This window comes from Bicyclus anynana, chromosome 11 (genome assembly GCF_947172395.1).
Source record: "Bicyclus anynana chromosome 11, ilBicAnyn1.1, whole genome shotgun sequence".
Lineage (NCBI taxonomy): Eukaryota > Metazoa > Arthropoda > Insecta > Lepidoptera > Nymphalidae > Bicyclus > Bicyclus anynana.
This window is the reverse complement of record NC_069093.1, coordinates 8,873,058-9,017,236: the sequence shown is the minus strand read 5'-3', so window position 1 is coordinate 9,017,236 and position 144,179 is coordinate 8,873,058. Positions and strand designations below refer to the sequence as shown.

General features: G+C 36.0%; 7 protein-coding genes and 1 long non-coding RNA gene across 11 annotated transcripts; 3 read left to right on the top strand and 5 right to left on the bottom strand.

The window, feature by feature from the left end:
- Positions 1-18,464: 18,464 nt before the first annotated feature.
- LOC128198490 (uncharacterized) lies at positions 18,465-21,416 on the top strand. Its single transcript, XR_008251250.1, has 3 exons — positions 18,465-18,601; positions 19,716-20,092; positions 20,359-21,416. It is a non-coding gene; the product is annotated as an uncharacterized LOC128198490 (long non-coding RNA).
- Positions 21,417-51,211: 29,795 nt separating this feature from the next.
- Positions 51,212-62,672, bottom strand: LOC112048146 (4-galactosyl-N-acetylglucosaminide 3-alpha-L-fucosyltransferase FUT6-like). Its single transcript, XM_024085552.2, has 5 exons — positions 62,289-62,672; positions 59,784-59,938; positions 57,367-57,618; positions 53,139-53,384; positions 51,212-51,877 (listed from the first exon to the last, which is right to left on the bottom strand). Exons 1-5 carry the CDS (start codon positions 62,508-62,510, stop codon positions 51,427-51,429), a joined length of 1,326 nt encoding a protein of 441 aa, XP_023941320.2. The 5' UTR covers positions 62,511-62,672; the 3' UTR covers positions 51,212-51,426.
- A 2,959-nt stretch (positions 62,673-65,631) lies between these two features.
- LOC112048140 (uncharacterized) lies at positions 65,632-75,930 on the top strand. Its single transcript, XM_024085542.2, has 10 exons — positions 65,632-65,743; positions 65,825-66,025; positions 66,504-66,679; positions 67,533-67,724; positions 68,200-68,336; positions 69,037-69,291; positions 69,994-70,125; positions 70,695-70,796; positions 71,579-71,751; positions 72,627-75,930. Exons 2-10 carry the CDS (start codon positions 65,865-65,867, stop codon positions 73,465-73,467), a joined length of 2,169 nt encoding a protein of 722 aa, XP_023941310.2. The 5' UTR covers positions 65,632-65,743; positions 65,825-65,864; the 3' UTR covers positions 73,468-75,930.
- Positions 75,931-76,975: 1,045 nt separating this feature from the next.
- On the bottom strand, positions 76,976-82,684 carry LOC112048141 (uncharacterized). Of its 3 annotated transcripts, none has more exons than XM_052884241.1 (5): positions 81,897-82,684; positions 79,313-79,488; positions 78,825-78,927; positions 77,888-78,075; positions 76,976-77,155 (listed from the first exon to the last, which is right to left on the bottom strand). In XM_052884241.1, exons 1-5 carry the CDS (start codon positions 81,948-81,950, stop codon positions 77,053-77,055), a joined length of 624 nt encoding a protein of 207 aa, XP_052740201.1. In that variant the 5' UTR covers positions 81,951-82,684; the 3' UTR covers positions 76,976-77,052. The 3 variants fall into 3 exon arrangements, with proteins under 3 accessions (XP_052740201.1, XP_052740203.1, XP_052740202.1); XM_052884243.1 differs by lacking the exon at positions 81,897-82,684 and adding an exon at positions 81,074-81,870 and having other exon boundaries at positions 79,313-80,232; XM_052884242.1 differs by lacking the exon at positions 81,897-82,684 and adding an exon at positions 81,106-81,870 and having other exon boundaries at positions 79,313-80,232.
- Positions 82,685-82,874: 190 nt separating this feature from the next.
- Positions 82,875-84,520, bottom strand: LOC112048159 (uncharacterized). The gene is made up of 3 exons (XM_052884439.1): positions 84,353-84,520; positions 83,618-83,788; positions 82,875-83,119 (listed from the first exon to the last, which is right to left on the bottom strand). The coding sequence occupies exons 1-3, from the start codon at positions 84,518-84,520 to the stop codon at positions 82,910-82,912; spliced, it is 549 nt and encodes a 182-aa protein (XP_052740399.1). The 3' UTR covers positions 82,875-82,909.
- Positions 84,521-85,592: 1,072 nt separating this feature from the next.
- On the bottom strand, positions 85,593-89,957 carry LOC112048152 (uncharacterized). The gene is made up of 2 exons (XM_024085563.2): positions 87,365-89,957; positions 85,593-87,033 (listed from the first exon to the last, which is right to left on the bottom strand). Exons 1-2 carry the CDS (start codon positions 87,531-87,533, stop codon positions 85,616-85,618), a joined length of 1,587 nt encoding a protein of 528 aa, XP_023941331.2. The 5' UTR covers positions 87,534-89,957; the 3' UTR covers positions 85,593-85,615.
- A 936-nt stretch (positions 89,958-90,893) lies between these two features.
- Positions 90,894-93,582, top strand: LOC112048160 (uncharacterized). Its single transcript, XM_024085571.2, has 2 exons — positions 90,894-91,083; positions 92,171-93,582. Exons 1-2 carry the CDS (start codon positions 90,909-90,911, stop codon positions 93,580-93,582), a joined length of 1,587 nt encoding a protein of 528 aa, XP_023941339.2. The 5' UTR covers positions 90,894-90,908.
- A 78-nt stretch (positions 93,583-93,660) lies between these two features.
- LOC112048150 (mucin-22) lies at positions 93,661-138,600 on the bottom strand. 2 transcript variants are annotated; one of them, XM_024085561.2, is made up of 5 exons: positions 138,370-138,600; positions 100,231-100,369; positions 99,436-99,614; positions 94,479-99,350; positions 93,661-94,400 (listed from the first exon to the last, which is right to left on the bottom strand). In XM_024085561.2, the coding sequence occupies exons 2-5, from the start codon at positions 100,316-100,318 to the stop codon at positions 94,125-94,127; spliced, it is 5,415 nt and encodes a 1,804-aa protein (XP_023941329.2). In that variant the 5' UTR covers positions 100,319-100,369; positions 138,370-138,600; the 3' UTR covers positions 93,661-94,124. The 2 variants fall into 2 exon arrangements, with proteins under 2 accessions (XP_023941329.2, XP_023941328.2); XM_024085560.2 differs by lacking the exon at positions 138,370-138,600 and adding an exon at positions 106,892-107,006.
- Positions 138,601-144,179: the final 5,579 nt, after the last annotated feature.

Sequence of the window (144,179 nt, the reverse complement as noted above, 5' to 3'; positions counted from 1 at the left end):
AAGATATTTGTATGGCATGTCACGTATAAAGGGACGGACTCACTGCGCATTTTCTACAGTTACAAAGATTTTGGAGAGATTGGTCTACGTGTTTCCTGACTCTTGCTAGAGCCGGACTCATTTTGATCTCAACAATGGTTTCCAAAAGGCGTAAGATGTAGCTTAAACTTCAAAGAAGTCTTAAAGCATATACATAAAAGTCGGTTGTCTGTAAAGTCGGTTTACTGACGATAGCTGAACGTGACAACGTCATAAAAAATACTGATGGAATGGTTGTATATTTCAAAAGAAAATGTTCGTTTTTCTAAAATACTGTTTAATAATCTTCATAGACCAGAATATACTTTATTTGTTGTAAAAAAAATTTGGCAACCCTAGAGCGAGGGAACGACGCATAACGTCATCTTTTTCGAGTGTGCAACCGGCTCCATCGAATTATAAGACGTTGTCACGTCAAAAACATTCCTTATCTCCTCTCCTATATGGAAGGAGGCCTGGCTCTATATGGGGATGTATGGGGATATGCGATCAGTTTGAAGGCGGTACCAAGTTAGTGATGTATTATATCAAACCGTTTAAATCATAAAGATTTGGGATTTTCAGACAGTTCTTTCAGTAACGACTTTTATTAACACTGCACTTGGTACCGCCTTCAAACTGATCGCACTGAGCAAACTGAGAAGGTAGCACATACGATTTTATTTTTCGTTTTTTATTTTAGTAAAAACATTTTTATAATTTTGAAGTCGGTTGTATTTTTTTATTAATTCTGCCGTTAGTACTGCTTTGTTTACCCACCGTCCTGATTGTATTTATTACGAAGTGAATACATACAGCTATTTTCTGCGTCACACCATTAAAGCGCGCCCTGGGCACAATGATATGTAAACATCTATTACAGCTCGCAGTAATTCTCCACATTAGCTTGTTCGCACGATCCCGCGGTCCCTATTATGAGAACCATTCGTTTTAGTTACTCAGTTGGTTAGCAGACTATAACCACAGTAGATATTATAACTCTGTAAAGTTCTATCTAAACTGAAATATAATAATTTAGATTTATGGTTTATCTATCTACCTAAACATATCACAAAACATAAAACAAAGCCGTCAGCCGCGTCTGTCTATAAGCCTCTTCGTAATAAACACCAAATCTACTAAACGCATTTTCAAGCGCTTTTCAACAATAGACATATTACAACGATTCATGAGAAATAAGTATTAAAAATTGTTATAAGGAGGTTATAAATTCGTAAAAATCAAGCCAGATGATAACTTTCGTGTATAGCGGAATATTCCTCTTTTATTCTTGTCAGTTGAATGCAATGATGTTAGAAAGAAAAAGAGGTAGTTACGAGTATGTTACATACACTATAATCTATGTTTACAACTGGCACACAAAAAATATTACAGCGGCGTTGTCAACGGCGCGATGACAGCGCGGTGACTGAGCTAAGGTTTGCTAATTAGCATAGCTTTAACGTGCCACTTGCGGTGCGGAAATACGTGAAAGCCCAGTGGATATGACCTCTACCTTCGGGGTGGTGGGTTCGAATCCAGTCCGGGGCATGCACCTCCAACTGTTCAGTTGTGTGCATTTTAAGAAAATTAAATATCACGTGTCTCAAACGGTGAAGGAATACATCGTGAGGAAACCTGCATACCAGAGAATTTTCTTAATTCTCTGCGTGTGTGAAGTCTGCCAATCCGCATTGGGCCAGCGTGGTGGACTATTGCCCTAACCCCTCTCATTCTGAGAGGAGACTCGAGCTCAGCAGTGAGCCGAATATGGATTGATAACGACGAACGACGAGAAAAAACTAAACAACTTCCTGCTAGACACTGCATTACAACACGTTTTAGTGAAAATGTGTTAAATTAGTCCACCGCAAGTATATAGCGCACGTGTTGAATACAGATGGGACCATTAGCATTGCAGATACGGAACCCCAGTATACGCTCTCACACGACAGGATTTAGCTCTAGCAGATTATTGAAGTAAATTAGTTTGGAATCCTTAATTTGCTTTGTGGGATATGTGGTCGGCCATATAGTAATATGACCTTTTGAAGTGATATTTACTCACAATGTTGGCATCTTCGTTTTCCATAAATGTTACTTTATTTAGTACCTACCTGTCAGGAGTAGGTTAGTGTAGGGTAGGGATAGGAAAGAAGTGCACATAAGTCAAAGCGAAGCTTGTCCGGGTCCGCTAGTTTGAACTAATTTTGAATGTCAAATTTAGAGAAATCTCAAGAAGGAATTATAAATTTTTTTTTTTGGTTGTTTGGAGGATTTTTCTGAAAAACCTACGAATAAAACGCAACGTTGCCCAAATTCAACGAAAAGTATGTAATCGGAACATGGAAGAGTAAAAAGTCACAAACCTTTTTTTGGTCAAAACCCTTGAAGATTTGATACTATTAATTTAGTGTCGTGGAACGCTCAGGAATTCTTTTTATATATTGAAAAGACTAGTAAGTTACAGTATTTTTATTTTATTTAGGTATGTCATAAATATTACGTCTTAATTATTTTTCAACGAATAAATATCAACTAAGTCGTTATATTTATAAAGTACAACTTGAATGCTACAGCTTCAGCGAGAACGGTTTTATAAATCTTAAATTCAAATTCACAAGTTGGTTCGTCTCGTTTGATTCGTGCGACCGGCGGTTTTTAATTAAAACGACTCGCAATAAAAAACTCCGAGAGAGTTCTCGCAAAGGCGTCATTAGAGGTCCTCGTTCCGATCTGAATCCGATATCAGTTCCAGATACAGGGAACTTTAAACAAGTCCAATTCATTAAGTCGCGACAAAGGTATCCGCAATTTGAGAGTTTAGCAGTGTCTTTTGTTGAACTTGCGCGAAACTTAAGTTGGTAGTCTCACTTTTCTAAAGGGTTTTTGGTAACGCCATTACACTGTGACATTTGCATGATTTGAAGATATTAATACCTCCGTGGCGCAGTGGAATGCGCAGTGGACTTACAAGACGGAGCTCCTGGGTTCGATCCCCGGCTGGACCATTGAGGTTTTCTTAATTGCCCCAGGTCTGGCTGGTGGGAGGCTTTGGCTGTGGCTAGTTACCACCCTACCGACAAAGACGTACCGTCAAGCGATTTAGCGTTCCGGTACGACGTCGTGTAGAAACCGAAAGGGGTGTGGATTTCTTCCTCCTCCTAATAAGTTAGCCCGCTTCCATCTTAGACTGCATCATCACTTGCCACCAGGTGATATTGTAGTCAACTAAGTAGTAAGGCTAACTTGTAAAGAATAAAAAAAAAGAAAGAATACAATAAGCAACTTAACACTAGAAAGACCACAGCGGTCAAATTGACGATTCCGTGAAGTAAAATTTGTATATTTGACAGGGAGGTAGGGTAGAGGTACAGTTACGGTAGGGGTGAGGTACGGGTAGAGTAGGGATAGGTAGGGAAAAAGCGCACAAAAGGTCCGCTAGTGATTTCATATACACGATGACAGTATTCATATATACTATCGTCAAAATGACGGTGTTGGTCTTTTTAGATATAAGAAAATGCCGGTCTTTCTAGTGTTAAGCTAACTTATCCTAACAACTACACAAATCACGCCCACGTGAAATGGTGGCAAGAATACTGCGTTTCGGCGCCGGACAGCCAGGCTGATCCATTGCATAAAAAAATATCTAGCCATTCTGTCACCAGTCAAGGCAACTAGCCGCGGTGAAAAGATTCGGTGCAACTTTTTGGGTGACTCCATGGCCCAAAGGTCTCCACAGCAAAAGGTACAAATATGTAACTCTCAGTCAGAGAGGCATATTTTTGCCACTTACCAATTTCAGCTTTTTCTGCTGCGGCTCCCGGTCTTGATTCTGTCTCCCTGATATGACGAAGCTAATGTGTCTACGCTAGTAGCGTCCCATATTAGGACCCGCCTCATTTCCCAGGGAACCAACGTCAATCCATAAGGTCTCTTGCCATCATCTCGACTTAATAATAGGACATCATAGAATATTTTACATAATATTCGTAATGAACGACCACGAAATAAGTTTAAAATCATTATTCTACTATCCTAGTTTGTGTGTAAGTGTGAAAGTGTGTAAGTATGTAAGTATGTTTGTTCCTCTTTTACGCTGCGACTACTGAAGCAATTTGGCTAAAATTTGGAATGGAAATAGATTTTACTCTGGATTAACACATAGGCATCATTCATCTCGGGAAAATCTACGGTTCCCGCGGGATTTGTGAAAAACTGAATTCCACGCGGACGAAGTCGCGGGCGTTCGCTAGTTTCACATATATGTACAATAATTTAGGCACTATAGCATAAAAACCATACTAATTTTTCTACTTCATATGCCTTTAGTTTATAAGATTTGTATATTGTGTTTTGTGCTTATTTAATGAAAATCTTTTGCTTCTTAACTCACTCCTTAAGCGGACTGTTATTAAAAACACTTTTTCTGTCTTCGTCGAATAATACTTAGAAAACATCTCCATGACCCATGTAACCTACTTTACTGTATACTACCTCATCAAACGGTAGGTAGTGTTTCACAAGGTTATATAAAATACATTTTACTTAAAATATCTCTAAAGTACAGCAATTTTAAGTCTTTCATCTCTGCTTTTAAATTCCTATTCAAGCAATAAGCTTTACATTTTTATGAGAATAATCAAGTCGCTTGAACTACTTTCGAGCATTTAAAGAGCTACACTTAATATTTTCACTTTTCTATAGATACTAGCGGACGCTCGCGACTTCGTCCGCATGGAATTCAGTTTTTCACAAATCCCGCGGAAACCATGGTTTTCTCGGGATTGCATATGTGTTAATCCAGGGTATTATCTATGTTCGTTTTAAATTTCAGCCAAATCGGTTTAATGGTTGAGCCGTTAAAGAGTAACAAACATCCATACAAACTTTCGCGTTTATAATATTAGCAGGATTATTTCAAATGAATACCATCAATAATGGTGCCTCTCAAACAGGTACCGCTTGATTGCCTCGTCCATAGCCATGGCTATGAATCTCGAAGTCCAGGTTTGAGTCCTGGTTCATCGTCATATCAGCACTGCAGGACATAGGCATATTTGTAGGGAACTCGTTTAGTTCTTCTGCGGAACTCCTCATTTCTGATTCGATCACGCCAAGATACTCCTAACATAGCTCGTTCCATCGCCCGCTGTGTCACTCTGAGCCTTCTCAAGAGACCAACCGACCGACCGATGATTAGCGACCAAGTCTCGGAACCATAGGTCATCACCGGCAACACGCACTGTTCGAAGACTTTTGTCTTCACTGAGGGATTTCGGACGAAAAGATGTCGCGAAGTTCCCCGAATGCAGCCCAGCCAAGATGGATTCGGCGGTTCACCTCTTTCTCGAAATTGGAGTCATATTATAATTTTTGTTTTAAATATTTTTTTGTTGAAATCGTGCATTTTATAATATAGGCACTTGCCTAGCTTGGTCTCCTTTCAGTATCATTCTGATAAAATGGTTCGTTCCCTTACTCGTAGATCGAATTGACAATCGAAATAGTGATCACTTCAAAGTAAAATAAATCAAAAGGCGATGGCACCAAGGCAGATGGTGCCAAAGTAGTTTTCGGTCGCTATTTGCTAGTCCCCGCAGTGTGACACGAGGAAGCTCAAGTTATATTGGACACGCCAGCTGTTGCCTCGCTTACTTGGAAAGAACTTCTTTAAAATGGAAAAGTACGCTGATATACATATTTGTAGGTTTTCTATATATTTATGGTTTATGAATGTTTTATTAAATTATTGTTTAGATCTCTGATAAATACAAATAACTTATTATTTAACAATCACTTTTATAATATTAGTAAAAGTTGTAGAATAATCAATACATTCAATATGGTCAAATTTTTATTCGTATCTAAAGACAATGTTTTTGCGGCATTTGAATTTGTGACTTTGGGTCCCTACACATCGGATACCAAATCAGAAATACTATGATTTCTGATTGACTTACTACTAATTATCTCTGACTGTGCAATGCACGCAATATTAACCGCGTTCCTTACCATTATACATATTACACAGGTGACATTTGATTAAATGTAACTAAACCGTATTAGTTTTATAAATCTGTAGCATCAGCCCATTTTTCTCAAAGGTACAAAGGCATAGTCTACAAGTCCTTGAACAAAAACTACATGTGAAATGAACCAACATGAATGACGCTTAGAAGGCTGTTACTATTTCAGAAAATAACTCTGAGCACTATGCCGTCATTTCTGAGCGGTACAGGTGAGTACGCGAGTGAAGAGTAAGGTTTGCGACTCTTATCTTTGGACTCCTGCGCTGGAAAAATCTACAGCGTTTACGGGTAATGTATCTGTATATGTGTACAAAATGAATTGCACAAATGCCGTACAGTAATAAATGACATATTTTGCTTCTGCAATTGTCGACAATTAAAAGTTTGTTCTGACTTCCAGCACCACCATTTTAGCACTTTATTTTTAATCATCTTTAATACTATAACAAAGCCGTACAATTACGTCACGTCATCAACCCATATTCGGCTCACTGCTGAGCTCGAGTCTCCTCTCAGAATGAGAGGGGTTAGGCCAATAGTCCACCACGCTGGCCCAATGCGGATTGGCAGACTTCACATACGCAGAGAATTAAGATAATTCTCTGGTATGCAGGTTTCCTCACGATGTTTTCCTTCACCGATTGAGACACGTGATATTTAATTTCTTAAGATGCACACAACTGAAAAGTTGGAGGTGCATGCCCCGGACCGGATTCGAACCCACACCCTCCGGAATCGGAGGCAGAGGTCATATCCACTGGGCTATCACAGCTCTGTACAATAAAATAAAAATGTACGTACAATTATAATTAGTCGTAATTCATCATTTGTACCTGAGAAATTCCATTCACTCGCGTACTCACCACTGTACCCCTCAGAAATGACGGCATAGTGTACAGAGTTATTTTCTGATATATTAACAGCCTTCTAAGCGTTATTCACGTTGGTTCATTTCACAAGTTTTTTTGTTCAAGGGCTTGCAGTCTATAAGTATATAAATCTCTATCCAATTTACAATACAATGTACTCAACACCATGGCAAATCTGTCATAAGATTATGTTATGATTTATTATTTTCAACCCATGGGAAAAGTGTGGTATAATACCATAACCAGTAACAATGAGGGTTAAATAACTCCTCCAGGGAATTCACCGGATATTCTTAGCATCCCGTATCTCTTAAATTGAAAAGGAAGGTCCGTTTTGATCGTTTATATAGCTCTATGAGGACGAAATTAAATTCCTTAGAGGAAGCATGTTAGTATTTTCTGTAATAAAAATTGTTCAATTTAATTCCTTTCTACTATTGTATATCCGAGCCGTGATAGCCCAGTGGATTTGACCTCGGCCTCCGATTCCGGAGGGTGTGGGTTTGAATTCGGTCCGGGGCTTGCTCCAACTTTTCAGTTGTGTGCATTTTAAGAAATTAAATATCACGTGTCTCAAACGGTGAAGGAAAACATCGTGAGGAAACCTGCATACCTGAGAATTTTCTTAATTCTCTGCATGTGTGAAGTATGCCAATGCGCATTGGGCCAGCGTGGTGGACTATTGGTCTAACCCCTCTCATTCTGAGAGGAGCTTCGAGCTCAGCAGTGAGCCGAATATGGGTTGATGACGACGATTGTATATTCGTCCGCCCTTTGACCTCTTTAAGCCGGCGCTATCGTAAAATCCGTTCTTAGCGGACACCTACCAATTACTTTGATGGCCTCTGTGGCGCAGCGGTAAGCGCGGTGGATTTAAAAGATCGAGGTCCTGGATTCGATCCCACCACCGACAAAGACGTATCGCCAAGTGATTTAGCGTTTCGGTACGATGTCGTGTAGAAACCGAAAGAGGTGTGGATTTTCATCTTAATACTAACAAGATAGCCCGCTTCCATCTTAGATTGCATCATCACTTACCATCAAGTGTGATTGCAGTTAAATAGTAAATAAAGAAAAAAGTAAGTAACCTGATATAAAAGTATAAGGAAGAAACTATCCGTTGAAAATATTCTCTTTTCACTTTACACACAAAGAGTAAGGTTCTGTGACTTATGGCAACACTTATCCCTCTAAACTGCAGCAATTTGTAGAACCCAATCTGAGGATTGAATAAAGGATGAGCTCATGCCTTCTAGTTAGGTCACCAGTTTGAAGAAAAGCCCTTTTATTTACTTACAAATAATTGCCATCGTATTTTCCAGTCTAAAAGTCTTTACTATTGTAATTTATTGGATTGAAATTGACGTGACGGATGTGACTCCGGGAACTTAAGAAGAAAACAGATAGAACTCTAACAGGAATTTTTACAAACATAGTAACGTTATACCTAAGTAATACCTAAGTAATAACTTCATTTTCGGTAATCATATAAAGGATGAGCTCATGCTTCCTAGTTTGGTCACCAGTTTCAAGCAAAGCCCTGTTATTAAAAACATATTGAGGGAATAAGTAGTCTGAGACGGATATGACGTCACGTGGCGCGACTTGTTTCCGTACAGACTGGGGAGTTAGAGAGGGGTACCGATCGATTGGCGGGAACGACTTGCGATATAAGGCGCTCGTCGCCCATTGTCATCGTATTTTCTAGTTTAAAGAACTTGAACAGGGTATAGGTACCTAAAAATAAAATGGATGGAACTCTGGAAGGATATTGATGTATTACACAATGAAGTTGGTAAAACTTTTTTTTTCAACTTTCCATCTTACCCAACTGTCCCCATATTCAAATGTTTCCTATTCACGATACATCCCTGTATTTGGCGCGAGTGAGATTATAAGGGTTCCATTTTTGTAGTACGTACGTTCGGAACCCTAAAAAACGACGAAGAAACCACCTATATGTACAAAGATTCACTTGATTTTTGTGATTCTTCTATAAACTCAAGCATGAACTACCGAGTTGTCAATTGCTTTTTAACCAACTTTTGAATAGGTGGACGTTCTATGTTCGACTGTATCTATTGTTTTAAGAGTTAATTTGAGTGCTAATTACAATGACTCCCTTAGAATTGTGTATAATTTTATTCACAGCGTGAAACGTGGAGCGAAATAAAGTTAGACGAACAACTTTGCCTTGACGAAAATAAAGTACTTTAATATTGTAAATAACATATTAAAGTTGAACAAAAACAGCCCCTGTAGCCAAGTGGCACGTCGATTCTCTTTCTACGATCGCAAACGCTTCGATCACTAGAAAAATGTACGTGACCAGGCGATAGCAAATGCTACAGGCATCATTCATAGATCGTTAGATGGGCTCAAAGCGTCGCGGAATTGTTATTGATTTCGCACATTGACTACGTCATTACTCGTAACACATTTCTCTTTATTCATGTGGTGGCTTGTGTTTTTACATTTCCAAAATGAAAACGAAGGCATAATTAAGGGATTAAAATAAAAAAAAAACAGTAATTAAATATTTTTTTAAGTCCACGTCCACTTGCAGCTTACGCTTGTTACGTACTAAGATAAAATGTGCGTGCACGTCTTTGGGTGATGGCATAAAATTGTGCGTTCTTTATTATGGAGGGGCCCATCTAACGATTTATATCGATGGCTACAGAGGCAAAGAAGATTATGATAAATTGTATGATACAATAAGTATTAGGTATAACTAGTACTAGTGACTACTAGAATAACACGGTTTAATAATACCTATTATTTATTTCAAGTAAAAAGGTAGGTGTTAGTTATCTGATGGGCCGTAAAGCCGTAAATTTCTAGATAACCCTTTTATTTTTACTCGCTAAGGTAAGCCTATGCTCTTAAGAAAATTGATGCCTTTATATCCCTCGAACAAGGGGTCCACTTTCAAGATAACGACCATTTAACGACAATTAGCAAAAATTAATCTTAATTCCGGCAATTTCCTTTTTTCAGTATTGAAAAGACTGCTATAACTCGTTAACACTAAAACACTAATGTTATTTGTTTTCTTTTTCTGCTTGTAGGATCTCAAAACCTGTGGTTTTGGGCAAGCCATCAGAAACATCGCCAGTGGGAAGAGGGGGGGGGGCTCATCACTTCTTCTTCTAAGCAGAAGAAGAAGTGATGAGCGGACACTCTAATGGGTCTTCAATGGGTAAATAGCAACAAAAAATTAAATGTATGTATAAATCTTTTTAGACTAATCTAAAATTTTATTTCACCATTTTGAGATTTTAAAATAATTGACCATTTATAAAAATAGCCAAATCTATGTATGTTAAAGAACGTAACAAATATTACGTTATACAAAGAAGAATGCTGCACATCCCTATATGCACGTCGATTCTCTTTCTACAAACGTTAACGCTTGGAATATTAAAAAATGTATAGCAACTGAGACTGTCAGGTATGTCGTTTCAGATTTTGCACATTCACTGATGTAGCAGCCCCTCCAGAATTATATTAAAATTTTATGTATAAAATTTTTTGTACCTAAATTAATGTACGTTCTACGTTCTAGCCCAATTTGGAAATTTCCTGGTCAACTCGAAAATATGGATGCCACCTCACACTTGAAAAAATTCTAAATTTGCATTTTGATGATCAGTCTTGGAACCAAGCTACTTTACCGGTCAAATACGGTGGCATCGGCGTGCGAAAAATTTCTAGTGTTGCTCTTCCGGCTTTTCTTTCCTCTGTGCATAGTATAAAAGAGCTAAGTTCTTGTATTCTGAATTCCAATTCAGTTTGCATAACCTATGCCACAGAGGCTCTAGAGAGTTGGAAGGTCAGATGTCCCAACGTTGACATCCCAAAGGAACGTACTACACAAAAACTTTGGGATGCTCCATTGGTTCAGCTGACACATGAGAATTTAGTTCAAAATCTTACAAGTGCTGTAGATAGAGCCAGGCTTCTAGCATTATCCGAAAAGGAATCTGGGTATTGGCTCCATGCCTTGCCATCGAAAAATCTTGGCACTTTATTAGACAATGAAAGTTTTCGTGTGGCTTTAGGACTCAGATTGGGTACACCATTGTGCTTAGAGCACAAATGTCCATGTGGGAAAGAGGTAAGTAAATTTGGAATCCACGGGCTTTCATGCCAAAGGAGTGGCGGTAGGCTATTTCGGCATGGCTCTCTTAATGACATAATAAAAAGGGCTCTTGCCACCATAAATATTCCTGCGCTAATCGAGCCGTTAGGAATCAGTCGGGATGATGGTAAGAGACCTGATGGATTGACGCTGGTTCCCTGGGAAATGGGGCGGGCCCTAATGTGGGACGCTACATGCGTCGACACATTAGCACCGTGTCATATCAGGGAGACAAGAATCAAGACCGGGAGCCGCAGCAGAAAAAGCTGAAACCGGTAAGTGGCTCAAATATGCCTCTCTGACAGAGAGTTACATATTTGTACCTTTTGCCGTGGAGACCCTTGGGCCATGGAGTCGCAGTGCCAAAAAATTTTTCCGCATCATTTCACCGCGGCTTGTTGCCTCGACTGGTGACAGAAGGGCTGGCTCATTTTTTGCGCAAAGGATCAGCCTGGCTGTCCAGCGCGGAAATGCAGCCAGTATTCTTGCCACCATTCCACGTGGGCATGATTTGTATAGTTATTAGGTTAAGTTAGCTTAAGTTCCTTATTGTATTCTTCCACATACAAATAAAAAAAAAAATGAAAAAATGTATAAAAATAATATAAGACTCCGTTAAAATAAACAGATATTGTGTTTGCGATTTTAGCATAATTAGCCTGTTTTCTTTAAGTTTTAGAGGTAGATTACTTTTATACAAAATGTTTTCATTTATCCTTACCCTTTAAAGGCTCAGAGTTTTCAAAAACAACAAACATAAATTTAATTGATGTAATCAAAATACATGTATAGTTATTTCAAAAATGTATTGTTTTTCTTTTAGTAAAGTTGTTTTAATATGACCTACAATTTACTACTTTTCATTCCTGCCAGTTTTCTGTTGTCTTAGTGCGCTATAAACGGCTTATTCTTTTTCTTACTTGAAAATAATGTTAACAATGAACCACCGCTTAGACAAGTTAATTAAGTTACTTATTTCCTTTTCACTGCGCCACAATATAAAGTGCTGAAACTACAGACTGTTATTTCACTTTTTCCTTTTAATTCACTCCATTATTTTCGTGGAGATAAAAAGCCAGACAGCATTGTGTGAGATAAACGACACATTCGATTGCGTTCGCAGTTAATTGGCACGACCGTCTACGGTATCTGAAACTTCGCTAATTGAAATGCCAATCATTGTCTATTTAGGAGCCGTGTTTTTGATAAATACTAAACGGGAATTACTTCGGGAAGGCTTCAAAGACTTTTCTGTTTTTAAAGCTTGCTGAATGAAATATTATTTTAATGTTTCTAAGTAATGAGTAAACATTTTCTTTTTATAAATATTATTTAAACGGGTACATTTCACGATAAAACGAGCTGTTAGGGGATTCTGTCCGTCAGATTCTGCCCCTAACAGCTGATGTCAACTTCGCATCTCGCAACTTCAGTCCCATCGTGACCACGATCCATGCAACTGGGTCGAAATATCGACATTAAAAATCTCGTTTTATCGTGGTATGGTACATATACGTTTATATAATATTCATAATGAACAACACGAAATAAGTTTAGAATCATTTTCTTTTTAGTTTTGCTCTTGGTCACGTCTGAATGTTAGATAAAAGGAATCCCCGCAAAAAACAATAAGGTTACCGTAGACAGGACCAGCTTTTAAGTTTAGATGGACTAAAACAGCTGAGTTCAGTATGCCAATCATTGTTTAACGTTTAATCACTTACATTATAATAATAAGTTTTCCTTTTTATAGTAAATTTATTAATGATTTCATAAAAGAAGCAAATGATCTTGTGTACTATCGACATGCAAATTTTGACCACAAAGCAGTGTAGATTTTTTATAGGATGTCGGAAATACAAGAAATGACATGCCAGGATGACAGGAGCAAGTAAAAGAGCAGAGAGAGACAGACAGAGCAAGCGCTATTCTTTATCGATGTTTCTGTAACTCAACAGCGTGAGTTTCAAATACGTCGCAATCTCTTTATATCTAAGGTATCGTGTTTGACTAAGAGAGATAATGAATTCGAAATTCACACTGTCACTATGTAAAAGCACTGTTATTAAAACTGTGTAGGGTAGGTGTTCCTAGAATGTATCCTGCAAAATGATTTTTTATTTTAAAACCTATCTTTTAGTATAACAAAATTGTAATATATATTGGTTGATTATTCATTTTCAATAATTTTATTAAGCACTGTTGTTTCTAATTTTGGGAATAATATCACTTAACCGTTATTTCTAATTTTGGGAATACTATCACTTAACCAGATTGAATTAATATAAGCTTAAACGAAGGATCATTCGATCGAATCGATCTAAACGAACAAAGGATCGTTCGATTCCCATCCGATAGACTATTGTCGTACCCATTCCCAACACTGACTTTTGCGACTTATTGAAGGGCTACCAATATTTATAGGTAATGTTTAACAAAGATATAGCATAAAAAATCTTTTGAAAAAATTCCGACGACCGTGCATCCTTTTTTATTGTTTTTTTTTAATTCTTTACAAGTTAGTCCTTGACTACAATCTCACCTGATGGTAAGTGATGATGCAGTCTAAGATGGAAGCGGGCTAACTTGTTAGGAGAAGGATGAGAATCTACACCCCTTTTCGGTTTCTACACGACATCGGCGGTACGTCGTAGCCGGTAGGGTGATTACTAGCCACGGCCCAAGCCTCCCACCAGCCAGACCTGGACCAATTAAGAAAATCTCAATCTGCCCTGCCGGGGATCGACCCAGGACCTCCGTTTTGTAAATCCACCGCGCATACCACTGCGCCACGGAAGCCGTCAAACTACTTCATTAAAAGATCCGCCTTCTTACTGTGGCCAACGCAGTATTAATAATTATGTATGTCGGAAGACACTGAATTTATGTGGCTCTGTTTTCGCAAAAACAAATGCTTGTAATAACTCCACGGTCGGGCTCCTACCTTTCTGCTTGTTGCGTTCACTTATCTCCAGTTATGATTTATTCCTTCGTCGGGAAAAACAAACTTGGTTATGCCATATTTTGCCTTTCCTACACAAAACGGGGCCTAATGGATGGTGGCAGATATATATTTTGTCTACTTACAGTATAATGTAACTTTTGTAATGAAATTGCTATTTTTTTTTCTCCTACTGTTCACTTTTGTATCTCCTACTTATTTATTAGCTCATTTTGGACACTAAATCTTTGTAATGGGATCATTTAGGCAATTTTGTGCCTATTAGGAAGATCTACTCTAAGCGGCTTTATCGGAGTACTAGCTGTCGCGCGGTTTCACTCGCGTGGTTCCCGTTCCCGTAGGAATACGGGGATAATATATAACCTATAGCCTTCCTCGATAAATGGGCTATCTAACATTGAAAGAATTTTCAAATCGGACCAGTAGTTCCTAAGATTAGCGCGTTCTATCAAACAAACAAACTCTTCAGCTTTATAATATTAGTATAGATTTACAGTATTTAATAAAGACAAGATTGTCTTTGCCCCGCAGTTTTACCCGCGTAATTCATCATTAATAACCCATATTCGGCTAACTGTAATAAATCGTTCTACTCATTAGACGAATTTTTCGCTAGATAAATTTTAATTTGATTTATTTTGTGTAATCTAATATTAATGCCTGGTTTTCTTATAATTTCTATTATATCTGACTATTAAAATAACATGTCTCCCTGCGGTAGATCGAAATTTCATTTGGACATATTTTATTTGTAACAATTATAACATTGTAAGTAAATAATATTACTTAAACAGTGCTTTATAAAATTGTAAAATTTGCACACCATGTTAATGGTAATACACTGTGACTTAAGTATACTTGCAAAACACCATTTGTAAACGTGTATTAGGCAAATTAAATTTCATTTAATTTAATTTCATTTCACAAGTCTCCTCTCAGAATGAGAGGGGTTAGGCTTAGGCGGCAGCCCACCGCGCTGGCCCAATGCGGATTGGCAGACTTCACATACGCAGAGAATTAATATTTCAAAACTACAGAACCCTAAAAAAGTAAAAACCAACGTTTTTCTTTTCTGTTCAACAACCAATAAAAATTGGTCACTTTTATTTTTGGTTATGGTTATTAATTATGGTTGATTTTCGACCTGCACGAATAGCAAAATAAAATAGATTTTGTGTAATACGTATACTTGTGCAAATAAAGACTAATGAATGTACGTTGCAATTAATAGTTTTTGCGCAGTATACGGCTCCGAATCATCCATTTATTCTATTTGAATGAAGTTTACAAATTAAATAAATATACGGAACGGCACTAATGCGATTAATTTGTGTTGCCATTCAATAGAGAGCAGGGACTCTTGTTTTGAAATAACCAACTGTGAATTCGTAATTAATAACATACAACATCTGGAGGATTTGGTGGGATGGAAACATTTCATGCTTATTTAAATGTAGGTATTAGTAGTAGATTCCTTCCTTCGATTCGAAGAGTTAGGTTCGAATCCGGTCCTGGGCATAGACCTCCAGACATAAACATCCTCCTCCACTTTTCAGTTATGTGCATTTTAATTACCCGACCCCCAGTAGATGGACTGAGGATATTAAGCGGGTTGCAGGGAGCCGATGGTGCTGGATGCTGACGGCTTGATACCGTTGTGCTTGGAGGCCCATGCAAGAAGCCTATGTCCAGCAGTGGATGTCTATCGGCTGATAAGTACTGATAAGTGATACTTCAAATTAGAAATTGAAATGTAATATAAAAAAAATATTTTTTTTCGCAGTTTTTTGAATTTATTGTTTCATTCCTTACATTTGTTAACATTACATATCAAATCAAATCAAATCAAAATTCATTTATTTCAAGTAGGCTCAATTTACAAGAACTTTTGACTCGTCAGTTATCTATTCACGTCAGTAGACTATTTGTAAAGATTCTACTACCGGTTCGGAAGGCAGGTTCTGCTGAGAAGATACTGGCAAGAAACTCATCAGTTGCTCATTTGAAATGAAAAAGTCATACAGTACTATAATTTACAATTGATAACATTTACAATTTCTTATAGTTTTACTTCCTGTGTGAAGGTGGAAGCTGATCCAATGGCCTCCAAGCACCTTTATCGTTAAGGAACTCATTAATAGTGTAGTAACCTCGACTAAGTAAATGTTTTTTAACATATTGCTTAAAGTTGTGCATTGGCAAGTCCATCATAAAATAGGTATACTAATAAATTAACAATAATTAATTATTAGGTATACCAACCTTTATTTGTTTCTTTGACCAAATATATAATTAAAATAAACCTTAATGAAATATATACCCATCCATTCGTAAAATCACTTCTTTCCCTCTAATTGTTTCTTCAACATCTGTATAAAGTCTTAACGATTCAAAGTTTGTTGTTCAGTTACGAGGACAGGTATTACAAAACTCGAAAACTCCTCAAACAATTTCGTAAATCACTTCGATGATTCTGTAGCACTCGAAACTTCGCTTCAGTTTGTACTAATGGCGTCTTAATATCTTGTTGATATTCATACGGAATGCGCAAAGCTGGCTCCTGATTCTCTTCAGATATAATTAGCGTTATCTAACAGCTTTTACCCGAAACTTTGCCCATATGCTTTGTTTAATTTGACTTCTACTAAGTTATCGTCATATTATGTTTGAGACATTATTTCTCATAAAAGTTTTACCAGATATTTAATAACAAAAGATATGTATAATGTTATTCAAGTTAAATCTTTTAAAATTCTATACACTTTTTAGTTTAATGTCACGACCATCTTTTTCCCTCCTAAAAGCCCGGTGACAGGTGACAGTTGACAGTCGCCACAGAGAACAACTACCAAGAAAGGTGGCTGTTTACATATGTTAACCACTTTGCAGGAATACAATTAAAAATTAAACACAATAATTAAAAACTGAAAAAAACGAGCCCTCCCGTAGCGGGGCATTTGAGTTGATTGTCCAAGCCAAGTGGTCAGGGCTCCAGAGTAAGGAACCTCCTCACAATACGCGCCGTCTCAAGAATCACTGCCTAGTGCCTTCTGTATCCGACCCTTTATCCATGTGAACAAAAGCTTCATAAGGTGTTAAATTATTGAATTTTAATTATTATTTTATTATTATTTCCTGTACTTAAGGCTAGGATATGAGTATTTATCATAAGGTATGTGTATCGTAACTCCAACATCTTGAATAACCATCAAGCACGTTCCACCTTAGGCCATATCTACTAATTCACTATTTTTGATGTAATGTATGCTAGTTGACATATAACTACCAGGGTTTCTTATACTTTCGGCTCCACGAACCCCTGTTGAAATTTTCAAGTGACAGCAAACCCCTTACTAACTAATTAAACCCACCTATGAAAAAAAAAATTTGACTGTTGAAGAAAATAAGGTTTTTATTTGAATAAAAGTTAACACATAAAGTACCTACCAAACGAAATGTCTTTGTAATATTAATGTGATGGGTGTGCTTGTTTCTTGTCGCAAATTGATCCAATGTTAGGAGTAATTTTGGACAATTTTAACCTTAACTCTGACTCGGAATTGGCCAGCAGGTGAGATCATAGACAGCCGCGGATCTATTTCACATAAAAATACCGCGCAATATAAACAACAAATGAAGTAAACAACGGCCCTAGTTTTAAAGCTGTGCCTCTTAAATAAAACGACTCAATACCTTCTAAAGGACAGCCTGAAAGCGTAACAGTGTAGCAAAATCCCGTAAATGTTTATGGACCGAGGCTTCTGATACCGGATAAGTCTCTAAGGATTTTTGCTCAAAGTATCGAATTTGCCTATGCTAATTTAACGTTACTCAAGGGACAGGCGGCTTGACTCATCTATTTTGCTTAAATTAAACTAGCTATTTGATCAACCTCCTAAATAAGAATCTAGGTTACATACAATGTAACCTAGATTCTAATGAAGACGAGTCTAAGGAACTAACGTTAGTTATTGGCTAGCAATTGTTAATAATAGTTTCATTATCAATATCATACATGTTTACCTATTTTTATTAAATGAATGTAAAAAGCATGGTGGAACAATGACTTCCGCCAATATGGCGACTGAATGTAATGAACACAGTTGAACAATGACTTCCGCCAATATGGCGGCAAAATCTCTGGCTCGTCTGGCTATAAAAGACGATGCTGGCTGTCATAGCGGCCTTCATTCAATGTTCAACGGTCTTCGCGGGAACACCTATCAAGTTATTGTGGGCATGTATTGCAATATTATTAAATATATCAATATCAATTAAATAATCAATTTCTTTAGAGTATATTGTATTGTATTATGTAAAGAAATTATAGTGTGATAAATTAGTTTGATTTTACACTAAAGATTAGTCTAATGAAGATGATATTAATGAGCTGTCGGAGAGTGTAACTTAACCTTCACTCCTCACCACTCAGCCCCTCTCCCAACCCGCGATGCGAGCGGCTGCGTGACGCGCCGCCGCTTCGCAGTTTAAATCGTGCCGCGATGCAAGATCCAGCTTATGACTAACCCGTATGGGTTCGAAACTAGCCGGGCGTACTCTGACGTTGCATTACGTGAGTATTAGCCGTGTTTTATAATAAATTAATATTAGTATGAAAAACACTCACGATAGTTTAAATTCTAAAAAAATACATACGTCTATATGAAATAAGAAATTTAGTTAAACAGACTTACAAACACGCAGACACAAATAATTTCCCGTGTCCTTTTATATTACCTATCAAGTTTTGGATCGGATCAGTTTCTATTCTACTTCTACAATTGTATATTTAATTAAACCGTAAAATTATAATTGTAAACTGTCGAAAAATGATTATTAACCTTATTATTCATATACAGGTCATAGATATTTACAATTTTACGGTGACATACATCACATACATCGATTTGATATAGATCGGAGAAGCCGTCAATGAAAAAAATACGGGCATTAATTTATTAAATTTAATTAAAATAATTAAATTACGGTAAAGGAAAACATAATGAGGAAACCTGCATACCAGAGAATTTTTTAATTATCTACGTATGTGAAGTCTGCCAATCCGCATTGGGCGAGCTTGGTGGTGGTCCCCTCTCATCTATACTAATATTTTAAAGCTAAAGAGTATGTTTGATTGAACGCGCTAATCTCAGGAACTACTGGTCCAATTTGAAATTTTCTTTTAGTGTTAGATAGCCCATTCATTGAGGAAGGCTATAGGGTATATAATATTCCCGTATTCTTACAGGAACGGCTACCACGCGGGTAAAACCGCGCGGCGTCAGCTAGTTCTAACATAAGACTCGTGCTCAACAGTAAGTCGAATATCGGTTTATGATAATGATGATGATATAAATCAACTTCTTTAAATCAAAATATTAAACCACAGAATAATGTGATTAAACCAATAGGGAAGTTAACATAAATAAATAAAGATTGTAGGTATACCGTTTCTTTAACAACATAGAGCCTTAACAATCAATGGAACGATGCATCGGCCGTCGCTTACGATCACAAGTTAATTGAAAACGTGTTTGTGTAACAATATATCACTCTATTTGCCAACAGAGATGCCGACCGCAAAGCAAATATGAACTGCGAATAGATTAAGCCAAATCAAATATATTTTGTTAATTTATATGGTCAACTGAATGTGACTACTTTAATAATATATTTGTTATTACTAGCTTTTCTATGGGCCTCATTAGAAGGCTCAAAGTCACTCAGCGGGTGATGGAGCGAGCTATGCTTGGAGTTTCTCTGCGTGATCGAATCAGAAATGAGGAGATCCGCAGACTAACCAAAGTCACATAGCTCAGCGAATCGCGAAGCTGAAGTGGCAATGGGCGGGTCACATAGTTCGAAGAGAGGACGTTGGAGTCCCAAGATGCTGGAATGGCGACCCGCACAGGAAAGCGCAGTGTTGGTTGACCCTCCACTAGGTGGACCGAGGATATCAAGCGGGTTGCAGGGAGCCCCTGGATGCTGGCGGCTTGAGATCGTTGTGCTTGGAGGTCCATGCAGGATGCATATGTCCAGCTGTGGAGGTCTATCGGCTGATAAGGTAAGGTAATATATGTGTTAAATTTTGTAAGTTTGAACTTTTTATATAGCTTTTAAACTTTGTTGAAACATTGATCGTCGTTGTTTTACCATGTAGAGGACAAAGTGTAACGAGAAAAGCTAATTCAATTATGTATTTGTGACGTTGTCAATGTAATCTACGTGGTAAATGCATTTGGATCAAGATGTATGCTTGAAATATCACACCAATATTATAAAGGCGAAAGTTTGTGTGTGTGTAATTGTGTATGTTTGTTCCTCCTTTAGGTACGCTGCGGCTACAGAATCGATTTGAAATGGAAATGGATTTTACTCTGGATAGATTCTTTGACGGCCTCAGTGGCGCAATGGTGAGCGCGGTGGATTTACAAGATGGAGGAATTGAGTTCCATCCCCGGCTGGGCCGATTGAGGTTTTCTTAATTGGTCCAGGTCTAGCTGGTGGGAGGCTTTCGGCCGTGGCTAGTTACCACCCTACCGACAAAGACGTATAGCCAAGCGATTTAGCGTTCCGATACGATGTCATGTAGAAACAGAAAGGGGTGTGGATTTTCATCCTCCACCACTTACTATCAGGTGAGATTGTAGTCGAAGGTCGTGATGGCTTCTGATGTGCCGCATACAAAATGTATGATACCGATTCTGTTCAGATGCGTCACGGCACGACACGTCAGACAAATATGAATCTGGCTTAAAAAACCGATCTAAATGGATAATATACTCTGTAACACATGACACAATATAGAGATATCTTGACCTACCCAATTACAACTAACCTAAATTAATTAATATATTGCCTCTAACGACAGAGAATAATATCAATTACAAGAGGCTTATAGAGCTTACATTCATGATTCTGTAGATGAAATTAATCCACAAAATATCCTGCGAGCAATATAAGATATATGTGGAATATTATACTAAACTTCGTTATTTTAAATCTAACGTACGTGTATCTTTATGTATTATAATATAAGTTTCTCCGTCAGTCTGTCTGTTCACTCTTAACTGAAAAAGTACTGAACGGATGTGTTAAGTGCTTGTATAGTATACTATGCCTACTTGAAATAAATGAATTTTGAATTATGAGTTTTGAATTGTGTGTGTGTTAGTTACAATAAATCCAAAAAACTTAATAAAATATACAATGTCTCATCTTATTGTAAGTACCTAATTGTCGAGTTTATTCACACAAATATTTCTATTGTTAAATATTTTACTGGCAGTAAAATCCGGAATATTAAATAGAATTAGTGAAATCACACGCTGTTAACCTTCTAAACTTAACCTTCTTTACTGTTGAAAATGTTCCCAATTTTGCTAATGCTTCGTCCCTCCTCGTATTTTAGCCCCCGGCTTATTTCTAACGAAGTTGAATGACTTAAGGATATAAATTAAGAACGATGGCACTGGTGACATTATTTACTAACTAAAACAAGGAAATATAGGTATACAAACATAAATGTAAAAATCTTTCTGTCTGTTACTTTTTAACGGCTAAGCCGCTAAAACAATATTAAGCAGTAGTAACGTAAATAATTGGCCTTGGCAGTCTACTTAAAAAAAACTTAATAGTCTACTTGAAAAAAATAGAAAATCCATAGTTCCCGGCAGTTTTATGACAAACAGAATAAGCGAACGGAGTTGTAGGCATCCGCTAGTTAGTATACATAAAAAATGTGTATCTATGGAACATAAATAACAAAATGACATGACAAACAAAACAAATCACAAAAGAAACTTTCACTAAATTTCAGAAACTTCTCTAGCATGAGCTGACTTTTAAAATGACAGAGCAAGGGTCCATTGTAACAACATGAAAAAAGTTAACCGTCTCAAACACCAATAACCCAGAGCTCTATATTCTGTACTAAAGTACGATTATTAATTCCAGTCAATAAAATGACAAGCATTTTACTGACTGGGATTAATAATTTTACTTTATAATAGTTCTAATAGAGAGATAAAAAAATCTAATAACAATGCCTTGTTAAAAAGAACGTTAAAAACAATGTTATTATTTATTTTATAATGCTATTTCTATAACATCAAGGTTAGTATGAACACAAGTAACTCCATATTACAGATAATGTGAAGGGGATGTTTGAAGGAAACCTGCAATGCCTCGAGTTAACAAAGCCTAAAAACTTTTCGTGAATTCGAAATTCTCCAATCTTATACAATGTCAAAGGGAAATTCTGATATCTCTCTTGCGGTTACTCGTACCGTCATACCGCGTGCGAGAGATTGTCAATAATTTCCATACAAATAACTTAATTTCGTACCGCACAATGTGGCTTTATCCAAAACTAGTGTACGTCCTTGGCTCCGTTTGTGTGATTTTAAAAATTCTTTTTTACTAGAAAGCAACGTTATTTGTGAGTATATTCTCACGGAAACAAAAAATAAGCAGGTGAAATCGCAAGGCGGCGAGTAGTATTATAGTATAAAAGAAAACATGCGTTTAAAATTATCACTTACAAAACCAAGTATTTGCAAGAAGCTGTAATAAAAAAGCGCATACAATTTTTTTATGTCGACAGACCTTTCTTATTCAATAATGACTTCTTTTTCTTTTATTCGAGTGTCAGGACAACTGTGGCTTTTAATTAAACTGAGCTGTAATGAAAAACTTCGAGAGGTTTCAAAGAAAGGGCTTCGTTAAAGGCCTTAGAGGAAAGTAATAAATTCATTGAGTTAAATTAGTTGGTGGATAAAAAAATAATAATGTAATGAAATGAAACCAATTTGTACTTGGTCTTCTCTTTAAGATACTAAAAGATGGTGTCGCGAATTTTTTTATAGAACTTATAAACTGTAACAATATTGTTATACGTAATTTTTGCGTAACTTTTACTGATAAAGCGGGATTTATATTTGTCTGACGTGTCGTGTCGTGACGCGTCAGAACAGAATCGGTATCGTACATGTTGTGTGGTAACGTTTACACTTATGTGTTGTGACATGTCGTGATGGCAACTGATGCAAAATGTATGAAACCGATTCTGTTCTGATGCGTCACAACACGACACGTCAGACAAATGTAAATCCGCCTTTACACTGCGCACGCAACGGAAGCTCTTAAAAGTTCCCGTTTTTGCTACACTTTACATAGATGCTCCACTTCAATTGGTCGTAGAGTGATGTTATAGTCCAGACACTTACAAATAACGTAAATTTGTATTGGAAAAAGTTTTAAAAATCAGTTCAGTAGATCCAAAGTTTACCTCAAGTCTATCAACCAATGATGTTAGGAGAAAAAAGAAGTAGATAAGTTACATAAACCACATTCGATGTTACACTAGCGTGTAATTGTCAGATCATTTCACTAGCGGTTACTCGCAACTTTGTTCTCGCCCAATTTCTGATTTCCCGCAAGATTTAGTTCACGCTACGGGTGAATTTTATTGTTTTTCATCACGGGAATAAAAAATAACCTTTGTAATAATCTAAGGTTTTTTGTATTAATATTCGGCCAAATTGGTTGAGCAGTTGTACCGTGAAGAATTAACAAACATATTCACTTACTCACCGACTCATCTATACATTTACGCACTTACTACCAAACTTTCGTCGTTATAAAAGTTTGTTATCGCACGCACAAAAGTCTGGAAGATGGCTTGGTTAGCCTCGTTTATAGTTTTGCTCGACTTGCCTTGAAAATCACACACAAACATTGAACAGTATGGTCATGAACTGCTAAAGCGTTAGCTTTAGCGTTCTGTAGAACATAGAATGGTCATGAATATAATATATTTTGTTCCTGGGCCCAAGGACTATTAGGACATTGTGTCTATTATCACCCTCACCATCATACCAGCCGATGGACGTGCACTGCAGGACGAAATACCCTGAGAATTCCTGCGACTCGCTTGATGTCGTCAGTCCAACTAGTTCTGGGTCGACCAACACTACGTTCCACCTAGGAGTGGATCGACCAACACTGCGCTTTCTAGTGCGGGGGCGGCATTCCGGCACCTTGGGTACCCAACATCCATCGACTCTTCGAACTATGTGCCCCGCCTGTTACCACTTCATATTCGCGACTGGTTAAGCTACATTGGTGACTATATCGCGCAGAGATAGTCCGAGTACAGCTTGTTTCATCGCCTGCTGTGTGACTATGAGCCTTCTTATGAGACCCATAAACCGATCAAGTCTCGCAACCATAGGTCATCACTGGCAACACGCACTGTTCGAAGACTTTTGTCTTCAGGCACTGAGGATATGTAAAAAAATACAAAATCTATAATTAGTTATTATTTTTGTTATAGTTAATTTATTTGTTTGTTGTAGTTTGGCTGGTGGGAGGCTTTGGCCGTGGCTAGTTACCACCCTACCGACAAAGACGTACCGTCAAGCGATTTAGCGTTCCGGTACGATGTCGTGTAGAAACCGAAAGGAGTGTGCATTTTCATCCTGCTCCTAACAAAGTAGCCTGCATCTTAGATTGCATCATCACTTACCATCAGGTGGATTGTAATCAAGGGCTAACTTGTAAAAAATAAAAAAAAACATAATCATTTAACAAAATGTTCCTCACGTGTGAATGTAACCGAATTAATGTTTTCCGTGTTCTAACGAGATCAGAAAAGATAACACTGGCCGAAATATCTTCCGCCCAACGGAAAATGAAAAATTGCACGCTCCACCGATGAAATTCAATTACGAAAAGCTGCGATTTCAGAAATTTTCCGCTGTTTATTTGTGTACTTGGCCGGTTTCTGGTCTTACGTATATTACAGAACAGAAATTCTCGATACCTAGTTTTCGCGGTTTGTTGATTATTCTTATTAAGCTTGTAACATCAATATTTGATTTTTGATTGAACATCAATAATTAAAAAGCTTATCAGTTCTAGGGATACACTGAAAGTATGTAACATTAATATTGCCTTTGATTTTTGATTGAACATCAATAATTAAAAGGCTTGTCAGTTCTAGGGGTACACTGAATGTAAAAATGTGCTCCAAGCTTTTTGGTTTGGTTGAAGAGAAAACAATATCTAATATTTTACAAGTAAGCATGGCTATATACCCATGATTACCTGTAAATTTTTAGATATGTTTCTAAAAAGTACGGCCTAGTTTCCGATCGTTTATTCATTAATTATTTATTTGTCGAGAATACACACAGTATAATTATGCATTCAAGCATTTCTGGCATACCTACAACAATTAAGAAAGACACGAGAAAATAAAAAAAAGTCAATAGCAGTTAAATTAAATCAAACTTTTGAATTGTCATGGTATGTATAGATATATTATAACACAAATATTAGTAGACTTTCTATTGGTAAAAGAATTTTCTAAATAGGTTCAGTAGATTCAGAGATGACCTCCAACAACCTCACATCTTTATAATATTAGTTTGAATGTCTTGGCTTACCAAAAAAATATTGTCGAGTCAAAATTTTCCCGACACTCTCAAAGTGAAATGAGATGTTGTTGAAAGTATTTTGTATTATATGTGTGCTTTTACTGCAATATCAAAATAAATTGCTTGCTTCTAGTCAACACCAGCTGTGCTCGCGGGTTAAACCGCCTATGTCCCTTTCACATAGGAATATTAAGATAAAAGTAATTTTAAGTATGTTGTACTCCAGACAGTACAGCATAGGTTGGTTCGTTCGTTATCCACCCATTTTCGGCTCACTGCTGAGCTAGAGTCTCCTCTAAGAATGAGTTTAAGAATTTAAAAAAAAACGAGCGTAAGCGTTGTGTTCTGTGTCACCAAGTATAAAGTTTTCATTGTACAAAGAATTAAAAATATCTGTTACGCGTTTAAGTCACGTCTTACCCCAACCGTTTATATAAAACAAGACACAAAGTATCGTTTCTCAGAAGTTCAAAAGTCCTCGAGAGGACACTAAATCGTTGGAAGCCATCTTGTGAACGCACGAGTAGGTACCTCCTGTAGATATCATCAATTTGTAAGCGTACAACTTTGTTGAATGTACTCGACACATTACTAAGTTTTGATATAGGCAATTGCTAAGTCTATGAACTGTAATTATCTGGTATCTGCCTCATTCAATACTAAAGTCGTATGCCATACTCTAAGTTAAAGATCAATTTGAGACATTAATTATTTGTATATGCTAGGCAGCAATAAACAATTTTGCTTCCTAGTATGGTAGAAAAGCTAAAATGTTGAAACAAGCGAAGAATTTTAAGATTGAACAACGACCGAAGAGCCAAAAGCAAGAATTATGGCAGTGTATTTTATTTACCTACTTCTCGTGCCCCTCAATACGCGCACTTGCAACAAAAATCTTTTTTCTTCCTATCAACAAATAACTATTACCTTTGTCTCATAAAAAGTCTGTCAATTGAGCAAACCAAAGCTTGGATGAAATAGTATATCAAGCGTGGGATTTGTTTTTCCAGTTTTTATCAAACAGACAAACTATAAAGTATGAAAGACTCAACGTAAAATGTAGGTAGATGATAATAATTTTGTACCGAAGTACCTATTCCCTTCCTCCTGTTATAACGGATCCAAAGGAAAGGAATTGCTCACGAAAATTTTATTCCTCAAAACTGCCTGTCATATCAAAATTTGATCAAAAGAACCATAACCACTGTAAACATTGGCGATTCCTCTAATTACCAATTCCAGGTTTTTGGATGAAAAGACTTGATAATTGGAACATTTCCTTAAAATAACAAAAATCAACCAACCTAACCCGCCAATTTATTAGCCCACTTTTATAAAATTATTAAAATTAATTATCTTAACGTAATCGAAAGCCTCATTTCCACGAAGAAAAATTAGAAGCTTTTAATAGAGAAAATAATTTAATTTGGTTCAAAGCAAAATGGGTAGACAAGAGCAATTCAATAATAAACATCTGGTGCCCTTCTTTAAAACCCCAACATTAATTATCTTTTTGCTGTAGAAAATCCTGGAGTAAATAATCCTCCCTTGTTTAGGGAAAAATAAATTCTTATATTAACATTTTGTTTTATGATACCCTAACTAATTCAATTTATGTACTTTCACATCTACTTTTAGAATTTAGTAGGTCTCATCATTATCATCATCATCATCATCATCATCATCATCATCATCATCATCATCATCATCATCATCATTCATTTAACCATATAGCCCATAGCAAGGTCAGGCTAATTTCTTTAAATGGAAAAGTGAATTAAAGATTAAACCAAACACGCTGCTCCAATGTGGGTTAGTGGGCTTAAGTTAATAAAAGTCACTCAGTATCACTATCAGATATATGATTATGTCTATAACCGACGGGTTAACGTGTTCTTCGAGGTACTGGAGTGTAAGATCACCAATGCACTCTGGGCTGCTATTGAAATTTTCTTCAAAGAAAATCCAAGCGATCCTATTTTATTGCCCAAACTAGGAGTTAAATCTAGTACTAAGAACGCTTCGATGTACTTTTTATGTCTTACTTTACAAGTGATTATTTTAAATACATTAAACTGAGAGAAACAAACTTTAAAATTCAGTTACCCTTCTAAGGACGTTTATTACTTGGTTCCCTCGCGAAGTTGTGAGTTAAATTATTTTTATTCAGTTTCTACGTCGTCATCAACCCATATTCGGCTCACTGCTGAGCTCGAGTCTCCTCTCAGAATGAGAGGGGTTAGGCCAATAGTCCACCACGCTGGCCCAATGCGGATTGGCAGACTTCACACACGCAGAGAATTAAGATAATTCTCTGGTATGCAGGTTTCCTCACGATGTTTTCCTTCACCGATTGAGACACGTGATATTTAATTTATTAAAATGCACACGACTGAAAAATTGGAGGTGCATGCCCCGACCGGATTCGAACCCACACCCTCCGGAATCAGAGGCAGAGGTCATATCCACTGGGCTATCACGGCTTTATTCAGTTTACCAGTACAATATTAATGATGTTTCCCAATAAAAGTGTGAATCTAATTTATACCTATTTAACTTGTTATTACGATTATGTTTTAAATATAATTAAACTGTTCATATTTTATTATATATTCACATGTTATTGTATACGAATTGATGATCATTATGAACATGATTGACGCTAATTAGTTTGCGCTAAATTTGATTAATTATTGTTCTTAATTTTATATATTAATTCCTGTTACATTTTAGTATGCAAACATTCTGCACGTCGTTATTTGCTGATTACGGATTACGTCAAATAAATAATTCATCAGACGTTTGTTTCACAAAAGTTACATTTATTCGACTATTTTAGCGGGTAAGCGACATCGGATATCATCTTTAGCGGAATTAAATGCTATCGCGGCGCCTTCGCAGGACCTTTCTGCTGCTGCAATTCCGTTAGCCACTGTGTCTGAGGCTCCAAAGGACTCTAGAGCGGCTATTCCCAAAGTTAAGAGAGTGGCTAGGAGATAGTTTCAATTGACCATTATTTTCTCTTCTTTCACTAGTCACTAATGTGCATTATTTTAAATTAGTTATGTTTATAACATAAATCGGTGTGTGGTGCTTGTCTCAAGGTAATACGAATTTATATATTTTTATTTTGAATTTCGGATTGACAAATGACAAATGACATTTGACATTAGACATTGATGTTTAACAAATGTCAATGACCACAGACTAATAGATATTTCGTATGTCAATGACTATTGAATAAATTGTAAACACCGCATGACACCATTGTCATAATCCGACCATAGACAGAGATTGTATCTCTCTTTATAAATGTGCGCTACAGATTATGAATTCCTCCTTAACATAGTTATTTTAGCATCACATTTATCATCACATTTATCATCACATTTATCATTTTATTTAGCATGTAAAATAAAAGAATGTATGTTTCTAATTAAAATTAGTTATATTGTTTTTCTTTTTATTTTATGCATGTTTATAATTTTACTTGAACTTTTTTTTTTTTTTTTTGTAAAATTAGTTAAATTTTATTTCTAAGTTTTTTAATTTTAAGCATGTTTGTTTATATGTTTTTTTTTAATTACTTTTTCTCTTCTCTGTTTGTTCTGTGTAATAATTGTTTTTATATCGATTGTTATTTTGGGTAGCTGGCGGTTTGGGAAATAAGAGGTACATAGTTTTTTGCGATTTTTTTTTTGTAATTATTTTTTTAATGTATTAAGTATAAAAATTAAACTTATGTTTAATTTTTATACTTAATTTTAATTATTATATATTTTATTATATTATAATTTAAAATAATATATATTTATATTTTAATATATTTAAATATTATAATGTCGATTAGCAGTATTGATAGTGACCTTTTTTTGTCTATGTCGTCTAGCTCCAGTGATGATAGCTTCCACAGTACATCTTTACTTCCGCTTAATGCTACCCTTGATTCTTACTTCTCAGATTGTCTGAAAAACTTTAATGTTGTCCATTTAAATGCGCAAAGTATCCCGGCTCATTTTCCAGATATGCTTGCGTCTTTTGAGTCCCGTAATATTCATGCCATTTTAATTTCAGAATCTTGGCTGAAAACCTGTTTACCCTCAACTTCCTACTCACTGCCCGGTTATAGGCTTATCCGTAATGATCGTGTGGGTAAGGGAGGGGGTGGAGTAGCGATCTACTTACGATCTTACATTCTTTTTTCTATTGTTAGTTCGTCTACTCAACCTCCTTTACCTGATGCAGCAGAGCATTTATTACTGGAAGTCGAACTTTCACATATTAAAATTCTTCTTGGAGTATTTTACTGTCCCCCTTCTATACCTAATTACTTTCACTCTTTTGAAATTTTATTGGAAAATTTAATTCCTCTGTATAGTCATTCTATTGTTTTAGGTGACTTCAATACATGTTTACAAAAGGATGACTATCGTAGCAAGAAGTTTTTATCTATTCTTGATTCTTGTAATTTATCTGTCCTGCCTCTTGCTGCTACACATTACTCTCCTGGTTGTATTCCTTCACTTCTAGATGTCATTATTGTCTCATCTCCTGATTTCGTTTTTAAGCACGGTCAATGTCCTGCCAATTCTTTTTCTTATCATGATCTGATCTATCTCTCCTATAAAATACGTCCTCCTAAAGCTAAATCAAAAATTCTTCTGCAGCGTAACTTTGCAGGGATTGATAAAGGTCGCCTTTGCGAGGACGCAAATAATTTAGATTGGACTGCCATTTCAAGTGCAGACACTCTCGATCGTAAAGTGGACATTTTTAATACTTTGATTACTCAACTTTACGATATGCATGCACCAGTAAAACCTGTCAAAATGAAGCACTTGCCTGCTCCTTGGCTATCGGAGGAAATTAAATTGTTAATGCATAAAAAGAATACAGCTAAGCAAAAGTACAAAACGAAGGACTCCGATATTAATCGTCTAAAATATCACAAAGCCCGGAATCGCTGCAATACATTGTGTAGAGATGCTCAACGACGCCACATTTATAAATCTGTACAAAATAGTGACACCGCTAAAACTTGGAAATTTCTTAATACACTTGGAGTTGGAAAATCATCTTCGAACAATCCTATAAATATTGATTTAGAACTTCTCAATAAACATTTTTCTACTTCCGATACAATTGACAGTACCGAAAAGGAGTCCATTCTTACCACTCTTTCTTCTATACCAACACCAGATTTTCTTCCGTTTACTTTCGAATCTTTTACCGAATGTGATGTTAAGAAGAGTGTTTTGTCTATCGCTTCGAATGCTGTTGGTTCTGATAGCGTAAGCCGTAATATGATTATTCCTATCATTGATATTATTTCCCCAGTTCTTACACATATCCTCAACTATTCCATTTATTCCAATGAATTTCCACAGGCTTGGAAGAATGCACAAATTATTCCTCTTCCTAAAAAAATTAGTTCCACAACGTTTTCTGACTTCCGTCCAATTTCTATTTTGCCGTTCCTTTCTAAAGTCCTTGAAAAACTTGTCTTCCAGCAGTTATCCGTATTCTTAAACCGAAATTTACTTTTAAGTCCATTACAATCTGGTTTTCGTCCTGGTCATGGTACGGTTACCGCTTTGACTAAAGTTACTGACGATATTCGTTGGGCGATGGATAATAGACAACTCACTGTACTAGTTCTGCTTGATTTCAGTAATGCTTTTAATTCTGTAGACTATGACATTTTGTTGAGTCTATTACGCTCTATTAACATATCTCCATCGGTTATAGACTGGTTTCAGAGCTACCTCAAAGGCCGTAAGCAGCGCATTCGGGTTGATGACTTCTTTTCATCTTGGTGCGATGTTACGGCAGGGGTACCTCAGGGTGGCGTGTTATCTCCATTACTTTTCTCTATCTTCATTAATTCGATCACTCAAAATATTACTTCTCTTTACCATATGTATGCAGATGATATCCAAATATACCGCTCTTCATCTCTTGAGAACCTAAACTCAACTGTCTCTGCTATAAACTGTGACCTTAGCGCAATTGATATCTGGAGCAGACAGTATGGGCTTAAGGTAAATCCCCTAAAATCTAAGGCCATTATTATTGGTAGTCCTGCCCTCATCTCAAGAGTTGATTGGGTAGATCTCCGGCCAGTTTTGTATAATGGTACCACTATTCCTTTTTGTGACACAGTTAAAGATCTTGGGGTTCATCTTGATAACCAGTTGTCGTGGTGCGTGCATGTCAAAGAGTTGAGTAAAAAGATGTTTGCTACTTTTGGCTCACTGAGACGTTTAAGATCATTTTTACCAATTCCTACTAAAGTTATGTTAGCACATTCTCTTCTTCTTTCGGTTTTAGATTATGCGGACGCGAGCTATCTAAATATAACTGAGGACCAACTCAATAAACTTGAGCGACTTCAAAATCTTGCTATTCGGTTCATATTTAGCCTACGCAAATATGACCATATTTCTGAATTCCGTCAGAAGCTCAAGTGGCTCCCTATTCGTCGTCGCCGGGATCTGCATGTACTTTCACTTTTGTACTGTGTGTTGTTTAATCCAAAATCTCCTGTGTATCTGAAGGAGAAATTTACGTTTCAGGGAGTGCAGTCTGAACTGAGACAGTGTCGATTACTAACTCTATGTTTACCCGTGCATAAGACGAAATTTTATAAACATTCTTTCGTTGTGCAAGCCGTTAAGTTATGGAATGCTCTCCCTCGCATACGGCAATCAAAGACACTGGTCATTTTTAAAAATGCCGTAAAGACTCATTATCTGGTGCAGTAAAGACGATCTGTATATATTATTTCTTTTCAATATAAGGTATTTATTAGTATATTTTGATATGTATTTTATTCATTATTGTAGGTATTTGTGTAATATTGTTTATGTATTAGGATGTAAATTATTTGTATGTATGTGTATTACTAATACTATGGTTATTTTTGTTTTACGCCACCTGCTGATGTCCTTAAGTTTTCCTAAACCGAAGGTTGCCTGGAAGAAATCGCTACTTAGCGATAAGGCCGCCTTTTGTATGCTGATCTCTTCTTAATTTGTTTTTTATTTCACTTGTTTTTGTCTTTGTGGTGTGCAAATAAAGTATATTTATTATTATTATTATTATTATTTTTTCTCACTGTGAGTCGTTTTGTATATTCCATTATTTACAAGAGAATTATCTAATGATAAAAGTTTCGGACTTCGGACTGGAAAAATTCTCAATTGCGTTCGTTTTAGCCCTAAATACTAAGGAGGAGTTACAAACTTTACTTGTCTTCTAATAATGCCATGAAATTTAGGTTACTGTTACATTGGGAAGCTGTTCAGTCAATAATTTAAATAAAGTAATCAATAACAAAGGGGTTAGGCTAATAGTCAACCACGCTGGCTCAATGCGAATTGACAAACTTTACACACGTGGAAAATTCTCAGATATGCAGGTTTTGTCACGTTTTTCCTTCGCCGTTTGAGGCACGTGATATTTTATTTTCTACAAGCATATACCTAACTGAATAAAAGCACTTACGTCCTACAAATCAAAGACAGAGGTCATGTGCACTGGGCTATCACGGCTTTATTTATTTAAGTAGGTATGCTTAAATTGACTATCACTTTTAACATATTTGTAATTTTAAAATGTTAAGTTTGTCTGTTTGGAGACTCTGCCATCAGTTTGAAAGACAGAATCTGCTGAGAAGAGCCGACAAAAACTTCTAAACGCTGGTAGAATCGGCCCGAGTCCTTTCCACTGGACAGGAGTCCGGTCAATTCTACCAGCGCTTGGTAGAAATTTTAGTGACAGATTTCCGCAAAGTTACATTAAAGCAATACACAGCGCCTCAACAAACAGGCTGCAATATTAAGACGGATTTACATTTGTCTGACGTGTCGTGTTGTGTTGTGACGCATCAGAACAGAATCGATTTCATACATTTTGTGTGCGATGCATCAGAAGCCATCACTACATGTCACAACAGATAAGTGTAAATGTTACCATACAAAATGTATGATACCGGTTCTGTTCTGACGCGTCACGACACGACACGTCAGACAAATATGAATCCGGCTTTGGACAGGAACCAATTTAAAAAGTTTAATGCAAATAAAATGTGTTAGCTAACGTGTTCCTCTTTTACGGCGTTCTTATTATTGTTGTTGTTTTCCGCCATTAAAACTGATTTATGCGGCGTACTTTGCCATTTTTAAACATCCGTAGTAATTTCCAAGCGGATGTATTTTGCGAATGAAAATTTCGGTAAATACTTTTTCGGTAAATAGATTATCATTAAAAATTAAAATCTATTTTTCTTTCTGGATTATCTTTGGTCACGCAAGGCCATAATATCTGCCAGAGTGAAGCTCGTAGTTTAGAAGAACGTAGACGGAACTACAAAGTCTAAGAGCACGACACAGCCTTATACGAAAATTTAGATATTAGAAGAATTTAATATCATAGTAACCCAAGCATTTTAATTTGACTGACAAATCAGTCTCTGACCATGGCCGGAGTCGGCGTGTGTGGAGTCGGCAAGTAAGGAATCAAGTTCAGCTCCTTTATACCTTTTATACCTACACATCATCTTTTTAACATAAAAATGGAACCGACTTCAAGGACGAATTTCAGTTATTTTGATTTTAACACAAAATTACTAAACCGATTTTCATGAAAATGAAATGGGACCAATCTGGAAGTATATCTTTCAAACAAAAAAGACTTTTTTTAATTGGTTAATATATAATGAAGATATATTTGAACAAATTGAAAAAAAAAAAACATACACGTTGAATCGAGAACCTCCTCCTTTTTTTGAAGTCGGTTAAAAACATTTCTCGTGTGTCTTGAGTTCTAACCCAATTTTTTCATTCATGATTCAACATCACTATTTTGTTGGGACAGGCGAATAGCACAGACAACTAAATTACAAAGGAGCAAGCTTGACTAATTAATAATTCACTAATTTAGTCTGCAGATAATTAAGCAAGTACAAGGTGTTAAAGTAAATGCAACGCGCAGTAAAATTTTAAAGTGCTCTCGGCAAATTAGAACGCCCAATTTTCCTGTCTGTACTTTACCGTTTAATTACTTTTGAAACATTTACTTCCTAATCAAATTATTACATTTACATTTTGATATTTAAGTAGTATTTAAATATACAATGTAATGCATAGTCTAGAATCTAGATGGATATTAAGTTTTAATAAGTAGATAACTTCAATTTATTTGTTCTTTTTACACGAATAACGTTGAATAACTGAATAATGAAGGACTGTTCTTTATTGTTTTATGCTTAATTTATTTAATATTTTTTAGTATTAAATTAACATTAAATTTAGGTCAGAGATTGTATAAAAATCATACTTATTACCTTAGGTACCTAATTATGGTTTAGAATGCGAATACCTTTCCCAATATTGTAGGTATATTTCCTGATTCCTATATATATACATCGCTACTAAGTATATTATATTTGGAATCAGGTGTAAATCTAACTTTAACCATAGGTATCTACACTTACCATCAGGAGATGGTAAGTGTAGAAACGTGAGCTATCTAGCTATCTAGAAAATAAAAACAAAAAAAAATAAAATGCTTCATAAATAGTGCTACAATACTATCCTTTTGAAGCTATAACATAAAATGCGAATAGTCCTTAAAGCTTTATATTAAGCTTCATAACATTGTGCTCCCGACCCGATTGTTATTTTTTACGGGAACGGTGGCCATTCTCATTTAGAGATTAACCATGTACGCAGGAGATATTATAGTGCACAAGTGTGTACGCAAGCACAGGTGCACGGCAATAGCAAGCACGGCAGACCGACACGACCGGTGACGGATCAGACGCAGGACAGGGGGCTTTACGTGCTCTCTGAGGCACGGGAATGTACTAACACCCCAATTCCAGGCTGCTATTAAGATTTATGAATATTATTTAAACGGGTACATACCACGATAAAACGACGAGATTTTAATGTCGATATTTCGACATGGATGCATGCATGCATGGATCGTGGCCACGATACCCGTTTAAATAATATTCATAATGAACAACCACGAAATAAGTTTAAAATCATTAGTGTGAAAGATGTTTCTTGTGAGAAAAATCCCAATTACGTAATTTTTGGAGGAACCAAGGATTTGAACTCTGGACTTCATTAGCTGAACCAGCTAACCACAGGACCAATGAGGGTGTCAAGGCTAAGATAAAGCTCAATATCTTAGTCTTAACGTAGAAGCGAAAACAACAAAGTCCAACGTCTTTTAAACAGTTGACATTATGCAGCTCTAGACAACGATCCAATTTAACATGGCACGGGAACTCGGCTGTATTAATTTAACAAGAAAATTTCTCATTACTGCAAATCGCGCAAAGACCAAAGTTGCACAGTTAGGTTTTAATAGGGATTTAAGCTTCTATAGTATTGAGGTCAAATATTTAAAATTATGTATAACCTAAATCAATGGCAAGGCTTTTCCAAGGAATTAGTAACGTCATGCATATTTCTGCAACCAAACATTATTACTATACTAGCGGACGCCTGCGACTTCGTCTGTTCGGAATTTAGTTTTTCACAAGTCCCTCGGGAACGATGGAAAGAAAGTAGCCTATGTGTTAATCCAGGCTATAATATATCTCAATGCCATATTTCAGCTAATTCGATTTAGTAGTCGAGGCGTGAAGGAGTAACAAATATTCATATCATCAAAATCATCAGTTTTCGCAAATCTCGGAAAGCCATGGAATTTTTCGGGATAAAAAGTAGCCTATGTGTTAATACAGAGTAAAATCTATTTCCATTCCAAATTTCAGCCAAATCGCTTCAGTAGTATCGGCGTTAAAGAATAACAAACATACATCCAAAAATCCTTACAAACTTTCGCGTTTATAATATTATGTAGGATATTGCTATTTTTTTATGTTCAGATCTGCCGGCTTATTAACTTACCTATCTCCCTATAGCCTAAGAGCCCGTAAACGCCAGACCTTCGTAATTTTTGAAAGCTGAAAGTTTGTCAGCTCATACTCCTACCATAAATTAGTCATCATCATCATTATCAACCCATATTCGGCTCACTACTAAGCTCGAAGCTCCTCTCAGAATGAGAGGGGTTAGGCCAATAGTCCACCACGCTGGCCCAATGCGGATTGACAGACTTCACACACGCAGAGAATTAAGAAAATTCTCTGCGCATATTTCTTCACGATGTTTTTCCTTCACCGTTTGAGACATTTAATATTTAATTTCTTAAAATGCCCACAACTGAAAAGTTGGACATGCCCGGACCGGATTCGAACCTACACCCTTCGGAATCGGAGGCAGGATAAAGAAGTGCAGAAGAAATATTAACCTAAGCTATACGAAGTAGGTACTTATATTCAACGTCTTGCCCAAAACATTCATGTCTGTCGTGCCTAAACATAAACGTCCCCTTTTAGCATCCTAATCCTTATCGCCGTATGTTGAATTCAGATGAGTCCATTTGCATTGCAGATATGTAACAATACTGGCTAGATTCACGCTTACGACATATAGGATTTAGGGCCTGTAGATTAACAAAGTAAATTAGCACATACGCATAAACTATTTGGCAACTAACTAATCGTGATATTATGCCTAGAATTATTGGTGTCTTCCAATTGAATTTTATTAGATTGATTTGATTTGATCAACCCATAATCGGCTCACTGCTGAGCTCGAGTCTCCTCTCAGAATGAGAGGTGTTAGACCAATAGTCCACCACGCAGGCCCAATGCGGATTGGCAGACTTCACAAACGCAGAGAATTACGAAAATTCTCTGGTATGCAGGTTTCCTCACGATGTTTTTCCTTCACAGTTAGAGACACGTGATATTTAATTTCTTAAAATGCACACAACTGAAAAGTTGTGTGCATTTTAAGAATTATGTTATTAGATAGATTAACTTTATAATTAAGGTTTAGCTTTGGTTGTAAAAACACGTCACGGAGCGTCAAAGCGCATTTTTAAATCATTTGGGTGATATAAGTTTTTAAGCCTCAATAGCTCAACGGTAAGAACGGTCGGACTCATCACCGAGGGGTGTTGGTTCGATCCCCGTCCCGTTGGTCTACTGTCTTACCCACTCCTAGCACAGTATTTCCCGACTAGTTGGAAAGGAATGGGAATATTGGTCATTTAATATAAAAAGATATGGCAAATATTCTATTAAAAAAAAAAGTTGAGGCGTATGAATGGCGTATGACATAGACACCCGTTTACCAGTAGACAGTTCACTTTCTATATAAAATAAAATATACCAACTGTAATCTGATTATTGTTTTTACAGATGCGCGCTTTTGTACCAAGTCAGGAATGTTTGCAGTAGTTCAAACAAACAAGCAGTTCTGCAATCGTTATCAACCTATATTCGCCTTACTGCTAAGCTCGAGTATCCTCAGAATAAGAGGGGTTGGCCCAATACTTCACACATGCAGAGAATTAAGAAAAATTTCTGGTATGCAGGTTTCCTCACATTTTTTCCTTCACCGTTTGAAAAACGTGATAATCAATTTCTTAAAATGCACACTACTGAAAAGTTGGAGGTGCATGTCCCGGACAGGATTCGAACCCACACCCTTGGGAATCGGAGGCAGAGATCATATCCACTGGGCTAAGACCAGTTCCATACTATGATGTCAGAATGCAGAAAACAGCATCACTGATGAGGACGTAAGCTAGAAGCTACGTTATTCTGAAGTTAGTTTACCGATACGTCGTCCCCGCTGGCAGTTTTTAAATATGATGATAGCAAATGACCAGCAGGTCTCCAGGGTTTTCTTAATTGGTCCAGGTCTGGGTGGTGGGAGGCGTGGCTAGTTACCGACAAAGACGTACGGCTAAGCGCTATAACGTTCCGGTACGATATCGTGTAGAAACCGAAAGGTGTGTGGATATTCATCCTCATCCTAACAAGTTAGCCCGCTTCCATTTTAGATTGCATCTTACCATCATGTGAGATTGTAGTCAAGGGCTAACTAGTAAAAAAAATGAATAAAAAAAACAACCGATTTCGAAATCACTAAAATGTTTCTACTAAACTAAAAAGCGAAAAATACCATCGTTGTATGTGCTACCTTCTGATCAGCTTGAAGGCGGTACCAAGTCAGTGATGTATTAATTTAAAAAAAAAGATTCCGACGAACTGATAACCTCCTCCTTTTTTTGAAGTTGGTTAAAAAAAGGATTTGCATAGTAAAATGTATAGGAATAGTAATCTGGTAAAATCACAAACCCTTCCAAAATAGACAGAAAGGGTTACTTTTATGAAGTTGTAGAATGTTTTATTTGTTTCCCTACGTTCGTTCGTTACCTTAATTTTGCACGAGTGAACTTACACCCTTGCTACCCACTTTTCCACAAAGCTGATTACAGAAGCTTTATAGTTTCTACCGAATACCTTTAGTTAGTAACAGACTGGAAACTTTTCCATTGTGTACTTTATAAGTACCGCTGCGAAACGAAGGCACCTAAAAAGTTTAATTTCGGTTTAATTCAAAAAGATATAGTGTTACAAGTTCCTGATTACAAGTGTTAGTATAAATAAGAGGGTATTTGATATCTTGAGCTCAGTTGTTTGTAGGGCAGCGTAGACACCGTCACAATCACTGTCGCTGCTACCAGACGTGTTACAATAGGTATTTTTCAGGACAATATTGAAAAGTAACTGCATTATGTACACACAAATACTCACAATTACATGGGATTTGAAAAAAGAACTCATTATCTTACCCTAAAACACTAAATAGTAAATTATTGGCGACGAAATTTATGTTAATTTTTAAACGACTTCCAAAAAGTTCTACGTTCGGCTGTATGTATTTTTTGATGTATATCCAGCGACATTTCCGTCGTTTTTAGACCGATTTTTTAAATTCTTCTGACCGTTTTTCTGACAAAATCTGCTGATCTCATCTTATTATATGGGTAATACTTATATGGTTTTATTTTCAGCCTATTATCAGCCACACTAGAGAAGGTCTTTTGACCTTTGCTCATACTAGAATAGAGGGCCAACCACATTGATCTAATAAGGATTAGCGGACCGAGTTACTTATACGAAAATTTAAAGAAACGTTGATTTTATTTTACTATTATTTTTAACAAGAAGTCGACATGTCTATCAATGGGGATGAGGACTAGGTTTGAATATATGGATTTTTATAGTAAATTCGGGTAAATAAGGTAAATGTTAACTAATTTATACACAAAAAGCAAAGATTGACTGGATATTTGCGAAATAAATGAGATTATAAAATTTCAAAATCTATTAAAAATATTTTATCGTAATTAGATGAAAATTCCTACAGTTTTTGCTTCCTTACATTAAATGTGACATTTTTTAATAAATGAACTATAAACATAAACGCAGAAATAACAAAGATATTAGTAATTTTGTTTAAACGCCCTTACAAATCTAACGATCATTAATTGTCTACGACGTCATAAGCTCGTACCATTTTGTATGGGGCGTTTTTCAGGGATCCGCGGCAGCGCCGCAAATCTGACCCTTTAAATCCCTGTAGCTCCGAAAGCAATGATCACAGATACCCTGTTACTTTTACAAAATTGCTATACTATTAACATACTCTTAATATATATACAATTTAAAAAACTGTCATCATCCCTATTACGGATCGATGCGTGTGGCTCCACACACACAGCCCGATTTACTTTTATCTACAAGTAAATTCGTGTAGTTTCGAGAAAATACGTCTCAATGTTATATTGATGTGCCATGGGTCCCAATAAGAGATATTCTGAATAACAATAAGTTTCCCTAGAGAGACATCGCAGAAAATAGGACGGTACATTCAGCTATCGGTTATATGTTCCCAGCTTTAGCGTTTTTTATGTTCTGTATATTTATATATACCTAACCAACTTACTCAACAGGCAGATATTATAATACTTTTTGAAGAAAAAATTTGGAATGTGCACACTTTGAAATATTTTTCATGACCACGGCTTTACCGTGATCATTTTTGTCAGCATTTCCCGATTTCTATCAGAAATATTTTCTTGTTTCGTCCTTTTTAGACCAATTTTTTACGTAGTCGGGTTGTAGTTTTTAAACTTTATTTTTTCATTTAACACTTTTCCATTTTCCAATCAGTCACACTAGCCATGCAATATCTACATTGTCGCATTCTGATATAGTTAAATGAAACGACTGAACCGCACGAACTCTACGTACTACCGCAATTTGAAGATATATTTTGACTATAAAAATATAATGTACTAGCTGATGCCGCGTGGTTTCACCCGCGTGGTTCCTGTTCCTGTAGGAATACGGGAATAATGCCTATGGCCTTCCTCGATAAATGGGCTATCTAACATTGAAAGAATTTTTCAAATCGGACCAGTAGTTCCTGAGATTAGCGCGTTCAAACAAACAAACTCTTCAGCTTTATAATATTAGTATAGATATACATTATACATATTCGTAATGTGCTCGCCGAGACCTTTCTTTTAATATGAAACACAGTGATTATCTTGGTTTAATTTTTTTTGAGGTTGGATTATGAGGTTTAAATTCCGTCGTATATTTTTTTTATAAAATTTATATTGCCTATGTCACCCGCGCTATTATTATGAATTTTTTGACAACTCATTCATTAAAATCGGTTCAGTAGTTTAGGCGCTACGGTGGAACTAAATAGATACATACATACATAGACTGCCAAAATCATTACCCTTCCTTTTGGATTCGCCGTTATAGTCGGGTAATAAAACATGCGAACATAATAATAGAAGAGAGTGAAATAGGGGTTGAAAATTTACATCGAGTTTAACATGGACGAAGTCGCGGGCGTCCGCTGGTTATTAATAAATGCTTATCACCTGAATTTTATTCATAATCCCTGTAATCTTTGGTGTTTCGCTGAAATTATTATCACGGTTTGATAACAATACATTCGTGTATTATTAATTGACTGATAAAAAACTGAATCATCTATTGATTCGATTTATATGGGAGTGAGAATAAGACCACCTGGACATTCCCTTTTTTGCAAAAATAAAGGAGATTGCCCACCGGCCAGTACAATGTCGACCCCGGGCACCCAGGTATACCCTCGTATAAAAAGTATATGGAGATAATAATAATGGGGATGATGACTAGGTTTGAATAAATTTATTTTTATAATAAATTCGGGTAAATAAAGTCAATGTTAACTAATTTATACATAAAAAGCAAAGATTGACTGGATATTTGCAAAATAAATAAGATTATAAAATTTCAAAATCTTTTAAAAAATATATCGTAATTGGATGAAAATTCATACAGTTTTAGCTTTCTTACATTAAATGTGACATTTTTTAACATATGAAGTATAAACATAAACGCAGAAATAACAAAGATATTAGAAATTTTTTTTAAGTGCCCATACAAATCTAACGATCATTAAGTCCTTAGTTCGTGCCATTTTGTATGGGGCGTTTTTCAGGGATCCGCGGCTGCGCCGCAAATCTGACCTTTTAAAAGCTCCGAAAGTAATGATCGCAGATACCCTGTTACTTTTACAAAATTGCTTTACTATTAGCATACTCTTAATTTATATACAATTTAAAAAAACTGTCATCATCCCTATTATAATGTATAAATAAGCCAATTATTTATCTGGTTAAATAATTAACTAAATAAAAGTATGTTTTTTGAAGAAAATAATTTTTTTATCACTCTTCTTGCGCAAAATGTTCGCCGGTGTACCAAAGCGGCGAAGCAACATTTGAAAATGTATTATTTTACTGTTTTTTTTTGTTTCTGTTACCAACAAGCTTAACAGAACAGAAAACGAACAAACTAACCAATCACAAGTCTTCAAGAAATATCATAAAACTCCTGAGTTTTATAATATTTCTTGAAGGACCTAAAGGAAGTAATACCTGTATGGTCAACGATCTTGGCTTGTCCCCGTTGAGGACATATTAAAGATTTATTAAAGATGTCGTAAAACGTTGTAGCAAACTTTTTTTAATATTAAGAAATTCACAAAGTAAAATTATTAATATTTTTATTAGATATAAGTAAATTTCCGGGTGGTTAGGGTAGGCCATGACGGGGGGTGGGCATTCCCTTTTATGTAAAAATAAATTTCACGCTGACGAAGTCCGCTAGTGAATAATAATAATCTTTATCGAAACTTCGACCAACACCTTAAGAAGCTTTCCCTTAACTGTTGGATCAAGAGTCGGATACAGAAGGCAGTGATTCTTGAGACGGCGCGTATTGTGAGGAGGTTCCGCACTTTGGAGCCCTGACCACCGGTTGCTTGGGCACTCAAATGTCCCGCTGCGGGAGGGTTAATTTTTTTTTATAAACTTTTAAAAGTGTTTTGTATTTATATTGACATTGTTAAAAATTAAAAAAAAAAGAAATAATAAATAAGTGAGAGTATCTTTATCAATAATATTATGGCAAATTGTATTTGGAAAGTAAAAATAAAGGTAGGTTAGCTTATTGGTTCAACACGTCATACCTTAACCACTGTTATTACGAAAGATTTAATAAATGTAACGTTTTATAGCTGTTTCCTGAAATGGCTTATAGTATGGCCAGTTTTACTACCAAGTTGTTAAAAGCACAGCTGTTCCACAAATTGCGGAAACTCATAAACGATCGTGAAAATATACAGGTAATATATAACCACCTCTGGTATGGTATCGCGCAAAAACTAATAGGTAGTAGATACAGATAATATGATTCCCACAATATAAGTTTTATGTATGTAGATAAGACATGTATGATATTATTATTATGACAATACTAGGTATTAAGGTCAGAATAAACTTTGTTTCAAAAGGCCCCCCGACCTCATAAGGCACCCCGACCCTAAAAGGCCCCCCGACCTCATAAGGCACCCCGACCCTAAAAAGCCCCCCCAAACCCAAAAGACCCCCCCAAAACCCAAAAGACCCTTGGAACGAAGTTCCCTTTGATGAATGTTCAAAGATTTGAGGGGATGGGATGGGATGGTACAGGAAGGGATACGATATCGATAACGATGGCGATAGCGATTACTATAGCGATATCTATAGCGATAGCGATATCGATATCTATAGCGACAGCGATAGCGATAGCGATGATAGCTATAGCGAACTTCGTTCCATCTGGGTGTCCCTTGACACCTCTCAAGTATTTTATGATAATATGATTTTTATGGTCAGAATAAACTTTGTTTATCTTCTCGCATATTATCATAAAATTCTATTTAATATAAAAAATATCAAACTGATAAGTACCTAAATATTCATATGCATAATAACGTCTCGAGACCGTGGTGTTTGCAAGTAAGAGTCATATAAGAGCCATATTTCCAATGGTGAACTTCCATCAATGCTGAAAAATCAAGTTTGCAGAACATAAGGAGCCGTGGTAGCCCAGTGGATATAGCCTCTTCCTCCGATTCCGGAGGGCGTAGGTTCGAATCTGGTCTGGGGCATGCACCTCCAACTTTTCAGTTGTGTTAAGTTTCAGTTGCATTTTAAGAAATTAAATACCACGTGTCTCAAACGGTAAAGGAAAAACATCGTGAGGATACCTGAGAATTTTCTAAATTTTCTTAATCTCTACGTGTATGAAGTCTGCCAATCTGCATTGCGCCAGCGTGGTGGACTATATTTTATAATGGAAGACCAACCGCAGAACATTGTATCGTGTATGCATATTTATTACATACGTTGTGCCCAATGGTGAATGTTCAACTTATTACAGATCTTCACAACGTTTATGACTATGTACCTAACCCATCTGATTCTGATAGGAGGAGACTCGTGTTCAGCAGTGAGACAAATATGGACCGATAATGATGATGATGATAATATTAAGCTAATCGGTTAACTAGTTAGAACAAAAAAGGAATAGAATAAGTTCATTTGCCCATTTATAATATCTATAGTAGCTTTAAGAAATCTGCCTATCGCAAAAGAAAACGTAACACACCGAAAACATATTGATCTTTGACAATTCCTTTGTTTGCGCAATCCAGTCACTGAATCGTCGCGGGAAAAACACAAACATACTTCAGACTTCGATAACAATGTGCGAAAAGTCACGAAGGTATCAAGAACTTTGTTATACTTCATAACAAGGGGGAGCGGGTCTATCTCTACGAATTCACAACTTCGGTAATTTCGAAAATCGCCCCAACAATACGCACGACTTGAAACTCTGGTAGAATTTATACTAACAGCCTCTTAAGGCTACCGCAAACTTGTGCGGTTTGCAAATCGCCTTATATATTATAATTTCAATTTTCGCTTAGAGCTGTGGCTTATTGTGCTACTTGTATACTAAATAGTAGGAGAGCCTGGGATGCTAAATTTGCAGTTACTGTAGCGTCATTGGAATCGATTAGATTTGGTAGATTAGATGATAGAAAGAATAAATGGTTATATACTTTTACGCTTTCAGCGATGGGGGACTTTAAAGACATTTTTTTATTACTTTGGCTTACAGAAATCATCAGAAAACATGAGCGATCATTCAGGAGATTATTTCATTCAAGATAAGTAAAAAATTAACTGCGTTCGTGGCTGGATAACAGAAATATAAGCACAGAAAACATATGTACAAGTAAGAGTTTTATTTTGCAACTTTGAAACCCTCCCATCCCATTACGTTACGCTCAATTCCTCAGATTTTCAAAATACACATCTTATAGCCATCAATTCACCTACATTATCTTAATTTCTTAAAATGAGTAGTTAGGGGTGCATGCCCCGGACCGGAATCGAACCCACATCCTCCGGAATCGGAAGCAGAGGTCATATACACTGGGCTATCATGGTTCTCTTAAATAGCTTTAAAATGAGTTCCTTAAACATATAGGCGCTTGGAGGCCATTGGATCAGGAAGTAAAACTATATAAGAAATTGTAATGTTGTCATCAATTGTAAATTATGATACTGTATGTTTTCTAAAAAAACGACTTACTGTTGAGTTTCTGTTCTTCTCAGCAAAACCAGCCTTCCGAACTGGTGGTAGAATCTTTACAAATAGGTAGTCAACTGACGTGACAAAAGTCCTTGTAAGCTGAGTCTAGTTAAAGTAAATGAATTTTGAATTTTAGCTTAGATTCTAAGCTAATCCAGGACTGATTCAAATGACAAATAAGGACATCTGAGAATAGTTTGAGTAAATAGGCAATGAAATATGATGTTTATTTGACTATTCCCTTTAAATTACAAACATTAAGCAGTCTGCGCTAACCTTTACGGCCACCTCTCTCACACTTAAAGATATTGATAGGAAATGCTTGTCGAAAAGACGGGGAGATGTAATGGTCGTAATTTTGGATGGTTCCATTTGCAAATTGATCTCCTTAAGGTTGTACGAAGTTTTGTTGTTCAAACTTAGTTGTTACATCGCTATTCTAAATTGCGGAATAATTATACTTAAGCGATTAGTGAAATAGCTTTTACTGAAATTCCTTTATTCATATTTCATTGGAATGGAAGAGGATATTAAAATACCATCTTTTGAAATCACTTCAAATTATTTATCAATTAAGTACCTACCTATATATGTGTTGGATTTACCAAGTATCTACCGTGCCGAATCCTTGTAGTGTTTATTTGAAAGTTCAAAATAATTGCCTTATTTATATAATTAAATTAGCGGACGCCCGCGACTTCGTCCGCGTGGAATTCAATTTTTCACAAATCCCACGGGAACCATGGATTTTTCCCAGAGTGAAATCTATTTCCATTCCAAATTTCAGCCAAATTGCTTCAGTAGCCGCAGCGTAATCGAGGAACAAACATACACACACACACACACAAACTTTCGCCTTTATAATATTAGTGTGTAAGTAGAGTATTTAGTATACCATATATATCAGCACCATACCATATATAACAGCGAGCCGTGATAGCCCAGTGGATATGGCCTCTGCCTCCGATTCCGGATGGTGTGGGTTCGAATCCGGTCCGGGGCATGCACCTCCAACTTTTCAGTTGTGCGCATTTTAAGAAATAAAAATATCACGTGTCTGGAACGGTGAAGGAAAATATCGTGAGGAAACCTGCATACTAGAGAATTTTCTTAATTCTCTGCGTGTGTGAAGTCCGCCAATCCGCATTGGGCCAGCGTGGTAGACTATTGGCCTGACCCCTCTCATTCTGAGAGGAGACTCGAGCTCAGCAGTGAGACGAATATGGGTTGATGACGACGATATATCAGCATTGCACCCGTGCGACCAGGTCAGGTCGCTAGTTATACATTTAATTAAACCTTTCCCTTCAATAACTCTATCTATTAAAAAAACCGCACCAAAATCCGTTGCGTAGTTTTAAATATTTAAGCATACATAGGGATATAGGGACACAGAGGGAAAACAACTTTGTTTTATACTATGTATGCAAGATCTACGGTTCGCACAATATTGAAGGTAATTCGGTAAGTACTGAAACTGCATGTAAATAAATATAAGCTTAACGTTGACTTTAACTTTGATTGCATCATATACATACATAATATATAGATTGTAAAAAATAAAAATAAAAAGAGCAGAGTGTAATAAAGGGCCGTAAAATAGGGAAGTTTACATAATTGTATTATGCAAGTGAAGTAGCACTTACCTACTAGTATAATCTAAGAGCCCGTGAACCCCAGACCTTCGTCATTTTATAAAAGCTGAAGTTTGTCAGCTCATGCTCCTATCGTAGGTTACTTACCTATGGTAGGAGCATGAGCTGACGCCAATCACGTAGCTTCGGGGCAGCCCTTCGAAAAACACTATTTCATTTGAAACTTTGAGCCTAAATAGCTCAACGGTAAGAGCGGTTGGACTCATCACCGAGGGGTGGTGGTTCGATCCCCGCCCCGTTGGTCTATTGTCGTACCCACTCCTAGCACAGTCTTTCCCGACTATTTGGAGGGGAATGGGAATATTGGTCATATCTAAAAGTTATGGCAAATATTCTTTAAAAAAAAAAAAAACTTCAAGAGTCTCTAGCGAAGAGCTGCCATGAAGCCAAGTGTCTGGCAAAAGGGGATATAATTTCTCATATTATGCTGATAAAAATATAAAAAAAATATACTTTATACATAGGCGGTTGAGGGCCTGGCTCCTTGAAACCTTGTCGTTATTAACCCATATTCGGCTCACTGCTGAGCTTAGAATGAGATGGGTTAGGCCAATAGTCCACTAAGCTAGCGCTGGCCCAATGCGAATTGGTAGACTTAATTTAAATTTAATTAATCTAAAGATTGACAGAATTAAGAAAATTCTCTGGTATCCGATCCGATCCGGATTTGACCCACACCCTCTGGAATCGGAGGTAGAGGTCAGAATCGAGGGGCTATCACGGCTCGAAACCTGCTATCTCCCATTAGCCACCACGGTCCAAACTCCATAGTTGGTTACGGTACTCATCTATAGTAGGAGCATGAGCTGACAAACTCTCAGCTTTTATAATATGACGAAGGTCTGGCTGTCACTGGCTCTCGGTCTAGTATATATGCAATGATATGGAAATTAAAACAGAATGTAAATCCTGGTAATAACATTTAACGATGCCTGGTTTATTGCCCACCACAAACTAAAGTTTAAACCGACATAAAAGGATAATCTTCATGGTCCCGAATATAATTACGGATGAACGGGTCTTATTCGGATTTCAATGAAATTCATTATAAAGAATGTCCATTGCATTTTAATTTTTTTTTAATTTAAATTGGAATGAGGCTTCTCTTATTTATCACTGTGAAATTATTTCTGCGAAATTAGTACATGCACGTTCAATTATTCAATTATTGGAATGAATTTTATTTGCCGCTTTTCTCTACAATTTAAATTTTTAACCCCTTTTAACGTGACGTAAGACTTTCAAGTGAATATTAGGTACTTTTATAGCACATACGGCATTTTCTACTATATCCATGGCGCAGTGGTATGCGCGGTGGATTTACACGACGGAGGTCCTGGGTTAGAGGTTTACTGAATTGGTCCAAGGCTGGTGGGAGGCTTTGGCCGTGGCTAGTTACCACCCTACCGGCAAAAACGTACTGCCAAGCGATATAGCGTTCCGGTACGATGTCGTGCAGAAACCGAAAGGGGTGTGGATTTTCATTCTCCACCTAACAAGTCCGCTTCCATCCCAGATTGCATCATCACCTACCATCATGTGAGATTGTAGGCAAGGCCTAACTTGTAGAGCATAAAAAAAGAAACATTATCATCCTAAACCTACACTCCATATCCCCACTCCTAAAAGGAGAGAAGCGTTGCCCTGTGTGAGCCGCTAAATAGGCTAATAATAATAAGGATATTACACAGCCTACCTCGTCACTACCTTCTACTTCTGGTAACTAAAAAACTATGTTCATACAAAAGCGCTGCAAGCTTTCAAGGCTTAAAATTAACTAAGACGCGAAGCCCTTTATGAGCTGACATGTATTTCTTAAAACAATTAACTCCGACGTAGTAACCTAATAGACGAGGCGGATTTCTGTTGCTCTTAGACGCTTCGTAACAGGATTACTGAACTTCTCATTAGCGTTACTCTTGTCATATTCGCTGCGAGGAATATTCGTTCTTACAGTCCGTTTAATACTGATTAAACGGATTTACGTTCAGATTTTGAAGGCGATTGAATTAGTGTTTGTACCATACGACTTCTACCTACGAAAGAATACAATAAGGAACTTTAGCTAACTTATCATTCTACTTATCGATGTAAATCGTTAGATAGGCTCTATACTAAATAACGCACAATTTTATGTCATTACCCAAAGACGTGCACGCACATCTTATCTTAGTACGTAACAAGCGCATGCTGTGAGTGGACGTGGACTTAAAAAAAAATATTTACTGTTTTTTTTATTTTAATCCCTTAATTATGCTTTCGTGTTCATTTTGGAAGTGTAAAAACACAAGCCACAACATGAATAAAGAGAAATGTGTTACGAGTGATGACGTACCCAATGTGCGAAACCAATGATAATTCCGCGACGCTTTGAGGCCCATATATCGATTTACGATCGATGATCCTACATATTATTATAAACGCGAAGGTTTGTATGGATATTCGTATGTATGTTTGGTTGTATGTTTGGATGTTTGTTACTCTTTATGTCCGCAACTACTGAACCAATTGGGCTAAAAGTTGGAATAAAAATAGATTTTACTCTGGATTAACACGTAGACTACTTTTCATCCCGGAAAAATCCATGGTTTTCGAGGGATTTGTGAAAAACTAAATTTCACGCGGGCGTACGCTAGTAATAACTATACAAATCATGCCCACGTGGAATGGTGGCATGAATACTGGTTGCATTTCCGCGCTGGACTACCAGTCTGATCCTTAGCGCAAATAATGAGCCAGCCCTTCTGTCACCAGTCAAGGCAACTTTCCGCGGTGAAAAGGTTTGGTGAAATTTTTTTGTGACTGCGGAAATGAATAATAATTAATATTACCTCTACGACGATCAAAAACTATTTAAATATTTTGAATTTGAATTTTTAGCAGACTGATTACAAATGTAAGAAAACTAATGTCGAACAAAGGTTGATTCACAACATTTGTCAGAACAACTTAATTAATAAATCAAACTGTAACCTAGAATGGCAGAGAATGACCTTGAGTGAAGTCACGCACTTGTGAACGATGAGTTAAATGCGCCTTTGACTGTTAACAAACACTCCCCTTTTCCACTCAAGTCACTCTCCCCGCCTATTCCAAGTAACCCATAAAGAAAAAAAAATTACACAACAAGAAATGTGGACGGCTCGAACGCCACGAACACACTGAAGCTGTCAGTACTGCAAGTCGTTGCAACGCGGCGATAACAGAATTTCGAACAAATCGATGTAACCAGACCCCAATGAACTTGTTCCTAACATTAAAAGATCGTAAATTTTCATTACGTATTCATCAGGAGCGTTTAAAATTTTCATTTCAAAACTGTAAATGGTGTAAAACAAACTTGAACCATATTTCAAATAGACGGGTCTTTTGAATAACAATGCAAACATTATTTATCGCCCAATGAATAGTGAATTTATATTTCTCACGCACAATTCCTTGGAGGAAACCTAAGAAAAGGTTGGAGGGTTTTGTTGTGAGTTAATCTGGTGTCAGAGTTGTTATAGCCCAGTGGATATTGAATTCGATTCGGAGGGCGTAGGTTCGAATCCACCTCCAACTTTTTGTGCAATTTATAAAATTAAATATCACTTACCTCAAACGATAAAAGAAAAACATTTTGCGGAAACCTGCATATCTGAGAATTTTCTTAATTGTCTACGTGCGTGTTTTACAATCCGTATTAGGCCAGCGTGGTAGATAGACTATTAGCCTAACTACTCTCATTCTGAGAGGAGACTCGTGCTCAACAGTGAGCCCAATATGGATAGTTAATGAATCTGGTGTTCAAGCGGAAACAGAGAAGAACTAGAGCCTGTTATAGCCAGACCTACCTCATTTAATGAAGTCTGAAAATGTGTCAGCCTATGCCATATGCCATAGGCTTTGGAAGATAGCAGATTTCAAGGGCTCATATCCTCAAATGTCTAAGTATAAACGTAATTTTTGATCATTTCTACCGGATATCAGCTACCGCCGAGACGACACTGACTGCAGTCGGCAACGCCGTCGCCTGCCGCCGAGATGTCGCCAACTGCAGTCGACTGCGGTCGTCGGTAGAGATGCCGTGCGAATAAGAAATGGATGCAAATTATACGAATACGATTTTATTATCCGCGAATAACATAGGTGTTTAAAAAAAAAAAACTATAAAAATCGTAAATATTTATTCATATTATATTCATAAATATGTATTATTAAATATAAATATAATAAGACCCCACATTGTTGCCCATACGTACAAGTATGACTATATAATATGGAATTCATTCAATTCATTCATTCAAAACAGACCTTCAAGCGGACGGAGTCTCGAGCATCCACTAATGGATAATAATATATTGCGCCACCCCTAAGCAGTTTAAGGTTATCGACATAATAACGCTTCGTCAAAAAATAATCTCAGACTATTTTCGTCATACACCTTCTCTTCCTCATCATTATAGTTCAAAGCTTCACATATCCTGCACAAGTGGTAAGACTTCGATCCAAAGTATCCATGCTCATTGACAACATCAAAGTCATTCCTCCATCGATGGTAACTAAGAAGAAGTTTGCTATCTTTGCTTATTTTCATCATATCGCTTGCTAAATGTTCCACACTATCGTAGCTGTCTACATGTAGGAAAGAACCTGGTGGTAGCAACTCTTGACAGACTTCAACTTTAGGCCCCATTATCACAGGTATAGCGCCTTTGCTATAGGCGTGTTGGAACGATTTCTCCGTCAAATATTCGTCGCATTGTGAATTCTCGAACACTAAATAGAATAAATATTGCGACACCAACTTGCAATCTGCTCTGAAATGTCCGGGACAGCTGAAATAAATAATGTTACATGTACAATTCTATCTCGGAATACTGTTACGGGATTTTGTGGGTCAAAGAAAAAACCTTTTCTTACTAAGTTTGAATAAAATGAGACGTTACAGGCGTTACGAGACCTTTCTAGGCTTTCTGTCTAATGTAACCACGCCTCTCATGATTGGATTTCTCTCAGATCTTTCCACAAATCTTGTTATAAAAGTTATTTTACCCAACTTTCATTCAACTTTTTACTACAAACAACGATGCCCGTGAGGTATTTCTTGGTTTTATTCTTTGGTTAATTGCCCTACTTTCCGTAGTGGAGACCCTTTATGGAATCATTTCACCGCGCCAAGTTGCCTCGACTGGTGACAGAGGGGCTGGCTCATTTCGTCATTTTCGCAAAGGATCAGCCTGGCTGTCCAGCGAGGAAATGCAGCCAGTATTCTTGCCAATTTTTACTTATAGTGAATACCCTAGTTAAAAATCTTATGCACGCCACTGTCCACTATCCAGGATGTAAACTATATCTGTGCCAAATTGCACCAAAATTCGTTTTTTACGGTATGGATTTACAAAAATCTAATCGCTATCATCATCATCATCATCATCATCATCATCATCATCATCATCATCATCATCATTATCAAATCAGGGTATTTGGCACGGGGTTCTAGCTCCTCAAAATTCCCAACGTCGAGCTGTCATAGAAGCTACAAACTCAATGTTTCATAGTTCCTCTGACTCAAACCCATACTTAAAGCTACATAGGCTAACAACTAAGCCAACATGGCAGTCATCGAATCATACATTTAAAATATATTCTCGTTATAGCGGATGATTTTATTCACTTAAAATCAGGCCATGTGTATAATTTCAAAGTTCTTTTACTGTTCCAGAATAATAAGCATTGCATTTTCCGTTGACTACTAACTATCTATCATGGAAACAAAGTGGATTTTTATTATAATTCGTGGTAAAGTATGCCTCTGCCTTCGATTCGGAGGGCGTAGGTTCGAATCCAATCCGTGAAAATTTTAAGAAATTAAATATCACTTGTCTCAAACGGTGAAGAAAAACATCGTGAGGAAACCTGCATACCAGAAAATTTTCTTAACTCTCTGCGTGTGTGAAGTCTGCCAATCCGCATTGGGACAGCGTAGTGGACTATTGGCCTAAACCATCTTATTCTTAAAGGAGGTTCGTGCTCAATCCGAATATGATGTTTATAATGAAAGTATACTCTTACTTACATGAAGGTCACTTCACTTACCTTTCTTTGTGATCCAAAGAGCATTTTCCATACACATCAACTGCCAAATGCTCCTCTAACAGGTGCAAGTAATCCATTCTTTTAGATACGCCACAATTCGATATAAGAATCGTGGCCAATACATCCTTGCGTTTGTTTTTCCAATACGGAACCAGTGTAGACAAAGAGTCTTCTGTTATTCCACTCAATATCGGTTTTTGTAAGGGTATCGTGCGCCCGTATGGTACCGGCACGTCGGAATCGCTTCTGAAAAATATTTCGTAATAAATCATAGCAAAAATAAATAGGGTTTAGTGGTCGAGGAAATCGGGAATTTATTACAATTTGTTGTGTGCCGAATAACAGCGCTTGTATAGTTTTACGAGTAAAAGAATGGATTATGGAAAAGATTTAAAGCTACAAAGATTTGAAAGAAAGTGTAATATTCTCCAAATATATGTTATATAGCTACTATTTTTGTCATTAAATTGTTATATAATCTATACTTATAATAATATGTACATGAAATATATTTCCAAAATAACTATCAGCCGCGGACGATTAGTAATAGATACTGATGAGAAAAATGCAATCAGTAAAATTTTTGTCTTTGTTTTTCATCACGCTTCGACCAGTAGGAGCAGAGCAGTGAAAGAAAATGTTATTGGACCTTTACTTATTTATATTATTACTACGGTATAGGGCAAGATTAAAGAGTTCTAAGGGCGGACGAAGTCGCTCGCGTCCGCTAGTGTTAAATAAGTTGTGATGAATACTGGAAATATAAGCGAAGTGTGTTACATTTACCAGGTGGATAAAAAAGAGAGAAGCTTTGAGTTTGGTAAGAAAATTCATAGAATGAATTTGTTAAAATAGAGAAGTATATCGCTCAAAGCTTTTAAATACTATTCTGTGGTAAAAGGTTAAATTTACATTTAGCAAACAGCTAAGGGAATTAAGTTAATTTATGGCATGAAGTTAAAATAATATTTAGTTCTTAACACGTTTATTGCAGAATTGTTATAAAGGAATCATTTTGGTAGGACCTGTAAATATTAGATATTGCTTTTCGAAAAATAATTAATACTTAAGCTCACGTCATTACTCGGGGAATAGCTGTCGTGTTATTTTAATAAATTTCGACTTTATTTCCAAACTAGAAATTCCCACAAAGGAGATGGTCCAAAATTATATTTTCGATTATACAAATCTACGAATTTACTTTAATTCTTTCGAAATAATATTCATTCTCTCCCAAGAAATGCAACAATGGCGGATTGATGACGTTTTCAACACAATAGTCGTTTTGACGTTTCCTGTCAAGTGTCATGTCATAGTTGCTTTAAGGGCACCATCTTGTTATAACTTAAAAACATGGGTTTAAATTTTATTTATTTCTTTTTATTTAGTTACATTTATTCACTTATTTATATATATTTTAACAAATACCCTGTATTTTTTAAATTTTAATGATACGGGGTACAAGAGTGGACCTGAAATGGTGAAATGAAAACAATCTCCTTTTGAATTTAGTACTTCAACAGACGAGCGTCGTCCGTAACTTCTATTTAAATGTCAAGCACATTTCGCTCATATAACTTGAAGCAGAACTCCTGTTTGCCAAATAGATAAACAACGTAACATAAATCCACGGCCAGTATTGTTTCTTGTTTGTAATAAACAACAGCATGTACACAGATTTTATCTAAGGCAATCTTTGTAAACAACCCCCGTACAGCAAGATGCGACTGACGCGATATGAACCGAGAGACTGTCGTAGTCACACATACCTCATTTTAGAAGGGCTAAAAGTTTATTTAGCCTGTCCACTGCAGAACATAGGCCTTTTGTAGGGACTTCCAAACATCACGATACTGAGCCATCTGCATCCAGCGAATCCCTGCGACTCGCTTGATGTCGTCAGTCCACCTGGTGGGGGTCGACCAACACTGCGCTTACTAGTGCGGGGTCACCATTCCAGCAATTTGGGACCCCAACGTCCATCGGCTCTTCAAACTATGTGCCCCGCCCATTACCACTTCAGCTTCGCAACTCGTTGATGCTATGTCGGTGACTTTGGTTCTTCTGCGGATCTCCTCATTTCTGATTCGATCACGCAGAGATACTCCTAACATAGCTCGTACCATCGCTCGCTGTGTGACTCTGAGCCTTCTTATGAGGCCCATAGTTAGCCCATAGTTAGCTATGGCCATAGTTTTAGCCTATGCTCCCACCATATAACATAAGGCCTATTTTATATATTTTCCTCGGCATAATAGGAGAAATCATATCATGTGTCATGTCAATCGCCTGTCACTTAGCTTCGCTACAACACTTCGATAAACCGAATTTCGAATAACGGTTAAACAGTCTAGGATTAGCCCATAAGTTACTAGTATTTAAGTAGTTGCTTAGGGCATCCCATCTACGGGGTTACCAAAGACGACCGAGATACAAAAATAAGCACACGAAAGTTAAAGCAATTTAAAAATTTGCGCATTTTAAATTGACCTTGATACAATACTCTATCTAGTTTGTAGTTCGCTTAAGATACCTAAGTAGTGTGTGTAATAGTGCCCTAGGTAATCTAAGGTTATATAGGCTCCCCTATAGCCCACAGGGGAAGATTACCCAGGGCATCAAGGTTCCTTGACCCGGCACTGCTGTTAAATATTTTGTACGAGAACTGTAAAGGTCTATAACGAAGGGTTGCCACAAGATAACGACCTGGAGACATGATTCCTCATGATATCCTGTAGATTAGATACTTGGACAATTCTCTCTCTGCGTCGTGTTCCTCATTACTAAGGGTCGTGACCCCTATCGGCTATCACAAATTCACGTCTTCTATTTTCCGCACTATGTCGCGCCATACGGCTCTGCTTTGTGACTTGTAGAGCTTCGTGTACTTTTGTATCGGGAGTGGTGCGGACTTGGACAATTAAGGAGCCTTAAATCCTGTTACCTTCCGAAGCCCCCATGGAACAAACTCCATAATTAACTACAGTACTTATCTAGGGTAGGGGCATGACCTGACCTACTTTCAGTCTTCCTAAAATGAAGTAAGTCTGGCTATTGCAAACTCTCGGTTTAATACGAAACACGGCGCCGTGAGTCTGTGAAAGGTAATTTAAAGACTGTCTTATCTTTTAAGACTTCTTCTTAGGAGTTTTTAAGAGCTCAGTGTCGCACTTATCGTGTTCTTATGAAAGTTGAGTGCGTGAGCTTGAAGCTTAAAATATATCGAAGTATATAAAGTTCCGAATTTTATCTAGCAGCGAGATGAGTCTGGAAAATTTATATACGTACGAGTAAGTATTAATTAATCAAACAGCTGTGTGTTTATGAAAGTTGCCTGAAACTTTTGCTTTGGCTTTAGGTTGTACCTTTAATCTTTTTATTTGCTTCATCTCTCTTTGATACAGATGGGTATTTGTTTTTCCGAATTTGTTAGTTGGAAACTTTTAAAATTTCACCTATGTAGTTATACCTATTCGGTCTTTTTTATATACATGGATTAGGATTTATACCTCAAATTTATTTACAGTAAAGTGAACAGTAGTTTTTAGGTCAACTTTACTTTGAAAATAAATGAGGCTTAAATCTAAATCCATGTTTTTTTTAATTCTTTACAAGTTAGCCCTTGACTACAAACTAACTACCTGATGGTAAATGATGATGTAATCTAAGATGGAAGCGGGCTAACTTGTTAGGTGGAGGATGAAAATCCACACTCCTTTCGGTTCTACACGATATCGTACCGGAACGCTGAATCGCTTGGTGGTACGTCTTTGCCGGTAGGGTGAGTAGCCACGGCCGAAGCCTTGCACCAGACAGACCTGGGCCAATCAAGAAAACCTCAATTAGCCCAACCGGGGTTCGAACCCAGGACCTCCCATCTTGAAAATCTACCGCGCATACCACTGCGCCACGGAGGTCATCCTTATAATATTAATTGTATACTTATAATAATATCGAAGTATCATTATCAACCTATATTGGGCTCACTGCTGAGCACAAGTCTCCTCTCAAAATGTTAGTTGTAGTAGAGTTAGATCAATAGTCCACCACCATCCACCACCCCCTGGGCCAATGCGGATTGGCAGACTTTACAAACGTAGAGAATTAAGATAATTCTCAGTTATGCAGGTTTCCTTACGATGTTTTTCCTTCACCGTTTGAGACACGTGTTATTTAATTTCTTAAAATGCACTCTAAGCATACTCTAGTGGATTTTAAATGAACTAACCTGTAAGTCATAGACCAATTGAAAATATTGGCTAGATCAGCCAGATTCGGTCTACTTTTCGCCATTGAAAACGCGTGGACCGGTGACTCGTCACTCAAAAATATCCACCTCTGTTTTGGATTCCTCTTTTTTACATCAGGGAATACGCCTCTTTGTATATGTACTACTACAGCATCAGCTGTCGATATCTCTTCATCGTTTCCTGTGAATTTACAGTTCTTGACACTGCAGTCGCTTAGGGGGTCATTTAATCTGAAAACAATCAATAAAATAAAATCGAATATCCTTTTAAGGCTTCTTCTTAATATCCTTTTAAATCTTATTGCCTTTTTAGCCTTCTACAAGACGGCTTCACTTCTTGTAGAAGGCTAAAGGAGTTACCACGCTGCTTCTATTAAGCGGATTAGCCGACTTTATTTAAGATATTTAAGTATTAGATCATCATCATCTTTAGCAACCCATATTAGGCTCACTGTTGAGGACGAATTTCAGAATGAGAGGGGTTAGGCCAATAGTCCACCACGCTGGCCCAATGCGGATTGGCAGACTTCACGCACCTAGATAATTAAGAAAATTCCTCACGATGTTTTCCTTCTCGTTTGAAAAAGTACTACTTTTTAGTACCTACATATTTTTCAGCTATATGCAGAGTCGTGATGGACCAGTGGATATGACCTCTGCCTTCGATTCGAAGGGCGTAGGTTCGAATCCGGTCCGGGCACCTCCAAGTATTAGATATGTTGATAAATTAAAGTGGGCATCACAATTGTTCATCATTATTAATTTTACACCTTCTACCATGCTAATGGTAACTTTAAATTAATTCTTCTTCCATCTACATAAAGTTACGGATATAGGATAATCGTAAGTTAATGTACCTACCTATTATTTTAACTGGTGGTCTACAAACAGTCAAACCTAACTTTTTAAAAGTGCTTGTAAAATAAATTAATTTAGATATTTTTTGACGGCCTCCGTGGCGCAGTGGTATGCGCAGTGGATTTACAAAACGGAGGTCCTGGGTTCGATCCCCGGCTGGGCAGATTGAGATTTTCTTAATTTGTCCAGGTCTGGCTGGTGGGAGGCATCGGCCGTGGCTAGTTACCACCGGCAAAGACGTACCGCCAAGCGATTTTGCGTTCCGGTACGATGACGTGTAGAAACCGAAAGGAGTGTGGATTTTCACCCTCCTCCTAAAAAGTTAGCCCGCTTCCATCTTAGAGTGCATCATCACTTACCATCAGGTGGGATTGTAGTCAAGGCTAGTTGTAAAGAATAAAAAAAAAATCAATACGCGAGTAAAACAGTGGGGCACACACTGGTAATACAAGGATATTTTTTTTTAGGAATATAATTTCCTTGATGCGCGTTTTTGCGTCATGAGTATGTTTTAGCCTTAATGTAACATTACTTATGGGTGTTTTTATATAATAAACGTTTCACGATTATTATGACTCATTATGCATTAGTTAAAGAATGTTGTTAGGGATATACCCAGTCGTGATCATCTAATGTAGGTAGGTATTGTTTATGCGTGAGATTACACAGGAAATTTTAGATCATCAGGTATCTACAACCTACTTGGTTGGTATGAAATCATTATCGATTTACTCGACATATGTATGCTCGTTATTATAACTGCCTCGTTGTCATCAGGGGGTAGATACCGTCGTATCTGCCTTATCAGTGATACGGAAAGCAAAAATTGGTAAAAAGCTCAGACCAATTTTGTATAGGACCTGCCTCGCTAGACGTTACTTACGATCTAATGCGATTATAAAAACTGTCTCTATAGAATCGATGTTAAATAGCTGTAATCGTGTTCGTCTATTAAAGAGCTCCGTAAAAATCTTTTTGTATAGTTGCATGTTGTAAAAAAACGGGCAAAAACTTCTTGTTTAGTTTACAATATATACCAAATCTAAGCTCCTTTTCCTCAGAAAATGACAGACAATTTTGCTTGTGACTATGAGTGTGATACAGATCCTTCTATAATTGGTCTGAGGAAAAAGTAATCCACAATCTCACTTGATCTGGGTACTCTTCCCGGAAAAATCATATTAATCATAAGTGTAAAAACTTTTTCATTCATCACAAGTTAGTCCTTGACTACAATCTCACCTGATGGTAAATGATGATGCAATCTAAGATGGAAGCGGGCTAACTTGTTAGATGTCAATGAAATCCAAAAATCTTTCGGTTTCTATACGACATCATAACGCTAATTCGCTTGGTGGTGCGTCTTTGTCAGTAGGGTGGTAACTAGCCACGGCCGAAGCCTTCCACCAGCCAGGCCTGGACCAATTAAGAAAACCTCAATCGGCCCAGCCGGGGATCGAACCCAGGACCTCCGTCTTGTAAATCCACCACGCAAAATGCTACTAAAATAGTGACTTTTTGAATGCACCATTACTAACCGTTTACTACTAAAGTTATTTACATGACGATTTACCAGCCATTTCCAATATTTCCATATCAAAACTACGAATGTTCGCTTTTCTTTTGTTTCAGTGTGCGATTCACGTGTGAAGTTTTGAAACAAAATGGATCCTAAATTCGATGTTTGCCATTTCTGAAACAAATTATTTTTTAAAAGAAAACTACTACGTTACGTATTTTTTATAAAAAATACGTAATGTAATGTAAATCTATATCTATACTTATAATAAATCTGTAGAAAGGTCAATTCTGTACATGAAATATATTTCCAAAATAACTATCAAGGGGTGATTAGTGGTCTATACTGTATGTCTGTCTGTCTGTATGTATGTTCTTTATAGAAACAAAAACTACTCCACGGATTTGTAACGAAACTTGGTAAAATTATTATTCATATTCCAGGGCAGGTATACTTTTCATCACGCTACAATTAATAGGAGCAGAGCAGTGAAAAGAAATGTTGAGAAAACGGGAGAAGTTACTCGATTTTTTAAGTTTCCGTCGCCATCGCGTGGTAGGGTAGGGGTAGGGTAAGGATAGGGTAGGGGTAGTAGTAGGGTTTCACGCGGACGAAGTCGCGGGCGTCCGCTAGTAATAATTAATATATTAATTATTTTTAATTATTCTTATTTGAACACGTTGTGCGGTTTGCTAATTACTATAATTTATTAACTTGATTAAAATACAATTGCTATTTTTAGTGTTTTAAACTGAACTTAATTATTTACTAAATGTATTTGGAATAATTAATAACATAATGTAGTTTTCGTACCACGTTGTTCGTCTATGCTAATATTAAAAAGAAATAAAGTGTGTGAGGTTGTAGAGTAATACTTGTACCTAGTGAACTGATTGTGAAAATTGTTTTATCAATAGAAAGCCACGATATTTGTGAGTGTTTAGTTGTAGACTTAGGGTGCTTTTCCACCAGAGATGTGCTATGCAGCTATGCTACGAAAATGTGAAATCTACTTTACGGAAATAGGTGACTGTTTCCACCAATACTAAGCTATGCAGCTGTGCGAGGAAGATGTAGGTAGGTTTAGGCGCGGTGGATTTACAGGACGGAGATCCTAGGTTCGATCCCCAGCTGGGCTGAGTGAGGTTTTTAATGGGCCCAGGTCTGGCTGGCGGGAGGCTTTGGCCGTGGCTAGTTACCACCCTACCCTACCAACAAAGACGTACCGCCAAGCGATTTAGCGTTGCGGTACGATGTCGTGTAGAAACCGAAAGGGGTGTGGATTTCATCCTCCTCCTAACAAGTTAGTCCGCTTCCATCTTAGAATGCATCATCACTTACCATCAGGTGAGATAGTAATCAAGGGCTAACTTGTAAAGACAAAAAAAGGTACTCTACTCTGCACACTTGCGACGGCCTATAGCAGGCATCCATAATAGCACGCATCCTTCCATATAAAAAACATGTCTTAGTTAATTCCGTTTCCACTAGTGCTAAGCTATGTGCACCAATTTATATGATTGGTGGATATCCAACGCATCCATAGCAACATAGCGTAGTCCATCTCTGGTGGAAAAGCACCCTTAGTGAAACCGAGGAGCCTGCAGTATGGTATAAACTACTAATGCCGATTTTATTGACATAATAATATGCCTCTTCGTTAAAAAAACATAGTGACCTCTTCTCTAAAGCAGGTGACATATATCAAAGACCAATGAGAAATAAGGATAAATTGATTTTTGAACTTTAAGCCCAATACGGTATTTTTCCACAAAAACAGCTATGCTATGTGTATAAAAATATATAACAAATTGCCTCCAAACTTACGTCAACAACCTCTAAATCAATTTTAAAAAAATGTTCTTAGACTAATTTTATTTTATTTAATTTAACTTGCATGCCAGAGATGGTCGAATGTATGTATTTGGATGTAATCGTCAAATAAAGATTTTGTATTGAAATTCCATTCGCACACTTTATACAGTTTGGTCGAGCTATGTATAAATAGGAACGGGTTATCTCAAATTATAGTCAATATTTTTTAATGATAATAATTATTATGTAGAAAATACCTACGAGTAAGTTAAACTTTTTCAGTCTTATAGCGAAAAGCTTCTCACAACACCCTAAGAAGCTTTCACTTGAAAAGATAGTAGGTACCTAATCCTGGAAACGAACCCTATTATGAGGAGGTTCCTCACTCTGGAGCCCTAACCGCTAGTTGCTTGGGCACTCAAAAGCCCCGCTACTGGAGGAGTGGTGTTTTTTTTAATGTTAATAGTGTGTTTTATGCATTATTAAAAATTAAGTAAATATGTATGAGACTAAAAAATTATTAAAGGCATTATTTAAAAAAAAAAATTAACCCCGTAATGAATTCAACGATCGAAACCGCATTTCGTCCGTTGCATTCAGTAGGTATTAAAAATTATAAATATATGTTTATATGTTTTACGGATAATGGTTATAGTAATTTATAGAAACAAATTTTCGTAAATACTTTTAATTAAATAAAAATAATTACCTTTCTTTTGTCATAATAAGAATCGACTATTCGTTTATGGTAATCGTATTCGCCGTCTCCATAGCTACTTACAAACCGCACATAGTCAACATCACTGGTGTACATAGAAATGAATTTGAGTTCCGATTTATAAGCCACTATTAAAAATATACATGTCGATAATAATATAAATAAAGCGTTAAAAGACGAAAACTTTTTAAACACAGAACACAAGTAACGCATTGTGAAACATTCAGATAAGTGAAACAAAATTAATTAATTAATTAAAGCTTTATCATTTAAAATGCCGTCTAGTTTACATTTATGTTTTTTTTTTTTAATCTGATATATTATCTTGATTCCTAGTGAAATACAATGATACGAGGACACCGCACCATATCACAGATCTATGTCGATTGAACATTTAGATAAAATAAAATTAGGTAAAGATTGCTTCGTGACGCAAGCGATCAGTACGATTGGATTAACCCGAACTAATTCCTTAGTGTATCTTCGTGTAAATTTATAACACTTTAGATAAAATTAGATTAAGTAAAGTATATACTATTTTTAATATTAAAATTATGTTTTACCTTCAATGAATATTTAGCGAATGAAGGTAACGCGCGAGTATATTATGGCAAAAGGAAATGGAATGAAATCGTACATTGTTATCCAAATGTAAACTTTGTGTCATTATGATGGAACAATAGGGGCTAAATCATATTATTTGTGTTTCCATACAAGGCCATCTACCATTTAGATGTAACATGATAGATATCCCAGTACTTACCAGCGGCGAAGAGTACATGCAAGTCGATTCCCGTCGGGTTACCTTAACCTTTAAATTGTTGTACTATAACTAGATTATAATATGAGAAACCGGAGTTTGTATCACGCTCTAATTATTTTTCTTTGGGACGGCTTACCACCATCTAAATTCCATCCTTCGCCACTGATACCTACCTACTTTCAGAAATCCATATACCTACATATTTATATTTTCTACTACTTCTATGAATACCTGAAATCCAATAGGTTAGTTGACACTTTTTTTTAATGTTCCTAAATAGTATAATAACGTTCTACTAGATTGAAAATTTTAAAGTCGACATAAATAGGCGGGATAGTATCTGTGACCAAATTTAAAAAATAGGTTCCTACTTAATAATCTTAAAAACTATGATTTTAATATTAAAAACGAGTTAAACAATTGAAATATTATTTTTAATATTAATTAATTCGACTTGTCCTAATTTGACAATTAATTTTAATTAGGTACTACCATAGATACCATAGTTAAAAGGGTACTACTAATATTATTATCGTAATATATAAATGCGAAAGATTATTCATCACGAAATCTCAAAAAACGCTTGACGTACAAAGATAAAATTTGGCAGGGAGGTAGTTTATAAATAGTAGAGGTCCACTAAGAACGGATTTTACGAGAGATTTTTATATTATCAATAAATAGTTTGGATAAACAACTACTTTTATTTTCCTCATATTCGAAATGAATTGGAGAGTGTTTAACATGGGTAAAAGAGACAATTCCTACTCGGACTACAGCCTAACTACCTCGGGAATTGATTCATTCCACCCTCGGTTAACAATCTAAGATACTATTGCTGTGATGGTTTTTTTAAAACTGCGATATCTCCTAAGATATTCATTTAAATCATCATTCGATTTAAATGAATATCTTATGAGATATTGCACGACAATTTTGGTTTAAATTAGGAAAATCTCCCCAGAATTAGAAACAACACAACTTTTAAAGACCTACGCAACGATATTCCACACTATGAAACAAACGAATAAAAAAATCATCCCCACTTTACATTAAGTAGGTACTTAAAACATATTTTTTAAGATTTTATTGTACGAGTTAGTTCAATTTTAATATAAATACTCATGCTATTTTACAGCGTTCTAGTTTTAATAGTCTCTGCGCTAAACCGCAGACGGACGGACGGACAGACAGACGGACATGGCGAAACTATAACGGTTCCTTGTGGACTACGGAACCCTAAATATGAATGAAACCTACAGAAAACTTGGTAGCGGCGTTTTGTACCTGTGACCTCTTTTTTAAGAAACACAACATGCCAGCCAACTGAATGATCAACCTTCTCGACCACGTTATGCTAGCCATTGACGATCAAGTATACCCAAGCTTCTACAGCGCTGCCCGCAGCGAAGACGTTTCATACTAGCCATTGACGATCAAGTATACCAACATTTTACCCAAAATCACAGAGTAACCAGAGTGAGTCTTTACAAGCAACGTACTAAAGCCGGTTAAACCCATTAAAATGAAAAAAACGAACTTTTTCATACCTAATTTGTATTTCAAAATTTACCACTAACAATAAATAATACTATGAGACCGTAGTGAATCCGGTGCCGGTGGATACCCTATTAAAAATATTGCGCAAATCCAAAATTACATTACATCATTTTCAAACGTCAAACTTTGATTTGTCCATGTTTATTGTTTACTTTACTCACCTCTCGTCACTCAAATGCAGAGTTGCCAGCTTGTTGAAAAGTACCCAAAATACGGGGTATTTTTGGAAAATTTTTGGACTATTTTCAACTTGTATGGTTCTACGTTCAGGAATTAGTGCGGGATTTTTTTTTAAATTCTGCATCTATCGTTAACACGATACTTCTTTCGTTATCAACCCATATTCAGCTCATTGCTAAGCTCGAGTCTCCTCTCAGAATGAGAGGGGTTAGGCCAGTAGTCCACCACGCTGGCCCAATGTGGATTGACAGACTTCACACACGCAGAGCATTAAGAAAATTTTTTGATGTGCAGGTTTCCTCACGATGTTTTCCTTCACCGTTTGAGACACATGATGTTCAATTTCTTAAAATGCACACAACTGAAAAGTTGGAGGTGCATGCCCCGGACTGGATTCGAACTTACACCCTCCGGAATTTGAGGTAGAAATCCACTGGGCTCATTTTACTACGGCTTTGAGGACTTAATAAAAATGCTCTACTACGACTAATCTCAGGGTGATTTCCATACATATGGATAATTATGGCAAAAATACAAAAAATATATTTTCCTTAATTCCGGTACAAGTACAAGGGATTAGCCGGTGAAAGCTAATCGCAGATGGCGCCTCTCCGATTTTTTGCCTATACTAGTAACTAACTAACTTCGTAACTTTATATAGATATTATGATACTGTGTCTTCATCTAGTGAGAATGATGACCCTAATTTGGTGGACAGCGAGCCACTTTGGCAGTTGCCAACACCATTTGGAGGGACTTGCATCGATTTAAGGGGATTAGGGAAAATAATTATTGGCAAATGATAACACTGCCTAAATGTCAGTTGTCACTTGAAAATATTCCATTCCATTGTAAATGGAGAATTTTCACTTAAATTTTTAATTTCATTGTGAAGATTAGTTGTGTTTGAATAACCTGTTTACCAATTAGATAATATCTTAGTGTGAGATGTCCTATTCAATATATACGCAAAAGATTTTATTGAGTGTATTACACATTTAATCACTTCATTTTCTTTTGTTAGAGGTTATATTATTGTTATTGTTTGAGTAAAAAATACAAACATGACCGAAAATGAAAACAATCGACTGGTCCTGGAGCCAGCGCAGTTAGAATTAGAACAAATCATACAAGAAGGTAACAATGGAGTGGATTCACCAATGTTATCACCTGTACAGATACAACAAGAATATTTCGAAAATCTGCCAGACTATGATTGGGTAAAGTAAGTATTGTTAAACTTATCGTCCACATGAGTTCAGGTTTCCTTTATATTCGCCCATATTATTAAAAAAATACTTTATTGAAGACTTCTACCTTACTTGGTATCCATAGAAATCAACAAAGTATTGATAAAACTATGAAACTCCACTCAGGTAATGAAATCGAATAGGTACCATAATTACTTTGATAGATATGGTTGGGGGGGGGGGGGGGAAGAGAGAGAGAGAGAGAGAGTTTGTAAAGCCTTCAAAACCTTCAGAGGTATAATTTTGAAAATTCTCCAATTACAGCTTACTGTTTAAAACAATTGCAGGACCCATTATATTCTCAAGCATTTGACTTATTTATATTTGAGTAGGTATTATATTTAAGTATTTGACTATAATACATAATTAATAATGTTAATAGACTAACTTCAGTAGCACTGAAGCATGTATTATATCTTATCTTGAGTGATTAATTATCTGTAATCGTTTCAGGTATGAGTTTAGCAACAGAAAATACTTATTACAAAACATTGCATTTGCCTTATTTGGCACTCCAAGTTTTAACGGAGATATGCTAGATGCTTCTTTAGAGGATGCTCATCTAGAAGGCTATACTTCACGGCAAAAAGAAAGAGTCCTAAATGTTTATGAAAAATTATGTGAACAAAGTAAGATTATTTCTAAACTATAATCAGCTTTTTGTGACTAACTAAAAAAGGATGTACTACTGCGAAGCACAGTTCTGCTTCCAAGCAGCGTTGCTGAGTTTTGATGTAAAGGGCACGCTTGTTGGTGGAATTACAGGCACTGAGCCTTAAAACCTATGCCTCAGGTTAATCAACAGCACTTTCTTGCATGCTTTGTGATGTATTATTCTGGTTGGCAATCTGCATGGTCCGTCAATTAGTAAACTTCCAAGATAACTTGACATTTATTGGTAATCAGGTTAACAAGTATTACTTTAATGCACCACAATTTTTCACTCTTAGAGCTATCTATACATGTCTGACAAAGCTTAGAGATATGTCAAGTTAATCTTGATAAAAAATAAGTTCATCATCAACCCATATTTGACTCACTGCTTAGCTCGAGTCTCCTCTTAGAATGAGAGGGATTAGACCAAATAGTCCACCCTGGCCCAATGCGGCAAGGTAAACTTCACACATGCAGATAATTGAGAAAATTCTCAGGTATGCAGGTTTCCTCACAATGTTTTCCCTCCTTCACTGTTTGAGGAATGTGATATTTAATTTCTTAAATTTCTTCTTTCTATTTTGTCAACTTGACAAAATAGGCCAAGATGCCTGTTTAGTGTAACACTTATTTGTGTTAACAAGTTATGTAATTTGTTATCTTGGACTATGCAGTCATCACATGAGGTCATTTTAAAATGCTAATTTGTTGTGTGAGAATCAGATCAGAGTAAAATAGATCTTAAACAATTTGTATTTTGAGTTTACTTTGGCTCTGATCAAAGAATAAACCTATTCAATATTTTTCATTTTTATTATTATGTTTCAGGCAAATATTCACAAAATAATGAAGATATTTATATGTCCATATTATTAATTGTCTGTGCAAAACCAAAACCTGTAAAATTTTACCAGCTGGAACCATCCAATCATTGGTTAGATTTGCACCAAAGAATTGATACTGATATTTGGTGCACTGCTGTGTTTAGAGTCAGGAAATGCATCCCTACAACTGTTGGAGGTAAATATAGAAATGCCAGCTTTGTGGTACCAAGTCTCTAATCATCATTCATCATCATTATCACCCCATATTCGGTTTACTGCTGGGCTCGAGTCTCCACACTGGCCCAATGTGGATTGGCAGACTTCACATGCAGAAAATTAAGAAAATTCTCTAGTATGCAGGGTATCAGTGACCAAAAACGTACCCACTCAATGAGTGCCAAACACAACTTCTTGGCACTCAATTCAAGTAGTCGCATTTGCAAATTCTACCTTAAACTCAAACCTTAAGGTTGAATTTGCTCTGAATTTGGGATTCTATTGAATATTGGACTATATTTAAAGTCATTTAGTTATAATTTTCTTTACCAATAATTCTAATACTGTCAAAGCAAAATTGGCCACGTTTTAAGTGAAATTTTCTACATGAATGTGCGTCATTTTATTATAAGAGGTCAATGATTTTTGACTAAAGTTTACTCTTTCCATTTCAGCTAAAACATGTAAAGTGTACATAGATGAAAATGCAAGAGTTTACCAGGACTGGGATTCTTACTTGACCAACAATACTTTGCCCAAGTGTGTCATTATTGCCCCACAAGATGGTGAATACCAAGGTGTAATACAAGAAGTGAGTTATATTTTTATTAAGTGTGATATAAACTATAAACTAGACTCCGCGCCACAAAAGAAGTCCCGCGTCTAAAACCTGAAATGAGCGCCATTAAGACATTAGCGTCGCGTTTTTGGGACTTGTTTCGTGGCGCGGAGTATACCTCATATCCTTGTAATTTACACTGGGAACATTGGCGTAACTCCCATCGCGCTGTGAATTCAAAACTATAGATTACTTTGAAAAAAATATAAATAGCTAGCGGACGCCCGCGACTTCGTCTGCGCGGAATTTAGTTTCACAAACACACAATCCCTCGGGAACCATACAGCTAATTCGGATCAGTAGTCGAGGCGTGAAAGAGTAACAAACATTCATATCATCAAAATCATTAGTTTTCGCAAATTTCGGGAAACCATGGATTTTTTCGGGATAAAAAGTATATGTGTTGATCCAGAGTAAAATCTATTTCAATTCCAAATTTCAGCCAAATCGCTTCAGTAGTAGCGTTGTTAAAAAGTAACAAACATCCAAACATCCATACAAACATTCCCGTTTTTAATATTAGTAGGAAGTAACACTTTTTCTAGGGTCCAATCGAATAAATTCGATGGTCAAATTACACCAGTGACTGGCAACCCTGACCAAATCACAGCAATGCTGCATTGTGGTGAAAGAAAATGGCCCGAGACGAGTAATTTTCATTTCCTTTTTGTAGGGTGAAGATACATTTGCCGTCAAGTTGACAGTTACTCCATCTGCAGCATTAGGTCTCACTGCAAGAGTTCTCAGTACTGTAGACACTGCCAGTACAGTGGCGTCTATAGGCGCTGTCGGGGTGTTGGGTGTTGCTGCCTTTACGCCTGTAGGACCTGCCGTACTCATTGGGGCCACTGTGGCCACTGTTGCTACGGGGATCTATGGCATTGTACGATCTTCTTGGCACCTACGCGATAGGAGTGTCCATGAACAGGTGATTTGTTTTTAACTACTGTTTTAACTTTTGACGGGCTCCGTGGCATTCGATCCCCGGCTGGGCAGATTGAGATATTCTTCATTGGTCCAGGTCTGGCTGGTGAGAGGCTTCCGCCGTGGCTAGTTAACCACCCTACCGACAAAGACGTACCGCCAAGCGATTTAGCCTTCCGGTACGATATCGTGTAGAAACCGCAAGGGGTATGGACTTTCATCCTCCTCCTAACAAATTAGTCAACTTCCATCTTAGATAGCGTCACCACTTACCATCAGGTGAGATTGTTGTCAAGGGCTAACTTGTAAAGCATAAAAAAAAACTAGCTATAGTTGTATGATTAGTGCTGTGACAACTGCTGACGTTTCCTGTGTTGCCAATTTTTATTGAATCAAAAATAGTGTTATGACAAATTAGGCAAATGTGACTCGCTCATTAAGTTCTGAATTATATTAGTATTATCTGTTATTTATTAAGAAATTTCCTAATCTATGGTGTAGTGTCTGTCTCTTAAATATTCTAATCTAAGTGGAGGGGTATAGAGGCAGTCTGTCAGTGTCGTTGGTGGAGACCGGACGTCCGATGCTAATAGTGTAGTGTTGAAGCAGTGATTTACTGCTATTACAGTAAGGACAAAGGACCTTACTATGGCTTAATAATATAAAACTTATGGAGATGAAGACGACGACGATGTTTGTATTTCAGAGCATAAGCCCCACGGATGCGGAGGCGCGCGGCAGTTGGCTCAACATAGCGGCGTCCAGCGTCGGGCTCGGTGCTGGCGCTGCCAGCGGCCTACTGTCCAAGTCTGCAGCGGCTGGCACTAACATGACCAAAGTAAGTATACACAGCTTGCACCGACACTTATAAGTGTAAGCTGAACAAGGGATATATAAGGGATTCATTTTTATATATAAAGGTAGATTTTAAGGAGAACATTGTGTAGCTTTAACCATCAAGGACACGCGCGACGGAAGCTTAAAAAATGGTGTAACTTCTCCAGTTTTTCCAACATTTCCTTTCACTGCTGCTCCTATTGATCGTAGCGTGATGAAAAGTAATAATACTATAACCTGCCCAGGAGTATGAAAAACCAAGTTTCGTTAAAATCCGTTGAGTAGTTTTTGTTTCTATATCGATCATACAGATAGACAGACAAAAATTTTACTGATTGCATTTTTGGCATCAGTATCGATCACTAATCACCCCCTGATAGTTATTTTGGAAATATATTTCATGTACAGAATTGACCTCTCTACAGATTTATTATAAGTATAGAGATTACTGTAATAGGTCTCAGGTCTCATTTCTTCAGTTCGCCATCACTGAATGTATCAATCCAGTTCAACCCTTAACTTCCTCTGTTTAACTACATGATCTGTACTTATAAATTGTACTCTTTCCAGACCGGCCAAGTATTAGCAATGTCAGTCGAAGTCCTCCGTCACGCGAACTTGCTCACAGGCGGTGCCGGCGTACTCAACAGCTTGGTGCATATTATTCTTAAGGTAATATTATATTATATTAAACTTAGGCAATAAGGAACAGCCTTTTCGCGAAAAGGCCTGGCTTTTGGTAAATAAAATTAGGTTATTTACTTTTTTCGCTTTTAGCGGTGGAAAAAAAATCTACAGACTTTAAAAGCAATTTTTATTACTTTGGCTTACTGTTATTTTCTTCAAAATGAGTAAAAAATTGATCGCGCTCGTAATTCGAAAACTAGAATTTAAGGGTTTTATTTTGTAACTTTGATACCCTTCCATTCCATTTACGTTACGCTCAAATCGTCAGACTTGCGAATTGTGCAGTTTTTAGCTATCAACTCACCTACCTTATCTTAATCTGACGTGCTGGTTGAGTATTTCTAAAGTTTTTTTTTTTTGGTTGCCCTAAACGTACCCACCAATATTAAGGGCTCATACTTGGTGGAGGTACTCAAAAACGTGCAAGGTATGCAAAGGTAAGGTATACTTATGATTATCTGTCGCGCTCGAGGAGCTGCAAAAATCAGTCAATCAGTCAAATCGATAATTGAACGTGACAACGTCATAAGAAAATACTGATGGAATGGTTGCATTTTTCAAAAGAAAATGTTCGTTTTTCTAAAATACTGTTTAATAATCTTCATAGACCAGAATATACTTTATTTATTGTAAAAAAAAGTTTGCAACCCTAGAGCTTGGGAACGACGCATGACGTCATCTTTGCTCGAATTTGCAGCCGGCTCCATCGAATTATAAGACGTCACGTCAATAAAAAAAAATTTGAAAACGTGATAATTTATTTCCAGTATCGCAAGCACGGGGAGGCGCCAACGTCACTAGAACTGTTCCAATTCTCCGCCGCCACGCTGTTCTTCTGCCACGCGGTGGTGTCCAACCGCACCGCGCAGAACATCATAGAGGACGCGCAGGCTGCCACCATCAACGAATACCGGACCACTCTCAGGAGTAACAGACACAGGTTAGTAGTACATCATTACAACCTACACTAATATTGTAAACAGGTAAGGTTTAATTTTTTGTTTGTTTATTGTGATTGAACTCATAAACTTCTTTTAGTTGATTTAAAAAAAAAATCTTTAACAATAACAAATGCAATAACCACCGGGTTGGTGCATGGTTTTAGTAAAAATAACCGGACAAGTGTGAAACGGACTCGGCCACCGAGGATGAACTTACATGGCCACAAAAAAGAGTTCGTGAGATAGTAGACGCCCATTCGGCTCGTAGACATAGTATGGTGCGATCCATCGAAACCCTTGAACGCCCGTGGGACATACGTATGCCCGGTAGATTTAGCGCAGCATACCTTTTGTCGCTGTAAATTTAATTTAATCTGTGGCATTTTCTACGTTGCCATTAATTAATTTCTAAGTTCTTATAGTTTTTGTTCTAGAAAATGTGTACTTAAATCTGGTGTATAAATCTTAGTGTTCTGTAAGAAAAATTTGATTAATTTTAAAAAAATTTAAAAAAAACAACATTTTTTATTAAAAGTTATTTGTTGACGGCTTAAATACAACTGTAAAGTTATTCTCTATATTCTCCCCTGCACGACGTGGTATTTTATTTTCAAATACGTGCGATACTTAAGTCGTCGTAATGTTTTTAGTAGGTCGGCATCTGTCGAACTTTGGTAATTTATGGAGATTTTTGGGGGGTGTATGTTTATATATTTTTTTTATAAGATTTAACTTTTGGTTTGTTTGTTCGTTTTCTTGTTTGTGAAAAAAAAATAATACAGCTTCAAATGTTACTTCGCCGCTTTGGTACACCCTAATGTGAACCTTCGTTACAACATATTATGTTCTTGCAAGACATATTTTCTATTTTCAGAAAAATGTTTGACAAAATCAGCGCAGAGTCCCGAAGAGTGCAAGGCTCGGTTCAAGGTAACACAGAAGTTATACGCGGCATCAAAAACATTCTAAACAAGGATCAGTACTTCGCGGATGTGTTAAAAATAAATAAAGATGTTAACCAACATAAGTTAAGAATATCTATGACAGCTGACGGACAAGTTAACTTGAACTCCATGCACAAATTCAACCCCTCAGATTTGTATAATTTAGGTAAAGAGGGTAGATCGCAATTGTTCTCTTCTCTAGGCTCCGCTGATGTCAGTATGGGTAATGTTCCCACTAGAATAACACCATCCACTACGGTGGTAACAGGTTATGTTGATAGCGAAGAAGATAGGGGTATGTTGGTAGGTATACATCCTGGTGAAATCATACGAATTGGTTCATTACTGGTGAGGGTTAGCTCTTCCGGTGCTGAAAATATAGCATTGCTATTGGAGAATTTGAGCCAAGAAGTCTACGCAAATTTGATGACAGTTGCTTTTAATGTCCTATCTACTTTAGTGCCAGAAGACATTGCTAGATTGAGGCTTTTAAGTCCAGATGAGGATTTGATCGTTCAAACTGTCAAATTCGTGTTCAACTATCTGAGACACCAAAGACCATTCGGCGATCCGAGTCGAGAAACAGATAATGGTATAATTGTTGTGTTAGCGGAGTTTTTCCAAAATGGCGTCGTAAGGCAAGAGACGATTTTACATTTGAGGGATCAGCTCTTGAGTTGGGTGGACAGTGAAATGGAGAAAAGGAGGCAACAATTTCCTAACAAACGGAGTATTGTTTGCACTAAATGTAATGGTATCTTATTTGTATAAGAAATGGGTTGAAATTCCAAAACGCACTAAATATGGTAGTGAAAATTTTGCACCAATGGAGGAATATACACACAAATGGGGTAGATTATATAAATGTAGTCGCTTAATCTTTATATAAAATAAGTAATAATAATGATTTGAAGTCTCAAAAACTTAACAATTAAGCCTCAAACCATAACCTGGGTTAGAACCTCAGCCTTTGGACTATTGTCATGCCTACTCTCATCAAAGGCTTTTAGTATAGTTGGAGATAGAAGTCCTCAACTGCTTACACATAACTCCACCCAGGTATTGAACTAGGATTGCCAACCGTACTATAATACTACTATTATATTGTACTATATTTCGGGTCTGCGTACTATATACTGTTGAAGAATTTTTTATAGTACGCACAAAATACTATATTTTCAACAACTTTATGAACTTGAAATTTATATACCTAGTGTAAATTAATATAGTTTTTAGAAAAACAAACGTATTTTATCGCCTTATTTCGTAAAATACTATATGCTATCTTTAAACGTACAAATTTTTTTCTCAAGAAATGTTGGCAACCCTATATTAACCCTGGCCGTTGGACTATTATATAAGGTGCACACCTTAGCAAAGGCTTTTAGTTTAGTTGGAAAGAGCATGAATTAGGGGCAAATTATTCTTAGAAATAAAAAATAACTAAAAGGAGTATTTATGTGGGCTAGTGATAATTGTGATAACATTATATATGTTTATTATATCTTTAAACACTAAATGAAATATTTTTAACATAAAATGCGATTTAAGTCTCTTGTAGTATATGTAACTTTTAATCGAAATCAGAAACATATCAATCTTTAATATTGTATTAAAACAAAAAATAAACTAAATACGATAATTATTTATTATATCTATGCACTGTAAAAATTGTAATACTATATAGTGTTTTTATATAGATATACATTTTTATACACAGCTCACTTACCTATAGGCTTATATCCTATTGATAAAAATGAAATGAATTTCATTATACAATATTTTTTCGTAGTAGTTCTATTGGGCGAATTCGCTCAAAAACGAATAATTTAAGGAAAAATATTTCTGTTCCCGTAGGAATACGGGGATAATGCCTATAGCCTTGCTCGATAAATGGGCTATCTAACACTGAAAGAATTTTTCAAATCGGACGTGTAGTTCCTGAGATTAGCCCGTTCAAACAAACAACTCTTCAGCCTTATATTATTATTATAGATTATAGTAATTCACGCATTATAATGGGAGCTGTACTGTCCTTTATAATTCTTTTAAATATTTTATTATTTTTTATTAACTAAAATTAAAATATTAAGAATACGATATCCTATTATATTATAATTATGAGTTATTTTCAGTGAAACCTTAAATCATATAATTAATCCGGAATCTAAAACTAAACGATACTGTGATAAAAATTATTAAAAAATCAATGTATGTATAGACCGCGTCATACTTCGAGTCCGCTCTGAACACGAGGCGTATGGTTGCGCAGTAAACGGAAATATATTTCGCGGGGTTAACAAAGCTGCGCGTTGCAACGTCAGAACGGACTTGAAGTTTGGCGCATACTGTAGTAGCTCTTCCCTCCGCTCAAAGCTAACGCTTTATAAAACTACGATCCGTCCGATCTTAACCTACGCTAGTCTAGTGTTTGCCCACCGTCCCAAAGCGACCCTTAGGCCGCTTCAAACCCTACAAAATCGTTTTCTGCGTCAAATCACGGGCGCGCCGTGGTTCTTACGCAATAATGACCTCCATAGAGATCTAGAATTACCGACAATAGCTAAGTACATGAAACAGCTCTCTCAAAACTATTTTGACAGAGCTGCCTTCCATCCCAACCAACTAGTGGTTGAGGCCTGCAATTACACTCCCAACCTAAACGCTAACTGCAAGCAGAGGCGTCCCAAGAACGTCCTTTACGATCCAGACGATGACATAACAACCGACAATGCTTCCCAGGCAACACAATCACAAGCTGCACAGCGTCTTCGCCGGCGAAGACGAGGTCCCCGATATCTAACGTCACCCGGACGTGGGTTTTCTAACTCACGATCTTGGGGGCGTCCGGACTGATTCACTCAGGTCACGGTTACCTCCTCCAGAATGGCCCTCTAAGCCGAGGTCCGAGTCTCATAGGAGACGCCCTTAGAGAGCCGTTCCGTCCTCTATCTTTCTTTCAGCCTTCGGGTCACATCAGGCGATGCTTCTGCGCTCGCCCAACCCCCCCGGTGACGCCGTAGTGGTTCCGCAGGGAGCTATCGGCACCTACTCAGACAGAAAAAAAAAAAAAAAAAAATGTAGTAGCTCTTTGTAATTGTTTATTATGTAATAAGAATGTACCAAAATTAATGAACTTAGTGCCTTGCACAATTGTTATTTTAATTATTAAATGGCTATATTGTTTTAATATTTATGTAGTTACAATGGAATAAAATTTTTAAATTATAAAAAGTGTGTTTTTATTTTATCTACCTTAATCTTTAATTTTTATTAATAGCAATGTCTTTTAATGGTACGTGTGTGGGAGATTCCCCCGGGGAGTGATTTTAGTGGACTGTATTTTAAACGAATGTAAGGTGCTGGTGGAAGGAGTTTATTCGAAGGTTTCCTTCATTCTAATGGGCAGGCTCCTATCACCGATACGAAGGGTAATTCTAACAAACCACCTACCTTTCGATGATCTTCTTGAGCCCTGCTGCTGGAGTCCAGCTCCCACGCCGACACGTGTTGACGCGCACACGCACTTGGCCGCGGCCTTTTTACACCGTGTCTTTTTATCACAAGATCGATCAGAGTTAAATATTAAATAATATCGAAGATTATATTGTCACCCGAATTGAACGCCCGTTCCGAATAAACGGGCAGCGAATACGAAGCGAAAAAATGTCCGACGAATAGGCGAAAGGTCCACAATACAATTCGCGAGCGACTGACGACAGGGCGCTCACAGCTCCGAGCGCGGTGAGGCAGTCTGTCGAATACCCTCAAAATCGGCGACAAAAGTACCCACCCAAATTGAGGAATTTTCGAACTCCGAATTAATCGAATATTTACGAACAGTACGTAATAGGTACATATACATACTTAAAATGGACCATCTTCAGCCTAAACTAAATAACCTTTTGTAGGTGACAATTCTCAGTTCTGCTTCAAGTTCAAATAAAGCCTGATTCTTTTTCTTCAAATGCCTTTCCATTAATGAATTCCAATGTCGGCGGTCAGCTTTCTAAATTTCTCCTTGACTTACAACTTAGCTCAAGAATGGTAGAAGGTAAGATGGAAACGAGCTAACTTGTTAGAAGAAGGATACAAAAATTCCGCACCCCTTTAGGTTTAGACACGATTCCATAAGAGTACTTACCAGATTACCGTTTCGGATAACAGTTAAAGCTTTAATAATTGCTAACCTTCGAAAAGAGATAGCATAGAAGGTAGGACAATAATATAAAAATGTAGGACAGAATTAAGTATGATTGAAACTCTAACATCGGTAATTATTGTTTGGTTTATTGTAAGAAAATAAAAAAGTATAAATAACGCAGAATTGCACGTTGGAAAGACATTCGTGGAAAATCATTGAGGGGGTGACATATCTGGATTTTTAATAAAACTATCCTTCTTCAGTACCGTCGGCAGTGAAGGCGGGTTGTATTCAAATAATTTCGCTATGAAATACCTGAAACATGAAACGTAAGTATATTTAAAATAGTCAATAATTAAATTAAAATAATTAATTAATTATTATCTTCTAATATCCAGATCGAGATCGTTGTGCTTGGAAGTCTATTCAAAAGGCCTATGTCCAGTGGACGTCTATCGGCTAATAATGATGATGATGACGATGACGATAGTGATGGTGATGATGATGATGATGATGATGATGATGATGATGATGATGATGATGATGATGATGATGATGGTTATCTACTTATACGGACTAGATTAATCTTCTAGTTTAATGTCGTCGCATTTCATCTAAAGGTTGTCTGTGATGAATTTGATGATATTTTAGAGGCTAAAGTGTGTGTGTAAGTGTGTTAGTGTATGTTTGTTAACCCTTTACCCTGCGGCTACTGAACCGGTTTGACTGACATTTGGGATGGAAACAGACTTTACTCTAGATTACCACATAGGCTACTTTTAATCCAGGAAACATTCATGGTTCCTGTGTGATTTGTGACATATACCTACATAATTTTTACGCGGACGAAGTTTCACAGGCTTCACACTTCTTTATCAGACAATAAATAAGAAAGAAACAAACACGTTGAATTTGAAACCTAATCCTTTTCTTGAAGTTAGTTATTGAAGTTAAATTACGCGAGTCGCACTTATTTTTCGCGGGTAACACAGTGGAGCGTAGTTAGTTTTTTTAATAAAACAAGATATTTCACAAAATCTCATTTACCAGACAAGTATTTCAACAGTGATGAGGAAGCAAGCGGCAACAGTCTGCACAGCCACCAGGGCGGGGGAGGAGGCGCCCCGCAGCACGGCGGCTAGTATGGCGTCGCTCGCGTCCGACGCTATCTCCAACGCGGCCACAAGCAGCGCTGGCGCCGCGAGCCAACGGGCACCACGGTTCCACCATGATTGCTGTTGGATAGACGGTAGAACATCAGGTTGTACCACAAAGTAGCAATGCTATAGATATGGACATAGTCAACTAGTACTACCTACTCGAGGCGTTATCTTCCCGACGCCCTTTAATTTTCCGGATGGTCCTCCCCTTCCTGATGACCTTCCCTGCTCGATTTTTTGTCTGTATGTTCGCTATAGAAACAAAAAACTTCTCGACGAATTTTAACGAAACTTGGCAAAATTATTCTTTATACGCCTGGGCGAAAAAGGGCCGTGATAGCCCAGTGGATATAACTTCTGTCTCCGATTTCGGAGGGTGTGGGTTCGAATCCGGCCCGGGGCATGCACCTCCAACTTTTCAGTTGTGTGCATTTTAAGAAATTAAATATCACGTGTCTCAATCGGTGAAGGAAAACATCGTGAGGAAACCTGCTACACGCTACGATCAATAAGACCAGAGCAGTGAAGAGAAATGTTGGGAAAACGGTAGAAGTAACTCCATTTTTTAAGCTTCCGTCGCGTAGTAGGGTAGGTTAGGAGTATGGTAGGGTAGGGGTAGGATAGGGGTAAGGTAGGAGTAGGGTTGAGTCCCTACTCATCCCCTGTATGGTAGGACAGCTGTAGAGTAAGAGTAAGGTAGGGTAGTAGTAGGGTTTCATGAGGACGAAGTAGCGGGCGTCCGCTAGTTAACTAATAAAAGAATTATGTGCCGGGGATGAAATGAGGGATCAAATGTTCTTCGTTAGACAAGTGTTGCATCTCACCTTGGACATAACGGCTAAGAGCAGAAGGAGAGAGGTAACGCCGGTGACAAATGCACTTAGTTTGCTATAGCCCATCACAAGGCGAATGGTCGGTTTGGTTATCCTGAAATGGAAAGTGGGGGTAGGAAATATATTTTACAGCCTATTCTCTTAGCAAATGCCTATACAAAAAAAGTACCTAATTAAGATCAGTCGAGCCGTTTCTGAGGAGTGAGAGCACAAGGTTTCCGTAAAGACATTCATATTCAATTATTACCTAGGTATTCATTGAAATGGTCGCGTCAATTTTCGAGTTAGCTCTGATATTCCAACTCGCCGAACTACGCTACTGTAGTAAATAAAAACATATCCCAACCAGTTATTAGTAACTGGTTGGGATATGTTTTTATTTACTACGCAACCACACGCCTCATGTTCAGAGCGGACTCGAATTTTGGCGCGACCTGTAGGTCTAACCTAACCTACTTAAAAGGAATTTGATAACCTACCTTCGAGCAAAGCTAACATTGCTGAGCCTCTGAGTGACCTCCTCATCATCAAGTTCCAACTCCACGGGCTGCGAGGCCAAAGCGCAGGCCGACATCGAGACACCTAAAAGGCCTACCAACAGTGCGCGAAGCTTTATGCGAATGCCGTCTGTGTTTCCACTGTTACCTGTAATAATCTGAAATCCATCGAACAATTTGGATAAAGACCTTGTCTACTTATAATACTTTCGGTGATCCTACATTAAGTGCCTAATAGTAAATTAGTAATCAATTAGCAACATTGCTGTTTTAACCGGGGCGTAGCGTGCTTTGAAGAAGCCCTGTATAAAAATTAGTTTGGAGGGACCAAATAAATGGTAGGTACATTTTTCACAAAAAAATAACGCTTGCTTAAAATAAATAAAACAGTGACTTTTTAACCCATGTAGGATGTCTCCAACATTTGGGTGCTCGCCTTAGCCCGGAAAACAAAGAGATTGCTTGTTTTACGTTTGTCATTTTTTGCTTTTTTCTTTCTGGAAAGCACCATATTCAGTGACATTTTACTTATATTTTGTTTCACACGTTAGGGCCACAGTAAAGATATTACAAGCAGTATAATAACTCGGCCGTATTTTTGAAATAAATACCTACAGCCGCGCGGTACGTAAACATGTCATAGGGCTGCCCGCATGCAGCAATTTAATTACATTTGCTAACTTTGTGTTTCCACTTAGTTTTGTGATTGTAAATAAACTTTTTTTATATAAACAAATAAAATACTTTGTAAATTGTAGTAAAATGGGAAGTGATAAATAAAAATGCGTGTTTTTTGATTGGTTGATTTAATTAAGGCTGATACTACGTCAATGATCTTGAAGGATTGGTCGTATTCTTAAACATATTTATTTCGGTGATGCCATCTAGGTATTACCTCCACACTACGTGAACAAATAAAAAAAAAGATAAATACCTTCATGAAATTGTAGTGATTTAAAATAGATAATGAAACAATGAACAAACGCACTAATTGTCCCTACGATACGATAGTTCCCCTAGATTTCTCTAGGATGCCATTATCAGATCCTGACATGAAAAAAATGGGACTAACCTGAAAGAATACTCATCCAAACAAAAAAGAAACGGTTTACAAATGACGGAAATATCGCTGTAAATACGATACGATTCTTTTTGGAAGTCGGTTAAAATTCTTGTCACCAATGCCAAGCTGAGCAAAAGTTTTATGAGCTTGCACATTAAAGTGCATAAAATCCGCCATTTTGATTTTTTAAGAACTAAGTTACCCAGTGACACTCGGCCTATCTAGACGAGTCTAATGACATATCATTTATCAGTATGTGTGCTTGGCAAATTTGTTCGTAACACTCCCGAAGGTCGGCGCGGTCCGGGAGGGGGGTAACGATGCCCAGCGCGTACGACTTCACACCCGCGCAGTCCTTTCCTCCCGTCGCCCGCATACAACAACAAGTCATAACATTCAAACACATACTCCTCCTTTGGGCTTTGCCGCAGTCGGGTAACAAAACACAAATGATCCGAGCACAGTCACACAATACATTGTACAAGCAGTCGAGGTTTTAATACAAGCTTATCGTACCTACTGTATCGTGATTCATGAACCGCGTATAGCTACATATTTCAATCGTGTCAATCACTTTCCTTTACTCTATTCACTTTATTTACTAATCCAGATACCTACCTTTATTCTGGAGATAAAAGGAAATACCTTATGCATTAAAAAATACAAGATTATGTACCTACCTACTAATAAGTAAATTTATTTTAAAGTTAACCTTTCAGAGTTTCCAGGTAACTTAAAAAAAAGTTATCTCTGGATGGGATAATTTTGAATTCATGCATCCAAAAACGGCACAGTATTTCCTACTGGTCATAATTAAAAAAATCTAATACTATTAATACACTTTACTCTGTTAATACACCGTGCGTTCGTTCGTCACCGCGGCACAGTCGCGACTGTCTTCACCCTACGATCACCCCATGTTCAAGGAGCGTAGGTATAGCTCGCGTTTCGACCTCTAGTATGAAGTCCAACTACTGGTTGTAATATCTTTTCTGTGTTAGGGCCCTGTAATCCGGATGCCCCGTATCATTGACTCGGCTGATAAGGCGGTAGCTACGCTCCTGTGTTTTAGTAAATCGAGTTGGAGCTTACTTACTCTTCAAATTGGTATGTACTCGTAAGTACCTAATAGAATTTAGCGCTGAACCATATACTTAAAGACTTTTTTGACTGCCTCCGTGGCGCAGTGGTATGCGCGGTGGATTTACAAGGTCCTGGGTTCGATCCCCGGCTGGGCAGATTGAGATTTGCTTAATTTGTCCAGGTCTGGCTGGTGGGAGGCTTTGGCCGTGGCTAGTTACAACCATACCGGCAAAGACGTACCGCCAAGCGATTTAGCGTTCCGGTACGATGCCGTGTAGAAACCGAAAGGGGTGTGGATATTCATCCTCCTCCTTGACAAGGTAGCCCGCTTCCATCTTAGACTGCATCATCACTTACCATCAGGTGAGATTGTAGTCAAGGGCTAACTTGTAAAGAATAAAAAAAAAAGAGACTACTTACCGCATTTTCATGTTTGAATCGAATATTATCCAAAAACTTGGTTTCGTCCTCCATACTACATTCGTTAAACACAAATGAATGGCTGGTGTGTATCAATATTAAACTAGAATGTACGAATTTAGTCTTCCATGGAAATGGATGTCGTATGAATTATATGCGTCTGTAACGGTATCTAAACATTATAATTAAAATCTCACATGTTATTGTCGTTGTTGATTTATATGACGTTAAGTGACATACTGTGATTGTATAGACTTAAAAAGTTAAAAAAAAACATTCAACAAAGAGGTTTAACAGTGGAATCCATAGACGTTGTAGGCGCACTCCCAGGGGATAATTCACCCGCTGAGTGTCAAATTCTCAAGAGATTCTCAATCGACACTCAGCGGCTAAATGATCCCCTAGGGGAGCCTCTACAACGTCCATAAATTTCACTGGAAGTCAGTGAAGTAGCGTGGAATTTTAAGGAATATTCGCCGTCATTCAATTCACCGTCCCTACTTTAAAATTAAAATCATGGTAAAATACTCTATTATATACTCAACATAAATTAGAAATGCTGATAGAAGGACATTTATCTATGAAAAAAAATACGGAACCCAAAAAACGGTCAACCAAGTGATTACTCTTACTTGTCAAACGGATGGTCCGATTTTCATTTAGTTGTAGAATAAACAATACTAAGCGAATCTATCTGAGTGGGGTATCAAAATATTAAAGGTTTTTATTTGTGTTACCTACCTATTACAAAATGTTTGGAGGGTATGGTAAAGGAGACGAGTTTTTCTGATGAAAGAATTTGATGTTAGTAAAAAACAGAATTTATTTTGTTCATTTATTAATTCATCTATTGGTGTATTTAATTTGTAATCATTGGCGAAAAATACAACATTGGCGTAAAATACAACATTGGCGTAAAATACAATTTGTATTACTATGCCTATATTATTATCTTCTCGCTTTTTAGAATTTGTTAAAGTACTTTATATAAATGCAATTAATTATTCCATGTTTTAAAGATCACACACGCATAGACACTGTCTGAATACACAGAACTCTTGAAGCCAATTGAAAGTCATCAAGGCAATGGCTACCACCTTGTGTTGTAGTTGCTTCAGTGTCTTCATATTTATTCTGACCAGGAAGAGCAAGGCGTTACACAACCGCACGAAAATCACAACCAACTGCCCGGCAAGGTGCGGCAAGAAAAGTGATGGATTTTCCTGAAAATTTATGTTAATTTTAGAACAATATTGAACAGAATAAAAGTAGGTTTTGGTATTAGGTATTTATGTTTGTCCGGTTATTTAAGACCAATCCGATTATGTCGTAGATACTTAATATGTAAAAGAGAGAGCTTAATATATAGCAGAGAGAGTTAAAATAGAGTAAAAGAAGTGCTTGAAACGTCGCCATTAAAAATCTAATTTTAATTTATGAATTTTTAATTTTGCTTGCAAATAAATCCCAATGCACTTACGTTACTCTACTTTTACAGCGATACTACTGGAAGGGTTGGATTAAAGAGGTCTAAGGGCGGACGAAGTCGCGGGCGTCCGCTTGTATTTAATATTAGTACACAGAGAGTGGATGGTGAACAAACAATTAGTATAATATAACAAATTTTTGATATATTTTCCAAGGTTTTTATTTTTTATATTATGTAGGTAGGTATAGGTATAATAGATTTTTTAGTGCTGACATAATCAAATATTTCTTACTGTAAGGCATCCAACCAAAAGGCAAGTATATTGAACCAAACCCATAGAAGTTGCAATTATCTTCAGATCATGTACAAGCATTTCGTTTCGTGTCAATTGATTCACATTTTGATCCCCTGCACCAAGCGGTACTTCCCCCAAATGATTCTTTAAGTGGTGTATATTCACAAACTGGAAATATATACATACATTTCGGTTTTAATGTAGGTATATTATCATAGCTAGCAAAAGCCGCACACACAATTTTTAATAGTGTTTTGTATTATATTTTGTACTAGCGGGCGCCCGTGACTTCGTCCACGTGAAACTCGATATAAACTTACAAGTACCCCGTACCCCTACCCCTACCCCTACCCCAACCCCTACCCCAACCCCTACCCTACTCATTAAGGCTGCACACGCGACGGAAGCTTAAAAATGGAGTAACTTCTCCCGTTTTCCCAACTTTTCCCTTCACTGCTCTGCTCCTATTGATCGTAGCGTGATGAAAAGTATACTATAACCTGCCCAGGAGTATAAAGAACAATTGTACCAAGTTTTGTTAAAATCCGTCGAGTAGTTTTTGTTTCTATAACGAACATACAGACAGATAGACAAAAATTTAACTGATTGCATTTTTGGCATCAGTATCGATCACTAATCACCCCCTGATAGTTATTTTGTAAATATATTTCTTGTACCGAATTGACCTCTACAGATTTATTATATAAGTATAGATTGACATTGTTAAAAATTTAAAAAAAGGATCATAAATGATAGAGAAAAACTTACCAAACCAAGAGTGCTGAAAACGTAGGTGTATGGTACACTAATAGAAAAGGTAGGATGTTTGCAAAACAACTTCGTGTTTGCATACTGCGGTTTAAGAAGCTGGCCTAAAACAATGCTAAACGGTAGCTTCATTATAAATGCAGTCAGAATAACCGTAGGTGTCGGTTGTATCAGCTAACATCATAACATATTATGAATATGTATACTTTATATGTTATATAATATTATATTTAATAAAAAAGCATTTTTTGTTCAATTATTTTTTGTTTATACAGAACTCTTGACATATCCTTCAAGTCACAGCCAAGTCACAGAATCGTAAATACGTAATCATATGTCTATGCTTTATCAATAATCTATGCACAACACAAATCTCTTATTAATCTGTAGATCTACCAATCTATTCTTCTACCATTCTAATCTTTTTGACAGCCTCCGTGGCACAGTGGTATGCGCAGTGGATTTACAAGACGAGGTCCTGGGTTCGATCTCCGGCTGGGCTGATTGAGGTTTTCTTAATTGGTCCAGGTCTGGCTGGTGGGAGGCTTCGGCCGTGGCTAGTTACCACCCTACCGGCAAAGTCGTACCGCCAACGATTTAGCGTTCCGGTACGATGCCGTGTAGAAATCGAAAGGAGTGTGGATTTTTATCCTCCTCCTAAAAGTTCCTCCTAGCCCGCTTCCATCTTTGATTGCATCATCACGTACCATCAGGTGAGATTTATTCAAGGGCTAACTCGCTAACTAGTAAAGAATAAAAAAAAAACAAATTCTTCTACGGCGTTAAAAGTCATTTGACCATAGTAGAGTAAGGACCTGTAAACCCCAGACTTTCGTCATTTTGTAAAAGCTGAAAGTTTGTGAGCTCATGCTAAGTACTACCGTCTACGTATAAATGTAATTTTTTATGGTTTCTTACTTAGACGGTTAGACTTAGACTTATGAGGGTCTGGATCCTTAAAACCTGCTACCTCCCAAAGCTACTACTATCCAAACTCCATCATAGTTGGTTACGATACTTATCTATATAATAAGATTTTAGATATCATACCGGAATGTCTTTAAATTTTTTCATCATTGTTGGTATTAAAATAAGCGTTTATGAAATTTAAAAAGAATTTATTTCTAAAAAAAACACCTATATTTCGATACTAAACAATTTGGAAATTAAAACTAGGTAAATAATAAAATAAGTAATTTTAAAGTAAACAATAAGTAAGAAACAGTCTTACACAACATCGTAAAGGACACGAATATTGTCACAGTAAACATCATCTCTAATACCTGAACATTGGCTCAAAAGAGTATCTTTAATTGCAAATTGTGGGCTAAATCTTTGACACCCAGAAGAAAACAGCTGTGCTAAAAATGGATGATGTCGTGAGGAAGCTGCTATGAAATGACCTTCGGGAGTTAAGGATAGGTATTTAGGTTTACTCTGTCCCTGTATAGTTGCATACTTTAAGGAAGGACCCTTTATAGAGACTAGATCGGCTGGAGCGAAAGTTTTAGGATAAGAATAAGATGGTCCAACGTCATCCGAAAATCCAATGACATCGTAAAAAAGTACAACCTGTGGTACATCAACATTCAATTTTGAATCATTTTGCATCCTTAATAGATGATGGAAAACTTCATGTTGATTCATTAATTCATCAAGACCTTTCCTGTAATTACTGTCGTTGTTTTCTTTGGATATATTCTTTGTGAGATTTTTTATTTTTTCTGTAATATTATTGGAGTGATTCAAATTATTACTATTTGTTCGGTTTTCGATTTTAAAGTTTACAGTAGTATTTTTTTTATTAATGGCAATATCACGTTTAATTCTATGAGTTCTTACGAGTGGGGTATTGTTTAATTCTTTTATATCTTGGTTGTCAGCTCCAAAAAACAAACTTGTTTCATTTAAAATTTGATTAACTATATTGAAGAACATTGAAAATATTTCAGTTTGAGCTTGAATTTCTGGATAATTGAATGTATTATCTGCATACGCTTCTGTCCTGATGCCATCATTGTGTTGTTTTAAAATTGCGTCAAGTCTACTATCAATAGCTTGATTTCGATGAAATTGATTATTGAACGTAACAAAATCAAATCCAATGCCACCATACTGCCAAATGGCATATATTCTAGCGTAAAATGATAAGTAGTTTGGAGGTATAGTTCTCCATTTGTATCTTAAGGGAGTCCTTGCCATATATTTGCTGAGCACCATCACACTTATATTTACATTTTCATATATTCTTTGGAAATCCCTTATTTCTCTTTTGTAGTCCAGACCAAAAATGCTACTGAAAGGTCTTGCTATTGGTGGTATCAATCTGTTTAAAAGCCTAGCGCTCAGCAGTCTAGAATCTTGAAAAGAGTTCTGCCAAGAATCGTCAATTAGAAAATTTACGTTTATACGTAGCAGCGGATATTGTCTTGCCATGTGTGAAAGGTATTCAGAAAAAATAGAAAGTGGAACATGAGCATCCCGAGGTATAATATGATGGTAGAAAACTTCGCTAGCTGGCTTGGTATCATTACATTTGACAACTACAACTGGTTGCCTCCTATATGCACTCATGCCAAGCGCACAAAATACTAGAAAGGATATTGCTAACAAAATTATAGTCATCCAGCAAGCCGAGACGAACTCTGCAATAAAAAATTATGATTACACGGTAAACAATCTTAATAGGTACTTGTTTCAGATCATATGAATCTTAAAACAAGACAATTGAAGGCACATCCTTCCACATCAAAATACTAAAAATAAATTTTTATCATCCAGCGTGGTTATTTTAATACAATGACACACGCCAGATATTATCGATTTTAAGGCATTACGTTGGTTATAACAAAATCTAATAAAAGCATTACACAATCTTTAAAATTTTTTATGTGTAATGTGTATGTTCACGCGTATGCGCCATTTCTATTGCGTTGTTAGTAATAACTCTATATTTTAGATTCTTCATTAATTTACCAGGCCAACGACTGCACCACGACTGCTTGGGTGTACAAGTCACGTGCCATCCCGACGCTGCTATTGTTGTAGGTGCTTGAGATCTCAGAACATTGTCTCCACCACCTGATTCTACTTTGAGCAATGGGTATTCTTCATCTCGTTTTACTTGTGCGCCAAGTTCCGTCATTATTTGACACTGTAAGGTACTGAATAGAAACGGTTAGCATTATGAATAGAGTAGATTTACCTATTTCAATATTATCCGCCTCAATGTCACCTACATCCGAAAGAAAATCCTCTACGTACGTTACGTTATAGAATACTAAACCAAAGCATCGATAAATAATGTTTAATTGTGAAGTTAACAGCTCCTAGGGGTCTCTTTTTTGGTGCAGTAGGGAAGCGTATTTTCGGTGTTTTTCGGTGCAGTGGCGAATTTTCATGTTTAATTTGCTAGCTTTCATATACTGCCCGGGTCATGTGCACTGTGACCCGGGCAGTATATGCAAATTAAACATGAAAATTTGGAAAATCCAAATATGAACGCCTCACAAAACTCAATAGACAAAATCTAGCACAAATATATGTCTCTTCGAAACTTCGTTGAGGTGGCGCGGCTTGCTATTTATTCCTTCCGAAGCAGTGTTAATTTATCTTGATTTTCAATTTGTACGATGTACGTGAAATACGTGTACGTGCGATACACCGTAAATAAATAAATAAATATACTTAAACAATACACATCACTATCTAGCCCCAAAGTAAGCATACTGAGTGGCTTGTGTTATGGGTACTAAGATAGTTGACATTATAATATTCATATACATTTATATACTACATATAAATACTTATATGATATATAAATACACACAGACACTGGAAAACACTCATGCTCATCACACGAATATTTTCCAGTTGTGGGAATCGAAGCCACGGCCGTGGATGCAGAAAGCAGGGTCACTACCCACTGCGCCACGCGACCGTGAAATAAAATATTTTAAATTTAAAGTAATCATTGAAGGGAGTTTATTCAAGTCAGCCTCGGGCGGCGAAATTCTACGCCACAGCTTCGATAAAACGTTGTGTCAAACTATATATTATTGGAAATATATAAAAACAACCATATATTTATCGCATCAACAAAATTAAAATTTACCTTGTAGCTGTTTTTTTATTATTTAATTAAAATCCTAATATATTTAGCTAATACTGAAACAAGCTTTTGTGTTGATAAAATGACAGTTAATTTTGGAATTCAGGTTTTAAATTATGACATTTAAGGTGAAATACGCAAATTATTAGATATCCTAATTAAAATCTTTTTAGTATCTATCTATCATTAACGCTAGCGTATTTCAAGAAGTCAAGTCTCCTCTGAGACCAATAATGAGGGGTTAGGCCAATAGTCCACCACGTTGGCTCCTCACGATGTTTTTCGAAAGAAAGAAATAAGATGGAGTATTTTTAATGGGTATTATTAATTAATATATTCATTTCCGTAAATGTCGCTAGTGAAAAAAAGTTTGTATATATACGGATATCAAGGAGGCGTTTTCTTTTTATGGGTTTCACCGGTTTCACCACGCTGCTTGTAAATACTCATTCTGGATCATCTTTATTCTGTGGTTCCGGAACGATGTCGTGTAGAAACCGAAAGGAGTGTGTACTTTCATTCAACTCCTGACAAGTTAGCCCGCTTCCATCTTAAAGCGCATCACTTACCATCATGTGAGATTGTAGTCAAGCGTAACTTGTACAGAATAAAAACATTTATGTGCATAATTTGAGGAATTCATAATAATGACGTAAAATAAAATCAGTACGTGAGACGAACGCATGTTGAATCAACAAAATCAAAGCGGAACTTAATACAAACGCCTAAACGTGCTAACCTCACTATTACATAAAACATTGATTGCTAGGTGTTGGAAAAGGGAGGGTTAATTTGTGATTTTTAAAATGAATAGTGTACTGTTAAGTTATTTACCTAAGAGTAGAGTATTTATCACCGAAGAGTAGAGTATTTATCACCGAAGAGTAGAGTATTTATCACCCAAGAGTAGAGCATTTATCACCTAAGAATAGAGTATTTATCACCGAAGAGTAGAGTATTTATCACCAGAAGAGTAGAGTTACCTACGTCTAGTATATCATAGTTTGTGAGTGTTGGTATTCAAAATCTTTTAGCTTCAACCGATTTTGATGATTCTGATGCCAGTGCATAGATCAAACAGGTAAGTGTAAATGTCAGGGTCAATTTCACCATCTTCTGTTAAGTGTCAGATAACTTATTAGCTACAAGATCTGTCTTAGTCATTTGACATAAAGTAAGAAGTGTTAAAACCTAAAATACATAGATAATAGGTTAAAACTTACTAACTATCCAACACCAGGTATTGAAACTGGCCCATGTATTGTACTTTTTTTTGACCAGAGAAATGAAAAAGGTCATGCGACGGAAAAAAGAGAAATGAAGGAAATTTTCACGCATTTATTTCATTTGTTTCCATATTATTTCTTATGCACCAGACTGCTAAAAAATACCTGATAATCCATGGTTTACATATTTCTGGTCAGTATTTTTTTTTCTTGGCTATATTCTAACCTCCTTTTATTTAAACCGCTTATTGTCTCTTAAATTATGGCATATTATCCATCATAAATTCTATAATGACTAACTCGTCAAACTCTACATTTTTCTAGCGATTATAAATTTTAAAATCTACTCGTTCCCCAAGCATAAAGAATTATATCGTTAAAAATCAAATTATTATTGGGTAAGTGAAGCCAATTTCAAAAGCTTTTGCAATAATTTATTTAGTGTATATTATTATTTTTAATTTTTGGAGGTAAATGATTGATAACAAATAGCATCGTTATTATATTTGTTGAAAAAATATAATTATCTTAAGTCTTATAATAAATAAGCTTTATTATTTTGAATTTTTGGAGGTAAGTAAATTATTGATAACAAACAACATTATTATGAGATAACTAATTAGCTATTAAAAATGTATGTGTATACCAAAGAAAAGGCATTTCCGTTCGTGTTCCAATTGAGTCATATTTACACTTACCTTTAGTTGAGATCGTGGACAAGGGCGAGCCCATTTTAGACAAAAATATTATGATGTTCCAACATAATATTATAATTTACTAACAGACGCTTGCCACTTCAACGGCGTGTACTTTTATAAAACGGAATATCCCATCATGCATTGTTTTATTATATCTCACAGGGATGACTTTTTCCGACCCTTCCAACAATTACGAGTATCGTCATATTTCAATCTATTTACAGAAAATATTGACAAATTATACACCTAAACCTTTCTTATAAATCACTCTATCTATTTTTTAAAAACCGGATGAAAATCCGATCAGTGTTTACCGAGTTTATCACGGACAGACAGACAGAGAAACATTGTTTTTAGTATGTTTACAAGATGCAGTAGAAGCAATGCCATGTCACAAACAAATGTGAAAACCGCTTACGCATTTTCAGGTCTTCTATCTAATTTTTTGCTCCATTACAGCTTTAGTATACAACTGATGGCCAGTAATGACTGATTCGTATAATGAGGAGCATCCGCTGATATGCGATGAGTGCTCTGACGAAGAGTATCATATACCAGACGTCGGTCCAAAGTTTCAAAGGCGGTTTCGACGCTCAGCCTCCACTGGACGAGCCAGGACACATGCGTTAGGAGCGACTGCTATCATTACTACTTGGCCAGGTAAAAATATACGTTCCGTATAATCACCATTATGATTATCAACCGGTGGATGTCCACTGCTAGACAAAGGCCTTTTGTATGGCCTTCCGAACATCACTGTCTTAAGCCGCATTCATCTACTGCTTAGTGTCATCAGTCCACCTAGTTGGAGGACAAGAAGGAGGTGCGCTTTTTGATGCCGTGTCGCCATTCCAATAACTTACGTCCCGGTATGCACCCCGTCCATTGCTACCTCAGCTTCGTGACTTGTAGAGCTACCAATGTAATTTTTCTGCGAATCTCCTCATCTGATTTGATCACACAGATCACTATTTTTTTTTTTGAATATTATCTTTTTTTAAGATATACTATGTATGGATATAGGATGTATGGTCTGAAACGGTGAAGGAAAACATCGTGAGGAAACCTGTACACCAGAGAATTTCTTAATTCTCTGCGTTTGTGAAGTCTGCCAATCCGCATTGGGCCAGCGTGGTGGACTATTGGCCTTACCTCTCTCATTCTGAGAGGAGACTCGAGCTCAGCAGTGAGCCGTATATGGGTTGATAACGACGACGACGATGTATGGACTTAAACCTAAATTCATTACACATAATTTAAGATACGGTGAAGGAAAAACATCGTGAGGAAACTTGCTTATCTTGGAATTTTCTTAATTCTCCACGTGTGTGAAGTCTGCCAATCCGTATTTGGCCAGCATGGTGGACTATTGGCCTAACTCCTCTTATTATAAGAGGGGACTTGTGCTCAGCAGTGAGCGGATTATGGGTTGATAATGACTATTTTTTATTGCAGAAAAAAAGAGCTCGAATTGGCTATTTTCCATACATGTCTGACAGTACATATCAATTGTAAATCGATTTTTTGTCAGAATTTTTTTATTTTTCTATGAAAACTCCAATAGGCTAAGATGGGAAAAACAAAGAAAAGAAAGAGTGTTTGGAAAGTTTTACTTGTTGTGCGAGAGAATGGGAGGGGGGTCTATGTATACAAACCTGTTCTTTGAATTTTTAAAGTTCAATTTTTTTGAATGATAATAATTAAACATCAACATAATATAATAATTAAACAACATATTCTTTTTCAGATAACATCTCAGCTCTACTAGCATATTGGTGGATCGGCCTCGGCATGATTGCTGTCATGGTGTTTCTGATTTATAATAGCTTTCTTGCTATTGCAGTGCTTCCGCATTCCCATTATGTTCCATCGAAAACTCAAAACACAAAACGAACTACAGAAAATAATTCAAATGAAAACTCCAGTATACCAAATATTTACATGCACGTTTTTGTTGATAATTTAAACGATTTCAACGAACATAATTATATGCCGTACGTTAAGACGTTTGCGAAAAAATACACTAATTTTAAATATAATTTCCTAGTTCTTTTAAATGATGCAAATCACGATACGCTTAATGATTTAAGCGACGAGAAAAATAATGATTTGGCTTTAAATTTGCTGTGGGATGACAAAAAAATAGCAAATAAGAAGCGGCTATATAAAAGTCCTACTGTGAAATTCATTTCTCTCACAATGTACATGAATGATTCTCCGTTGAAAAAATATTGGCGGCTTCTGCCTAATCAGTTCATTGGTTTCTTAGTTCGGTGTGTATCTATTTGGGATAAAGGAGGCATAGCGTTCAATCCTGTGATATTAATCCCTAACTCACATAATTCAATTTATTTAGAAAAGCTCAATAATATACTAGAGAAGTTTTATTTAAATAATAAATTGATGTCTACTAAGAAAAGAAAGACTTCTAAGCTGAATAAAAAGAAGTATAATAATATTCGTGATATTATAAACGACTTGGAAAATGAGGATATAAATGACAGTATTTTTACAGAAAGTCTCACAGAAGCAGAAAATGTTCCATCTGTTACAGTAACTTCTCCGAAAATTAAAAGATCTGCAAACTTTTATCCATTTGACCAACATAAAATCCCACAAAAACAAAATGAAGAAATTTTGCATGATTCTAATGAAGTGAATAATAATAGAAAAGTACCCAGTAATTATTTTAAATCGATCCAAACAAATAACAGTACCGAAGACAGCATGGGAATAGCGGCGTTGCAAAAAATTCTTCCAAATTTTCTACAAGTACTTTTTCGCTCGAATACGAAAAACTCAACATTTACACAAAACTTGAAAAATTTTACTAGTGATATTCATATGTCTGAAACTACTAATTTTGATAAATATTTAAAAAACGACACAACATCTAAAATAGCTCACGATCCAAGTATCAAAATTACTAAATCAAATACCAAAACTTTCAAAGGGGCTGAAAATACAAAATTAGTTATTGATTTAAAGGGTAACTTGATTGCCACCGAAATAGGCTGTCATGCATTTATTGGAACAGTATTCAGTAATGTTTTACACCATACTCGTGGCGACTCTGTAACAGATTTTATAATTGACGAATTATCTTTATTTTGTAAAGGGAGTTTATCTACTTGTAACAACATTGATGTTATTTTATAGGTATGTTAAATTTTTAAACTTAGTGGATATTGCTATGAAATCGTATGTATTTTAGTTTTATTAAAATGAAATAAAATGTTTATAATAAATTACTTTATTTTTGAACTTATTCTAAATTTTAATCAGTCGTGATCAAAATAATGACATTATACACTATTTTGTTCACAAATGACAAATTATTATTGTTACCTTAACAAAAATAAATGGCAGCACTTTTATATAATATAAAATCAATCAAGATGTTATGATAGATAGCGGACTAGAATTATTATTAAATCAACACTGAGCTTATAAAAGTTGGTACATTACATTACTAGTTTATTCTAAACTACCTAATCAAGTATTTTATATTGCATCACACAGGAATAGAGCCCGACAATAGTTAAGGGCAGTACGGAGATTTCTTTGCTTAGTCTTTGTATGGTATCAGTTATACTACACCAAATAATACACAAACTCCGATTAACCTTCAATCTGGGTCTCCAGAAGACTTATGAATTATTTTTCTGTGCGTATTATGTACCTATAAGCTATTTCCTTTTTTATTTCAATGCAATATTATATCTTTCCAGTGGTACATCATATCTTGTATTCCATTTATAAGATGAACGCTTACAGTCTCTAACTTTTGGTAATGGTTCACATCTTCTACTAATGTTCCAATAAACAAAACCTTCCGGACATCTATAGACAAAACCGCGCAATTTTCCAGACTTCGATAATTCACATTTAAGTAAGGACGGCGAGCACTCCGTATGTTTCTCAAAAGGAAAATGCCCAGTACTGCGACATGCCATACTTTCTTTGGTGACCACAAACTGAAAAGCAAACAAAGAGATTAATAAGTTATTCCAAAAAAACAAGTTACTAATAAACATTAAATGAATGCAATTTACCGGATCATTATAAGCAGCACCCAAACGTTTTACTCTGTGCCTTTGTGATATTTGTCCATTACATTTTTTACTGCTTTTCTTTTCTTCTACGCACTGGATTTTACCTTCATCGTATATAGTATTGTTTGGACAGGTAAATACTGCTATTTTCAGTTCATGACTTTCATTATCCTCAGTGCATTGGTAGAATAAATTACAATACTTAGGATGTCTTTTGAATGAAGTAGGACAAACGTATAATGATTGATCATCGGCTGTGTCAGGACACTTTTTATCAGGAGATGTCTCTGTACTTGATTCCGAACTAGTTTCCGTTGTTGATGTAGATTGCTCAGTGGTAGTTGATGTTTGTTCGGGTGCAGATGTTGTCATTTGTGTTGTAGTAGTACTCGATTCCACTGTTGTTGTATCTTCATTAGTGGATTGCGAAGTACTTTGTGTAGATTGATCAGTAGTCGTTGATGTTCCAACTGTAGTTTGTTGAGTTGTTGACTCTTTAGGTGGTTCTTTAGTTGTTGTTGATTGTGTTGTTGGTTCATCAGTAGTTGATGATTGTGATGTCGACTCTTCAGTAGTTGACGATTGTGTTGTTGATTCTTGTGTTGTTGATGACTGTGTTGTTGATTCTTGAGTTGTTGATTCTTGTGTTGTCGATGACTGTGTTGTCGATTCTTGAGTTGTTGATTCTTGGGTTGTTGATGACTGTGTTGTTGATGACTGTGTTGTCGATTCTTGAGTTGTAGATTCTTGTGTTGTTGATGACTGTGTTGCCGATTCTTGAGTTGTTGATTCTTGTGTTGTTGATGATTGTGTTGTTGATGATTGTGTTGTTGATGATTGTGTTGTTGATTCTTGGGTTGTTGATTCTTGGGTTGTTGATGACTGTGTTGTTGATTCTTCGGTTGTTGAAGACTGAGTAGTTGATTCTCCCGTTGTTGACGATGGTGTTGTAGATTGAGTTGATGTATTTTCTGAAGTGGTTGTATATTCTGTTGTTGTTTTAGAAGGTTTGGAAGTAGTAGTAGTTGTTTGCTCACTTTGCTGTTGTGAACTTTGACAGTTACGTGGAGGATAAACAGAATCTTCGTGGTTGCAGGTTTCTAAAGCAGGATCCCATATTGTGCCGTCAGCACAGTCAAAGTGATATATTGAAAACTTTTTGCCATTGTTTTCCCAATCAACGCATCTATAAAACTTTTTGCAATTGTTGGGATCAGGGTAAAATCCAGCTTTAGTGCAGGTATAATTGTTTGTATTTGGATTTTCAGTTGTACTGTTATTATAGTTTGAATTCGTTTCGTTATTATTGGGAATTTCTTCACCATTTGTAGATGCAGGCTCATTTGAATTACTGCTCAAAGAAGGTGTTTCATTGCTGTCAGTTGACGTTGAAACAGTAGTTACTGGTGAACTGTTTTCAGGCTTAGATTTGCACGAAGGGTTTTTAACATCATACGGATGATTACAGGTAGTTATGTCTTGATCCCAAATTGTACCATCTCCACAAGTAAAATCATATTTAGTATATTTTCCATTACTTTCATAGACGCATCTGTAAAACTTTTTACAATCATTAGAATCACCGAAGTACCCCTCTTCTTTGCAAACATTCGTACCCACTGGCTTAGGATTATTACTTGTACTCGTAGACGCTAATGTCGTCGTTTTTGTAGTATGTGAATCATCAGCTTGTTCATCATTAATTGGTTGCGTTGATGTTGATGTTGCAGAAAGAGTAGATGATGAAGAAGAAGTATCAGAAAGTGTTGTACTTATAGTGGCCTTAGTAGTGGTTGTAGTTTCAACAATTTCATTAGATGATCCTCCACATTTTTCAACGGCCCATTTATGGTTACATGCTTCAATTTTAGTGTCCCATACAGTTCCATCGCCACACTTAAATTCATGTTTTATAAAACCACCGTCGCCGTTATCGACACATCTATAAAATTTCCGACAATCGTTCTTGTCACTCATAAATCCGCTTGATTCACACTTGTTATCACTATGTGTAACAGTTACTAACACAGCTGTAGTACTAGGCGTCTTTGTAGTTTCCTCATTATTATTAACATCTTCATGACTTTCAACAACTTCATTGCTACCAGGCACGGAAGTAGGTTTAACAGATACGTTTGTGATATGATCTTCAGAACTTTTACAGTCTTTGACAGCCCAATCGTGATTACATGCATTTATAAGGGGATCCCATAAAGTTCCTTCACCACATGAAAATACATATTTAATATATGTACCATTTCCACTATCAACACATCTATAAAACTTTTTACAGTCGTTTTTATCAGCCATAAATCCACTTGTTAAACATTCATTATTATCATTTCCATTAGGTGTTATCGTAGTTTGGTAATTATTGTATGGCGTAGTATTTTCGTTATCTATGTAATTTTGTGTAGAGTAATCACTATTTGTTTCTACGACATTCAAATGAGTGGAAGAGCTTGTTAAAATATTTTCTTTAGAAGGCGTACTACCTCCACAATTTTTTACAGCCCATGCGTGGTTGCAAGCTTCTATTTCGGGGTCCCAAACCGTGCCTTCTCCACATGAAAACTCATGTCGTATAAATCCACCGTTTCCATTGTCTACGCATCTGTAGAACTTATTGCAGTCATTTACATCACCAATAAATCCAGATGTTGTACAATGATTTGTTTGACTATGAGTTTGTTTTGATGTCGACGTTTCCAAATCAGGTTTCATTGTGGACATACTATGTTGTTGACCGTAGCCAGAATCATATTCACTAATTTCTTTTTGAGTTGTCGTAGTTTGTATAACTGAAGCCGACGTAGTTAGTCCGAAATCATTTATGATTGTAGAAGGATATGAAGTGGGTACAGAACTTGAAGTAGTTTCACCTTTTATGGGCATACTGGTTCCACAGTGCTTCACTGTCCAAGCGTGATTACAGGCTTCGAGTTCAGGATCCCAAACAGTACCGTCACCACAAGAGAATTCATATTTAATAAAGCCTCTTTGACCATTATCAACACACCTATAGAACTTTTTACAATCATTGGTATCACCCATAAATCCTGAAGATTCACAATCGTTTTTTTGGCTAGGTGCTTTCGTTGTTGATGAATCTTTTCCAGGATTTGTCGTTGTTTCACCTTTTTCGGGTCCATATGCTTCATTGTAGATATTACTATCTTGTAATTTTTCTGGAGTTGTAGACTCAATTAAAGAAGCTGTGGAAAGAGTAGTAGTTGTATTCATTGTATGAATATTAGTGTTAGATAAATCTGTGTTGCAAGATTTAACAGCCCAAGCATGATTACACGCTTCAATATTTTGATCCCATAAAGTTCCATCACCACATTTGTACTCGAATTTAGTAAAAGCACCTTTTCCGTTGTCTACACATCTATAAAATTTCTTACAATCATTTTTATCTCCATTGAAACCGGCTACTGTACAGTCTGTTTCTGATCCTATTTGATTAGAACCCACAGTAGTTGAGATTAATGATACTGGTGGGCTAACTGTAACAGTAGAAGAAGGTTCGTGTTGTTCATTTATCTGATTTGTATATCCATATTCAAGGTTATCGCTTCCACTAGAAACGGTATTAGCACTAGTACTAGTTGATATTAGGGTATCAGCGGTCACTGATGACGATTGAATTAATGATTTATCACCACATTCTTTCACAGCCCAAGCATAGTTACACGCCTCTATTTTACTATCCCAAACTGTACCCTGACTACAGGTAAATTCGTACTTTGTAAAGCTTCCTCTGCCATTATCGACACATCTATAAAACTTTTTACAATTTTGTAAATCACCCATGAAACCACTGTGCTCACAGTTAAAAGCTTTTTTACTAACAGTCGATTGCAAAACACCATTCTCATCACCTATGTCTGGGTCTAACCTATTTGTTGAATAAATAGATTGAGCAGTTGTCGTCTGAATTAAATTATAGTTATTACTATTTAAGTCTTCTAAGTGTTCTATACGAACTGTGGTTTCCAAATTTTTATCTTTACTAGGTGTTGTAGGCTGATTTAAATTAGATCCATAAATAACTCGATCTCTTTCTAAATCACTTTCATCTTTATTGTTTAATCTATCTCCATAATTTAAAGGATGTTCTTTTTTATTACTATCATCAATAATGTTTCGATCTGCGTATTCAGAGAGTCTATCACCATAATGTACACTTGTCTGTGTTGGTGGTTTGTCTGTGAAGTTTTCATTATTTGAGCCACTGCGACTACACCGACTACTTCGCACGGCCCATGGATGGTTACAACTTTGCATGTGGTCATCCCAAACTGTAGGCTCACTGCACATGAATGCATAACGTATAAATCCACCACGAGAATTACTGACACATCGATAAAATTTCTTACAGTTTTCACTGTCTCCCATAAAACCGTCTGAAGTACAAGGCTGTTTTTTTTCTAAAACTGGGAATATTGTGGTAGATGTTACAATTTTCTCTTGAGTTGTATTTTTATGGTTTGTCCAAGGATTAGGCCCTAAATTATAATTGATATCTGGAACTTCTTTTGTCACCGTTTCTATTTTGTATGGAGTTGATGAAGTCGTGAGTGAATTTAAATACCCATTTTCCATTGACGGTATAAATACACCCGAACTAACAGGTGTAGAGTTAATTGGCACTTTAAAAGATGTAATATTATTTACATGACTTGTATATACTGGTAGAATTGTACTGATAGGTGAAGGCAGTTCATTGAGTTCAATGTCGTTGATTTCATTGTCATTGTTTTGCTCTGCTTGCAGTTTTAAACCACCACACTCAGATCGCTTTGTACTACTAGGGTGATTACATACTTCGGTTTCGGGGTCATAAACAGTTCCTGGTCCACATTGAAACTGAAATCATAAATTTCAAAGATTTTATGATAAAATACATATATGAATTGTAATATTTTTGCTATTGAGTAATTAATTAACTCACTTTAAAGACTGTAAATTTTCCACTAGACGATTTCACGCATCTATAAAATACAGAACACTGAACAGGATCTTCTTTAAAACCTTCTTCGAGGCATAAAACCGGGTCAGGTTTATATCCCGAATAAAGTTTAATGATTCGTCCACTGACCCGACCTTGTCGATTCTCCGCAGTTGAATTTTCTGTAAAAAATAAATATGCTTCGATAGATAATCATGGCCGTGGGTATATACTAGATCCTATCTATAATTGTTAATACCTTAACAACGCTTGTAACAAGTAAGAAAAGAAAAAGGAAACACCTATTCATATTGGAATTGAACATTACTATAACATGAATAGTATTTGAAAATATAGTAGAAGAGTATATTATGGTGTAGTACTATGTGATAAATATGAAAATCAGTATAAACATTTCTGAGATATTTATTTCGTGTCATAGATATTATAATCTGGCAAGTTCGTTGATAACATTCCCATGATATGCGGGCGACGGGGGAAAGACTGTGTGGGTGTGAAATCGTGCGTACGGGAAAGTGAGGTGCATCAGTCGTGGGTTTTTCATTCATCGCTACACGCCCCCCGTTCCGCGCGCCCCATCGGGAGTGTTACGAACGATTACATTACATGTAAAATGTGATACATTTTATGAATACTCGCGTTTTGGTGCAAAAGGTAATAAACAAATATTTATTACTTAAGCGATAAGCCCTTTTAAACCATCAGACATGACGGTCGTGCGCCAACACGAAAAAATGATACGACATTACTACAATTAACACCATTTCTGTGACGTACCGTTTTCGTTTGCTCTTATCGCTTCTACGAACGCTGACAAGAATATTAGCGTTAGACAAGATCTTCTTACGGGAATCTTCATTTTCATCGCAATATCGTCGTTACATCTACTGCGTCATTATTAGCCCAGGATTTGTATCTGAAAAGAAGGTAAAAGTTTACTCGTATTTATGTTCTACAAATTATGTTCGTCAAGTAGCCTATTTTAAGTTATCTTAAAATCAGGAGCGTAGCTACCGCCCTTTTAGCCGAATCAAAGACTAGTAGATGCCGCGTGGTTTCACCCGCATGGTTCCCGTTCCCGTAATAATACAGGGATAAAATATAACCTATAGTCTTCCTCGATATCTAAAACGAAAGAATTTTTTTAAATCGGACCAGTAGTTCTTGAGATTAGCGCGTTCAATCAAACAAACAAACTCTTCAACTTTATAATATTAGTATAGATATGGGGCTCCTTAAGTGTGAAAGCAAAATTTTTTAAAAAGTAGGTAGTCCAAAATTTCTTTTTTCCCTGGTTAAATGTTGGAAACATCCTACATAGGTTAATCACTGACATATTTTTGAGCGAGCATTTTAGCTTCTTTTGTGAGAAATCTATACCCTTCATTAGGGCCCCCCGACTAATTTTGATACAGGGTCCCTCCAAGACACGCTATATTTTTACTTTTACTGCATAAAATCCTGGTTTTTACTTTTGGGTTGCGCTATGAAATATTGAGCAATTGTTTTTTCAAACAATTTTTAAAAGCAGCTTTGAGTTGGAGAATTGCTATGCTAGTGGAAGAAAATAGGTTTTATTTTCCGTTATAAAGCGAGATTTTTTTTTCTCGTGAAACTATACTGTTTAAGTATGTACTGCTAAATTAATATAATTGGTGCCCTAGTAAAATGTAAATACAAAAGGCATAAAAATTTATAGGAGGACATTCATGTACATTAAACCCAAACTTAAATTAAATTGACCTCCGATATCGTGTCGCAATCTGATGATGTAAAGAGCTTTTACTCTGTGAAAGTTAAAGGTCAAGATCGTTTATAAGAACAATGTCAATAGCCCCGTTTAACCTCGTACTCGTAGGTATTACCGAATAATTTGGCGAATGCATGATCAAACAATCGATATGCACGACTTCGTGTGATAGAATTGTGTTATGACAGTTTTATTCAAAGGTTAAAGCTTTATAATATTATCAGCCCATTAATGGATTTATTTTTCCTTCAATACTTATTTACAGAGTCCTTCTCACAGGAATTAAATACTACAAACAATGTAATTTTTTTTTTACTACAAGTATTGTACATGCTAGTTATTGTTGATCGTTAAGGACATTTACCTTAAAACAATGATTAAGGTTGTCAATGTGGGTGTGTGATAATACTCCCTTTGTTAACGACTTTTATGATATCAGTAGACCTGAGAATAGACACCTATATTATAATATGAAATTAATATCTAAATCGGCAAATTTAAAAAAATTATAAGGTATTGACCGCTATAAATAAATAATAATTCCTTACATAATTTTAACGCTCTTTTTCATAAAAAAAGAAATATTTAATTCGTAACAAAAATATTTTTTAGAGAATATAAAATTGCCTATAGCAAAAAAAACGAGAACAAAAGCAGTTTAATAAAGTTTGATATTTAAGTATATAAATTCAATGATAAATAATCAAAATAAATGTTTCGATTCAAATTGGAAAAGATTTTTGGAAGAAAAAAATATGGAGGCTCCAGCATAAGATTTCCAGGAGGTGTAAGGATAACCTTGGTGCTGGAATGGCGACACCGCACCGGAAATCTCAGTGTTGGTCGACCACCCACTAGGTGGACCGAGGACATCAAACGGGTTGCAGGGAGCCGCTGGATGCTGGTGGCTCGAGACTGTTGTGCTCCATGTAAGAGGCCTATGTCCAGCAGTGGACGTCTATCGGCTGATAACGTAGGTACGTAAGGTTGATAAGGTCGAAAGCTATGAAGAATACAAAAATAATGCACGCGAACATAAGTTACAGATGAATAATGTAGGTATAATAAAATTTAAACAAATCTTTGCTTAGTTATGCATATCGTGAAATAATTTACACTTCAGATTTATGTTTAACGTAATTCTAACTTAACTGACACGCACATGAATGAATCATTGGTACAATCGCAAACGTAAGCATTTTGAATTTGTAGTTAACTAAAATAACAAAAAGTTTTTCAGTTATTAATGATTATTATTTTTAATTTTACAAGTGATGTTCAAAACTACGTATAAAAATTAAAAACCCGACTATACTAGACCACAAGAAAGTGGAAGCAAGATTGATACTTAATAGAAAACAAAATTCAAATACTAATTAAAAAAAAATACACTGTGCCTACTGTTCTTTTATAGAAAGTGAAATAAATAATAATTATATTGTATTAATTTATTTAGCTGGGCTTATACAATATAAACATTGAGACTAAATAATATTATTATTGTATATTGTATTGGGTAGGTACGTACTACGATAAATGAAAAATGATCGAACATAAATCGCTTACTTGATGTACCCTAGAGCTAGAAGACCCTGTGATAGATTGCAAGTGCTTACAAATAATTAAAAACTTATAACTATTACTTATATAATAAATGACTGTAACACGTACAAAATGACAGTTTGATTAACATAAATTCTCTAAAAAGACAACAACACGAAGAAAAATGACTTTTATAGTATCGAATACGCACATTAAGGGCCCATCTTCACCGAGTCATCGCGTTCTCGGTAATTCCTCAGGTATTTTTGTAAAGGTCACATGTGAACAACCAGTCAGTCTTCGTAAGAACAAATCGACGCACCTAGTTCAATGCCACGAATAATTACAGGTAGATGATGCGAAAAAAATACAAAAAATAGTCACCGGCTGGGGCCATTATCATTTGTCCAGGCGATGATACAACCAATACATCTAACATAACACTCTGAATGTATTTATATGTTTCATATTTTATCTATATTTAACTATAACACTACTTCGAGTTAATGTTTTATTTTTATAATAACACTTCAGTGCAATAAAACGTCAATACGATCAAACTACTAGGTAGGTAGGTAGGTAAGCTACTAGGTAGGTAAATAAATCTTACACGTGAAAAAAAAATCCGTTTCACAGTTTAAAAAATTGGCGTTGACAGACATACATAGCTTACAATATTTATGTATTTTATGTGTTAATGTAAAAACAAGTGATGTCCCCAATGACATCCTAAATTTCCCGCTGGGATCAAAAACATTAAGGATAATTATTGGCGTGATTTTGTTTGTCTTACAGCAAGGCAGTGGCAGATATACCAGTATTAGGCTGAATAGGCTGTAGCCTAGAACGGCAGATTTTAGGGAGCGGCTAATTTGACCCAAAAAGAATTGTCTTACAGAAATAAAGAAAAGTATATACATAGAATAATTGAGGACTAAAAATTTTACTTCAATATTTCTACTGGCTACTGTATTATGACGCACCACAGTACTAAATATAGCAACGTTTTTGTTTTTTTGTCCGTGTATGAAAACCCGAAATAAGGTAACAAATCAGTGGCAAAAATTCATCAGCCTATTGGCGGAAAATTTGTAGATCCGTCATAATACAGAAATGCAAAATACTTAGGTGAACTTAACAAAACAAATTTATAACTGAGATGACAAATTGGATTCCCCATATCCAATTTGTCAACCAAGATAGAGTGTTAACAAATGAGATTAACGGAATTAAGGTGCAGATAATGTTACCGGCCATGAGTTCCGTATGTAAATGAGCAAACGAATAACGGTAGCAAATTAGTATAAATATCTTATCATAATCCTATTTATTATATAAATACAATCAAAATATATGTCGGTAACATGAGCCAAGACATAGAATATCTTGATAAACTCGATAATATAGTATTTTATGAATAAGATTGTGATCTCCTATAATTCAAATTGATTAATTTTTTGACGGCCTCCGTGGTGCAGTGGTATACGTGGTGGATTTACAAAACAGAGATCCTGGGTTCGATCCCCGGCTGGGGAGATTGAGATTTTCTTAATTGTTCCAGGTCTGGCTGGTATCGACAAAGAAATACCGCTAAGCGATTTAGCGTTCTGGTACGATGTCGTGTAGAAACCGAAAAGGGGTGTGGATTTTCATCGTCCTCCTAACAAGTTAGCCCGCTTCCATCTTGGACTTTATCATCACTTACTTACTTACTTACTTAGCTGACAATGTAGTCAAGGGCTAACTTGTAAAGAATAAAAAAAATATATTAAATTACTAATAGACGCCGGCAACTTCGTAAACTTCATAAATAGATTTTACTCTGGATTAAAACATTTTTCATTTATTAGTCCAGAGTAAAATCCATGTCTATTCCAAATTTCAGCCAAATCGCTTCATCAGCCGCAGCGTAAAGGAGGAACAAACATACACACTTACACACATCCTTTCGCCTTTATAATATTAGTGTGATTGCGTCCCATTTAGTTAGATAAAAATTTTGCATTAATTTTTATTTACCTACGTTCATTATTACAAGAATATCTTGTTTTATTTTCTTCTGACTTTATTAAATGCCTTAATACTTCATAATTTTTAATTTATTCTTAACGTTTTCTTAACGAGGGTCAATCCCAAATGGCTCATAAAGGTAATTTTTATCATAATTCATCTCGATAATAACTTTAAAGTATTTAAGTACAGTTCAATAACCCAACGTTATTCATACATTTAATATTGCTTTCTTATTTCTAAACGTTATCGCTTTCCGAACTCGTATTTCATATGCCAGCTCTTTAAAATGTAAATAAAGTAACGTCGAGTTGAGTTCGATCCTTATTTATAGTCGCCAGTGACGTATGGGCTCGTTAATAAGTCCCAAGGTAGACTGAGAACCAGCGTAGCCAGACATACTTCATTATTGGTATTGAAATTCGTCAGCCTAAGGTTGAACTATATGTAAGTACTGTGGCAAATTATGAAGTTTGGACTGCGGTGGCTTTAAGCGGTCTAGTACCTAGTCTAGTCTAGTTTCAAGGGTTCAGATCCTCAATTATCTAAGTATAAAACGTTATTTTCACCGGGATATCATTAGGGATCAGACCTTTAGTTTTGTAGCAACCATTCTTTAGAGACCCTTAAAGTTCTCTTTAACAGTGTTTTCCGGTGAGTTTTCTCGAATCTAATGTGACTGGCGCTTAGGGACACTATTTCTCACATTTTGCCGAAGAATATGTACAGAAATATAGGGGTAAAACTCACGTAACAACAACGTTAGCCTAGTTTCAAAATCAAACGAGACCCTTACTTATGAGATGTTTCTTGCAACGCGGCGTGAGCTAAATTGGCTGCAATCAGTCGGTCAGGCATACTTCAACGTTGTTGTAACGTGATTTTTAGCTATGTTTCATGATATATCAATATGAATAACATAATTTAAATACTAAAACAGAAAAATACGCTTTATGCTTGAGAATTTGGACCTTTGAAACCTGTTACCTCCCAAAGTCACCACAGTCTAAACAGTAAACACTATAACTGTCTACCGTACTTACCTATAGTGAGATCATTGGCTGATAAAATTTCAGCCTTCCTAAAATGAGGTAAGTCTAGATGTTGCAGGCAGGTCTTTAAAGGCGCAAGGGCTAGCGAGAGTAAAATTGCATAAGTCCCGAGTACTTTATAGCAACTTGTTGAAGGGTGCAGGTGAAACAGGTTCAAGATTCCCTTTCCAGCTGTGCTGAGAACTGCATTCTTGTGGACGGTGTTTGATTGAAACCAGACGTAGATGTAAAAATACAAAACGGGATCTTTGTCGGCATATAAAATGTATTCTTAGCCAGCTTTGCGTAATGTGAAGCAATAATAATTTCGTATTTTAAAAAGAATGTCTAGATGCAACGTAGCACAATGACTACGCTGTCACGAAGACACCAGTATCTATTTTTTTTAATAATTTTATAGAATACTAGCCGACGCCCGACGATTTCACTGGCATTATAACACTCACAGATAACGTGACTTTCCATTGGTAAAAGAATGTTCTAAATCGGTTCAGTAGTTTACATTCTACAATACGACAAACTTTACCACATTTTATAATATTTGTATAGATAATACTGCATGCCTCGCCCTACATTCGCACGAGAGTTTTTTACGGACGTCAAAAAAGTGTTGAAATATAGTATGAAGTTAAATGAAATTCTATTTCCAACACCCAAAATGCGAATGAGGGTTTATGACAGACATTTCACTTGGCTAACTCGCAAAACGCCTATCAAGACGAAGCATAGTATCCCATATTTCAATACCCCTGAAAGTAAAACATAGCAATACTCCATAGTAACAAAAATTAGTATAGCGATAGTAAGTACATTCCCGGACAACGTATCACAATACTCTACACTGTGGTTTTTGTTCTTAATTATTTTCTATCAAATTTATATACGTAGGAGTGCGAAAGTTCGAGTATTAGGTACTCACGACCTCAAATGTTGTATGAAAGACATCGAAATTGCTTGAATCATTCCGATAAACAAAGAATATATAAGCTTTAAAAAGCTATATAACCTACAAAACAATAAAAATGAGAAAATTCGCATAATTATAACTACTTGAAACTCAAAGAAAATTATAGTAGCAACTTACCTATTCATTTACGGAGGTGTAGAGGGTTAAACATAATTAGTTACCGCAGAAATACAATACTATCGCATCGCTAAGCAAAGTGCTAAGTGAAGATTACAGAGCAGCTACAAAGTGGGAACAACCTGGCAATTGATTCCCGAGGTAATGAGATATTCCTGCTGAACCCGTTTCTGTTCTGTTAGCCTATTATCGTCCTACTGTACTACTGGAGAATGTTCGCTAATTTTATAGTATTAAAAAAGCAATTTGCTACATCAGCGATTAGCAGCAAGTAAAATTAACGAGCGTGGTAATTTATTCAACACACCCTTCCCATCCCATCCTACTAATGTTCTTATTAAAGCGAAAAGTTGTATGAATTGCTATGGATTTATTACCCTTTCACGCAAAAACTACTGAATGGATTTTGCTGAAATTACTAAAAGGACTACTTGTTGTTCTGTTAGCCTATTATCGCCCTACTGTACTACTGGAGAATGTTCGCTAATTTTATAGTATTAAAAACGCAATTTGCTACATCGGCGATTAGCAGCAAGTAAAATTAACGAGCTTGGTAATTTATTTCACCCACCCTTCCGATACCATCCTACTAATATTCTTATAAAAGCGAAAGTTTGTATGAATTGCAATGGATTTGTTAGCCTTTCACGCAAAACTACTGAATGGATTATTACTAAAAAGACTACTTGTTGTTCTGTTAGCCTATTATCGCCCTACTGTACTACTGGAGAATGTTCGCTAATTTTATAGTATTAAAAACGCAATTTGCTACATCGGCGATTAGCAGCAAGTAAAATTAACGAGCTTGGTAATTTATTTCACCCACCCTTCCGATACCATCCTACTAATATTCTTATAAAAGCGAAAGTTTGTATGAATTGCAATGGATTTGTTAGCCTTTCACGCAAAACTACTGAATGGATTATTACTAAAAGGACTACTTGTTGTTCTGTTAGCCTATTATCGCCCTACTGTACTACTGGAGAATGTTCGCTAATTTTATAGTATTAAAAACGCAATTTGCTACATCGGCGATTAGCAGCAAGTAAAATTAACGAGCTAATTTTTTTAACTCACCCTTCCCATTCTATACAATCCCATCCCATCCTACTAATATTCTTATTAAAACGAAAGTTTGTATGAATTGCTGTGGATTTGTTACTCTTTCACGCAAACACAACTGAATGCATTTGACTGAAATTACTAAAAGGACTACTTGTTATATGGCTTTCACATTATTTTTGTTGACAGTTGTGAAAACTGAATTATTTCACTCGTCGGTGATTCGCAGGCATCCATTAATTTAAAAGAAATTCAAAAGTGAGTTTATTTTTTTCATTATTTAAAAGTTAGCCCTTGACTAATATCTCACCTAATGGTAAGTGATGATGCAGTCTTAGATGGAAGCGGCTCAAGTTGTCAGAGCAGGATGAAAATCCACACAAAATTTGTTCTTTCACAAACCACTAAACCGATTTTTGAAATTCTTCCACCAATGGAAAGCTTTATTATTAGCGAGTAACATAGGCTATATTTTATCCCTGTATACTCTGTAACGGAAACTACGCGGGTAAAATCTCGGAGCGTCCGCTAATAATGTAACTAAACTTGCTTTTAGTTAATAACACAGTGGCTCATAAATCCCTTATTAGTCTTAATCCTTTATTTGGTAATTGTTTTTAAGAAATTAGCAGACAGTGTTACTGCGATTTTGAGTTAAGATAACCATTAACCAAGAGTGCATGACATTGGACCTTATGGAGCAGACCTTGGGGTATTCAAGGCAGACATCACGTTATGCTATTGTTGCATAAGGTCAATGTAGTTACTTGAGTTTGTCGTACTTGAAATGTATTTTCAGAAGGACGAACTATTCATACTAGTTAGGTACTTCTACCTAGTTTAAAATAACTTATATCATGAATTAAGTTAACTGCATCGTTGGTGCATTGGTAATGCTGATGAAGTTTAAAATAATTTATTTTTGACTTCAAATATACAATTCAGCTCATACAGCAATACATTCAAATAGCTCAACGAGTCATGAAGCTGAAGTGGCAATAGGCGGGGCACATAGTTCGAACAAAGTGCCGGAATGGCAACCCCGCACTAGTAAGCGCAGTGTTGGTCGACCCCCCACCAGGTGGACTGGAGACATCAAGCGAGTCGCAGGGATTCGCTGGATGCAGGCTCAGCAGTATCATGATGTTTGGAAGTCCCTTCAAAAGGCCTATGCAGTGGATGTTCATCGGCTGATTTGATGATGTTGAAGTTGTACCCTATAAAATGGTATATATGTTATCAGAATTAAATTATTTTTAACTTTTTAATTATTTTTATTATTCTTTGTATTAATTATTTGTTATGAGAAGAGATTAAAATATAGGGGATGACATGAATTTCTTGAATTTTTTCCTCAGTTAAAAATAAAATAAAGTACCAAGTAGAAGAAACTAAGAATTTAAAAAAAAAACTATAAATAATGCACCACGAATACCGTTCGAAATGATTCAATAGTCATACAGACACGTTCACGGTCAAGGCTACAAACACTGGACAGTCACACACGTAGGTAGAGGCTAAAATAATTGCTCAATTATAAACTTATACACGTATTTATATATGCTAATCCATTTATCTCTAGATACTATAATAAAATTCTAACGGAACTGTCTGTATCTAGTAGGTCTACTATATGTATATGTTTTTTGTTTGTATTAATTCTGTTAGCTCGTACCAGTTGGATTGTAGAAAAATATTTGGTATAAGATAACTGCCTCATTGGACCAGTGGTAAGCCTCTGTGGTTTCGTTTTACGAGGTCTTAGGTTTGAGTCCTAGGTCAGGCTGTGATTTACAGAGCCTTTTTTTAAGAAATTCTCAGTGCCTCCGAAAATACGTTAAGCCGATCCCGGTATTATTTTGATAGAGATCGTTAACATAATATTATTGTTCTAAGCCCGCAATTGGAATAACATTTAGTGATTTAGCATTCCGATGCAGTGCAGAAACCGAAAGGAGTGTGGATTATCATCCTCCTCCTAACAAGTTAGCCCGCTTCCATGTTACCTTTATTAGGTCATTATCATATTGCATCATCACTTACCATCAGGTGAGATTGTAGTCAAAGGCTAACTTGTTTATAGGTACAACACACAACCACATCAAATAGAGTATTATTGATAGCTATACAAGGTCTCCGACAACCTTATCGGAAGAAACTCAGCAGTTCCTCCTCAGACGGTGGAACAAAAAAAAAACTTGTAAAGAATAAAAAGACATGGTGGTTTTTAGCATAGTTCCTCTTTCCTTTAGCGAGAGAGTCAGACCCAGTAACTTAATTTGTTGAACGGATGAAAATTCTCAATTTTATAAAATAAATTAATGATAAATAGTACATGGCCAATATAGTAGTTGACTATAGTACAGTCTCTATCAGGTAGGTATCCTGTCATTAAATGAACTATTTTTTTATTACTCATAATTACATCAATAGCAGAAAATTATCAAAGTCGAATATAATTGAAGCTTCTAATTGTAGTAAATTATATAAAACAGGTAGGAATGCATAATAATGAAAAAATGTGATGGATCTGTAACTCTTGCTCTACGCCGGATGTTGATTATTTGCATTTTTAATGGAGTATAAAGTGAGTATTAATTTGTACAAACGAAAAGGAGATTTAAACCCACGTCTTACTAGACACGGGCATAAGTTAGTTATTTCTGCATATCGTCTCCAAAGAGTAAAAAAATCTTTTGTAGGTTTGGGTGTACTCTTCTATAATAAGATCCCCAAAACTGTGATGGACCTGCCAATGCATAGCTTTAAGCAATGTGTTAAAAAAAATTTACTTAGTCGAGGGTACTACAACATTGATGAGTTCCTTAATGATAAAGATGCTTGGAGGCCGTTGGATCAGCTTCCACCTTCACACAGAAAGTAAAACTATAAGAAATGTAAACAGTAATTGTTATCAATTGTAAATTATAATACTGTATGACTTTTTCAAAAGAGCAACTGTTGAGTTTCTTGCCGGTATCTTCTCAGCAGAACCTGCCTTCCGAACCGGTGGTAGAATCTTTACAAATAGTCAACTGACGTGTCAAAAGTGCTTGTAAACTGAGCCTATTTGAAATAAATGATTTTCGATTTGATTTTGATTTGATTTAAGTGTTGTTGATTAAATTATGAACCATATTGTCAATTCTAAGAACAATCCAATACATATCCGATAATGAAACTTATTTCGTGGTTATTCATTACGAATATTATTTAAACGGGTACATACCACGATATCCTCCTTCCATCCATTGCACGGACCACCATTATATGCCTCGAGTAGTTCGAGAAGCCATTGCAATTTAAAAATATAATATTTTCAGTCGGGAAAATGGTTTCAAACTAGCCAGCGAATGGAATCCGGTGGTAGAATTGTGCAAACCAAGAGGGCGCCGCAAAAAAAGATGCCAAAGCGATGTCGTGAATGCGGTTTAGCGAAACAGCCAAAAAAGTGAGGTTGTTGAAAATAGAGAAAAAAGAACAAGGAAGAGGGTAGATCGGTTCTGCCCCGTCTTCAGTCCAGTCAGACTTCTGTCCCGTCGTGACCACGATCCATGCAACTATACTACAGCCTTTCTTGATGAGTACTGTTTACCAACAAAGAAATTAGAAATGAGGGTAGAAAACACATGTTATTTCATAACTTATTTGTTTTAAATTATGTATGGTTTGTTTATAAAATGTTATGTAAAATATATTAACCATATCTAATTGTTCTAAGCTTATCAATCAAATTTATTTTCATTTATTTAAGAAAAATTTAATTATAATTATTATTAGTTGTGAAATGACTAGTGATTTATACCCTCATTTTTAATTTGTTTGTTGATAAACAGTACTTATCAAGAAAAGCTTTGGTATAGTTCGAAATATCGACATTAAAAATCTCGTCGTTTTGTCGTGGTATGTACTCGTTTAAATAATATTCTAAATCCGATACATGTATTCCTCGATATAAGTACTCGTACATTATAGGGACCTAAAGAAGAGCCTCCATTTATGAAGAGAGATTTAAGAAACGTACTTTTTAACCACCAAATTATGAGTATTTTCAATTACATCTTATTTGCATGCACTACCTATTAACTTGGTTTTGTAAATTAAATTACAAAATATTTTACACAAGTAAACTATTACAATAATTTAATATTTACACAGTGTAACAAAAAGGTGCATTCATTAAGATTCATGTAATTACTTAGTATATAATGTTACAGATTATATAACCGTGTAACAGGAAGGTATAATGACACACGGCACATATAAAAACAAGTAGGAAGATATTTCGTCTTCCTAGTGTATATTAATTGTTATAAAAATTAAGGAAACTCTGTTATTAGTTACTTACATGACCAATCTTAGGTAGATTTTACTTTGTAATGATTATTTTTGTACAGTTTTTCATACTAAACAGGGTTGCGCTTAAGCGCTTTTTTTACGGCCTCCGTGGCGCAGTGGTATGCGGGGTGGATTTACAAGACGGAAGCCCTGGGTTCGATTTCCCGGCTGGGTCGATTTAGGTGCTTATTAATTGCTCCAGGATTGGCTGGTGGGAGGCTTCGGCCGTGGCTAGTTACCACCCTACCGGCAAAGGTGTACCGCCAAGCGATATCGTGTAGAAACCGAAAGGGGTGGATTTTCATCCTACTCCTAAAGAAGTTAGCCCGCTTCCATCTTAGACTGCATCATCACTTACCATCAGATGAGATTGTATTCAAGGGCTAACTTGTAAAGAATAAAAAAGGGAACCATATAATACTAGCTGCCGCCGCGAGGTTTCACCCGCGTGGTTCCCGTTCCCGTAGGAATACGGAGATAATATATAGTCTATAGCCTACCTCGATAAATGGGCTATCAAACACTAAAAAAATCGGACTAGTAGTTCTTGAGATTAGCGCGTTCAATCAAACAAACAAACTCTCCAGCTTTATAATATTAGTATAGATAATGCCTGGTGGAAACCAATGATGAGAAGCGTGCTTGCTTACAAGATTTACTCTTCACTATTGCCTTGAAGGTAAAAATCACAAGTGCAGAGTCACATCAGATGCCGTTAAGGCATTATATTAAGGTTATATTAACGTTTTAGATAGTAACCATAATGTTATATAATGAATGATTACCAATGTCGAAGAAAAATGCCTCTGTATTCCTCAATTTTTTATTATTTGTTATATTCATTGACAATTGAATATTTTCAATAGGAGCTTCTTTTTATAATACTAAAAACAAAAAAACTTAATAAAAAGTTAGCACTTTATTTTACGGACTAATAAGTAAGTGCCTATTCAAAATCAAAATTTAAAATTAAATATGTTAAATAGCACTTTAATTTATTGCTTCATACCTACCTATAAATGTATTTATAATCATATTCACGAATACCAACTAATAAAAACAATTTTCCTTGCATTTCATACGTCGTACCTTGACACCCGATGGTCATAGGATACCGTAATTTTCACGACTGCTCACGATTTCCACGCGCCATGTCAGTTATTATGGCCGATGACTTCATGAACCATACCTACGGATGATACTTGTGTGTAATCCAGGGTTATACTTATAGTAGGGGAGCCAAAGAGGGGATTTTTGCAGTTACTCGAGCGCGGCTGATGAACATAAGGGACTATACCTTGCACGTTGTTGAGTACCTCCTCCAAGTATGAGCCCTTAATATTGGTGGGTTCGTTTAGAGCAACCAAAAAAAAACTAACTTCTGAAATACTCAACCAGCACGTCAGATTAAGATAAGGTAGGTGAGTTGATAGCTAAAAGGTGTGCATTTCGAAAATCTGACGATTTAAGCGTAACGTAATGGAATGAGAGGGTTCCCAAGTTACGAAATAAAAACCTTATATTTCTGTTATCATGTCACGAGCGCGGTTAATTTTTTACTTATTTTAAGTGAATTGATCTCCTAATCGCTCATGTTCTGACGATTTCAGTAAGCCAAAGTAATAAAAATCTGTTTTAAAGTCTGTTGTTTTTTTTTTCACCGCTAAAATCGGAAAAAGTACATACAACCATATAATCTTCCAATCATTTTATGTCCCAAATGCAATCGGTCCCCAAGACGCTTTAGTAACTGCAAATTTAGCACATCGGGCTCTACTACTATTAGGAATATTTCTGATCAATACAGTGGCCGATTTACCAGTAGGCTAAGTAGGCTGAAGGATAGGAAATTGCAGGTTTCCTCGCGATGTTTTTTCTTCACCATTTGAGACACGTGATATTTAATTTCTTAAAATGCACTTAACTGAAAAGTTGAAGGTGCCTGCCCCAGACCGGATTCGAACCTAGACCCTCCGGAATGGTAGGCGTAGCCAGAGAATTTTCTTAATTCTCTGCGTGTGTGAAGTCTGCCAATCCGCATTTGGCCAACATGGTGGATTATTGGACTAACCCCTCTCATTCTGAAAGGAGACTCGAGCTCAGCAGTGAGCTGAATAGCAGTTGAAAACATTCATTACATGAAGGTAATTTTATACAATATATCTTAAATACGAGTGTATATTGAAAATAGAATCCTTTCTGCAAAACAAAATGAATGCAGTCACTAAATCCGCTTCTGCCACCTGCGTGGCCCTTAACGGCAGAAACTTGGTTAAAAATAAACTCGTAGTTATTTTATCATCTACGTTCCATAAATAAAGAAGTTATTGCCACATCGGCAAAGAGGCAAAAAAGCGATGTTAGTATTGCCAGATGCACCGTATACATAAATACTTTTTATTACATTCCCATTTACCGCCTACGCTCACTTTAGAACAGTCTTTCCTAAAGTAATTTTTAATAACCCCCTGGAAACATTATAAACAACATAAGAGGTCTATATAAAAAAAGATTCCGACGAATTCCTCTCGAAAACCTCCTCCATTTTTCGAAGTCGGTTAAAAAGACTAGCGACGCCTACGACTTCGTCCGCGTTTAATTCAGTTTTTTTGTAAATCCCGCGGGAAGTGTGGAATTTTCCCGGATTTAAGGTAGCCCGTTGGTCACAAATTATTTAAGTTAGCCCTTGACTATGATGATGCAATCTAAGTTGAAAGCGGGCTAACTTGTTAGAAGGAGGATAAAAATCCACACCCCTTTTTCTACACAACATCGTACCGTAACGCTAAATCGCTTGGCGGTACGTCTTTGTCGGTAGGGTGGTAACTAGCCAGGCCAAAGCCTCCCAGCAGCCAAAAATGTGAAATTCCCATTTAAATCTCTCCAGCCAGTTCAGTTAGCATTTAATGAACAGACAAAATTAAAACAAAATGTTTCATGTGTTTTTGTTTTGAGTAAATAACTGTAAACACTCGAAAAAACAGTGCTTTAGACAGAGAGACACTTAAATTGTATTTATAGCTATTGATCATAATGTTTATCGGTGAAGGAAACATCGTGAGGAAATCTGCATACCAGAGAATTATCTTAATTCTCTGCGTGTGTGAAGTCTGCCAATCCGCATTGGGCCAGCGTGGTGGACTATTGGCCTTACCCCTCTCATTCTGAGAGGAGACTCGAGCTCAGCAGTGAGGCGAATATGGCTTGATGACGACGATCATAATGTTTTAGGGGATGCATGATAGCGATACTCTAGCAAAATCGCAATTCTCATATCCAATTCACGTTGTATATCGAATGTTTGAGAATCTCTGTTTCAAAATGGAAAATATGTTATTAGTACTTCTGTTTAGTGACCAGTTAATTTGTTTATTTAAACAATGCGAATGACCACGAGAAAATTGCGTTAAGCAACTTTGTTATTTTTTTTTGACGAGCTTTAAAATATAGGTATCTCACATCCCATCCGTATAGCTACCGAATCAACGATTTGGGGCCTCCGGATTACAGCGGCTCCTTATTTGTGAAAGCAAAAAATGGGAAAAAGTAATCCACAATGTCAATTATTCTGGTGCTGGAAAAAAAAACACGAAAAACTACAGAGTTTTCACTTCAGAAATGACTGATGAATGAATGATGTCCTACTTAAGTTAAGGCATTTACATATTTATTTTAATTAACCGAGCAGTTTTGTTTCTTTTTAACCGACTTCTAAAAGGAGGAGGTTCTCAAGTTGACCCCTCAAAAAATTTTGATACCACACTACGCCACTGATCCCATCAATAAATAAATAAATAAAATAAAATAAGCCTTTATTGCTTTTCTATCATTACGTACAAGTAGTTACTTGCTAAAAATGTTAATAAAATGTAGGGTTAACAACTAGCTAAAATAGTAATTTTCTATCCGATCTCCCTTTCAAACAGCTTGTCTTGTACAGACAAAGGCCTCCTCTAATATTTTCCACGTATTTCTGTCTTTTGCAAATCGCATCCATTCTGGTCCTCCTATTTTCTTAAAATCATCTTCCCATCTCTTCATCTGTCTTCCTCTATTTCGTTTACTATCTCTAGGGTACCATTCCGTTATTATTTTTGTCCATTTCTCTTTCTTTTCCCTCAACATATGTCCCGTCCACTGCCATTTTAAACCCATCAATACGTTTTCACAAAATGGCTAACAAACAAACAAAAAATATCGGTTGTCTGTAAAGTCGGTTTACTGACGATAGTTGAACGAGGACAACGTCATAAGAAAATACTGATGGAATGGTTGCATTTTTCAAAGGGAAAGGTTTGTTTTTCTAAAATACTGTTTAATAATCTTCATAGACCAGAATATACTTTATTTCTTGTAAAAAAAGTTGGCAACCCTAGAGCGAGGGAACGACGCATGACATCATCTTTTTTCGAATGTGCAGTCGGCTCCATCGAATTATAAGACGTTGTCACTCAAATTAAATGTATTTACTTTCGGATTATGAAACTAAAAGAAAAATTTTGTTTTGGAATGGAACTTGTTGTCATTTTCATTGGAAATATTTTTCCAAAAATAAAAAAGAATCAACGCGAATGAATCAGCTAGTTAATAATAATGTATACCTACGATAGGTATTATGTTTGACTGATGTTTTGGACGAGATAATTGCTGCTAATCAAAGAATACCGTTCAGCTAAAATGTGCGAAATGATCATATAGAAACAGTAAAATATAACTGTTTTATATTGATATGCCATATTAGACTACTTATTATAGATACTACGTAAAATATTATTATTGATCTTTCGACACGGTAATTTTATACTAAAGTAATTTTATAGAAGTCCATAGCTAAACTTAAAAATTGTCATTGCAGGAAAATTACTGACATTTCATTATAATTGTCATAGCATGACCAGAGGCGGAAAATTGTTTTAAATGTTTCTCATTTGTCTATATCTACATTAATATTATAAATAGGTGAAGTTTGATATTGTAGGGGGTAATCTGTAGATCTCGATTTTGACAATTCTTTTACCACTAGAAAGCCACGTTATTAATGAGTGTTTAGGCGTCGGCTAGTCCTTTACAAAAGGAAACTTTATGATTCAAGGGGCTTAGAAGCACCAATTTTCCAACTCCAGGCAAGGCAGAAAATTTTTTGAAGGAATTAAAATCTAGTTTATCATTCAATATGATCTTTAGTATTCGACCTACGAATGATTAGGACCTATAATATTCGATGATGATGATGATGATGATGATCTACTGATCATCATCATCATCATCTCGAAGAGTCTCTTGGAGGGGCTCTGTATCAAACTAAGTCAGGGGGCCCAAATGAAGGGTAAAGATTTCTCACAAAAGAAACAAAAATGCTCGCTGAAAATAAATATGACAGTGACTTAACTTATGTATGATTCCAACTTTTTTGTGCACGGTTAACCAGGAAAAAAAGAGATTCTGGATTACCTTCATCTTGCTAATTTTTGCTTTCACACGCAAGGGGCTCTGTAATTCGGGGGCCCGGTATCTATACTAATATTATAAAGCTGAAGAGTTTGTTTGTTTATTTGGTTGAAAACGCTAATCTCAGGAACTACTAGTCCGATTAGATAGCCCGTTAGATTAGTGTTAGATAGCCCGTTTATCGAGGAAGGCTATAGGCTATATATTATTCACGTATTCCTACGGGAACGGAAACCATGCGGGTAAAACCGCGCGGCGTCAGCTAGTCTTTGATACAGCTGATACGGCGATAGCTACGCGCCTGCTTATGATCCACAGCTGCATATATTAACACACAAGTACTCGTTATCAACCCATATTTTGCTCACTGCTGAGTTCGAGTCTCCTCTCAGAATGAGAGAGTTTAGGCCAAATAGTCCACCACGCTGGCCCAATGCGGATTGGCAGACTTCACACGTATGCAGGTTTCCTTCCGATATTTCCTTCACCGTTTGAGATACGTGATATTTAAATTCTTAAAATGCACACAACAGAAAAGATGGAGGTGCATGCCCCGGACCGGATTCGAATCCACACCCTTCGGAATCGGAGGTAGAGGTTATATCCACTGGGCTATCACGGCTCTCTTACCACCACCTACCACTGTACAAACAAGGCTTTAAACAAAAAACTTCAAATTAGCCTAAATAAACTATACAATGATAACAGATTCACGTTAAGGTGCGTGCGATGTTATCTGTTATCCGGCGATTCTGTGGTGATGTTGCAACCGATACAGTAGAGTAGTAAAACTTTCTTATTGTTAAGTTTTAAATGCGGGGATGCGATTAATTGTTAATTTAGTTCAATGTCGTTGTTCAATGAAGGTTTATATATACAGCTATAGTGAAAATTAAAATCAATAGGTACATAAGAATTAAATTGTGTCTGTGTGTGATTTCAAAATAATTATGTTTTTTGACGGCCTCCGTGGCGCAGTGGTATGTGCGGTGGATTTACAAGACGAAGGTCCTGGGTTCGATCCCCGGTTGGGCCGATTGAGGTTTTCTTAATTGGTCCAGGCCTGGCTGGTGGGAGGCTTTTGCCGTGGCTAGTTATCACCCTACCGGCAAAGACGTACCGCCAAGCGATTTAGCGTTCCGGTACGATGTCTTGTAGAAACCATTAAGGGTGTGGATTTTCATCCTCCTTCTGACAAATTAGCCCGCTTCCATCTTAGATTGCATCATCACTTACCATCAGGTGAGATTGTAATCATGGGTTAACTTGTAAACAATAAAAAAAGTATAGATACAACACAAACAAGCACAACACTAAAACACGAACTTTTTTAAATTTTTAACCGATTTTAGTGGACCTTTCACTGAGAGATAGAGGAGGTTATTGGGCAACATTGGAATCTGTATTATTTTTTGACGTGATAACGTCTTATAATTTGATGGAGCCGGCTGCACACTCGAAAAAAGATGACGTCATGCGTCGTTCCCTCGCTCTAGGGTTGCCAATTTTTTTTTACAAGAAATAAAACTTTTTTTATAATATAAGTATTTTCTTTCGAAAAACGAACATTTTCTTTTGAAAAATGCAAGTATCAATAATCAGTATTTTCTTACGACGTTGTCACGTTCAACTATCGTCAGTAAACCGACTTTACAGACAACAGATTTTTTTAAATTTAAAATGTAGGTATGCAATACTTTTATCGTGGTAATCGTTTTTATTCGACGGAAGCATATTTTTTGGCGTGCTGAATCGAACGTGCTTGAGCAGATGTACCGCTCCACGTTTTTAAAGTCTAGCGTTCAAGTGGGGATACTTTTTATCCCTGAAAAATTCATTGTTCCCACAGATCTGGGAAAAACTGAAATTGACGCTGGCGAAATTCCCACGACAGTGGGAATCTATGCTAATATTATAAAGCTGAAGAGTTTGTTTGTTTGAACGCGCTAATCTCAGGAACTGCTGGTCCGATTTGATAAATTGTTTCAGTGTTAGATAGCCCATTTATCGAGAAAGGCTATAGGCTATATATTATCCCCGTATTCTTACGGGAACGGGAACCACACGGGTGAAACCGCGTGGCGTCAGCTAGTTAAATGGATAAAACCACGGGGCCTCCGCTTGTATTATAACAATTAGTTATAAAAATACGCAATCATCAAAATCGGTGCGTAAACATACATTTGTTATAAATTTTATTGTTTAATTGGTTGGACGCTATAGCTGGAGTAACTAATTTCTCATAAAAATAAAAGGCAAATCATACAGATTTATATTGGAAATAAAATATTTTATTCGTCTTATTAATTATCTTAAAACAATAAAGAAACACCCAATTTATTGATCTCTAACAACGATGAGCAATCATTAGTCGAGGGTTTCCAATTAATTTCTGATAAAAGGACTTTTTCAAACAATTAAAAATCCTAGTATTTTTTTTTTAATTTAAAAAGCTTGTTCGTGTTTTGGTATCATGTACTTAAATAACTATGTAAATATTTATTTCGAATTGGAAGACAGACATAATTTTATTTATATGTGCCTCAATAGCTCAATGGTTAGAGCGGTCGGACTCATCACCGAGGGGTGGTGGTTCGATCCTCGCTCTGCTGGACTATTGTCGTACCCACTCCTAATACAGTCTTAGCCGACTAGTTGGAGAAAAATATTGGTCATAAAAAAAATCCTTTGCCTACATACTGTTGATGAGAAGTTAATTCATATAGTATTGAAAAAAAATATTTCCATACTCAATTTCGCGTCTGTCTATTATAAATTCATAATAGCTTTAATTAAAACATAAAAATTCCTTTCATAATAGAAATATTAGCACTAATTACTTCATAGTTATATTTCTAACGGATCTTAATAGGCCATGACGAATTGATCCTTTCGATATAATATCTAAGATTTAAAGATGTATTATATCGAAAGTAAGTTATGTCTATACTAATATTATAAAGCTGAAGAGTGTTTTTGCTTGAACGCGTTAATCTCAGGAAGTACTGGTCCTATTTGAAAAATTCTTTCAGTGTTAGATAGCCCATTTATCGAGGAAGGCTATAGGCTATATATTATCCCCATATTTCTACGGGAACGGGAACCACGAGGGTGAAACCGCGCGACGTCAGCTAGTAATTCTATAACTGTTAAAGCAAAATTGGCCAGTTTTAAGTGATTTTTTTTATAACCTTCCTCGATAAATGTGCTATCTAACACTGAAACAATTTTAATTTAAGTGTATAAATATTCTCAAAAAAATATTCTTTAACTTGATGTTCAAACCTAAAAGTACATATAATTTTTAACACTCATAATTTATTAGACAGACCCGGAAAACAGATGTTGTTACAGTATATTTATTAAGTCATCTTTTGGGCACTTTATTGTGGTTAACTACACCATTCTTGGGCTTGTATAACAATATTTTGCTTGTATTACGATTAAACCCCTTGTAATTTCGATGTTTAAGGATCCATAAAATTAAACGGTCGCTTGCCTCCAATAAATAATAACTTTATTGTTCACTTAAACGGCCAGTTCGATTTAAATTGGTTTAGTGTAGGATTTTCGTGGAATTCTCAGCACATATTTTAAGTACTCAGGTTGACTGAAGTGAAGTTAAAGACAAAAATTCAACCTCATTATTTTCACGCAGTGGCGTGAGCAGGGTCTTTAGCTAGGCACTATTGGTTAAATTGTAGAAAATGGGAATATTCCTTCTGCACTACAAATCCGCAATGACTTTTCAGTCCTCAGAAATGTAGTTTTTGGTCTATTGAGCTTGTAAATTTACTTGCTCAAGCATCTCTCAACAACTTCAATATTTTCACTGAAATCAAATTCAACGAAAACGGTTTTCCGACAAAATTCTAGCAGACGAAGTCGCGACTCTGTAATGTAAATAGATAAATTATGTACAATACAATACAGTACAATTTCACACGGTCGTTTATACTTTTTGCAGCTTTTGTTTAATATTTTTCATTTGCAGATTCGCGCCTTTTTGGGTAGCTAAATATAACGAAATGGAATTAAATAAAATTCATTTATTTTATGTGGTTATACACCTGTACCTGAGTTTATAAAAATGCTTTACTCAAGTATGCTAGTGAGTAACGACTCTACCATTAGTTCGAAAAGGAAATGTTACCTAGAAAAAAAATCATCAGTTGCACTTTTAAAAAATAATAACGTTACAATTCTACAGATTAAGTCACCATGTGTGTAGAAAGCAGAACCGATAGCTTTTATGCCTTAATTCAGTGAAACTTATTAATATAAAAATCGAATGTTGTAAAATTTTAGCCAATAAATACCTACTTAAGCCAAAGCAACTGATACGAATGATTACTCGTACAGCAACAGTACAAATAAATTTATTTGTATAATTAATGAAAAAAAAATTAAAAAGAGCTATAAAATCCAATTTGAATATAGAACAAAGGCGCAGCAGTGACTGTTTTTTAACTCATAATTCATACGGTTACTGGAAAAATTATACATGAAGAAATACACTTAGTTTTTTTTTTTTTTTTTTATTCTTTACAAGTTAGCCCTTGACTACAATCACACCTGATGGTAAGTGATGATGCAGTCTAAGATGGAAGCGGGCTAACTTGTTAGGAGGAGGATGAAAATCCACACCCCTTTCGGTTTCTACACGACATCGTACCGGAACGCTAAATCGCTTGGCGGTACGTCTTTGTCGGTAGGGTGGTAACTAGCCACGGCCGAAGCCTCCCACCAGACAAATCTTTAAGATCTTAAGCTAAGCAACGTTTTTTAATGCATCGCCGGCGTCCACTAGTTAAACATTAAGATGATTCTAGGTATGGTCACGGGAAGTGTGAAGACGTCAAACAATACAGAAAAAAAAATTAATAAAGGAGCTATAAAATCCAATTTGAATATAGAACAAAGGCACTGCGGTGATTGTTATTTAACTGCCTAATTAGGCGGAGACAAAAAAACCCTTGCGTCGTACAAAACATCCTTACTCAGTACATGTTCTGCGATAACGATCGTAATTATGATTTCTGGATTAGAACTGGGGTCATTGAACTTGCGGTGGGCGCGCCAATGGACCGAGAGGTTGTGATGGCCAGACATACCCCGTTTTAGGAAGTTTATCAGCCTATGCTCTAAGCAAAGTTACATTTATGGTAGGCGCATAAAGTCACTGCGAGTTAAGCACCAACTCGAATGTGTTTGGACTGTTGTGACAATGGAAGATAGCAAGTTTCAAAGGTCCAGATTCCGAACCTCAACAGTTTAAAGCGTATTTTTTAATGTTTTCCCCGGCTTAACATGAAAAATCACCAGACGCCAGTCACTTAGCGCGGCAACCCTTCGAAATATTTATAGGTCTTTAGTGTAGGTTTGCCACAAAGTTAACAGTCTGATGACTGGAGATATAAGTCCTTATGATATCGTGTAGCTTCTAACGCCACCGCGGTCTAATCTCCTTAATGGGCTTATCTATCTATAACTATCAGACGCCGCATTGTTTCACCCATGTTTCCGTAAGAATACGGGGATGAAATATATTATAGCACTCGGAGATAGTGTAGCTTGCCATTGGTGAAAAAAAAAACTGAAATCGGTTCGGTAGTTTCAGAGCCTATTAAAGGCAAACAAACAATCAATTATTTCCTCTTTAAATATTAGTATAGATGAAAATGGGCTGACAAACTTTCAGCCTTCAAAATGGGGTATGTCTGGCTTTTGCAGGCTGTATTCAAATGCCTATTTACGGGGACGCGGCGGGGTTCGTGATTTGTACGGGCGAATATGCTCTGATTACATATCGATTGCAATGAATCATCGTATTCACTGTGGATCACTGAGTGTGAACTTTTTGCTGACATGCAAATTAAGCGGTTATAGTAGGTACATTTATCTACCTATTCTGCACGTTTTCTTACAACAGCTTATAGGTACCCAATAACAGGTAGGTACGTCCTACCTAGTACCCATTGACGATCAAGTAATCTCACATGCCTGAAGATCCGATAAAACTGATCGTGGCGCGACCATGTCTTCAGCATGAGATTTCTTGGCTTACATTACTCGTACGTTTCTAACGTATGAATTTTATTAAGTAGATATGTCAGTTTAAAAGATGATTAGTTTCTATATTTTAGCGCATTTTTTATCATCACAATAAGCCGATGGACGTCCCACTGCTGAACAATGAACATGGATGGGCCTCTTTTATCGGATGATTTCCAAATAACACAGTTTTGAACCGCTAGCATCCAGCGGCTCCCTGCAACCCGCTTGATATCCTCGGTCTACCACCAAGTGGGGTCTCACCACCAATACGCTTCCACTATTCCAGTCACCTATGATCGTATATGGGGGGGGGAGGCACCCTACAATGGACCTGTGCCCACCCTAGGATTCTGGGCTACCCATTTGGAATACTAATAATAGACTTGACGTCGGGACCAGGCCAGATAATTCCAGCAATGCTAACGATTCTAGCACATTGGGACCAACATACGTCGACTCTTCGGAAAAAGTTTTTTAAGCATAATATTAACAATAACCGTACCTACCTGTGATTGTTTGTCTAAATAGGTAATCTAATTGAAAAATTATGTTTAAAATGTGTTGGAAAGTAATAAATTAAACGAATGAATGCGTGAGCAAACATTTTCTTATTTTTGCATATTTGCTGTAAATATTTGCGATAACGTTCCACCTATTTACGTAGTAAACATGATTATGTACAGAATTTAAAAATTTTTGCTTTCTACTTAACTAGCGAACGTTTACGACTTCATTTACGTGAAAAGTTTTTCACAAATCGGGAACCATGATCTGGCATAAAAAGTAGCTTAAAACATGTTGTTCAATAGGTAATTTCCTCTGTATTCCAGTGAAAGTCCCAGTACAATCGGTTCAACCATTGCAGAGGTTAGCCCGGATAAACAAAAAGACAGACAGACAGACTAAAATTTTAATAAAGCTTTATTATGTTTTAGTAGCATGTAGGTAGCTATAAGGATTTGAAAAAACACAGCCCGTTTGAAATCACTGACGGATACTCAGCTTTCATATAAATGTCATGTATCAGAATCATTTATTTGCAAGAAACATAAAACAATGTTTCACCATTAATAGGTATAGGTATAAATGTATTCATAAATTCAACTACTTTTTTTTAAATGTATTCATAAATTAAAATAACATTTTAATCATGACGTAAACCAAATAAAAAAAATTTATTAGTATGTAGTGCCTACACTAAACTAAAGATATCGACTAGAAAACGAATGTTTACACAATTTGTTTTTTAGTTACTTTACATAATATTTTTAGTATCCGGGACTTTGGCACCCAATGCAGCGACGCTGTGGTTGAGGCTTTTACGCCATTGGATTAACCCAACAATGTTTAGGCCCCTTAATTTTTATTGCACCGATGCAGTTAGTTTGTAATCGGCCCCCATACATTTTACACGAGGTGAATAATAACTTTATTGATGTCATTTGGGAAGAAATAGCGGATTCTTGGCATTGAACTTGGTTTGGACCTACTTGGCCAAGTTGCCAAATATGCCAGCTACTTACCGCTCTCTGCTAAATGTATGAATATAACATTAATCTAAACACCGTAAGGTGCTGATCCTATAACGGGTCGGTCTGCCGTTAGATTACCTAAAGTTTCTATAGTAAGAAAATTCTCAAGTCTACACTTTTACCCCTTTTTAGGGTTCCGAATTCGATGACCTCTTTGGTGGTCTGTTTACATTGCAATATCTAGGATCTTTTAGATCGTTAGTTTCTGATTTCTAGGGCTGGTCTTACACCCACACATTTGTCGATGCTACCACAGTTTAGAATCATATCTATACAAAATCTAAGCATTTTTAGGACTTTCAATAATTAGCGGATGCCCCTCGGTATTACCCGCGTAGTTTCCATTCCAGTATACTTTATTACTATTAATATACGTGTTACTTACTAATAATGTAGCTTTCCAACATGCTAATTATTTTTTAATATTTCATTTGTTTTGTATTTTGAGTGCATTAAAGTTTTTCTTCTTCTTCTTTACATCAGTGAAAGAATTTTTAAAATCTATATAAGTTTAAATACGTATTAGGTAGATTCGTGTAGTGTATTTTTAAAATGAACATTTACAAAATGCTACAACAAAACATTTTGAAGTCGGTCTAAAGTTACAAGGTCGAAGGTAAAAGCGAGCATTAAATAACTCAACGAAAGTACATTACTTTTTACCAAAAAAAGATACGAAGTGTATTAGCTACACACGCGAGCTCCAGCTGGTTGTTTTGAATTTGTGAGGTCGGTGTGTTATGTATTGTTTTGTGATATAATTGTTGTTGTAAAGACCACAAATTTCTGTACAGACTACCATACATTCAATAAATCTGGAAGAAGAATAAGATCCACGTTTAAGTTTGAAATATTTGTTGAATACTTCTCATTTCATCCGAACCGGTGGTAGAATCTTTACAAATAGTCAACTGTCCTTTCAAAAGTGCTTGTAAACTGAGCCTACTTGAAATATATGAATTTTGATTTTTTGAATTTTATACTAATACTAGCGGACGCCCGCGACTTCGTCCGCGTAAATTTCGATGTCAACTTTACTACTACCCCTACCCTACCCTACCCTACCCCTACCCCCACCCTACCCCTACCCTACCCCAAACCTACTCCTACCCTACCCCTACCTTACCTACACCTTACCCCCATCCTTCCCCTACCCCCATCCTACCCCTACCCTCCCCGTACCCTATCCCTTTCCTACCCCTATCCCACCCGTACCCCTATCTCACGCCTATCCTACCCCTACCCTACCACTTCCCTATCCTACCTCTACCCCTACCCTACCACTACCCTAAACACGGCCCTAAACCTACCCTACCCCTACACTACCCCTACGCTTCCCTACCCGTAACCTACCCTACCCTGTAACTTCTCTATCTTACTTCTACCCTTAGCAAAATCGGTCCAGTCCTTCGAGAGTGGTGGTATGACCAAGAGAAATAGAGACTTCTATGCTAATAATATAAAGAGGTAAAGTTCGTGTGGTTGTAGAAGGTAATCTCTGGATCTACTGGACCGATTTGGAAAATTGTTTAACCAATAGAAAGCTACGTTATTTGCGAGTGTCATAGGCTATGTTTGATCCCCATATTCACACGGGAACGGGAACTACGTAAATGAAAGCGCCGGGCGTCATATAGCGGAATTTCTGCGTCTTTTAGAAATTTTGTATTATCTCCGAAACTATTTAAGTAATTAACATACTGTAAAGGGCAAATCTTATCTCCATAATATCCTTGTGATTATTAAATAATTTATTTTAATAAGGATTAAAGTTTAGTTGTATAAATAATGACGTAAACCTAAGTATATAAAATTAATAATTTTTAAAACACAAAAGGTACTATATCTGCTAATATATAGAAGATAGATATATGGTGTCGCGGACTTTTTTGTAGGACTTTTAAAGATACATAAAGTCTCCATACATTAATTTCAATTTTACACAATAGTTAAGGCAGCGTATGCGAATAAGTCTGTTTAAGAGGATTTTCAGTCCGACCTGTATGACAAAAACTGTGATAACTCGACTAATATATATGATACCAATATAAAATATAGCCTATAGCACTCCTCGATAATGTAGCATTCTACTGGTGAAAGAATTTTTAAAATCGGACCAGTAGTTCCGAAGATTACCCCATTTAAAAAATGTGACAAACTTACAAACTTACAAACTTTACCTCTTTATAATATTAGTATAGATTATAAAGAGGTAAAGTTTGTGGTTCAACAGGGTAATCACTGAATCTTCTGAACCGATTTTGAAATTTTTTTTAACTCTAGAACTCTACGTTATTTGTGAGTGTCATAGGCTATATTTCATTCCAGCATTTCAAAGGGAACGGGAATTATACGCGGGTGAAACCGCGGGGTGTCTGCTAGTAGTTAATAACTTTACAATGTAAAAATTAAAAATAAAATAAAATTATCGTACCTACAGTAAAATTTACATAATATGCTTAAATATGGCGCATTTTTTTTTTATAAAATGCAATTTAATAAAATAAATTGTATTTTTTAATAGTCCATATAACGTCACTCGATTTAACGACAAACTCGCTAAAGCGTTGACATCACACGGATTTGATTTTGGAGGTTTAGCTTGCTTTCCATACAATGATACACTCTATATTAGTCATGAACTCAATGAAGTTGATGAATGAACAATGAAGAACTCATAATTTTAGTAGCTCACAAACTTTCAAACTGTAAACATGGCTAGTAAAAGAAAATCACTGTGTATTGACGAAAAAGTTTTACTCACACGCACAATAAAACCGGAGAGAAGATAAGTAATGTTGGAAGACGCTTTAGATTTAGCCGCTCTACTGTGTGCACAACATGAAAGAAAAAAAATCCAAAAAGGTAGGAGGGGAAATCTTCCAAAAAATTAAACACGCTATCATGGTTTCACCGACAACGCCAGAATAATAAGCCTGTCTCGGTATTATATAATGTAATTTATTATACTGAAAACTGTTTTTCTTTTCATAATTATGATAATAAAATTAATATAACGACCACTCTCTATAACGCTCTATATAATAAAATGTACAGTCCCTTTAGTCATAACTTTAGTATCGTTATACGTATAAAATTTACACTGTATTTTATTATAAAATTTCATACATCCAGTTTTAGAAACCACAAAGAACCTCGTTACCCGAGGACATCTAAGCTAGACACTCATACATAAATTCATTCAAACATTCTTGAATAGAGTGAAAAATTAAGAACTGATAGCAGAATACGAAATCAATACAAAAAAAACATGACAAATGACAAACACCATACAATATGACAGGGTAATATTGATGAATGAACTATCACCGGCATTCATCTATTGTTCACGATGATACCGTTTATCTTGAGGTTTAAGCAGGGTCGTCAAACAGAAAACTTCAAGTCCTAGACTACAGGGGAATTCCCGTATTTAATCAAATTAATTATTTTAAATCAAATTAATTAGATTATTGTAATACTATCTTTAGTTTCATTAATGAACAGTGGGCCCACACGACGTCTTATGCGTGAAATTCAATTCAGTTTTACACAAATCTGTTATTTTTTTGGAAATAAAGTAGCATATAAATTCTATCTTCCAGCAAAAGTCCCAGTCCCAAAATTGGGCCAGCCAATCTAAAGATAATCATTTGAGAAAACACAGTTCTTAGGAAATCACACACAAACACTAATACAATTTTATGTATTTTGATTTATCTAATCAATAATAATAATAAATGTACGAATTTTCATGACTATAACTTGAGAAATGAAGGACTTTCATACACACAATGTATCCACTATTTTTATTTTCGCAACAGTAGTAGCTTCTGATCTTTTCCAAGGTCGCTAAGGTCAAGGTCAAGGTCAGCGGTTTAGCCGTGAAAAGGTGACAGACAGACATACTGTGAGTATGTCTCTCTGCATTTTGCATTTATAACGTTTCTATGAATTATTATTTTATGATAATATTATCTACAGTTAATAGTATATCCATAAATTACTCGACACCCTGTATTTTCAAAAATTCTAACAGCTTGCGATTGCAAGCCTTGAGAATTTTTCTTTTATGTGTACGTTTACGTTTTCAGTTACGTGCATTTTAAGAAATTAAATATCACGTGGCTCAAACGGTGAAGGAAAAACATCATGAGGAAACTTGTAACCTGCAACCTGAGAATTTTCTTAATTATCTACGTGTGTGAAGTCTGCCAATCCGCATTGGGCCAGCGTGGTGGACTATTAGCCTAACCCCTCGCAATTTGAAAAGAGACTCGTGCTCAACGGTGAGCCCAAAATGAGACAGCTTAGGATTTTAAATAGATATAGTAATAGATTTTACTATTGAATAGGAAACAATATCTATAGAGTTTTATACATTAAAATAATGTTGTTTCTCGTTGTAAACGGAAACAATATTTTTTGTTATAATATTAAAAGACAATATACGATTATTTTTTAATGTTTCATTTTTTACTGTCATTGCAATATCAATAAAAATCCACGATAAACGTAAAAAAATACAACAAAGGATCATTGTGAATTTCATACGCGTACAATAACATTCACAACTTCTATAATAATTACATAATAATCCACACATTCTCACGTAAAGAGCTTAACATGTAACAAAAACACAGACTTGATAAAAAAGTATATAAAGCAACCGAGAACCTATTCTTATCTTGCTCTGAATACTCAATCCATTAAAATACCTATAGTTTATTATGGCAACCCTAAGTTCAACGCATCTTGATAACTGGGAATCCAACTGGTTTGTCGGTATTCAACGTTGACGATGCACTATAATATCTATCTCATATACCTTTTGGCTTTTATTACAGTACCTTACGTCCAATCTATAATAATAAGTAAAAATAGATGCGAATAAAAAGTTCCTACGGTAAGCGTATACGAGGCATGTGGTGAAAAAGTGGTTTGCATGCGTCCATATATCTGATACACTCAAGTAGCTTCCAATTCATTATCATAGCTCTTGCCTTTCATTGCAATAAATATTACTAATCAATCATTCTTTAGGGTTCAGTACCACAAAAGGAAGAAATGGAAGCCTTATGAGATTTTTTTTGTCCGTCCATGATATATACACAGCTTAAAAATACTGCAAAAGACCGGAAGAGTTTTCTACACATGACCGCCAAACTTCAGCTGGAAGAAGGCACCTAATGATGATGATATGTCATGGCGAAACTATAAGTGTTCCTTGTGGACCATGAAGCCCTAAAAAAGATACCCTCAAGGGAATCAAAACTAACGTAACTACTATGTTTAGTAAGTAGCATCGTTATTGACCGCAAGTATTACAAAAAAATCTCAAAATTATATATTTTTAACTAGCTGACGCCGTGTGGTTTCACCCGCGTGGTTCCCGTTCCCGTAGAAAAATGGGGATAATATATAGCCTGTAGCCTACCTCGATAAATGGGCTATTTAACATCAAAAGAATGTCGTCCTGAGACTATCGCGTTCAAGCAAACAAACAAACATTTCAGCTTTATAATATTAGTATAGATTAAGTCTAAAATTCGGGAAAAACTCGGCAAAACCTGCCTAGCCCAATTCGACTCATAAACTATTTATAATGATCCTTCTACGTACGGAATCCTCAATGGGTGAGTTAGACTCGCACTTGTCTGGTTTTTTTGTTATGTATTCTATATTTTCCTTTGATTTAACTTTGATACAAAGAAATCAACTCCATTTCATTTTCCAAATGTTTTTATTTTTTAGAGAGAGTTGAGTTGGTTCTAATCCTAGTGTTTTGTCATATTATGATCCCTCGTAATAATGCGACCCTTATCAAAAAGTCTTAATGTCTATACTTAAAAGCTTTAAGTTTATAGCTTTTTAATAAAATTGTTTTGATTTTCTTTCTGTACATACTTATGATACCACAAGTGCCTTAAGTTACCTAGAACATGTTAACTTAAAATGGAAAAAATTAAAATATACCGGAACTATAGAAAAATTTAAACAACAGTTTTCTATTTTATATGCTATATACCTCAAACTTTACCTCTTTATTATATTAGTATCGAAGTATAAATTTACTATCTTCAGTGTTTTTAGGAAGAAGTTAGACGTACGTAAACCGTACGAATATATACGAATATAATGTTTGATAATTATTTTTCATATTATATATACTTTTTTTAATTTTAAAGAATTTGGCTTAAAGTTTTTAGTATGCAAAGTTAACATACGGTAGTAAACAAATGTAAAAGGTCCTTTAACATGGATTGGAAGAAACAATGTTATCGTACCTAAATCTCGAACTTGCAAATTCTGTTTGATCTGTCAATCTTACTCGTACCTAGCACCTAAAATGGAGTGGTATGTAAGGGACATGTGGTATTAACATAAAAAGGCTTTGTTGTATCATGGATGTAGTCTTGCCCCTAATATATTTTATTTTTCTTACTGAAAATTTTCAGAATTCTGATTTTTTCGGGATAAAAAGTAGCATATGTCCAGAGTAAAATCCATTTCCATTCCTTTCAGCCAAATCGCTTTAGTACTACCGGTGTTAGTAACAAACCTCCAAACAAACATACATCCATACAAACTTTAGCGTTAATAATAGTAAAGCTATAAACTTAAAGCTTTTATGTATAGACATTAAGACTTTTTGATAAGGGTCGCATTATTACGAGGGATCATAATATGACAAAACACTAGGATTAGAACCAACTCAACTCTCTCTAAAAAATAAAAACATTTGGAAAATGAAATGGAGTTGATTTCTTTGTATCAAAGTTAAATCAAAGGAAAATATAGAATACATAACAAAAAAACCAGACAAGTGCGAGTCTAACTCACCCATTGAGGGTTCCGTACGTAGAAGGATCATTATAAATAGTTTATGAGTCGAATTGGGCTAGGCAGGTTTTGCCGAGTTTTTCCCGAATTTTAGATTTAATCTATACTAATATTATAAAGCTGAAATGTTTGTTATAGACCTGATATAGTGCTAGTCTATCGGTCAGTGCGTTGTGCAATAATTGTTGATATTACAGTTCCACATGACGATAATCTGGTTAAAGCCGAAAAGGAAAAAGTATCAAAATACTTGGACCTTGCTCACGAGATTACCGCCATGTGGAATGTTGAGTCAACTATTATTGTTCCGATAGTTGTTTCAGTCAATGGTCTTATAGCGAAAAGCTTCGACCAACACCTTAAGAAGCTTTCGCTTAACTGTTGGATCAAGAGTCGGATACAAAAGGCAGTGATTCTTGAGACGGCGCGTATTGTGAGGAGGTTCCTCACTCTGGAGCCCTGACCACCGGTTGCTTGGGCACTCAAATGTCCCGCAGCGGGAGGGTGAATTTTTTTTATAAATTTTTAATAATGTTTTGTATTTTATACTTATATTGTTAAAAATTTTAAAAAAAAGAAGTAATAAATAAATGAGAGACTTTAGTAGGATATTAAATATGTAATAATGTTTGTTATATTTGGTTGGACTTATTTACATTAAAATCAATCTGAGATGAATGATGAAACTCATCCTCTTTAATATACAAAACGACTAGTTTAGTTATACATATAGTTATTTGCAGAATATCAAAACTTCTTTGAAATTTTTAGTAAATTGTTTGTAACTTTTGCAATATTTTCGAATTGAACTTGATTTTTTCAAAAATCCTCAACTTGAATGACAGACACCCTGTTCATATTTTTCGTGACTGTAGAAAAAAGTTGGCATAAAAGCACTTAAAAAGATTGTTATTTGTTTAGTATGAATATTAAAGTAAATATTAATTTCTAATAACTATTCTAAGATTCCAAACAAAATTGCTTTAACGTAACTAAAATATATTTTAAATGACATAAATTCGTAAATTAATACATAAATTATAAACTTATGTAAATCAAATTCACTTGAAATATGACCAAGTTGCATTTCCTTGCTAACACTTGTTTACGCAAAAAATAAGCCCGCCCTTGTCAAATACGATTGTAAAGATTATAGTTCTAAATCCTATTGACATTTTGTTTAAAATGTTTGACAACTGCGACGAATCGACTTCCTTTGTTTGATGGATTTGATGGATATAATCCGAAAAAGTAATTAGTTGATATCTCGATCGCGACAACTTGATCTGTTGTGTCGCAGGACACCATTTGAAGGTATATTTTAATACTATCAATCATATTAAACAAACAAAAAGACATCATTACAAAAGTCTCCTTCAAAATATCATACTTTGTAGTGTAATATATTTACTATATAAAAATAAGTCGGGTTTTCCTTCCTGACGCTATAACTCCAGAAGGCACGAACCGATTTTCACTTTTTTTTGCATTCGTTGGAAAGGTCTCGGACTCCGTGAGGTTTATAGCAAAGAAAATTAAGGGTAGGGTAGAGGTAGGGTAGGGGTAGGGTAGGGGTAGGGTAGGGGTAGGGTAGGGTAGAGTAGGGTAGGGGTAGGGGTAGGGAAAGGGTAGGGTAGGGATAGGGTAGGGTGGGGCTAGGGTAGGGGTACTTGTAAGTTTATATCGACTTTCACGCGGACGCGAAGTCGCGGGCGTCCGCTAGTGTCATATAATTATTACGACAATGTAACTATTTATATATTTTTTTTATTTTTTTTTTATTTTACGTTATTATTTATTCTGCTATTTAGAAACTAACCCGACTTTGCGTTATAGATACCTGATATTATGTATGTAAATATTAAATTCTTAAATCATCCAATTAATTTGAAAATCAAATTTATCCGAAAATGATTATTTGAACGCGAAATGATATTATGTTTAAACCGATTCTGCATTATCAGTATCAGCTCTTTATAATATAGATAATAGCTTTGAAAAAAGATATAAATAAATATATAGGAATGTATTTACATGTTAGGTATTTAATATAATCGAGTATTTCGATTACAACTTAGATCACGCATCCCATCGTAATTACCTTCCAATGAATACATAATAGATACCTACTTGTTAGTGCCTACTACTCACTAGTAGGTATAGCATATATTACTGGTAATTACAAACAATAATAACTGTAACAAGTAACCAAACATCACATTAAACATCAAGCAAAAACATATTACAATTACAATTGACCGGCTCATTGAGATCAAAAATGTTTGAAAAGTATAAACTTTTTGCAAGTCAATGGCCAAATAATAGACAACGCAGATGGAACAGTAACCGCAAATACAGAATCGTGGCGAGACATAATGATAGGTATACTTACGAAGTGAGGAAAAACGTGGAGATTTTTAATATAGCTAGGTACATAGAAAAACAATTTTAGAACTGACGAAAATAAAGATAATCATAAGATTTTTTTTTTTAGAGTCATTTTATTTGTTATCAAAAGTATATACTTATTAGATTAAATATAATATCTATATTTTAACATTATCAGCATAAGTTGATTTGTAAAGAGAGACGTTTGCATATGGGAAGCTCGACTTTACAATAATTGTCTAATGAGGATTAAGCGTGTAGATAATTTACGGTCTTACTGATCAGGGACTGGAATGTACAAGTAAGGGTTATACATTCCTAGTAGTAAGTACCAAAAATGTCTAAAAATTCTTGACCGAAAACCAATAATTTACATTCTTTCATGTTGTGAAATAAACATATTACGCCATTCTGTTTTCGTAGTTTTTATTTCTTTCTAAGGTTTACATGAAAGAAATTGTTACCAGCAACTTTTCTTTAAGTGCCATTTTTTTTATGTGTCTTAAATTATTATAATACTAGCGAACCCAGTCAAGCTTCGCTTTGACTTCGGTGCACTTCTTTCCTAACTACTCCAAACCTTACCTCTACCCTACAAATGCGCCATCTTTTCAACTATCTCCGCTTAAAAAAATCACATCAAAAAATCATTCGTCGCTCCGTTTTGCCGTGAAATACGAACAAACAAACAGACAGACACTTTCACATTTATAATATTCGGTGGATTTTTTTTAGCAATATCAACTTTTTTTCAGCAGAAGCCAGGACTCTGTCGCGATGTAGGTAAACTAGCAACTGTATCAGCAAAGGTGTATTAATTAGTATACATAGTCAAATAATTCTATAGACTATTGATATTTTTTCATCTTCTTATTAACTCCGAGTGACTTAATAGCTAAGATTAACAACCTTTTTAATTTGAGAAGTGAGGATATCAGATCGTTACGCTTAGGAAGTTTTATAACAAAGAAAATAATAAATAATTGTATTCAAATTCAATAAAAAATGTCCTATTGTCTGAGAAGATATCTCTCAAATCATCATTACGGTTTACCTAACCTGTTTCAGTAAAACATTTGTAGATACCACGTCTCCTACTACCAAATTAATTTATTGGGTACGCAAAACGAATGATCTTTCATTTGATAACAAGTCGATAATCGTCTAATTTATTTGTTTTTCTTTGTATTCTTTTCGTTTTTTTATTCTTTACTAGTTAGCCCTTGACTACAATGTCACCTGATGGTAAGTGATGATGTAATCTAAGATTTTATATTCTATTGCTATCTTTTTTACTGATTGCAACTAAATTCAACAACAAAGATAGCCCCTCGTTCCCTTCCTTATCATAACTTTACTCAAAACTTCCGAAGATGCGGTATGTTTAGTTATTTTTAGTTTCCCGAATGATTCCGCTGGTGTACTAAATGGGTTATCACCGTAAATCTTAATACCTCAAAGATTAGACCAGTCCTCTTCTCAGTGAAGACAGCAATCCACTTGTTTGAGTCAACAAAGAAGTTGGCCGGTCTTGTCAATCTTATGTTGTCGGGCCACGTTCCCTTAGAAATAACATCTATACTAATATTATAATGCTGAAGAGTATGTTTATTTGTTCAAATCTCAGGAACTACTGGTCCGATTTCAAAAATTCCTTCAGTTTTACATAGCCCATTTATCGAGTAAAGCTATCGGCTATTTTATCCCCGTATTCTTACGGGATCGGGAACCAGGGGAGTAAAACCGCGCAGCGTCTACTAGTCTGTCAATATGGTTGAACTTTTGCGTTCTTGCTCTGGGTGCGAAATTGGTGCTATTAGAATACACCCGTGGAGCTCACCATAGACAATCGGTCTCAATGATTATTACCCACATCCTACTTATGATCTTTACTTCGTTCGTAAAATCGTCTCCTCAACCCCCAAAAAAGATTTTCTTGGGTTTTTGTTACAAAGTCATCTAGTACCAAATTTAAGAATATTTAATGAGCCATTGTGAATCCATACTAATATTTTAAATACGAAAACGAGTTTAAGCGATGCAATTTTTAGCCCCTCATTCGCACGAGACATTTTTTAACGGACGTTAAAAAAACGTTCAAATACAACAAATGAATTCCCAAGTATATGTTCACGACAGCGTTTTTAAGCCACGACGCTTTTTTTCGAACGCTGTTGCATTTCCAATTTTGGGCGCTGGAATTCAATCTTCATTTAACTTCTTCTACGTAAGAACCATTAGTACTAAATATAAATATTTTGCACGTAACTGAGTCGCTGGTATATTGGTACACTATAGATTACATGCAAAGAATGGCCATTTAAAGTTGTCGACAAGCGATTTATCTCAGTAACGAGTCCGGAGCAGGCGCAATTGAATTAACATGAGCTGCATTCGCTATCCGTGTAACTATCACCAATGCCGATACAGTGGGAAAACTCCTTTACTTTTATAGTACAAGGGTACATGGATATTGGAATACCGGTTGCTGTGAATTTAAAATTAACCCTCCAAGACAGTTTTGGACCAAACAACACAACATAGTATTAAAACTATGTATTATAATATAAATATTTTATTAGGTTAGGTTTGAAATAGAACAAAAACACGCCTGGTCCAGGTACTTATTTTCCGATTTTCCTTTATAGTATAGAGACGTCGAAAATTCACACCAGAGATGCGTTCGAAATGTTGTGTTGGAGGCGAATACCGTGGACTGCCAAACGTACAGATGTGTCAATTCTTTCACAACTTCATATTAAAACACGTTGATATTGACGGCCGCGTGGCGCAGTGGGTAGTAACCCTGCTTTCTGCATCCACGGCCGTGGGTTCGATTCCCACAACCGGAAAATATTTGTGTGTTGAGCATGGGTTTTTTCCAGTGTCTGTGTGTGTATTTATACACTATATAAGTATTTAAATGTAGTATATAAAATATAAATATAAACGTATATGAAAATTATAATATCAACTATCTTAGTACCCATAACACAAGCTACTCTGTATGCTTACTTTGGGGCTAGATAGTGAATGTGTATTAAGTATATTTATATTATATTTACGTCTCTCAACCATCTGTCTACAGCGCATCCTCCAACTTGGAAAAAAATATTGTGCTAGTTATGTATAAACAAGTAAATTAAGACTCTATTACTGTTAACTTAAGAACTTACATTATGGATACTTACATGCAAAAACATTTTTCTTTATGAATGAAACTAACTTGACAAAGACTATTATCACATCTATACGCGCTGCTATAATTATCATAATACGTGATACCAGGTGCTTGATCACTCATTTCCACCCCTAGCGATAACTGTTCAAGGGTTATTAAAATCATTAGAGGCCTTTTTTCTTCTTGTTTACGTTTATAATAACAAGTCTTCAAGTTAGGTTCACTTTTTATCGGAACATATCGGGTATTGTTTAGGTTTTTATAAGATGTCTGCAGACGTTTTTTAATTATGTAATTAACAGATCTAGTTTTGTTAAAATTACTTTGCGTGAACAATAATTACTATTTTGTAATCACAATGATAGTTATTTACATTTTTATATAAGTATTAAAATATATATTTGAAGGTTTCTTTCATATTGATTACAATTAGAAACTATATGAAAGCAAAATATGATAATTGAGGAGTTTTTTTAAGTTTCAGTACGGTCAACTTTTACACCGAATTCATTATTTTGGGTTATCTTTTTTGTTCAAACAAAAGATTTCAACGGGATCTAACTTGTCTCAATATACTCGTACATTACACAATAATATATTCCTAGAAAAATAGCATAATGTTAACTTACCTTAATAAATCACGTCACAATCACTGGCACCAAAAATAAAAAAATAAAAATTGTTTTTCCAAAAATCGCAATTTTAAAAAAGAACCGCTGCAAAACTTTCCCGCGAGCGTGTCGGTTTGAAAATGGCTAGGGGCTGTGTCCTTGCTCCAAGAAGGCTTTAAACTATGTATGAACGCGCGAGCAAGATCCTACGCTTCTTATACCCATCGAACCTTTAACACTGCGTCTTTGTGGCTAATATTAATACTGCGTTGTGGATTGCCAATTAGGGTGCATTTTTATACCCGCAGGATAACATCGTTGGGTTATATATAGATTTTACTGCCCTACACAAATAGGTATTACGTATTTAAGCCTACTTTAACAATTTCTATTGTGCAATAAAAGCAACATTCGTTTTCAATCATTTAATTGCAACGTTTCTCAATAAATTATTACAATTTATAATTTTTATTTGCTGAGGTATAAAAAAATTATAATCTTATATTAATGGATATGCACTTCTTTATGCTATGCACGGTAAATCCGTAAATAAAGATTATAAAAGATACCTTTTGTTTAATGAATAACTAGCCACTACTCAAGCCTACATCACGATACCAGGCTTAAGTCAATTTAGAAAATATAAATTCCGTAATTTCAAATGCTTTAAAAAAGGAGAACAGAAATTTAGTCATATCCAAACACAAGACTAATGTTCTTTCATAATAAACTCAGCTTTAATTACATAATTTATACACTTGTACATATTTAGAAAACACGCACGGTATATCATAAAATAAAAATTCTATAAACTATTTGAAAAGTACAATAATAATTAGATGGGATATTTTTAATTACTTTCAAACTATGTTTAAAAGTAATTAAAAATATATTTATGTCCATACCTTTATTAAATGGTAACCCGTACGAGTAACCCTTCTATAGAATATTATATAGAAGGTTTACTCGTTCTCCTATAGAAGTTAGAACCACAGATAACCATAAACAATAACCATCATTCACCAAATGGTGGTCCAAAAGTCCGACTGCCAGCGTAATCACCTTTAAAATATCTTCTTTCGTCCGGAAATGTAAAAGACCGTAAGTTACTTAATCACGGTTATCTAAATAAACATCTTTGCAATCAATTTTTTCCCATAAACCGCCGTTATCTCGATATATTCTGGTGACGTTTATGTAGGCATCATTAAAAAGCTTTACTCACTCACCGGGGGATTTTTCTTTAATATTATTTTCAGTTATATTTTTTATTTGTCGTAATTATACCTAGTTACTTTTGTGAAAACATTTATTTATTTTTATAAAATCGAAAAAATTCTAAAATAAATCCATATTAATAATATATAATTATAAAGAGGAAATATTTGACTGTTCAAATATTTCCTCTTTATAACCTATTCAATATATATATATACTATATATATATTGAATAGGTTTCGTACTAAGAACGTAATGTACCAAATTTCATCAAGTTAGTTAAGCGGTATGGCCGTGAAAAGGTAACATACGGACAGACTTACCTACTTTCGCATTTATAATATTAATTATCATTGAAAATGTATATTTAGGTAAATTTTGTTACGTCTTACTTTTCTGATACAAATTGTTTTCATGGTTTCTATCTTTAATTATACCCTGTTTAAATCAAATGAGTAGTTTTTAATAAAACTTACAAATCTACTTAATATTGGTCACGGAACCTCTTTTTCTTTTTCGATAGGCTACGAACGTGTGCATCATATACATGTAATTTATATATACATAATACTACGGCTTAGAGCCAAAATTTATCCAGATTAACTAAATTAATTAATTTTATGCACAAATAAACCCACTTGGTCTTGTCACCTCAGAAGGCTTAAACACCCGGCATCGGGTTACAAAAATAATGTTATTTAAGCACAAATTCAATTTGATTTCATTATAAATTTAGCGACGCAAAATAACTTCTTCAAATTTATTGCACACAACAATTGTTTCGAGTAATAAAACTTCAAAAGATGCATACTAATTATTGAATGCATAATTTAGTTTTTTCTGGTACAATAGTTACTTCTTAAATCATTTCCTGCTGTTTTTTTTCGTCGTTGAATTAAAATCATCATGATCTGATTTTCTTGTAAAACGAGAGCCTGTAATGACTAGACCTACCTCATTTTATAAAAAAACTAAAAGTTTTTTAGCTACCTACGATAGGTAAGTATGACGGCCTCCGTAGTGCAGTGGTGTGCGCGGTGTATTTACAAGATGAGTTCCTGGGTTCGATCCCCTGGTCTGGCTGGTGGGAAGCTTCGGCCGTGGCTACTTACCACCCTACCGGCAAAAACGAACCGCCAAGTGATTTAGCGTTCCGGTATGATGTCGTTTAGAAACCGAAAAGGGTGTGGATTTTCATCCTACTCCTAACAAGTTATCTCGCTTTCATCTTAGATTGCATCATCACTCACCATCAGGTGAGATTGTATTATGAGTAATGAGTATGGATTGTGGTGGCTTTGACTCGAAAAACACTATTAAATATCAAACTTGAAGGGTCTTTGACAACGGGTAGAAGCTAAGTGTCCGGCGACACGTATGTGATTTATGATTTCTCAATATATAAACAACGTTATAAATACTTGGACAATTGACGGTATTGCCCCTTGAAGCGTCCACTACTATTGTTCAAAGCAAACTACGCTCCGAACTCTACAGTTGAGCAACAATACTCACCTAAGTGCTTTTACATAATGTATTCTGTGCCTAAGATAACAAACTTTAAGCTTTTATAAAATGAGGAAGATCTGGACTTCACAGGTCCTGTACCGAACGCTGCGCAGTTATTACGTTTGTACAATAATTTACATATTCGGTTTTAGTTTAAGGTAACCTTTTTACATAAAAGTAAACATAATGGCTGTAAGCTGTGTAATCAATTCAATAAAACAATGAATGGGTTGCAGATAAATCTCTATTTTAATCTCTATGAAATTATCATGATTTAATCGTTACCACAACCATGGCAAGTCTAACTGTTACTAGGTTATGCATATTATTTGATACTAGCCGACGCTCTGCGGTTTCGCCCGCGTAGTATTCGTTCCCGAAAAATACGGGGATTAAACATAGCCTATGACACTCACAAATAACGAGGCTTGTTTGTGGTAAAATAATTTTCAAAATCGGTTCAGTAGATCCAGAGATTACTCCTCTACAATACAAACAAACAACTTTACCTCTTTTTAATATTAGTATAGAACTTGGACTAATAACCCATAGACCCGCAACACCTAAAATTTTTTCACTCCAAACTTAAGCCACTTCTGTGACTATGTGAGTATATGAGCTAAGTCAAGGGCACCCATTTCGGGGCACATTAAACGGCTTATGAATCCTGCGATTATACGCTATCTATTTGTTATAAATCTATGGTAAAGAGCGCAAAAAGGTTATGGTCTGCGAGGCATCTCATACATTTTCATACATTCAATGACAAGTTAACCATTTACTGTGGTCTCACCTGATGTTAAGTGACAATGCAGTCTAAGATGAAAGCGAGCTCACTCAGAAGAGGTACAGGTATTATCAACCCATATTCGGCTCACCGCTGAGCTGGAGTATCCGCTCAGACTGAGATGGTTAGGCCCAAATCGGATTGGCAGACTTCACAGCACACACGCAGAGAATTAAGAAAATTCTCTGGTATGCAGGTTTCCTCACGATGTTTTTCCTTCACCGTTTGAGACGCGTTATATTTAATTTCTTAAAATGCACACAACTGAAAAGTTGGAGGTGCATGCCCTGGACCGAATTTGAACCCAAACTCCCTGGAATCGGGGGCAGAGGTCACATCCACTGAGCTATCACGGCACTCTTTCAACTTTCAAGTAATCCTATTTTAAAACTTGTTGAAAGTTCTGCATTTTGGTATTATTTGCTTTTAAAGTGATAGTTAACTCATCTACGACTAATACTAATGCAAAGAAGACCCAACATAATTTAATTGTTTTTTAAACCTATGTTTTTAAACTAAATTATGTGTTATCTCCCAAGCACTTACGTATTTATTTAAGAAATTGGACAATACAAGTAGCTACGTTAAACGCATCGTAAGCAGAGAATTAAGTAACTTTCCAATATATTGACGGCGTTTAAATTCGTACCTATTTATTGTTTGAAAAAACTATGTTAGTAGAATCTTTTAGAGATTCGCAATGAATGTTTTTTTGTGACCCATAGGAGGAACATATCAAGACATTAGGTTTTCGGGTCACGAATGTGTCTTACATAGTAATTGTACGGAATGAGTAACCTTGACTCGACAATAACGTTATCGACAACGAGGTGACCGATCGCTTTCTGTAACAGGATAAGCTGTAGGTGATAACTGCTTCGTTTATTTATTTATTTATTTACTATTGGAACGAAGATTGTTATCGCACGTTGCGAAAGGGGGCTAGACAAAAAAAATTAAGACCAAAAACTTGTAAAGACACTTTTTACCCGACTGCGTAAGAAGGAGGGTAATGTATTTGCTATAGTTGTAAACCGTGACCTGAAGACAGCTGGTGAGCTCCAGGTTCCTCAAAAGGCCCCCCGAACCCAAAGGCCACCCGATCTCGAAACCCCCTGACCCCAAAAGGCCCCCGAACCCAAAAGGCCCCCAAACTATATATCTATAGCGATAGTGATGATAGCTATAGCGATAGCGATGATAGCACTTATACAAAATACTTAACAAAAGACAAAATAATCACATAAAGGCATTTGTGGTAAAACTGTGATAAATACAAAAAAAAAAGTAACTAAATAAAGAATTCAAGTGACTAAAGAATCCGACCATAAAAATACGCGCTGAAAGGTATACCTACTGTGCAATGCGGCCTTTTCTTTTTGATTTTAACACCTAACACTGGCTGTCGCAAAAAATTACTTCCGCTCGAAGGACACGAGGGCTTAATATTTTCAACAGGTCAGTATTAATGGTCTATTTTTATACTAAATCCTCAAATTAGCTTCTTTTATTTTTTTATGGTCCAACTGTGTATTAATCCTCTTTCAAAGATTTATATAGGTAGTTGTACGTAGCTTACCTATATCTATGCTTTCAGTGTAAATAATACTTTATGTATGTATGTAGGTACCTAGTAGAAGAATCTGATCACCGAAAACTCCATAACTTCAAATACCTGTGTATAATGAACAAGAGTACAATAGGAAACTTAAGCTAACTTATCCTAATAACTACGCAAGTCATGCCCACGTGGAATGTAGCCAAGAATGCATTTTCGCGCGGGACATCCTTTCACAGCTCTGGAAAATACAGCCCCTATAGCCAAGGGGCACGACGATTCTGTTTCTACGATCGCTAACGCTTCGAAAACTAGAAAAATGTGTGGAATGACATTTGCTATCGATAAGTCACGTGATCAAAATCTGACATTCCCATACATTTTTCTAGTTTTCGAAGCGTTTGCGACCGTAGAAAGAGAATCGATGTATCACTTGGCTACAGGGCTGTTTTTAGATATATTTTAGACTAGCGGTCGCCCGCCACTTCGTCAGTTTTCATTTCATTCACTATGGAATTCAGTTTTTCACATACTTATATTTTAAACTAGCGGACTCCCGCGACTTCGTTCGAATTCGGTTTTTTCACGAATTCCGCGGGAACCACAGAATTTTCCGATGTGAAAGTAGCCTATGTGTTAATCCAGAGTAAAATATATTTCCATCCCAAATTTCAGTCAGATCGCTGCCAAAGCGGCAGCGGCGGCTATTGAAGCGATTAAATGAGGAACAAACATACATTTACACTTACACACACA

Coding starts and splice junctions, on each gene's coding strand:
- LOC112048160 (XM_024085571.2), top strand. CDS start 90,909: ATGACTGATTCGTATAATGAGGAGCATCCGCTGATATGCGATGAGTGC. Junction 91,084..92,170: donor TATCATTACTACTTGGCCAG/GTAAAAATATAC, acceptor ATTCTTTTTCAG/ATAACATCTCAGCTCTACTA.
- LOC112048150 (XM_024085561.2), bottom strand. CDS start 100,318: ATGAAAATGAAGATTCCCGTAAGAAGATCTTGTCTAACGCTAATATTC. Junction 99,615..100,230: donor GATAAGAGCAAACGAAAACG/GTACGTCACAGA, acceptor TATTTTTTACAG/AAAATTCAACTGCGGAGAAT. Junction 99,351..99,435: donor GAAAATTTACAGTCTTTAAA/GTGAGTTAATTA, acceptor TTATGATTTCAG/TTTCAATGTGGACCAGGAAC.
- LOC112048152 (XM_024085563.2), bottom strand. CDS start 87,533: ATGACGGAACTTGGCGCACAAGTAAAACGAGATGAAGAATACCCATTG. Junction 87,034..87,364: donor GTGGTGCAGTCGTTGGCCTG/GTAAATTAATGA, acceptor TTTTTATTGCAG/AGTTCGTCTCGGCTTGCTGG.
- LOC112048141 (XM_052884241.1), bottom strand. CDS start 81,950: ATGGAGGACGAAACCAAGTTTTTGGATAATATTCGATTCAAACATGAA. Junction 79,489..81,896: donor GATTCAAACATGAAAATGCG/GTAAGTAGTCTC, acceptor GATGGATTTCAG/ATTATTACAGGTAACAGTGG. Junction 78,928..79,312: donor AATGTTAGCTTTGCTCGAAG/GTAGGTTATCAA, acceptor TTTCCATTTCAG/GATAACCAAACCGACCATTC.
- LOC112048140 (XM_024085542.2), top strand. CDS start 65,865: ATGACCGAAAATGAAAACAATCGACTGGTCCTGGAGCCAGCGCAGTTA. Junction 68,337..69,036: donor ACCAAGGTGTAATACAAGAA/GTGAGTTATATT, acceptor TCCTTTTTGTAG/GGTGAAGATACATTTGCCGT. Junction 69,292..69,993: donor ATAGGAGTGTCCATGAACAG/GTGATTTGTTTT, acceptor TTTGTATTTCAG/AGCATAAGCCCCACGGATGC.
- LOC112048159 (XM_052884439.1), bottom strand. CDS start 84,520: ATGAAGCTACCGTTTAGCATTGTTTTAGGCCAGCTTCTTAAACCGCAG. Junction 83,789..84,352: donor CATTTATGATCCTTTTTTTA/AATTTTTAACAA, acceptor ATATATTTCCAG/TTTGTGAATATACACCACTT. Junction 83,120..83,617: donor TTTTGGTTGGATGCCTTACA/GTAAGAAATATT, acceptor ATAAATTTTCAG/GAAAATCCATCACTTTTCTT.
- LOC112048146 (XM_024085552.2), bottom strand. CDS start 62,510: ATGCGTTACTTGTGTTCTGTGTTTAAAAAGTTTTCGTCTTTTAACGCT. Junction 59,939..62,288: donor CTTATTATGACAAAAGAAAG/GTAATTATTTTT, acceptor AATTTGTTTCAG/AAATGGCAAACATCGAATTT. Junction 57,619..59,783: donor AATAACTTTAGTAGTAAACG/GTTAGTAATGGT, acceptor GATTGTTTTCAG/ATTAAATGACCCCCTAAGCG.